A 144,179-nucleotide genomic window follows, 5' to 3' on the forward strand; every position below is an offset into this window, starting at 1 on the left:
GGGGCAAATTTGCTAATTTTGAGATGAAGTGGACCCTTATATCCCCTTACATTTCCAGGAAACATGTTTGAGTTTTTGTTTTTTAGATATATCACGCTGCTATCTCTCCAGAAAAGCTCTTTCAGGGTCAGAAGTCAACTTATATCTGGGAAAAAAAAAACTGTTTGAAGGATTTCCCCAAGACTAGTAATGATATGACATTAGAAGGCCTGGTGTCGATTGGGATGATTCCATCAAGTTCTACCATCTCTCTCTCTCTTTAAAATTAAATTTTCTTGATAGGTAGGTTGGTCTGCACTTCGTTTCATTTGGAGATGTAGAGAAACATGATTTTCCTACAGGTACATATTGGATTGACACAGCTGCTACAAGGTGATAAAAACATTTCAGGGAGCGCGATATAGTCTGCCTTCCATCCAGTGATAACCATGCAAAATAAATACGATGCCTCCTGCTCGGGCATGAGCCCACATCTCCCAGTTGTCATGTCTGAAAGAGGGAGTCGCACGGGACTTGGAATCAGACAGATCGGTGTTGGAATCTTGGTCTCACTGGTCACCAAAAGTAACTTACTTCTGGCAAATTACTTAACCTCTCTGGGTCTCCATCTTCTCTGCTGTAAAATGGTTTGTTGTGATGACTACATAGAACAACGTAACCGAGGGTGTTTAGTAGATGGCACTAATTATTAGCTTTTGTTGTCTCTTAGAATGTTTCACCGCATTATGCATTAAGCTAAGAAACAGAGTCTGAGAATTCTAAGAATTTCATGCTTATGAATGTAATTTGCAGGACATTCTTTGGGCCAATAATGATGAATCACTGAAAACAGGATAATAACTAACAGAAACCTAGGAAGTTGATAGGTCAGCTCTAGAACATATGGTGACTGTGTTCAGGGTTGATGGTAGATTCTACTCTCACCAAACTTGTTTCACATATTCAGTGAATATGCAGATATTGATAGCTTATTACTTTTCTACTGGGGCTGCAAACTAACAGAAGTCTGAGTCATACCAGAGGTTCAGTGAGTGAGGGGTAGTTCAAGAATCTGGAAGAGGAAGAGGCCATTTGGACCTAGAATTATCCAAACTACGCCAATACAGAGATTACTTGACCAGCTGTGTCTAGGATACTCTATTATATGTTTTAAAGCTCCAGAAAGGAGATAGGACTTCAGCTTAGCTATGAAATTTGGGGGAGAATTCTGATAGATGGAGAGAAGAGGGAGAACATTTAAGGTAGGGGAACAGCTTGCAAAGCCATGGAAACAGAGATCAACTCGTCGTGACCTTGAGACGATGAGTATATCTGTTTGGTTGGAGGGGAGTGGGAAGAAGAGTATTACTGGAAAGATACACTGGGTTAGACTGGGAGAAGTCTTTACTGATAGAAGAGGAATTCAGGAGCCAGTAGGCATTTTTGAATAGGAAAATGACACAATACAGTGTGATGTCTTGGAAATAGTCATCGGTTTTCTGGTTACCAGCTGGGAGAGTAGAAAGAAGGCAAGAAGGCTCCTTAGAAGGCTTTGCCAAAGTTTAAATGAGTTGCAAAGGCTGTGTACAAATTAACTGGGGATGGGAGGCTAGAGAGAAGACAGGGCAGAGGAGTCTCAAGGCGTCGTGAGGGCCTGGGCAAGGGATGGGGTGCGGAAACAATTCAGAAGATGTGGTGGGTTGCTTCCAAGATGGCCTCCTGTGAGCTCCACCTTCTGGAGCTCATGTCTTGTGTCATCTCCTCCCCTTGAGTGTGGGCTTCTAACCAATAGAAAATGGCAAGAGTGACAGGATGTTACTTCCAAGATTAGGTTACAAAAAGCTTATGTCTTGTTGCCCTCTTTTGCTCTCTCGCTCAGTCACTCTGATGGAAGATGACCGCCATGTTGTAAGCTAGCCTAGAGACTAGTATGGTGAAGAACCAAAAGTGGCCTCCAGCCAACAGCCAGCAAGGAACGCAGGCCCTCAGTCCAACAGCCTTTAAAAACTGAATTCTGCCAACAACCTTCTGAGTAGATGTGGGAGAGGATCCTTTCCCCCTCAAGGAAGCAGAACCTGGAGATGATGGCAGCCCTACCTGACACCCTGTGGTGATAGCCTTGTGCTGTGTAACAAATTACCCCAAAATACAGTGACTTAAAGTAACATACATGTATTATTTCTGTTTTTGTGGGTGAGATATCTGGGTTCTTTCGCTCAGGGATCTCTCACAAGGTAGTATTCAGATCAAGGCTTGACTGGGAAGGGTCCACTTCCCCACTCACTGGTGTGGTTGTTGGCAGAACTCAGTTCCTCCTGGGTTGTTGGACTGAGGCTGTTGGCTGGAGGCCTTGGGTCTTTGCCCTGTGGGTCTCCCCATAGAGCATCTGACAATATGGTGGATTGCTGAACCAGAGTGAGCAAGTCAGAGAGTGCTGGCAAGATGGAAGTCGGCCTTTTGTAACCTTATCACAGAAGCGATAGGCCATCACTTTTGCTATATACACTATTCTTTAGAAGGTGTTAGAATTCTTTAGTCATGGATATGGGCCACTTTCTAAGGGAGGCACTCACAGGAGAGTGTTAACACCAGGAGGTAAGGATCCCTGGGGACCATGTCAGAAGCTGCCCACCACAGCTACAGTTATTTATTGTCTGTGGTCCTCCCAAAGGGCTTTAGGCTCCTGGAGGGGGCTTGCACTTTGTACATAAGTGCTTAATAAATATTTATTGGATAGATGAGATAATGCTTGCAAAGACTCTGAGGTCTCTGAACAGTAATTGTTGACTTAGACGTTAAGGCACTGATAGTCTCTTCAATTGGTCAACAGGGTAATGGTGATGTAATAAATCTCTTGGACAAAATTCTGACCCTAAATACTAAAACCTAGTTCTTCACTTCATTGGGTGTAAGGACTCAGGGCCGACCTGTACAGTTGTACCATGTACAGAAATGCCTGGCTGAAGGGACGAGGTGCCTAAATCCAGTGCGTATTCCACTTAACAAACTGTGTGCCCTGGCACGGGACTGTGTCAGTGTAGACAGAATGATGCCTTTTTGAAAGATGTCTACCCGGAAGGGATACTTTCCTTTGTAAGTCGCACAAAGGCTACATGTGTGGTTCTCTAAGGAAATGTCAGCCCTCCCCTCCCTCCTCCTGTTTGCTTCCTCACCTGAACTATACCCTCTAAAATGGGCTTGAGGGAGACGGCAGACAATGTCCCATCCACACCTGACTGTGGGGAGGATTAAGTTCTAGTTTGGGAGGGGTTTGAGATCCTGGGAGAAAAGAAGCTGTGGAAATGCAGACAAATTCCATCATTCCTATTAAACTACCAAGAAAATTCTATGCACACAGCGATACCACCCTCTCCCTGAGTGCTTGGTCTGACCTGACAATAGCAAACAAACAACGAGCTGTGATCTGTTTTTAATTCCAAATGAAAATCCACCCCAAATAGAGGCAAAAAGGAGAAAAAGCAGCTCAGCAACAGTGTGTGCTTTGGCTGAGGACCCCAGGAAGCCTTGCTTCTGTTCACCTCAGCCCCTCTCCCTCCCCTGCTCATGGTTTACACACCCCCCAAAAAACTCAGCTCACACCTCTGGAATGGTTGTGTATCGAGGATAAGGATGTTGACAATAGAGTTTAAGCCACATAAATAATTGCAAATTGCTGTTCGGCCTCAGCAACTGCCAGCAAAAAAAAAAAAAAAAAAAAAAAAAGAAGAAGAAGAAGAAGAAGGAAAGAAAGAAAAAATAAAAAACAAGGCAAGGAAGGGGATGATATTTGGAGCATAAGTTGTGAGGAGGGGGAGCCGGGAAGTAAGTAATGTGGAATCTGGCAACCAGCTCTGGGTGTAAAAGACACTTTGACAAGGTGATCACAGGCCACCCACAGTTGTTAGGCAGCTATAAGAAGTTATTTTGACAGGACATGTGGCACACTTCAAATAGAGGAATCAAAGCCCCAAATGATCAGGGATATGTTACAGGAAAGTTCTGGTTTAAAGAACAAGCTACTGTAATAATGGAGGGATAGCAGTAATGTAGGTTCCAAATATTCATCTTGTAACTTACATGTCCTTCTGTTGGTGGTGACGTGTGGAGCAAGAAGGAAGGAATGATGACAGACATGTGCTTTTTAGGAACAAGGAAAAGGGGGAGGGTATAGCTCAGTGGTAAAGTGTATGCTTAGCATTCGTGAGATCCTGGGTTCAATCCCCAGTACTTCTATTAAAAAAATAAATAAATAAACCTAATTACCTCCCCCCCCCCAAATATCTTTTAAAAAAAAGAATAAGGGAAAATGCCTGTTGATAGTTGCTATTTCATGCTCCTCAGTTCCCTGGCTTCTTCCTGGCACCGTTTTCAATGGCTTCCCCAACACTCTTCCTCCAAGAATTCTTTTCATGTGCCGCAGCCAAGGTGAGAAAGGCTAGACCAGCCATGTGTGTGCCGCCACAGTTCAGGTGTTTGCATACAATCCGTCACTTCACCCTAGTCTCTTGGTTGCTATCCTCTCCAACTTCTTGGTTCCACTTTCCCATTCATGCTACGGACCCCTTTGCTTGAAATCACACAGTCTTCCTCTTTCTCCATCTTTTGAATCTCACCAACTCCAGAAGACATTTTTTGTTAAATTGTAGAAGAGTTTTAGGTGAGGGGGGAAAAAAAGAAAGAATTCATTGGACGGAATGTTTATTGAATAAAGGGATGGAAACACAGATGGAGGCAGGGAATTCCAGACTCTGGTGAGCCCCTCTTGGTTTGTGTGCCCAGCACTCTCCCTACTCCCTGCCACAACCTTCTTCTGAGAACCAGTCCTTCCTTCTCTTTTAAACATGGGTTTTGTGTAGAAGATGTAGTTTGCTTTCATGGTCACACTTGCTGGGCACAGATTACTGGTGTGAGAGTGACCATCTAAATAAAACTCGGTGTATCAGCTAGCTTATGCTGCCTAACAAATTAGTACATCAAAATGTGACGGCTCAAAATAGTATTTTTTTTACTCATGAGTCTGAGTGTCAGCTGGAGTACTCTACTTCATGCTGCAGGGCTGCAGATTCCTGGGATAGCTCTGTCAATGCACAGTCATTCTGGTGGCAGGCTGACGGGGCAGGAGCTACCTGGGGAAACGGTGTCTCCTAGCAAGGGCAGAATTTAAGATGGCAAGTAGAAACACGGTGATTCCCCTTTGTGTGCTCCTGCTGCTCTCTGACCTTGCTTGGGCCGTTTTATTTTCCATTTTTCTATAACTTCCTTCTTCTATGAGACTGGATGGAAGAATTAGAGAATAAGGTAGGAGGTTCTTCTCAGATATTGTTAAAGGAATGCTCAGAAATATTTAGAAAAAGAGAGAAAAATCCACTTGCCAAGGGTGCAAGGGAGCCAGACTTCAGAAAGATTGGCTGGTCTATTAAAAACATAACTAGTATTTAAGGAAAAACTGCAGAACTATCAGTTACGAAGCATACATTAGTCTATTCACAGTGAAAACAGCCACTTGCTCACATGATTATCATATCCACAAAGGTCATGATACATCTTCAGATATCAGCTTAGCCGAAGTTGGGATAAAATTGTTTTTATTGGAGAACTAAAGGTTTACAGGAAATACCCAAGGACTTTTTATTTGGGGAACTAGAAGCATGCAAGATGATCATGATGGTTTAAAAATATGTCTACAGATTCTCTGAAACTATCCCTTCAAAAGGTGGAGGGTAATTCTTCTTCACTTGATTGTGGGCCAGACAATGAATTGCTTCCAAAGAATAGGATGTGGTAGGAGAGATGGTGTGTAGCTCTCAAGTTTAGGTCATTAAACACATTACAGCTTCCACCTTGCTTGTTCTCGGATCACTCTCTGGGGGAGGCCAGCTGTTGTATCGTGGGGACACTCCAGCAGCCCCTACGGGAGGTCCATGTGGTGAGAAACTGAGACCTCCTACCAGCACTACTCGCTGGGCATGAGTGAGCCACCTTGAAGGCAGATCTTCCTGCCCCAGTTAAGCCTTCAGATGATTGCTGCCCTAGACAATGTTAACTGCAACCTCATGAGAGACCTGGATGCAGAACCACTTGCTAAGCCCCTCCTGGATCTCTGACCCAAGAAACTATGTGAGATAATTAATGTTCATTGTTTTAAGCTGCTAAGTTTAGGGGTTAATTTGTTCTGCAGCCAGAGAAAACCAATAAAATGAACCTATTGTTTTTGGTTTATCACAGGGTGTAAAGTTGTGGGGGGAGGGCATTATTATTATTATTTTTTGGAATTATGAACTAATTTTATTTATTTATTTTAATTGAAATACAGTCAATTATACTGTGCCACTCACTGGTGTACAGCACAACGTCCCCGTCATGCATATACATACATATATTTGTTTTCATATTTTTTCCATTAAAAATTATTACAAGATATTGGACATAGTTCCCTGCGCTATACAAAAGAAACTTTTTTTAAAAAATCTATTTTTATATACATTTTTGATTGCGTTCTGTAAAATGCTCAGACATATTGGACGAAAGATGAGTGTCTGGCCTAATATGAGCAGTCCAACCATCTTTGTAAGGTTCTACATTGGGGTCTCGTGCACCAGTGCCTTCTGTAACAGTGTAACTTACATTCCTACCAGCAATATATGAAACTGAATGAATGAATGAAAACAGTGCACATATTCGTGTACCTGCAATTCACTTAACCTCAATGACCAGCAGAAAACTGGCCTGGCAGGATAAGGCATTGTGGTAGAGTAGGGTGAAGACTGATGCTTACTAGTTCTGATGGGACCAGTTCAATCACCAGACATCATAGGCTGAGTCTCCACAGACGATGAAAATTTCAAAGATTTATAAAAATGTTTGAGAAGTGAAATAAATAATTTATTTACCAAGCCATTTATTGATGGATATTTATTTTGTTTCCAATTTCTTCTTGTCAGAAATAAAGCTGAAGTGAGTAACTTCATACACAGGTCATTTCGTCTGGGCACCAGTATCTGTAGGGTAAATACCTGGATGGGAAAATGCTGGATCAATAGTTTTATGAATCTGTGATTTTGCTATTACCAAATTGCCTGTTCTTCCTCAGCCTTACCAACAGAGAGTGTTATCAAACTTTTGAATTTTTGCTCATCAGGTAAATGGATCCTTTAGGTTTGAGTAATTCATAGCCTTGTCAGGGAAGATATAATCACTTAATTTATGCTTTGTTACAAAGTGAATCTGAGAACAACTTTAAAAAGATAAAAATATTTATTTTTGCATATATATATATATTTGTTTTGAAAAGATTCTGAGGACACCTCTAAAGATATTAATAATACAAGATAAAAACATACAGAGATTGGGAAATTTGGTCAAGAGTAAAAGTGGGAATGGAATTCTGATCAAGATTGGGTTATGACACAAATACTTATGTCTTTAGGTTCTATGTAGTTGCTAAAAGGGTGTTATAAACTTGTCTCTGAGTTCCCTGGAAGCTGATATAAAGATGAAAACATGGTTTGCTGCAAGAGTCACAGTGAATATAATATTAATAATAAATCTATAATATTTGATTCACTGTATTTTTGTGAGAGTTTATTTACCCTCAGTTAACTTCAGGTAGGTATATGATTATCCTCATTTTACAACTGAGAGACTGAGGCACAAGCAGTTAGGTAAGTTGCCCATGGTTGTGTGGCTTATTAATAAGAGGTGCCTTGTTTTGCATTTATGCAATGTGGTTCCAGAGCCCACATTTTAAATTAATACATTATATTTAGAGAATTGTCAACCAAACATGAGCCATTTAAGCAGTGGCTGTGATGAAAAATCTTACATTCTCAGGCATTTACTGTACGTTTCCATTCTGTGACCTGCTCGTAGGTAGGGAACAGGATGGACTTGTGACTGCTGAGTGACTGAGCTGCAGGCAGCATATTACATTATCCCGCCATTCTGGGGAGAGGCTTAGATTAACCCTTAGATCTTGCCTCTTCCTGTCCTTTCGCCTAACTTTTGTGACACTTTGGGGCCTTTGAAAGACTAAGATGGCTGTCATCTTCCTTCTCTGCTCTGCTTCACCCCCATTTATCCTGAAGGAGATTTCCAGAACAAACTGTGTCCAAGTTATATGTATCTTTTATTTTTTATTTTATTTATTTTCCCTGAATGGAGGCACTGGAGATTGAACCCAGGACCTTGTGCACACCAAGCATGCACTTCACCACTGAGCCATACCCTCCCCTACATGTATCTTTTAGGTCACATTTAGGAATACTGGAGTTTGAAGCACTGATCTAAGGCCGGTCTTTCAATTTGGCAATTAAAGGTAGTTTCTGAACACATTTGTGGTTGACTGCTGCATTTCACTGCCCCAGGAAAGACATCGGAAAGATTTTTATGTCTATTAGGGTTGTCAAAAATTGCTATAAGCATATAGATTTTCTTGTCTTATCCAATCTGTCCAAACTCAGTCAACAAAGACTGAGACAATATAATGAATAGATATTTTATACAAAAGAAAAATTGCCAAACAGGTAGGCAACAGTGAAGCCATGATCATTACCTCTTTGAAAATTTTACCATGACCACAATATGCCTTTTTATTAGCTTTGTACACGCTGTGTGACTTTCAGAATATTCCCAAATCAGTATTTTCTCCTTCAGCTCCCAGAGAAAATAAAGATACTCAAAGGATGGCTCCCTAAATATCTATGGAGAATAATCACAAAGTCTTAAGGTGTTTCCTAAGGGGAAAGCATCCTCTCAGCTTGTGTTGGGACAGAAATAACCATGATGTTTCTGGCAGGTAGTAGTTCATGAAATAAATATGGTTGCTAAGATGTCAACAAGTCAACTCTTGATATCCAAGCTGTTAGAGATTGCCTGTTCATACCTGTCTTCCAGGAGAAATAATAACTGTAGCACTTTTCTTTCAATGATACTTCACAGTTTTCAAAATACTTTCATCGGTGGTGGTGTAGGCAGCATGGGAGATGTCTTGCAGGAACTGGGTATTTTTATCCTGAGAGTCAGATTATGGGTTCCTTCTCCACACAGTAGAAATCTGCTGCTCTGTGTTAGCCATTAAGCTATCTCTGAACTCCAAACCTGGGCTTTGCTTTGTGATCCTGAGGCTGAGGCCCTGCGAAGCGCATTTGGCTTCATAAACTGATTGCCTGTAAGCTCTGCCAATAGGGGGCATCAGAGGTGGAGGAGGAAAGGGGATTTGCTTCTTCCTGTTCTGGTTTGGCTTCTTGTTTCTGTGAACATAACCCTAGCAATGCTTTTTTCACCTGGGCAGGGGCACTTCCTTCCTAGGGCAGCATCAGGATCCAGTTTGCAGTTTCTCCAACACTTGTAAAACCTGCACTGCTCTCTCTTCAGAGATGCCAGCACATGTTGACAGGAGTTTGGGTCTCGGCCACCAGGACCCTCCTATGAACTCAGGGACACCAGGACCAGTTGAGCAGTGCCCTCTCCTCTGAGGCCTGAGCTTCAGTCTCATAAAGCCCCTTTTCTAAGCCGCTTTTTTTTTTTTAATTGACGTATAGTTGGTTTACAATGTTGTATTAGTTTCTGGTGTACAACAAAGTGATTCAGTTATATACATATTCTTTTCCATTATAGGTTATTACAAGATATTGAATATAGTTCTCCATGCTATACATTAGGTCTCTGTTGTTTATCTATTTTATATACAAGAGTGAGTGTATGTTAATTCCAAATTCCTAATTTATCCATCCCCTCCTTTTCCCCCTGGTAATTGTAAGTCTTCTATGGCTGTGAGTCTGTTTCTGTTTTGTAAATGAGTTCATTTGTATTATTTTTTAGGTACCCCATATAAGTGATATCATGTGATATTTGTCTTTCTCTGTCTGACTGCACTTAGTATGATAATCTCCAGGTCCATCTATATTGCAGCAAATGGCAAAATTTTATCCTTTTTTATGGCTGAGTAATATTCTATTGTATAAATATACCACAACTTCTTTATCCAGTCATCTGTTCATGGACATTAGGTTGCTTCCATGTCTTGGCTGTTGTAACTAGTGCTGCCATGAACACTGGGGTGCATGTGTCTTTTAAAATTCCAAGTCAGTTTTAATAATTTTAACCTCTTCTCTTAATCCCCTCAGCCCTATGGGCAGTAGCTGTTTCCCAAAAGTGTTAACTCCAAGATACCTAAAGATTCTCTTTTTTATCTTTTTATTTACTCAGTTAACCTTTTTTTTAAAAAATTGAAGTATAGTTGGTTTACAATGTTATGTTACTTTCTGGTGTACAGAATAGTGATTCAGTTATACATATATGTATATGTATTCTTTTTCATATTCATTTTCATTATAGTTTATTATAAGATATTATTGAATGTATCAGTTAACTCATCTTTTTATTAAAAAAATCTGTTTGGATAACTGCCTTTGGAGCAGATTCTGACTTATACATGTTCTGAGTTCCTGTGTCAGAGAAGTGGCTTGCTAGTACTGGTGTGACTTCAAATTCATGATGTAAAGATTCAATGAGAGGGCTGAGAAATAATTCTTTTGACTATGCCAGAGCCATTCACATGCTGGCTAGGAAAAGTTTGGTATGGTGACAAGAATGACAAAATCCTTTGGGAAGTCGGGAGGGCAATGATGTTCAGGACTGGGCATATTGGGAAAAGGGTGAAAAAACTCAAGACAGGATCACCTGTGTTTCTGCTTCTTTATGAGTTTGCCCCTATCTCAATGGTCACTACCATGAGAATGACCAATGACTTTGTAAGTTCATGTTATAGCAAACTCTAAGTGTTGCATGCTAGAGAAATATAAGAGACAATTATTTTCAACAGCTGAAAAACTTTAGGCATCTCCAAGAAAACAATTGATTGGGAGGAAGGGGGCTTTTCTTGCATCCCTGAAAATAGTCTAAATGGTGGAACCTACCATACCTACATGCAAAATTCACCCTCATTTTTATAGATTATTAAAGTTTGTAAGGCTTTTATAGATTATTATTAGTATTTATTTCTTTTAGTTAGTATTTATTTCTAAAGAAAAATCTCTAAATCACTCAATAAATATATGAATATGTTTTTAAAAATTATCTGTACAGAAGCATTTAGAATAAAAAAGTAGGATGGTCTTTCCACTTAAGGCCAATTCTCCCAACACCTGTTATGTGTCTCGTCTCCTTGAATCCTCTACAACCATGAGAGACAAGTGCTGTCAGCCCCCCATTTAACAGATATGTGAATTGACACTCAAAGACTTGTCCAAAGCATCCCAGCTATAGAGGAAGAGTTCACACCCATTATCCTTGTACCATTCCAGTTTATGACTGTTGTCCCAGGGACATTATTTATAACACTCCCTTTTACTCACAGATATCCTGACTTGGATAATAAATTCTATGGTCACCTGATCCAATTAGTAAGCAAAAGAGCTGGGATTTGATCTCAACCAAGTCTTGTGCATTTTCCACTGCCCTACACCACCTCAGAGCCTCCCAAACCAGTTATAATGGTGTTGAATTTCATGGTACAAGACGTTTGTACCACTGGAACTGTGGTGGTCCAGGTGGTCCCGGTGTCAGCCTAAACTTCTTAGGCTACATAGAAATCAAATATTTTCTAGGCTATTATTTCCCCAAACTATGCAAATAACCTTAGAAGACACATCAAGTAGACCAAAACAAAACTCAGACTGGCTTAAGTAGAAAAGGAGACTTGTTGGCTCATACAATTGGAAGTTCAGAGGTTGGGTGAGTTTCACTAATGTTTGATCTAGTTCTGGGATGTTATCAAAGACTAGTTTCAGTATTTTTTCCTTCCCTGTTTCACTCTACTATACAGTTCTAGCTTTATTCCATGACTGGCTTTCTTTGTGGTTGTAAGGTGGCTGCCAGCAGTCATCAAGGTGACATGTTTCCACTCCCACATCCAGACAGAGAAAAAGGTACCTCTTCCCCCAACCAGTGAACAAAAGCCTTGCTCTTTGCATCATTTGGATTACCCTGAACCAGTGATGGTGAGGAAGTGCTGTGTACTGATCAGTTTACAATTGGATTACTCACCATTTCTAAACCAATTGTCATGTTGAGGTTGATGTGGAGGTGGGGTGGGATGATTCTGATTTGTGTACCAATCAGGATTCACTCACTTCTGTGACTGAGGATGAGACTTATGGCCCCCAGAGCTCATGAACAGTATGAAGAGCCCATAAACCTGGAAAGGGGGAAGTGGATCCTAGATAAGTTACCAATGAATGCCCTTTGGTTACCCAGAACCCATGTGTACCCTATTTCCATTCATCCTCTCAGAACACCTACGTATCCCACTAGAGACAACACAAAGATTTAGTGCATTGGCTCCAAGTTTTGATTCTCTGGGTGATGTGGGGTCTGCTCCATCATGTCTGGGTGAAACGTCTCATGGTCTAAGGACTCTTGATAATAGTATGTTATCCACATACAACACAGCCCAGAGAAAATGATGAAGAAAGAATAGGATAGCTGGAATTTTAAAAATCCAATCTGGAAAAGTGAAGAATGAGAAACAACTCGTAATAGTCCTTAGTCCACAAGGATATCCCTTCTGCTGGACAGAAATGGTGAGAACTGCCTTCCACAAGTGTGTTCTATGGATGGGCATTGTTGGCTGCCCATGGCCTTCTCTTTGGGAGGCTGTCCCTTGTCCACTGTCTTCCATCAGATAAGCAGCAGGTTTTGGGGATTAAGAGTAAAGGCTTTGGAGTCAGAATGCCTGGGTTCAAGTAACTGGCTTTCCCACTGTCTAACTGTATGATCTTTGGCAAATTTCTTCAAGTCATTGTGCTTCAGTCTCCTCAGATGCAAAATGGGGACAATCATAGTACTTACCTGTTGGGATTAGTAAGCATGTAAGGAGGGAATGAAGGCACGCACAATGCTTAGAATGTTGCCTAACACATCAAGTGCCCAAGAAACATTATGATTATTTCAGGTGTGCCTTTGGGGAGGAAGCTCTTTCTGAGGGCTTCTTTGTCAATAGAGCTTCCTTTGTTATTTAATAGGCTTCCAGCCTAATTGTTTCTGGTCAGTTCCATAGTCAGATATCTGGCTAGTTAGAGATCAGATTCATAGTCCTTGAGTTTGGGAAGGATGTTTTCTGAGACTTGGTATTAGCTTATGTGGAACTGGGCATAATTTTCAATCCTATTTGTGTAGAAACAAAAGTATCTCAGATCATTTCACTCATGTGTATGACTAGTTAGATCTTGTTTCTTTGCTTTCTCTTGAACCAAGCCTTCCACTAGGAGTACCCATTGTCAGCTAGGTCCATGGTGGACGTTTGCCAAACAGCATGTCAACCCTATGGTGAAGTTGGAAGGGTAAATTCCCAGTCACCAGGGCCCACACACTCTGCTCTACTGGGGCTGGTGTTGTCTTGCTGACTGTACGATTGTGAGCCTTCCATCATCTTTATCTTTTCTTATCCAGGTTGATAGAGGCAGTTCATAGGCAGAAAAATTCTCATGACAACATGTCAACCACCAACAAAATGGGCATCTATCTTGTCCTATTTATGGCATTACACCAGGCATCATCCCCTTCAATTGCCATGACTCCAGCTCGAGCTGAAGTTTGGGCTGCTCTGTAAGACTTTTTTTAAAATAAAGATCTATGGGGAGAAAATATGAAGACAGGCATAGACATCTATAAAAGGCCTTATTTTGTACCCATTTTCATGTGTCACGCAGACGAACCATGAATTCTACTTTCCCCCATTTTCCTATAAAACTACATACACCGCACTGTACATGTAAAACAAATTTGGAAAGGAGCCTCAAGCTGGCCTCTGAAATTGTGTAAGCAATTATCACATTTTTGTGCGCAAATGCAGTAATTATATGTGTAATTTGGCAGCTGGGTTTGAAAATTTGGCCTTAAATGGAACATAGACAGGAAAAATAAATGTTGGGAAATGCCAATATTTTATAAAGATTTTGAATCAAATAATGGTGGAATTATTGCAAGCCATCTTAATTTTTAATTATAATGATCATTACACAATATACAATAATTTTTTTTGAGGAAGAAAAGAACTATAGATCAATTGCCCATCGTTTTTGTGAGAAAAAATGCCTCAATTCTTAGGGAGGATAATTGAATTTTTCAGAGGTTATGGTACATATTTCAAAGGCTTTTTTTTCTTACGAAGAAAAGATAGTGATTGCCTACAAGTTCAAGTTCTATGACATATTTTACTATAAGAAGAAAGGGACTCTTTGTACCAATTACTTCAGAGAAAGAGTATTAACTCTGTGCTTATATCTGAGCCAGTAATCTTAAATTAGGTAAAGGTTCCTTATAAGCATAAAGTTTTGGAATATAAGATTATAACCTAAGTGAAAAGTAATTTACATTTCTCTGTCTAGATTTAAATTGAACTCTGGAGGCAAAATCACAGTTTCTCTATTGCGACTGAGATTGAATCTGGTGCACATGGCTTTCTCATGTGGTTATGAAGGCTGGTGACTTGGACATGATGTAAGGATGACCCTGGAGCAGTGTTATCTTCCCCGGTTAGCAGGCTCATGTAGAGGTTAACTCTGCAAGGTCTGGAGCCAGCCAACCTGGTTCTACCACTCTGTTAGCCCTGTGACCTTGAGCCAGTTACTTAATCCTCAGCCTCTCTGCACCTTAGTCTCCTCACTTGGAAAAATGGGGGTGGTAACATGCCCACCAAATAGAGTCGTCACGAGCACAGAAGGAGCTAATCAGTCGTATTTGGTATGGTGTCTGACACTGGTAAACCCTCAAATGGTAACTAATTTTTTTGTTTATTTTGTTTTATTTTTTTGTGGGAGGAGGTAGTTAGGCTTACTTATTGATTTATTTAACTGATGGAGGTAGTGGGACCAGTTTGTTTTTGATCATCACTTGCTATCCAGTGTTGAACCCCAGTCATGACTAAATGAGGAGGAGGGACTAACCAACTCAGAAAAGAAATGTGAAGGCAAGAGAAAGTCAGAAAGGTACTTGGGAAATTCAGGTTCTGCATGATGAGATAATGGCCCCAGAAGAATGGTGAAGGAAGAAGACAGCATGGGCAGAGCTATGGGACTTCAACTCTGTAGCAAACTACTGAGAGCCTTTCAGGACTGTGCTAAACTAGGGCATAAAGGGAGATTCAGAAAGGCTCTCTCGGAGCCTGCAGTCTACAGAGGGAATGAGATGCATACTTGCATGACTACAATGCATGATGCAGTATAGTCAGTGCTAAATGCCAGGAGGAAATAAACAAACGAGATGCTCTGGGCATTTAAAAAAAAGGGGAAGGGGAGGGAAAATGTGCAGGTAGTATTTTCCTCTTTCTTTCAAAGTCATGCAAATCTTCTTAGAATTGGTAATTTTGAGGCAGGCATTGGAGGTGGTGGAGATTTTGGTTAAGCTGGCATAATAGGGCTGGAGATGAATCCAGTGAAGAAGATAACAAATGAGGCAGAGACAAGGGGAGGAGGGGCACCCATGGATACCTGGGGCATCCATCCTGGTTGGGGATCATGGAGACAGGCCATTGAAGGAGGCATGGGTATATCTGGGAGCCTCTGAATGACATGGCGGGGATGGTTACAGAGCAGAGAATCACTGATTTGGGCAGGACTGTAAATTCAGGAGCAGGAGGAAGGAAGTATTCTTGCTTTCCACATGGAGGAAGTCTCTTGCTCCCCAATGCGTGAACTTGTAACACAGGGATTCACTACTGTTGACCATGTCAGCTTCATCCACTCTGAGGGGCATATATAGTAGTAAGTCCTAAACACTTTAGTATGAGTGAGCTTGAAGATGTTTTCACACTTCTCAGGGTTGTGGTGAGGACTAAATGTTGCTGTGTGCTCAGGAATGGGTAGTTATTATTAATGACAGGATCAGCCTGCAGGGTTTGGATATGTGGAGGAAACATCCTTATATGGACCTACTGGTGTGGCGTGGTGACTAAAGACAGGCTGAATCTACTTCGGGCTGTTATATAGTTGTGTGAGAATGGGTAAAATGCATAAAGTGCACCATAGGTTTGCATGTGCCCCATCCAGGGGGACTGAAAAAAATGATTAGTACGGTTACGTGTCAGTGAGCCTAAGCAGGGACGGGAGTTTGGGATGTTAAATTATTTTAAATTTTATTTTTTATTGAAGCATAGTTGATTTACAATGTTAGTTTCAGGTGTACAGCACAGTGATTCAGTTATACATATATATTTTCTTTTCAGATTTTTTTTCCATTGTATGTTATTGTAAGAAATTGAATACAGTGTCCTCTGCTATACAATGGGACCTTGTTGTTTATCTACTTTATATACAATAGTGTGTATCTTTTAATTCCAGACTCCTAATTTATCCCTCCCCTGCCCTTTCCCCTTTGGGAGTAAAATTTTCAGGTGACAGGTGGCCAGTGAGGTTTTGGTGAAATTCAGGAGAGGGGAAGAATAGGAAAGTTCCAGGTGGGAGCTTTGACATGAAAAGTCAGGTCATGCATAAAAACCTGAACTTCTCCAGGTTCCGTGTTTTGAGGAATATAAAATAGAGCTTAATTCCACATTTGCAAACAAACTCCCCATATATTTATTTTCTAAACTTTTAGTAAATGGCTGTAGGTGCTAGGCACTGTTCTAGCTTACTGGAAACACAGCATCCAACCAAAGAAACCAAGTCAGTGCTCTCACAGGGTTTAAATTTCACCGGGGGAGATAACTGATGACAAGCAACGGGGAGAAATAAAGCAGGGTCAGGTCAGGGTTTGGAGTGTAGCTGTGTGTGTGTGTGTGTGTGTGCGTGTGCACGCGTGTGCGTGTATCTCTTAGATTTCCTGGAACACAGAGCCTGACATCCTAGCACTTTGGGGAGGTGCAATCTCAGGGTTGTGAAAGTGAGGGAGGAGGGAATGCACAGCAGAGAAATCAGGGAAACAAATAAGAGGTGGTGCTTTTTTAAAGTGGTCACAGCCCAAGAGGAAAAGGTGGGTCCCTCGGGACATTCCCAGAGAGGGCACGTGGAGCTCTGTACTTGGGGAAGGAAGAGAGAGCAATTTGGGTTGATCTCCTGCCATTTCTGGTCTCTCGCTGATCAAAGTTCACCCAAGTGAGTGTTCTACTTCCGGTTGGTGTTACCTCACCTCTCTGGGCAGCTGCTGGGGAGGCTGGAACCTTTACGGGTCCAGCTGGGTCAGACCTGCATTCAGGAGCTGCCAGAGGGGAAGTTGAGCCAGGCGGCCACGGTGAGAGATGAGGAGATGGTGGGTACATCAGGGCTTTGCTCATATGCATCACGCTGGCTGGGGCTCCTCCACCTGCAGGATAGGGCAAGCGAGTGATGCCTGGGAACAGATGCAATGGAACAGATCTGCAGAGGCACATAAATCGGATCCAGGACTCCTCCTCTGTTAGGTATGGTGGCCAGACCTCCCTGAAAAGGTGCTGTTCGAGCAGAGTTCTGAAGCAAGTGAGAAAGACACCCACATGGCTATCTGGCAGAAATCTGTTGTAGGCAGAGGGAATATCGAGTGCAAAGACCTTCTTGAGGCAAGAGCAGAAGGTGGGAGCATAGATATTTGAAGAGCAGGAGGAAGGCAGTGAGGCTGGACTTAAGAATCATTGCAGGCAGGCATGGGTGGGAGGAGATGAGCTCAGAAAGGCAGCGGAGGGCTTTCTAAACCGTGATCAGTCTTTGGCGTTTACTCTCGGTGAGAAGGAAGCAAAGAAGGGACGGGATGTGACTTACATTTTTAAAAAATCTTTTGGTTTCTGGTAGAAAATGGATTATAGAGGGGAGGGGGTGAAAGAAGACGCTGGGAAGTCAGCTTGGAGACTCTAGGCCAGGTGGTGGCTGTGGAGGTGTGAGCTGCTGGATTCTAGTTATGTTGAATTAGGGCTGTCGCAGTTTGTTGATGGTGAGAAGAGAAGAGAAATCAAGGATGATTCTAAGAATCTTGGCCTGAGCCGGAAGAGCAAAGAGAAATGAGTCTCATGGAGGCCAAGTTCATTTCTTTTGGTAGGACTTACCTATTTTGCCAATAAGAAGCCATCACTGAGCAGGAGCCTCCATTGTAAACCATTGCAAGTTGAGTTCACCGATGATGCATAATATGTTCAACTAATTTCTATATTTTAGATTCATTCCATACAAGTAGATTGAAATTTAAAATTTCCGTTATGCATTAAGTCTGGTTATAGTATCTCTATTAAGAATAAAGGCTTAATTAGCCCTAGAAGTAGTAAGTTGCCTAAGTGGGGTGTGTGTGTGTGTGCGTGTGTGTGTGTGTGTGCGCGTGTGTGTGTGTGTTGGGGAGGGGTGGTGAAATATACTTATTTTTAGTATTCCTCCAATGAGAGGCAGCCTGGAACTCCCCATACAATATTTCAGATCGCTTTAAGATGTTGTCATGTCGGTTTCATTGTTATTGATGCTAAACACTGTAGGAATATCTCTGGCTCATGCAAAAAGGTCCTGGAATATTTCAATGATTTATGAAACAAAGAGGTTTTCTCAGTGTCTGCGAAACAACAGTGATGGCTTCCACAAATGCAGTAGTAAGCATTTATTACAGCACCTGGAACACGGTTACCTGGTTGCTTTCTGTTCCATTAACAAGTTGTGAAAAAGTCTTGATGGAGCTTTTAGCCATAAAACATCCTTGAGTATAATCTGTTTTTAGAAGATTAATTCCATCTGAAATAGTAAAGCAAATGATAAACAGCTTAAAGAAGACTAGAGAAATAGATCACGTTTCTGTTGAGGGCAATAATATTGTTCCACACTTAAGAAAACTTTGCAGGAGAGAAACCTGATAAGAAAAATGGGTTGAACCATGTTTATTAGATGAAATCCATTAGGCTATTCCTGCCAAGGTGTGTTAAAGGGGAGAGAATAAATAGGATCTTTTTCAGTTAAAAAAAATGTAGAAAATTTTATTTTAAAAATATTTTTGGTTTATATAGTTATTTGAACCGCCCCCATCCCCCGCCAATACTCCAAACATTTATTTACTTACTTATTTTCAACCTGAAGTTTCAGAATAGACTGGGCTCAAACCCAAATAAGTCCTGGGGGCTAGCCCAGAAGGATACAGATGAGATCTAGATGGCTGAAATTTTACTTGGGACAAAGATTTTAAAAGAGGGGACACAATTTGATGTGTCCTCTGACTCTGGAAGGAATATGGTTAGAGTGTAAGATTTTGCTTGTTATGTTTTAAATTCTTATTAGTAGAGGTCAAAGCACACTGTTGTTGATAATACCAATAAGAAGGAAGGACCACATCCGTGACTCACCACAGCTGAGCAGGAAAGGTTCATGCAGGTTTTGGTGCAGCTCTAAATGATTAGCAAACACTGAGAAACCCAGCTTTTGCCCTGTGGAAAGACACACTTGATGACAAATAACACCCCTTAGAGTTTCAGACGGGCACACGGAAAAGACATGCTATTTCCCTGGGGGATAGTAGCATATGACATTTACCACCCCAAGGAGATGTTGCAGATGGAAAGTATTACCGATTCCAGAGGAGTCTTGAGACATATTTACAGATGATACACCCTTGGAAGTTTGACAGCTTCTGCAACATTGCAGAGTCTCTGGGCTTTGATGTCATTCGCTAGCCATCCTTTAATGATGAGCCCAACGTGCTATTCTTTAGACCTTGACAGTATCTTCTATGTTCCAATTTCAGGGAAACCTGAGGTAACGACTTAGCATCTATTCAGCACCTGCTTATAAGGGATTAGGCTAGGCAGTGGTTAATAAGAAATGAAAGGCATTTTTCTTATAAAAGTTGTTATTATCTGGTAAATAATAATAGTAATTATTATTATGCTTCCCCAGGCTGCATAAATCCTGGTTGAAACAGGGGCACATTAACAGTAGCAACACATATTTCACTGCAGGACCTCTGCTTCTAGAAAGGCTTTGGGCTTTTCTTGCTGGGAGTCCCACATGGTTTCTGCTGGGTACCACGTATGGCCCCCATTTTCCTCCCCTCTCACTCTGGCTCCTGCTCTGTGGGCCTCCAGTCCTGGGGCACTTCACTGCCTCTGGGGCCCATGGACGAGATGCTCTCCATGGCATCCACCTCTTCTGCTGAGCATCACCACTACTGATGTGTGGGATTCCTCTGGTGGTAACTGTGCAGCACATCTTTTGGAGTTCTCAGGATGCCAGAGCCACATCATGTTCCTGGCAGAAGCCGATAATAGATGTCTCTCTGAATTTGGGTTCACACGACGAAGCAGGGGTATTTGCGCCAACTGTCTTACAGAACTCTACTGCCCCAGTGCTTCCTATTTTTAATCATGGCTTTTCCTCCCTGATTCTTCCCCCCATCCCCCATCGCTGGGGTTGAGAGTGGAGGCCAGTGAGAGTAGGGCGGACAAACCCAAGGGACACTTCTCAACTTAGACTCATGTCCTCCCCCAATAACCATTGTTTTCAGACTGGCTTTTATATCTGATTCCTTTACCCCGTAGGATAGAATTCTCTTAGTTCTGGTTGTAAATAGACTTGTAGCTGGCCCAGTTTATCAGGCCTGCAGGCAGGATCAAACATCATAGGCTGAAGTCTATTAATAATCATATACATTTGAATCTCATTACAGAGCATTTTCGTGGACAGTACCTCATTTTTCCCACAAGAGCCCAGAGTCATACAGCTGAGACTTTCCTGCACGTTTCATAGTGTAGCGTTCAGCTCTCTTTACTCCCTGGCCACCACCCCACTCTGTTAATTTCCTCTCTCCACCTCTGCATCTCTCCGAATGAATCCCTTGCCCCAGTCACAGAGAGAGAATCATGTGCAATTTCCTGAACTCTCCACATTCCCTTTGACCTTTGTGACTTCACACCTGTCTTAGATTGGGCTCCCTGGGAACAGACTCTGAGATGCAGCACCACATGGGAGGTGCTCTCGGGAGATTCACTCACAAAAGATGCGAGGAAGGAAAGACTGCAAAGAATTGAGGAAGGTGAGATTGTGAGCAGGTGAGGAGGCAGAATTGGGTATCGGAAGAAGCTGATTTGCAATGTCGTGGCGACTAAGATCTCAGACAATCCTACAGGGCACGTAACGTTGGGCAAGACAGTTCTCTGAGGCAGAGGGCATTTCTCGGTGAGGAACAAAGATGTTAGCAGTAAGCCTCTGCTATTACAGCAACCAAGGGATGGGTGAGTCAGCCCTGAAGAAGGGCCCTGGTGGAGTACCAGAGTAGCCGTTACACGTTTTCCTTCCACCTTAATGATCTTACCCAACTTAACTGCTCAAAATCAAGCCATATTTTAGTTTCTTTTATATTTACATCATTTTTTATCTTACACAACTAATTTTTCTTGGCGTTTCTAATTGACACTTTACCCCTTCCCCACCATGACAAAATAAACATGTTTTAATCTAACTGCTAAGATCAACTTGCTACTTTATTTTAAAATGAATGGGCTGGAATATACTTTTTCCTTACACATGTTTTTCTTGGATCGCCTGACCTCCTCTTCTACTTTGGAACAATTGTTTCCAAGTTCTGTAGCACAAATCTCCTCCTGGGAAATGTTTTTATTGAACTCCTGCTTTGGAAATAATATTTTTTAGATTCCACATCTTCTTCCTTGTATTTCTGTTTACAGCCTCAAGTTACTTTTTACAGAGGATTAGTGGAGACAAACTTTTTGTCTGAAAACGCACTATTTTGTCATGCAATAGAATGTTTGGTTCAAAATAGTTTCTACTCATAACTTTAAAGGATTATTCTGTGGTCTTCTGGTAGCTAATGTTGCTGATAAGAAGTCTGATGCCTCTATGATTCTCCTTGCTTTGCAGGTAACCTGTCCTTTTCTGGTGGCCATTTCATGATTTTCTTGTTATCTTCAGTAATGTGAAATCCCGTTACATTATCACTAAGAAAGAGTCTTTCTGAGTGCCTCCTGTGAGGCACTTTGTGATTGCCTTCAATCTCACGGCCCCTGTCTTTTCTCAGCTGTGGGAATTTGTCTCCAATTATTTTTTTCTCCTCATTCTCTTAGTTTCTTCTGGCATCTTGTTCATGAATCTCTTCAATTGATCTCCTGTGTATTTTCCATTTCTTTGTAATTCTCTTCCGTGTTTTGGGTGATTTACACTTCTTTTTTTTCTTCTTTCTATCAAATTTATTATGACAATCGTATTTTTAACTGCCAAAATCTCTTCTCTTTGTTTGCTCGTTTTAATGACTATCAGTTCTTGATTTACAAATGCAGCTTTTCCACAACCTATGGCAAGGGAGCTGAACTTTCATAATTCTGAATCTCTCAGTGATTAGAATAGCAAAGGTGGCTTGAAAGAAGTTCTCCAAAACAAGACCCTGAGAGATCTGTGGGAATCTGGTTGGAGCACTGAACTTAGACCCTACTGATTCGATTTTGACTATGGTGAGACATTCTTTTATTCAGCCTTATGAACATGATTAAAATGAGTTGGCTCTCATTTTAAATTTGTTAAAATGCTATCTGGGAATTTCTTGGGGCTTATCACATCTTTTCAGGCATTCTCTGAACCTCATTTATTGGCAAGATGGGATTAAAATAGAGCAGAAAAAATGGTCAAAGTTAAATAGATTCTTTCAAAGTGAGAAAGTATTAAGAGCTGTCATTACATAGAGACTTAGGCCACAAAATAGGAAGAGGGTTGTATTCAGAAGTGTGGTTTTTATGAGAAGTGTGTAGAATGCGATCAGTTGTTAGAGGATTTTTTGGGCAAAGAATGAGAAGCTCCAATGTAAGAAGCTTTTCAGTTCTTCCTTATCCATGATCTTCATTGCTGAAGTGGTTGCAAACAAATAAGTATTTACTGTAAATAAAGGATAAAAGACCAAGAAATCATTTCCAATACCGTGAGATGACAGTGCTGATGAATCACTTCCTTCCTAAGAACTGAGATTAATCAAGATTTCAGAAGAAATCAGTTTCACATAATATGTTCGTTATTTTTACATTATGAAATCTGATATTTGTGAGTGTTGCCTAGGTGAAGATTGAGGTTGAATTGTTCCTGAAGGCTTTTTGGCATAAGCTTCACTGTATTTTTTTGAGACATGAGAAAAAAGAAGGAGTAACTTTTTGCCCTGGCAAAACTTCCATGTTCCTCCCTAACCCTTCTCATAAAAATATCTTTATTTAATTTATTTTTGCAAAAGCACTAGATTGAGAATGCAGTGTGTTTGGGAAAAATCTGCAAAAGGGCTTTCCATTGGTAAATGGACCAGTCTTTGCCTCTGATCATTAATATATATGATGGCATTGCTCAAAGCTATACTACCCATCTATCAGAAAATGTGTTCGTTTTTGTGAATGTAATTGGGTTAATGAATGCATTCATACAAGGGTACCAATTCTTCTCAACCATGTTAGATGGAAGTCCTGCCTTTTACTTCCTTGGTGTCTCTCCACATGTGGTAGGACAGGGTTCCATGTACTTTGGGATGGATATGTTAAAGGCTATTGACGCATTATTTCCTCTAAGTCTTTGTTGACAACCCTTAGAAATGCCCAATGTCAGTATAGATTTTGGGATCTATTGAGAAATAAGCTCTAAGGGAATACTCACCTTTGAAATTTTGAGAAAGGGAAGTAGCAGTCATACGGGCATGGAGATGAAAACATTTATTAAATCTAAAGAGTAAATGTAAAGTCACATGAGCATTACTCTTTCATCTTACAACCTGTAAAATAAAAGAAATCAAGTTCAGGAGCTTCAAGCTGACACAAAAGACAGGTTTCCCCTGCTCCCTAGAACTCATCTCATTAATATACATACAGAAATAATATCATCAGCATCCTTATGTATTTTTTCCTTTTTACCACTAACCCTTTTTAAAATCATTATTCCCTGTCTTGAATTTTGAAATATGGAGGCATCGATAACAAATTTCAAATAAGAAAGAAGCCCCACATAATAGTAGGTATGAAAACCTTCCCCACAGTTAAAGAGCTCTTGGTGTTTACTGCTCAGCAATTTCTCAGGCACCTATAAAAGGGCTTTCAGGTTAACTACTGCAAACCCAGACGTTATAGTCTTGTCCCATCCATCTTCAGAGTCCAGGAAACAGATCAATATTTGAGCTACAGGCGTGGAATCTATAAGCAAACCTTTCAAAGGCCCTCAGTCCAAGCAAGGACAATTCTCCAATTACACATATAGCATTTTAGAAACCTATTTTGTTGTAAGTACTCATTACATAAACTTTTTTGGTCTTTGTTAATGGTCTGGCATAGGTAAAGGTATGAACTTATTCCTTACCAAGAAAAGTCCAATTGAACATATTTTGTTTAAATTAATAAAGCACTGTAGAGAGAATTGAGGGTTGAAGGATTAGGTAATGAGTAAGAGAAACAAATGCAGATGAAATATGACTTCCTTCATGTTGTGTGTTTCAGGAAATATTTAATTCACCTGAATATGGCTATGAGTTATGCTTAGAGTATTGTATTAGAATTCCTAGTAGAAAGGGATTTAGATATTCACGTAAAGTTAAATATGGTTAGACAGTAAAATATTGATTGCTTACTACAAACAATGCAGCAGGGTATCTAACACTTGTTTTCCTTGTGGAACATAATAAGGTAATTAAGTTATCTCTAGCTGAGTTTTATTTGTGAAAAAAAAATTTTTTTTGGTGGAATAGATTTAAATTCATTTTGTGTGTATCTCCAGCAGCTCTCTATTTGTACTATAATAACCATGAGCAGTTTGTGGCAGCACTTTAACAGTCATCACCTTGGAAATGGGATACTTTCTTCTTCTTTTAAATAGTGAGATACAAGGCTCTGTAGTGAAACAGCACTCTGGATATAAAAGCTAATGACTAATAGGAGAGTTCTGACCCTCTGAATTGCGTTTACTCTTCACCAATGATTATGTCATTAGGCATGAATTAGATAGTCAATGAGGTGAATCTTCAAATCATAGCTGCCACTTTGAAATTTTCAATAATCTGTTCACTTGTAGGATTAGGGTAGTATTTAACAGCCATTACTGTTCTGTCGCTGGGGTTAGGTGGCTGTGAAAAACAGTTTCCTTATGGTATCATTCTCTCTCTCTCTCTCTCTTTTTTTTTTTTTTTTTGGAGTAACAGTGTTTTTCGAAGCCAGAGTTCTTTGAATACTTACTCCTGGTATGAACCACAAGCTAGAGCCAAAGTAATCTACTATTTACTCTCTGAAAATCACAGGAGAACAAAGAGTTGGGGGGTTGAATTAGAGGTTCAAGTAGCCTAACCTTGGACATTCCAGAGATGTTGATGGATGGTGATTCTGGCACCTGCCTCTTGTTTTTGTTTTTGTTTTTGTTTTCCTGCATATTGTTTTTCTTATCTAAATAACGTAAAGAAACGTAATGACTATCTTTTTTTTTTTTGTCTGCTGGGAGAATCCATTTATGACTTTTTATATCTAGTTTTGCATACTCTTTTTTTTTTAACTGCAAAAACATTACTTTAGTTCTTTTGTGGGTACTCAACTATTTATATAAATTGGAATAATTGCTACAACAGTAGCCTCCATTTCTTGTGTGTTTGTTGTGTGCTAGATGCCATGCTAGGGGCTTTATCTGCAGTATCCCAGGTAGTCCTCACCGCACACTGAGAAGTTTCTGCGTGGGATAAAAAAGAGAACCGGCTAAGATGCAGATAGTAATATAAATTTTCATTACATGCAGAGAATCACATTATTGATTGCAAACCTCCCTCCCCAACTCAGATTCACTGACTTAAAGGATAATATTCTCTAAGAACACAGAGCAAAAAATATAAAACTGACTAGTGGGAAGAAAGCAGATAAATAATAATTCAAGTACCAAGGGACAATGTAAGAAGAAAAGTTGCATCAAAAACAAAACAGAACAAATCAACTCCAGGCCAATGGATTGGAAGAGTTTACCATGGTTCCGGCAAAGTTACTGAACTGGGTATTATCAAAATAGCAATTATTGATAAACATGTCTAGTGATTATCTAAAGTTCAAAGATAAAGAAAAAATTTCCTTTGAGACTTCTTCTTTGACCTAGGGATTATTCAGAAGTGTGTTGCATAAACTCTAGGTTTTTGAGATTTTCCTTTGTGTTAAAAAAATTTTTCAGTCCACATGATACTGGGCGTCAATGAATATAAATTTCCTAAATGTGTTTGGTAGAATATGAAAGTGGGATTTCTAATTAGTTACCATGATGACAGAGTCAAATATGTTTGGAAAATACTAAGTTAGACAAAGTTAAACAGATTTATTTCCTGCAAATATTAGCTCCTTTAAACCAAGAGCAATTAAGACCTTCCAGGAGTGAAGTGAAGTATGCAGTGTTTCCCAAACATTTAGTCACTGAGCCCCCTTACCTGTTTTTTTTTTTTTTCCCCAATGAATCTTTTGGGAGTTGACTCTGAAGAATATATTTTGGAAAAAATCTTGACTTACGGTTGCTGAGGAAATTTTTAAGGATGTTCTCTAGAAAGAATCATGGCCCCCATGTTTCAGAGCAATGGGTTGTTAATGGTTTCTTTCTCCAAATTGAAAGTGAATTAATATTAAAGAGAGTTTAAAAACACCTCTCCCATTGCCTCATGGCTGGGGAACCTGCTGTTTTTACCTGCCTAAGGAAACAGTGAGTCATAGAACACTTAAGTGACAGAGAGAGAGAGGGAGAGAGAATTTGAGGTTGGTATCTGGTTCATTGTACATGTTAGAAACAAAACTCAGTTATTCCGAGCACATCCTTTGGTAGTCATCATACATGCTAATTTCAAAGACTCCCTGTGTGCTGTCATATAGTCCCTAGAAATCCAGACTGAATTGATTTCCATGGTCTGATTTTGAGTCAAGATTCCAATGACCTGGTCATTTTAATGGAATTTTGGCTTAGAGGCTCATTTCTGTTCGGTTGTGCTACATGTTACTACAAGGCTACGATACCCTACAGATGAAGAAACTGAGACTCAGAGAGCCAGGAATTTGTTAACGTCACACACACAGTGAATGATGGAGCTGGTTGTTGAACTTTTTCTAATGCTCATGCTGTTCTCCTTGGCCACACTCTTCAGGTTGAGTTGTAGTTCTTTCACAATGGGGCCATGAAATATTTACCAAAACATCTCATAGTAGGACTGTGATGAATATAATGTTACCATAGTAGTAGTTACTTATTAAACAGAAAGAATTGCATGGAGAGCTCCTTCCATAAGTAAGAATACCATTCTTTTTCAAGACTGAAACTTTCATTCAGTCCATGACCTTTGGAAACGAAAAAATGAATTATTTTAACAGTATTATGATTGGTTCTGTATTGTTTTTAAAGTATATGCTCAAATAAACTTCTTTCCTAAACACGCCTTTTGAGAAAATGACCTGTCAAAACAGAAGTCTGTTTTCTTAAATTATTTCCCTTTGAAACATAAATTTTTAACACAATAAGATATATCCAATTAATGTTATTTAGAGCAAAAGACATTCAATTAAGTTCATATTTCAAAGTTAACCTCTCTGAAGAACAGAGTTCACATTAAAAAAAAGTGTGCTTGATTCTAGTCTTTATACTTTATTCACTACTAATCAAGCCTAATTTGGGAAGAAAAAAAATATGGTTTAATATGGAATTGAGAAAGAACCTGCTGAATTCAAAGTTTACTTGATTGAAACAGTTGATTTTATTTCTGTTGTTGGATGGCATTTGAGTGTGAACCAAGTAGACCCCAAATGCACCAAGACCAAGCTATGATTTTTTTTTCTTTTTAGAATTCATTGATTTTTGAAGTCATTGGAACATTTGTTTGCTTTTTAAGATGTCTTCCATCTGACACGTCCTTTGCAGGGTATTCAGAAACATGCTTACTTGCTCTCTGTTTTGTGTTAGGAGGTGAATTCATTCCCTGTAGCCTGGTTTATCTGCATCTGCAGTAATTAGTTGGGTGGTGAATTAAATGAGTTACACCTGAGTTAGCTGAGAGCTTTAATCTGCCTGCGTGAGTAGGAAAATTCTAAGCTTCCACTGAACTGAAAATTCAACTCACTGGCAGGATAGAGGGTGACAATGGTTGGAGCTAATAAGGTTCTGTTGGAAGGGATTGAATAATCATTTAAAAATCCATTCATTGGCTGACGTGGCTGTCAGGACAGGGCATCGTCACACATGTGGTATGGTTGCCTGGACCTCTGTACACTGTGGATAGTATAACCCTTTCGCAGAGTCCACCCCTCAAAACATCAACAACCACATTTTAACAATAGAAGCAAATGTATGATGGACTTATGTTTCTTAATCAAACTGAAATTCTGCATTTGGCTAACAGTGTGTTGAGGGAAAAAATGGCTGTTCCATCTTCTGTTTGTTTCTAAGAGCCAGCAACAAGCTCTTGGCATCAATATTCACAGTGGGTTTTCAAACACTCGGCAAAAAACATCAATAGCATCTGCTCACACCCCATCACCCTACCCCACATTCATTTGGTGGATGGCTGTAGCTAGCTGGGTGGTTAGATTCTGCACCCTTCTGTATTTGAACTCACACTGTGGACTAACTTCAGCATAGTTAAAAAGTTGCTTCAAAACAGTTGAATTTTGTCTTCAGCCTCACTTATGAGGACCAGGCCACTTGACCAAATAGCAGAGCCAGTAAGTCAGTAACCTCTCTGACTTACTGAAGGACCATGGCAATCCCTAGATACAGTTAAGGGTCCAGGATTTAAATCATGACTCTGTAAGGGCTAGCTTTGAGATCTTGGTCAAGTACTTTAGTTTTAGTCTTAATTTTTCTTATCAATAAGTATGGGGATCAAATTATATTCCCTGTTTACCCACAAGGCAACACCTTTTAACTGAGAGGAGCTTTAAATATTTCCAATATTACATTTAAATAAATATATACTATCTACCTTCTGGTCATAGGTTTAATCCTCTGGAAAATGTCTAGCCCCATTCCACATGACAGATATTTGTGAACAGCTATTTTGCTGTTAAACCATTATGTTTCCATTGTAAGCACCCCACCTTGCTGTGATCACACCATGGTTTCCCACACCGTCACCCTTCTGCTCATACTCATGTAGGAAGCAGCTGGTTTTCTCAGTGCACTTGTTAAGATGTGCTACTCCAAATTGTACACAGTACCCAAGTTGGAGTTCTGATTGGATTTGATATATCCTTATTTTGCAGCATTCAGACTGCAGTTCCAAGATTGCTTTAGCTGTTTTGGGGAGCTAGATCATTAAGATTTTAGTCCATAAAACCCACTAATATTTTTATATCAACTTCATGTGCATCCGTATCAATCTTGCTGTACTTAATAGTAGCTAACAGCTAACTTTTATCAAGTGCTTACAATGTACAAGGCACTGTACTATATGGTTTGCATATATTAAATGTTTAAATCTCATAACAAACTTAGAGGCAAAATTTGTTATTTTCCCTGGTTTACAGATGAGAAAACTTGGACTTAGAAAGAAATACGATGGATTTTTTTGTGTTGACCTTGTATAGTGCAACCCTGCTAAGCTGATTTATTAATTCTAGAAGATTTTCTTTGTGCGTTCCTTCCTTCCTTCCTTCCAAGTTCATTGGAATTTTCCTTATAGACAATTGTGTTGTCAGCAGATGGGATAGTTTATCTCTCCTTTTCCAATCTGTACATCTTTTCTTTCTTTTTCTTGCCTTATTGCAGTGTCTAGGACTTCCAGGACAATATTGAGTAGGGGTGGTGAGAATTGACATCCTTGTCTTGTGTCTGATTGTAGGGGGAAAAATTCAGTCTTTCATTATTAAGTATGATGTTAGCTGCAAAAAAAAAAAATTTTTTTTTTTGTAAATGTCCTCTATAATTTTGAGGAACTTCTCTTTTATTCCTAGTTTGCTGAGAGATTTTAAGAAATCATGAATGGGTGTTATATTTTGCCAAATATTTTTTTCTGTATCTATTAATATAACCATGTGGTTTTTCTTCTGTTGGCTGTAACATAGTGAATTATACTGGTTTTTAAATACTCAAACAGTCTTACCTTTCCAGAGAAATCTTCCTCAGTTGTATTTTTTTGATATATTGCTGGTTTTGATTTGCTAATATTTTATTGAGAATTTTTATGTCTTTCAGAAGGATACTGGTCTGTAGTTTCATTTTCTTGTAGTGTCTCTGGTTTTGGTATAAAGGTGATGCTGGACTTGTAAAACTAGTGGGGGCTTGTTCCCTCCATTTCTACTTTCTGGAAGAATGTGTGGAATTGGTGTCATTTCTCCTCTAAACACTCGGTAGAATTTGCCAGTGAAACCATCTGGGGCTGGATATTTCCTTTCCAGAATGTTTTAAGCTACAAATTCAATGTCTTTAATATTTTTAGAATTTTTAGATTATCTATTTTATTTTGGGTGAGTTTCAGTGGTTTGTGGTTTTCAAGGAATAGGTTAGTTTCATCCAAGTTTTTGAGTTTATATGTGTAGAAATTCATTATGATCCTTTTAATATTTTGGGGGACTGTGGCGAGTTCTTCTGTTTCATTTCTGATACTCTCATCTCTCTTCCCTCTTCAGTGTTGTTAGAGGTTTATCAGCTTTACTGATATTTCAAAAAATCTTTTTGTTTCATGGATTATTTTTCTCTTTGCAGTTTTGTTGATTTCTGCTCTTACCTCTAGCAGTTCCTTTTTTTGCTTAAGTGGGGCTTCCTGTGCCTTTTATTTTCTAGCTTCTTTAGGTGGAACTGTAGAGAATGTTCCTTTTTTTAAAAAAAAAAAAACACTTAACACTATGAATTTCTCTCTAAAGATCTTTTTCAGTTCAAAATATTTTCTAATTCTCTAGGGAATTTTTTTTCTCTTTTATCCATGGATTTAACTGTGTTTTGCTTAATTTCTAAGTACTTGAAATTTTTTCCTGTTATTTTTCTGTTATTGATCTATAGTTTAATTCTGTTATGATCAGAGAATAAGCTTTGTATGATTTAAATTCTCTTAAACAGGCTAAAGTTTGATTGTGACCCCTGGATATCATCTCTAGCTACAAAGGAAAGTCAGTCTCCAATAACCATGTACCCTCTGGAGTGAAAGGGTCACTTATGTATCAGTCCTTTGTTAAGGATTTGACATATGGGTGATACACTTTGTTTTACAGCAATGAAAAGAAAAGAGACAAAACTATTGTGAGAAATCAGAGATAAAATTTACATTAGCAACTTCAGAAATGCAATGTGTCCAGGAGTGGAGGTGCAGACTGGGAGGTAATTAAGTCTGTATTTTAGTATACAAGATACAGTTTGCTTGGTAGAACTGATGGGATGGGAACACCAGGAGTGAAGGAAATTCAGGTTTCTGTGTTCTTCCAGGAGGAGGGTGACCATATCTGTCTTTGCTGTTGGCTAAATTCTCTCCTCTGCAGGCCCCAGGCTGGTGTCTGCTGCTCCTTGTGGTCTGCTGGACCTCCACTGGGATGTGGTTAGCCAGCAACTGCCGCATCCGCACGCCTGCATCCGCGGCTCACTGCAGATTAACCCCTGGCCACTGGATGCCACTCTTCCGTCAGAGTTCTGGTTTGCCCACCTCTTGCTGTTAAGCTCCTACCAGTGAATAACTATTTCTGGTTTCTGCTCAAGGGTTATAGTGTGAAGTCTGATGCGATTGTTTAACTGATCATAACGTCCATCTCTCCAGCGAGCTGACGCCCGGCTTAGGCAAACCACAGAAATTTTCAGTTCCAGTTTGCCTGTCTCCTGGTTTAATGTGAGTCATCAAGACCTCTTCGACTCCCCAGGCTTTCTCCCGTTGCGGCCAGCTTGCTGAGGCCAGAGCTCAGCATTGCATGCTGGTCCCTCTCCTTGTCTTCAGTCGAAGCCGTTTGAGCACAATTACGTTCTTCTCTGCGGCCTCCTGTCTTGCTGCACCTCCTCCCTGACTCTCCGGGCTGAGTGAGGTTTCTCTTCCACCAAAGTTTCCCTGCATCTTAGATGTATTTAGATTGAACACATTGTAACAACTTGTTTATCTTGGGAGGCTGGTGGGATGGAGCAATGTATGCAGGCTTTGAAGTCAGACCGTGGCAGATTACCTAAATGACCCCTTTGCCACATGGCTTTGCAGTTTCTCTCACCCAAAGGTAAAGCGTATTCCTCTGCCCTTACCTGAAAACTCATGCAGCTTTCTTCGGCCAGTGCAATGTTGGCGTGGACCATGGAACCAAGTGTGAAAGGTCCTTGTGTGGTCATGAGAACAGCATGCCTGAGACAGCCTGATGCTCCCAGAGAGCTGGGAGGCATTTGGAGCAGAGTAACCCTCAGTCAAGCCCAGCAGGGATCAAATGGCCCTCGGCTGACCTGCAGATCACTGAGAGCAATTGAACGTATGTTTAACCTGCTGATATTTGGGGTGGCTTGTTGGCAGCATTTTTGTGGCAATACATAGATACGCTAGGATTCAAATCTGATCTCTACCACTTACCAGCTATGGTTTTGAAATATACCAACCTTTTAAAATGGGGTCAGTAGTAGCTTCTCTGTAGGGTCATGGCCAAGACAAGCAATTGCATATGCAAAATGCCAAGTGTGGGGTCTTAAAGTCACCTCTAGGGCTACTGGTACCATAGTGGGTACCCAATTTTAATGAATGTGTATTGAGTGCATGATTGACACTTGGTGGTGGCGATGAGGAACATCACGTCATGGGATTCAAGGGCTTGTTTATGATGTTGCAACCATGGAATATGATGTCTAGAAGTTTTTAGGGGCATGGATCTTTCTAAGTTTCTGGGGAACTATAAGATTCCATGACACCTAGAGTGTAGCATGAAGAAGTAGTTCTGCATTGTCTCTGAGACACCTCTCACTTCTGTCATCTTCTGATCCTGGGATCCCTGTGTTCTGAGAACTCTTCCTTCCCACATGTCCTGTGGCTGGCCAGTCCTGCTCTTCGTGTACCTAAGTCATGACTCCTCCTCTATCAGAAAGCCCTGCACGGAGTACTTGCTCTGGTCAGGTGACCTCTGTAGGGTACGATATAATACCTGTAGTTTTATCCTCTCCTTCAATCCTCATAATCCCACCAAAAGAAGTTCCAGATGAGATGAGGACACTGAGGCTTGGAGAGGCGAAGTAGGTCACACAGCTAGTGAACAGTACAGCTGACTCCTAAAGCCCTGCTTTTACTTTTGCTTCATGCTCTACTATAGATGAGTAGCTTTTAAATAAATGTCTACCAGCAACACCAGAGTTACCCTAGAGGAATTATCAAGGGAGTTTGAACAGGGAGATGTTGTGTGCAGAGGACAGGGGGTGGAACATCCACCAATAGCCCTGACTTCCAATTTGCTGGTGGTCCTGTTTGCAACTCAGATGCATAAGACTATTTTTTATGTCTACAAGTGGTTTGTGAGTCACTAGTTTGTTGAATCATAGTGTCATTTGTCACTGAGCCCCAGGAAAGGTGTTAGGTGGCCTTCCTGTTTGTCCTCTGAGCTAATTGTGATGGGCATCTGTGATTCCAACTGTGCTGTCATCTCAGGAGGGTCATGGGTCTTTCTTAATGTACTCCGTTCAGCCCCGGCAGACCCTGCAGTCTGAGCCCCCTGAGCCTGGTGCCTACTGTGCGATGCAGAGGGGACACGGAACCCACAGGAGGTGCAATAGACAATCTCTAAAGGTTCTTTGTCCACACTGAGTGTTTATGAACAGTGGCAGGGCAGCAAAAGGGATAATCCAAGGAAGCAGATTTTCTTGCCTGACTACTCAGCCACTGACTAATGATGTGACCTTGGATTATATTATTTAGACTCTGGGTTTTGATTTTCTCATTTATAAATGGGAACCAAACATCCTCTATTTTAGATGGTTGTAAAGATCAGGTCTCATCAACACCTGCCTATCCTGCCTGCTGCTCCACACGCTCTCTCTGTTCCAGCCACTTTCACCCTCCCTCCAGTCTTCCCGAGTGCTTTGCCTTCTCTCACCCCAGGACGTTTGCATGGGCTGTTCTCGCTGGGAGGCATGCTCTTTCTTTACTCTGTCATGTCCCACCATTTGGTGAACTCCTACATCCTTCACGCTCTCAGCTCAAGTGTCTCTTCTTTTCCTGAATCTCTAGCATAGATATCTTTCTTTGTTGTTCTCATGAGACCATCTTCCCTTCAAAGCATTTATCGCAGATCCTAGTTCTTTCCTTATCGCTGTGATTTTTGGTCAATCTTGGTCTCCCCCAGTGGCATGAAGTTCCAAGAAATCAAGGACCACATCTCATGTTAATATCTGTTGCATCCGCAGTTGGCTAGATCAGCACTTTTCCTATAATAATAAGTCAATAAAATTTGTTCAATGAATGTATGAATATGCAAGTTTCTGACATTTAGCCAGGCTCAGTAAATTGTAACTGCCACTGCTATGCTGTTCTTTTATCAGATTCCTAGGCATTTCATATTTTCTTGTGTTCTCTTGTATGGAATCCAGAGTATTGCATCACTAAGTTGCCCTTTGCATATGGTACAAAGGGGCAGATGGTAGAGTATCATCAGAAACTCCAAAGGACTTTACCTCTCTGAGCCTCAGTTTCTTCCTTTACACAGTAACTCAGACCCTTGCTTCCCTGGCGTTTGTAACACCCTCAGGTGCAGGGCAAGTCACAGGGGGAATACGGTACATCTTCCTAGTTCATTGATTTTACTCGAATATTTGTGGAAAATAAAGCCGCTGTAATTAATCAATGAAACAAAAATGCTTTATGGAATCGAATTACAAAATGCACACAAATTTTAAGATAAAAGGACCCACCCTCAAATTCCTTGATAATATGTGTGTGTGTCAGAATCACGCCGGCTCTGTTCCCAGGGATCTGATTTCATCTGGCCTGGGTATGTATGTATGTATTTAAAATATACATGTATTTAAAAGCTTTCCATGGATACAATATGCAGGCAAAGCAGAGACCACTGTGCTGGGGTATTTTGGTGGAAAATGTGACTCATGAATGGATGGTGGGTGAATTCAAAGGTCCTTCCTAGTTATGACCTTTGCCCCCTTGCTTTTCTTCAGTTCTTCTAAAACGATCTTGCAGTTCTGCAATTCCACATCTAGGTCTTTCAAGAGCTACTTGTGGCTCTTCCCCGGGGGAAGGCGTTCTCTAGCAACTCAGGCAATAAACTCATGAGAATTTTCAAGGGTGTACAGAAACCATCCCATGGCCGCTGTTGGGGAGCCTGACTCTGTTTTCAGAGACGAAAAAGGCATGCATCTAAATTTCTTGATGCGAGATCTGGCCAGCTCTGCTCAGATTTTGGAATGGGGAGTTCCAAGGGTTCTCAGGTCTGCAAATGGGAGAGACTGCTGCAGCCTTCTGGCTTGGTTCCCGACCATCTCCCATCTGACCAGTGCCAGGAGCCTGACTCTCTGCTGGAGCCTTTGTTACCATGCAGGCTGCACAGCAAAGGATGTGAACGCTCCCTTCAATAAAGCGTCTCTGCACACTGCCTATGTGAGCAGGCATATCCAGAGATCTTAACGCTCAGCATACAGGGATGCTATGAAAATCAAATGTGTTTTATTTATAAGTCCCTGTGCTCCCCCTCCCAACCTCCCAAAGAAAAAAAAAATTGCAAGCAGCAAATGCAAATAATTTTTCAAATCGATCGTTTTATGAAAATGCCTGTTTTTATTCTATCTTTTTTAAGGACTAGAGAATCACATAAATGACAATTCCAGAAAACCATAGATTTATGACTTTTTTACTTTCCAAATATGTTGGCAAGGAGTAAAAAAAAATAAAATTTTGTAATTTCGGGAAGAGAATAATGTACTTTTTTATTAAAATAGAAATGACACACTGCTGCATATCTAAGTTGATTTAGTGTTTTTATTAGTTATATAACTGTTTTAATACCTCACTAACTATTGCATTCTCCCTTAAGGTTTCCATTGTTCACATACCCTAGAAACAAATTGATAATTCTGAAAAAATAAAGTATTTCTTGGTTGTTTGCTAACGGCAGAATAGCAATCAGTCACCACAGGGTTACTACAATGGGCATCATTATATTTGGATCCTTATCAATTTCACTATACGGGTAAGTATTATTGCTGTATACCGGAACTCCTTTGGTGTTATTGCTTAATTTTAATTGTGATTGTAAAATGTGAACAATGTGGATCTTTAAACCACAATTAAACACCTGCTATACTTGTTGTCTGTTGGCATTTAAAGATATATTGAGTATTTAAAAACTGCTGATTCAGATATGACATCGAGCATAAAGATAGATTTAATTCGAGAACAAATGTTTGCTGAAGGAGGAAGTTCCAGGAAAGTTTTCGGAAGTCAGATAGGTGAGTCCGAATTTAAGTTCAATAGGAAAACGGGGACCCGATGGAAAGTGTAATCGTCAGGCAGGATGCTCTCTGGCCTCCTCCTGCCGGGGCCCGTGCCAGCTTCCTTCAACCGTGGGGGTCCGACTCTTTGTCCCACTGACAACTTGTTAATGAAGAACCTCCGTCCAGGAAGCACCTGCCCGATGTTGATGAGATATTAATAGGAGAAATAACAGAGTTACCAAGGCGCAGGGGAGGGTGGTGAGGAGAAGAGGGGATGGCATTTCAACCCCAGGTCCCAGCCCAAATCAAATGTGAAAAGTAGATGGTTCTGGCCTTGGGGGCTTCAATCCTGCAGATGGAGGATGATTTGAAGTTTCCTGAAATCCATATTCGGAGCGAGCAGTGGTCCCTGTGCGGGGTCTGCACTCTGCAAACCCGAGACTTGCTTTCTTTCCTTTCTTCCTAATAGGTCAATGGGTGTCTGCATCATCTCCACCACTGTAATTAATCATTTACACAGTGTCTGCAAAACACGATGCTCGGTTCTAAGTCTCCAACATCATTTAATACAACGTCATTTGCTTAAAGCTCCGATAGGCTTCAGTTTTTTTTGGAAAATAGCATTTCTTGTTTTAATTTCCCAGCAGTGTTTTTACAAACAGCGAAGAAGGGAGTAGTGTGGGTGGGACAATGGGACCATCAAGGAATCTTTCCTTGGAGAAATAGGACCGCAGGTTGGATGTGAGGAGCAGGAAAGAATAAAATATACTCGGTTATCGTCATCTAAACTTAATCTTTTCATTTATAAAAAAATCAAATCAAAATAGACTTGCAAATTCCAACTTTCCGTTTCAAGTAAACAAATCTGATGGCACGTGAGGGAGCCGCTCAGCTCTGTTAGAAGGTTCCCGTGAAACGGTTCAACTTTCTGCAGAGACTGCAGAACAGCTAGCTCCGAGGCAGCTGCGGGAGGAAATGGGACGGCGGTGGAACACACCTGCTCAGGAGTTGATTCTGGAGCAAGCAAGGTGCACAGGTCAATCCCACTTCCTCCCAGGCAGTGGTCTGCCGCATTCAGACAGGCTGTAAAACTCTGGGCCTCTTTTCTTCTCCCCTAAGCGCTGTCTCCGTGCCGTGACATACAAAATGAAAAATCGCCAGACTTTAAAAAGCCTCCACAAGCAACCCGGGCATTTCATGAGAGTCACTTGAGTACCCAGGGGAGGGGATCACAAATAGAAAGACTCGAAATCTCTCACTTCACCAGTTCTCCTTCCCTGTGTCCCTCAGATGTCACTGGCACCATGGAAATGACCTCCTCCCAGTTTGGAAGTCCCTGTGAAATCATGCATTTGAATGAGGATGAGCAAAGAAACCTCCTGGGGGAACATTTCATTTTCTTTCCTCAAAATCAAGCAGCCTGAAGCTCTCCCCTGTGTTGGCACCCAGGAGTGCAGGGGTGGAGGTAAGAGGGTAGCCAGGAGGGAAGAGGGGGCATTAAAGATAGGTGTGTCTGCTTTATGATTATAGCCCTAAACCTAGGCACTTTGGAACCAAATTTGAAGTAAGAATTGTTCTCTTGGGAGTCATTTTAAGGGACCCTTAGATGTGACGCTTGTGTCCGATGAAGGCACATAGTAGGTGCTCAGTGAAGAATTCCTGAATGAATCGATGCACAGCAGGCCCATTGAAAGGGTCACAAAAGAATGGATGTATAAAGAAGTTCTAACTCTCCAGCCAAGCTTGCACAGTGATGGAGAAAAGTAGTTGATTTCTTTGATTCTGAAGGCATATTAACCAAGGTAACATCCCCTGCTGTCACATACAAGCCCCCGAATCCCAAAGGCATACCCCCATTTCAGATTCACTCTCACTTCATGTCTAAAATGAGCACTCCTGCTGGAGAGAGGCTCCTCCAAGCTCAGGTTCAGGGACCCCGACTCCTCCAGTTAGCGGCTCATCTTCCGCACATGACTTCCAACCGTGCTGGAGGAGGGGACGCACAGGAAGGGCCAGGCTCGGCAGGTTCCTAAGGGGCAGACCCGGAAGTGAAACACACACATCACTTCTACCCATGTTCCATTGTCCAGCGGCTGCACCTAGCGTGCAGGGAGGAATGCAAACTAGTCCAAGAAGAAGGGGAAATAGTTTGGTGAACAGAGGAGAGTCATTCAAATGAATGTTATAAGAAACCCGTGGGCTAGGAATTATGCCCTGGCTCTTTTACCTGCTGAAGGAAAAGAAAATATATTGAACAGTTTGCATGATCTTTGGCATCAACGGAAACATGAAATCTTTTCTACCATGGAGTGCGCCTTGAAGTGGCCAGAGTGTCTCAGACTCAAAGCGGGGGGGGGTGGAGGGGATGGGAGGGTAAGTGTTCTTTTTGGAATGATAGTTGCTTTTGTCTGGGGAGGTGCCTTGAACCCGAGCATGTGTCACCATTAAATAAGTTCACACTCTCCATGATGATCGCTACAATGGCAATCTAAATTTACTGTCAATATGTCCCTAGAGACCAGATCACCCGTAGCCCAGGGACTGACCTTTCCTTGATCATTTAGTGATATAGGTCAGTGAAACTCATATGATGTCCAAGCTGGATTCATGTCATAAAACCTATGTGGTTTGATGATATAGTCTTATGACCCCCTCCAAAGAAATAAATCATTAGGCATTTTGTGTTTCCTGTGTGTATGACTTTTTCTCAAGCGATGTGCCCAGAGGGAAAGAGAAAGGCAGTCTGGTGTTCGAAGGGGCTTTCCAGCACACTTTAGACCAGTGCTATTCAGTGTTTTCCCCTGACTGGTGCCACTCCATGAGCGTTACTGCCATGAGAAATCCAGATTTCTGTGTGTGTGCTTTCTTTATTGTAGGGGCAGGTAATTAGGTTTATTTATTTACTGATTTTTTTTTTAATGGAGGTGCTGGGGATTGAGCCCAAGACCTCATGCAAGCCAAGCACGTGCTCTACCACTGAGCTATACCCTCCATCAACAAATCCAGATTTTGACAATAAATATTTAGGAACACTTAAAGCGATTTGAGCCTATTTTTATATCTGTTGAATATAATAATAAAAATATGGGCTAATATTTTTACATCTCTATTCTAAAAATGAAATAAAGAAATAATTCATTATTTTACAGAAGTCTTGATCTGCAGTGGATTGGAAACAAAAAAATAAAGTGGCTTCTCACCAGGGATAGTTTGAGAATCCCCGCTTTAGTTTACTGTCTTAGGACCCACGCAGGGGCCTCCTGTGAGAATGAAGAAGTGAGTGTACCTGAAACCATGCCTTGCTCTACAAATGGACAGCATTTTTATCGTTGGTGCATTTATCAAGCTGCTACACTCCCAGGAAGACCTTTCCTTTTCTGCCCCTCCAGAATGTCTGAGAAAAAGATAGGGCAGGAGGATGCCTAATGAAGTATGTTTTGCAAAACCACGATTTCCCGTTGCAGAGGGCTTGGCCTGTGTTCTGACCCATCTGCGGTCCGGGGACTTACTGGGTGTTTAATCTGGGCCCGGGGCGTAACCGGGGGATGGTCCCTGAAGGATGTCCTCCTGCCCTCCAGTTCCCAACTCTTGTTTTGTTTTTTCTCCCCTAACATGGAAGAGGCCACAGGATCAAAGTGCTATTTTCAGAAAATCAGTCTTGTGTGCATGTCCAGGATAGACTGCACTAGGGAAAGCATAGAAGACGCTCGTGAGAGCAGTTTTGATTGTCCACCAGGTCAGTTTTCGAAATGGGGCACTGAAATCACCTTGACCTTGGTGTGATCACGGTCGCCTGCATGAAATGCTGTAAGGCCCCACTGCCCATTCCACTGGGGAGGGGCCAGAACACTGGAGGAGCACCCTGTGGACTCCTAGGTACAGTGAAAGTAAAAGGCCTTTTACTCCTTTCCCAGAAGAACAGCAAAGGCTTTGTTGGCAAGAACTAAACCCGTATAAAGGGATAGGCTATATGCAGATTATGAGCACTTAACTTGCACATATTACTAAAAGTATGGATGAAGGTATCATCGTGTGACTACACTGAGCCTTGAACCCACAGAGATGTATTAGCCACATCACCACAGGCACAAAGGGCGTGACCCTCCTCTGCCCAGAATCCAACGCGAGTCCTTCTCTCCAAGTCGTCTTCGCCCCCTCGGGGCGCTCTGGCTGCTCCACGCTCACTCGTGCTGGTGGTCCAGTGTCATTGAGCACCTACCGTGCGCCAGGGCCCATGCTGGGCATGGAGAATACAGACGTTAGTGAGCCGTATCTCCTCCCTTTTAACATTGATATCTCAGTCTGGAATGGACCTCTGCCCATCTTTGGTCAAAGTGAAGATCAATTTGATATCCAAAGTGCTTAAACCAGACGATTCTCCGACTTTATTTCTACAAATTGTCTAAGTTGTACCACTCTATCTGGTTAGACCAACCAAAAGCTGCATATCTGGATGGGTTGCCTATTTATGATGAAACAGTGTGGACTTAGCTGTCAGTAAGCAGGAATATTAGAAACAGAGATTGAAAGAGCGTAAGTCCAGTATTTTGCAAGACTTGGGTTGGAGGCTTCCACCATACTGTCTGGGGTCCGTATCCAAGGGTTTGTACGTAAATTCTTTGTATAATGTAGGCAAATCAGTATATAACTTGTATACTGTATAGTGCAAGTTTTCTCTTTACTGGTATTTTTCCTTACTAGAAAGTAGGATTCGTGCAAGTTGTAAAGTTTTCTTTCTTGCTTTGGCTACCAGGACACCCAGGACTAGGTTACCTGTCTTCCTTACTATGACACTTCTATTCATTAAAAAATACCCTTTTTTGGGGGGGTATCTTTTATTTTAAACCACCTCAGGTTCTTAAGTAAAGCTTTGGGAAAATATAACAAATATCTAGATTCCACTAGAAATTTTCTTCTTTATAGATACTGAGCAGATTCTCTCCTAGCAGGAAAAACCCCGGAAACCAAGAGGACCAGTTCTCCAATGCAGCTCTCTTTCAGGACCCACTGGTGGCTGGGACCTAGCAGACTGTTGCTTTAGGTAGACAAAAAGAGTACCTCCTGGGTTAAATGCTGATTGGAACAATCTTTGCCTTGCCCCAAAGCCTTTTCCTTATTGGCTGATTTCTGCTTATCCTAAAAGAACAGGCATCCTCCTGCAGCTCTGAGGCTGTACCTTTGACGTGTCAAACTATTTCTTGGTCTGGACCCATGTGTTCAACTGTTATGTAACTTCATAACTTTTTCCTGATTAAGGACAATACATTTTCCCTTTTATTACATTCATTCATTTATCCAGGCATCATTATTGTGTTCCCAGTATGTCCCAGGCATCACTAGACAGCAGAAATGTGTAGCTCAGGTAAATGCTGAGGTTTCTAAACTGACCAGGTCTTAGAGTCTGAAGAAGGGGGACAAACACAAAGCACAAAATGATTCTTTTCCAGCATGAGGCTGACGCTGCCCCCAAAACAAACACAAGCCAAACAGATTAAAAAAAAAAAAAAACTTCTCTTCATGGTGGAATTTGTGGTTGAAAAAGTGTATAACCTTATGGAGACTACAGAGTTAGGGATCTGGAGAGAGAGAAAACCCATAAAAGCAATGGAAATTCATAGAATCTATGGAAACTCAACTCATGAAAATAAAGAAAATAACACACAAAGTATAGAGAGTATTGCTATAAAAAGTTCTCCAAACAAATCCCTTGAAAATAAAGCATGTCTTTTCAAATAATTTATAGGAGCTTTGTCTAACCAGGCCACCTGAAGATAATTCAGTATCTTGGGGATGTACCTTTGCTCAACTTTGCTATTGACTGTTAATTAAGGGCTTGAACACTGTGAAGTGATGTGTTAACTTGCAGGTCTTGTGTGGCAAAGATGCAAATAATTTCTGTCTGATAACAAAGATAACCCCAACAGTTTTGGTTTTTATTGTCCTGTGGAACATTAATCCACTTTGTGTCTAACCTAGCAACCTAATTCTACCATTTCTTTTTATTTAAAAAATTTTGTGGGGGGAGATTTAATTTTTTAATCATTTATTTATTTTGGGGGTTTTTGCCATTTCTTTTTTCAAATTTATATACGCATTTATTTTGCAGTATCATAGTTTTTAAATTGAAGTGTAGTTGATGTACAATATTATATGTTACAGGTACACAATATAGTGATTCACAATTTTTGAAGGTTATATTTATAGTTACTATAAAATATTAGCTGTATTCCCCATGTTGTACAATATGTCCATGTAGCTTATTTTATACCTGATTGTTTGTACCTCTTAATCCTCCCCCTCCATCTTGCCCCTCCCCCTTCTCTCTCCCCACTGGTCACCACTACTTCCTTCTCTACGTCTGTGAGTCTGTTTCTTTTCTGTTATGGACACTAGTTTGTTGTACTTTTTAGATTCCACGTATAAGTGATACCTTACAGTATTTGTCTTTCTCTGTCTGACTTACTTACTTCACTTAGCTTAAGGCCTTCCAAGTCTGTCCATGCTGTACACCAGAAACTAACACAATATTTTGAATCAACTGTACTTCAATTAAAAAGCAAGCAACCAACCAACCCATTTAAAATACGGGCAGAAGAGTTTGGTGCAGCCACTGTGGAAAACAGTATGGAGATTCTTCAAAAGACCAGGAATAGACTTACCATATGACCCAGGAATCCCGCTCCTGGGCATATATCCAGAAGGGACCCTACTTCAAAAAGACACCTGCATCCCAATGTTCATAGCAGTGCTATTTACAATAGCCAAGACACAGAAACAGCCTAATGTCCATCAACAGATGATTGGATAAAGAAGATGTGGTCTGTTTATACAATGGAATACTATTCAGCCATAAAAACTGACAACATAACGCCATTTGCAGCAACATGGATGTTCCTGGAGGATGTCATTCTAAGTGAAGTAAGCCAGAAAGAGAAAGAAAAATACCATATGAGATTGTTCATATGCAGAATCTAAAAACAAAACAAAACAAAACAAAACATAAATACAAACAGAAACAGACTTATAGACATAGAATACAAACTTGTGTTTGCCAGGGGGACGGGGGGGTGGGGGTGGGACGGAACAGACTGGGATTTCAAAATGTAGAATAGATAAACAAAATTGTACTGTGTAGCACAGGGAAATACATACAGGATCTTGTGGTGGCTCACAGCGAAAGAAAATGTGACAATGAATGTATGTATGTTCATGTATAACTGCAAAATTGTGCTCTACACTGGAATTTGACACAACATTGTAAAATGACTATAACTCAATAAAAAATGTTTAAAATATAAAAAATAAATAAATAAAATATGGGCAGAAGAACTGAACAGACATTTAACATTTCTTTTTAAATGCCCATAAATACCCAAGTCCTCAAAATGCTCTCTGAACTAGATTTACCTTCTTCTTACTGCCTCCCTCATGAATAAGTTAATAAATCTTCGGCAGGTGTTCATTTTATACTGGTATGAGAGTCTTGTTTTCAGCTATGAAAATTATACTTTGACATTATGTATAAGATCTTGCACATCTTACATTATTATTAGTGCAAAATCAATTTCCATTCACCCTCCTTGCTTAACAGAAAACTTTCAGAATCTCTCTCCCTCTTTAGCAGTGGGTGCATTGAAGGGCTCAGACATGCTCGCATCCGATCTTTCATCAGTGAGTTCAACAGTTTTGCCTTTTGATATTTTAAACTCTTGATGAGGTCTCACCGTGGTCCACAGTGAGGATACTCAATGTGGAGGCAATATCGGGCATCTTCATTGAATCCACTCAGGTCGCAATGGCAGAGCATTGCTCTGACATTTTCCCCATATTCCCACCATAACAGCTCCATGTCAGAACCCAGAAGGAGACAGCAGGACACTCTCATCAAGGTCTCTCTCTTCAATATTTGACATGGCTCTGTCTTCCTCCCTCCAACCATAAAAGTTCATCAACTAATCCAACAAACATTTATTGTGCACCTGGAACTCTCCACAACCATAGAGCAATAGCAGTAGACATTTTTAAGTGCCTACTATGTGTCAGACATTCTTTTAAGCACTTTATTTTATTAACTCAGGTAAACAAGATGCCCATTTATGAAACCATATGCAATCACTAGCTTAATAGGATTAAGAACTAAGACTATGTTAATATGACTTTACTCCCCCAGAAAATTTTTGTCTGGAAAGATGAATTTGCAAGTAAACTTATTGTTTCAGGAACTTGTGAAGATCAAATTTTTCCAGAATAATGGGCAAGGAAACTAGGTCTCATCAGGGTAATAAGAACCCTTTCTCAGGATAATACTTGACTAGATTATCAAATGACTATTTGCTTTCCCACTGAGTCCACCAATCCTAAACTATTCTGTCACAATAAATTTACTCAATTCCAATCCAGATACCTGCATTGAAATACTCTTCCTAAACAGAAACCCCAAACTTTAAAACATCCTGTCCTTCACTGCTCCATTCTGAGTTGCTACTAAGACTGTCAAGGCATTGGATTCCTTGGCTGCAGTGAGCCGGGAACTTGGTTTTGCTTCAGCAACAGCTCATTTTAATGCTCCTTTCAGGGAGTCAGCAGTTAATACTAGCATTCAAGGAAGCTATGATCTAGTGAGGGAGACAGATCTTCAACAAACACATAACATAGTTTAAGGTAGTGATAAGTGCAAGGCAGGGAAACAAAACAGAGAGAAGGAATGGAGAATGGTAGGGGTCCAGGGCTGCATGAAGTAAGGTGCTCAGGAGGGCTGCTCTGGGGCCAACACATTTGAGCAGAGACCTAAGGGCAGTGAGAAGATCTGGGGAGAGGACGTTGTAGCCGAAAGGAGCAGGAAGTACATAAGTCCCGAGGTAAGAGTGACGGGGGTGTATTCAAGGAAGAGCAAGACGATTGGATCATGGTGATGTGAACTGAGGAGGATGAGTCTGGAGATGGGAGAGGGAGGCAAGGTAAGGCAGTTGGGTTCAGTTCTAAATGGGAGTGGGAAGACTTTGGAGGAATTTAAGTGGGGAGTGACATGATCTGATTCAGATTTTTAGAAGATTACTCCAGCAGCTCTGTGGAGACAGGATGGTTGGGAATGAGTGGACTGGGGTGAGCATTAGGAAGCTCTTGGACAAGTCCAAGTGGAAGATGACCATGGTCTGACTTGAGTGCTTTCTGTGGGAGTCCTGGCTGGACTTGGGATATGCTCTGACCTCAGAGCTTGGTTTGGAAAATAGCCTGTGTCCTGAATACCCTGGTTGATGCTGGTCCCTTTGTGAAGCCAGAAGACTAGAGGAGGAGGAGGAGGAGGAGGAGGAGGAGGAGGAGGAGGAGGAGGAGGAGGAGGAGGAGGAGGAGGAGGAGGAGGAGGAGGAGGAGGAGGAGGAGGAGGAGGAGGGAAAACCAAGAGTCTGATTAGGGCATGTTAATCCTGCCATGAGGTGGATGGGCAATGGAGATGACTGAAGGCCAGGTTGGCAGCGTGGGCTCACTCCCTTTATCTCTCTGATGGCTCGATGGCCAAATCCTGTGCTCAGTTTCTCCTGCCTTCCCTCTTCTCCTCCCATCCCCCAATATTCTCTTTTTCTAATCATTCCTGTTGGGAATGACTTGGGACTTATATATGTTCAAGGCACAATGAATGCATGAGTTAATCTACATATTCTAGAGTTTCACCTAAGGGAAATTTAGAGTGGGGAGAAGGATTATTTAATTAGCAATATATTGTGAAAAGGGCTATTGTACAATGTTTTTTAAACAGTTACAATTTTGGATTCACTAGTGGGTTATGAAATCAGCTTAGTGGGAGGGGAAATCAATTTAGTGGGTCACAAACAGCATTTGAAAGAATGAAATAGAATAGAGAATAAAAGAGGACATCACACTTAATAAGGGTAAGTATTATGTGAAATGTTTGTTTCCTACACACACTCATGTATATAATGGGCCACTGTGTAAAATCTGTGTTTTTACAGTGAATTATAAAAGACTCTGGAAGTCACTGCCATGGGAGAGGTGTGTCGCAAGCATTAGCTTTCAGACGAATAGCAGCAATTTCAAAGTTTAATGGTGTATTTACACAGAACCTGGGGTGCTTTGTTTTTCTTATTTATAAAATGGGAATACTATTTTCCCCCTATGTTTAAGTCTGGATTCTTCTGGTGGCAAGAGAGAGAAACTCAGCTCAAAATAGCTTAAGTTAAAGGAGAAAAGTTTTTATCTGAAGGATTCTGGGTCAGCTCATAGTCTGAAGCAAGAGCTTAAGGAGGAACTGGGGCAGCTTTGGAGACTGAGACTAAACCAGGGAAATGTGTTCTGCTAGGACTCTCTCTCTGTCCCAGTTTCGTTCTTTCCTGTGACAGACAGCTGTCTTCACATGGCCAGAAATTATGATGACCATTAGCCTTGAGTTCATACTCTTTTAGATCTGAGACTTAGAGGCAAAGGGCTCCTTTGCTAGCACCAGTGAGATGATCTCAAGGAAAGGCACTGATTGGTCCATTTTGCATCACATGCCCATCTCAAGTCAATCCCTCTGACGTGGAGGATGAAGCCTTAGGTTGGTGGGTTGGGCTTTGTGTACAACTGTGTGGACATGTGTTTGCATGTGCACATGTGTGCTTTTAGAAGTCAAGGAAAGATATGATAGGAAGACAGCAGAATTACTACATCATTTATATATTCCATGGAATATTACTCAGCCATAAAAAAGAGCGATACAATGCCATTTGCAGCAACATGGATGGACCTAGAGGTGATCATACTCAGTGAATTAAGTCAGACAGAGAAAGACAAATGTCATATGATATCACTTACATGTGGAATCTAAAAAAAATGATACAAAGGAATTTATTTACAAAATAGAAATAGATTCACAGATGTAGAAAACAAACTTGCAGTTACCAAAGGGGAAGGGGGGAAGGAATAAGTTAGGAGTATGGAATTAACAGATACCCATTAATATATATAAAATAGATAAACAACAAGGACCTACTGTGTAGCACAGGGAACTATATTCAATTTCTTATAATAACCTATAATGGAAAATAATAGAAAAAAGAATATATTTATATGTATAATTGAATCACTTTGCTGTACACCTGAAATATTGTAAATCAACTATACTTCAATATAAAAAACCCAGAACTACTGCATCTTTTATATGCTGTGGAAATGCTGAGAATTAATAAAATATAGTTCATGAGAGGTTCTGAACTTGTAATTTACCTTGAGGAATAACTTAAATGTCTTCACAGTAAACTAGCATCTGTGGAACAAATTCTTGGGCTCATAAAAGAAAAGCAAGATGTGATTAATTCTACAGGAGGTGCCTTACGGGGCACCGCATCCTCTGCTTGATGTGCAGAATGCCTTCCCAAGGTCCTCTGTGCATCAGTCCTAGCTCAGTTGGGTCTGTGCTGTGCTTTGTGACTTATTAAACAAGTCGGTTAGAGCAACTCTGCATAGAAAAGACCCAGAAACACCCTGGGACCCTAAAGTTCCTCCAAAGATCACGAGATCTAAACTTTGCTCTTCCCAAGATTTCAAACACCAACCTTTATAATAAGCTTCATACTTAGGAAATGATATCCGGTAATGGTGAAGAAAGATATTTGCTAATGAAACCTGAACGAGGGCTGATGAAGCTAGACAGCGTTAGATTGGTTAGTTCCCCTACACGATTGGCGGAGGGATCGCCCTCTTACACCAGCCGCCATTCTTTTCCTAGAAGTATCACCTCCTCCAGGCCGGTCATTTAAATGTCTTAAGCTGCTCCAGAGGATGTCCTGGCTACCCAAATATTTTCTTGTCAATCTTCTGTAATATGTTCTGTCACACTGGGCCCTCCTGGGAACGAAACAGGTTTACTTTAAAATTTTATGAGATCAACTCCTCTGTATCCAACGGCCGGTCAAAGAATGGGATTATTAATACAGAATAAGTAACGGGCAACTGAATTAGAGGACTGTAATTCCATTGAGAGGCTCTACATTTTTAAACGAATTTAATGCTTATGAAAGCTGTAAGACTGACAGCCTGGGAGAATGAAGTGAGCTTTTCCCTCTCTGATGAGTAGGTACAGCTGAGTCAGAGACTCTGCCGAAACTTGGCAAGGCCTGGCACGGTGGTCTCTTCATCCGCGGTCTTTGTGGGGATGGATTGGTTTGCCTTCTGTCTAACCTCTTTTTTTCAGAAGGAGAGACTCTGGGCTCTGGGAAGGGCTTTGGTGTCAGAGAAACTTGGGTTAGATTCCCAGCTCTGTCTTTTGCTTGTAGTGTGATTTAAGCAGGGCCACCAGATAAAATACAGCATGTCCAGTTAAATTTGAATTTCAGGTAACATTTCACATTTTTTCTAAGCTATGTCCCAAATGTTACATGAGATGCACTTACATTAAGTTTTTATTGCTGTTTTCTGATATTCAGGTTTAATCAGGTGTCCTGTATTTTTTTTTACATTTTTTATTGATTCATAATCATTTTACAGTGTTGTCCTGTATTTTATTTCCTGAAGGTGTATGTCACTCCAACTCTCTTTGTCTTAGTTTCTTCATCTCTAGAATGGAACCAGTAACACTCATCTTGCTGGGATGCTGAGGGCTTGGATGATACAATGTATTCATTCGACAAGTATTGATTGACTGCCTACTCTGTGCAGTGAACACCACAGATACGACAATGTACTTGTGAAGATTAGATGCTACTGAGAGGCAGATAGACACTAAAGAGCAGAAATATTGAGTCAAATGGTGATATGTGCTATGGAGGGGGAAAAAAAAAGCCAGCAGGGAAGGGGTAGGCATTGGTGGTGAGGAGCTGGAATTTTAGGTAGGTTGGTCAGGTAAGGCTTCACAGAGAAAGGGATATTTCACTAAAGTCTGGAAGGAAGTAAGGAAGGGAGCCAGTTATATAGGTAGCTGGCGGGGGCTCAACCCAGGTAGAAACCAACTAGGGTCATGGTCCTGAGGCAAGAGGTGTCTGGCATGCGGGAGGAACAGCAGGGAAGCCAGTGGGGAGAAGACTAAAGGGTGTGAAATGCCTGGCACAGCTGTGGTGCCATTTATCCCTGCTGTAGGGCCACCTGGACCCTGGTGGATGCTAGTTGATGACTAGAGAGCCTTCTGGAGGGTCAGAAGTCTTCAAAGATGGGCATAGGGGCTCAGTTTCCTCAATCACAGAGTGGGCATGAAAATAACAGCATGGTCTCCCTTGCAGAGTTGTTGAAGGGGTCCCCAGAGGTCAGACGCATAACAGGTTTTGTGAAGCAGAACCCGTCACACGCATGTCGTATTAATATTCAGAGCAGCACAAAACCCGTTAGCTCTTTCTGTTTCCCTCCCCAAGAGGGAGAAGGCATAATTTGGTAATTTCTATAATTGAATATACTTTCCTGCCTTTAGCTTGCTAGCTCAAAACTCTCCATTGATGGGTCTGAGGCTATGAGTTTTGGGGCCATGATGACCGGTTAGCTCCATTCTGTACCAACCGGCAAGGTACAGAGTAAGCCCCACTTTCCAGAAAGGGCAGCTCACATGATGTTAGCCCATCTGGCCTGAAGGAGCCTTGCTGGGAGCTTCAGAGGCAAGACTAGGTGCGTGGAGGCAGGTAAGAGGCATCAGAGAAAGCCCCAGGAGCTGGCGGGCTTGGTGGAACCCCAGGTCGGCAGTGATTAGGAGAGGGTAGAGATTAGGGCTGGAGCTGGTGCAGGGTTCTTGGTCAAGTCTTGAAGCAGTTTGGTACAGAAGATACTTTGTGACAAGGAGGTCAGGAGCTCAGGTAGGGGGAGGGGTCAGTGGGGTGAAAGGTCAGACCCTGGGTCCCAGGTGCAGGGTGCTGCCTGCTAAAGAAAGTGGAAGGGAGTAATGCCTAAGCCAGTGTTTTTCCTGTGTGGTTGGAAACCACCTCTGACTTACAGACATGGAGTGGGGCTTGAGAATCTCAAAATAAAAGTGACCCAGGGGATTTGGATGCAGAGCATTTGCAGTCTAATTTGAGACCCGTAGGTGGAGGTACGTGTGTTCACCTGTCTCAGTGAGACACGGAGGAGAGAGAGGGGTTGTTTTTAACACTGAACTGAACCATCTCTGTTGTATTTTGTGTTTATGATTACCTCTTTATATCTCTGTGTAGTTCCTTAATTTTTTTCGTGTGTAATTATCTTGACATTTCTAATGAAATTTAAGTTATCTGATGATCAGGAACCATGTCTTTTACTTCCTCGTGTCCTGAGTAGTACCCAGCTTGAGTGCTGGGCATGTGAAATTTCAGTAACTACCTTCTGACTTCAAGAATTAACTACACAGCCATCCTCGTTTCCACCTCGTCTGTGAACAACACTTTTGCAAATGTGCTGATGGTCTTAGAGAACTAGTGTTACAAAAGGTCACTACCTTGGCATGAAACTTTTCTCACTATTTGTAAAAATGCCTTATTGCATTGGTTCTCCACCTTGGGTGCATAATCATGTTTTAAAATCCTGATCCCAGGCCCTACCCAAGACCAATTAATTAAGAATCCCTGGGGGTAGGACTCAGCCATTCCTGGAGAGGGAAGAGGAAGTGTTACTGGAAGCTGGGAGCTTGGGGGAGGAGCTTCTGCAGGGACAAGTGGTTAAGTCTTGGAAGGGAGTTTTGAAGGCGTGATGCTCAGACCTCTGCAGGAGGCATGGCAGATTGGTGCTCTGAGTTCTAGGGGGAAACACAGCCAACCACGCAGGTGGGAAGGCTTGGTTTGTATTCAGGCAGCCGAAAGAAAAGGCCAGGTGGGGCTCAAATCATGAAGGTGGGATGGGGCCACTAGCATGGATCCAACTAGTACTTCTGAGACAGTGTGATAAGGAGGCTGCATGGGGGCCAGAGGCATGAGGAGCTTGAAGCCATGGCCGCCCTCTGCTGCTGGAGTGATGGAGGCTGGACCTGGAGGCAGGGAGGTTGAGTGTCCCTTCTTCTTTTCTTCATTCTGTAAGATGCTAGGCCACTTGGCAAGGGAGTCTGGAAATGTACTTTGTAGACTGCTAGCCCCAATTTTAAGATACATCATAGAGAAGGGTGAAAGAAGGAATTTATTGCTGATAGAAAACAGATAAATAACCAGCATACCTAGCTAGTCAATGATGAAGGTAAGACTGGAACCCAGATGGTCTTGCTTTGGAGTCCATGCCGACCCGCACATTTTGCTGAAGAGGCTCGCTCACCTTTCTTTCCTTACGGGCAGAACTGACCTGGAGCTGAAAGAGAAAGGGAAGCTAATTTTTTGTTCCTGGGTTGGACATCTGCTGATCTGCCCCAGGGCTCTCTGAGTGGGTGAAAAGCACAGATGAGAGATGGGGTGATGGTTCTGGAAAGGAGCGGTCTCCATGATGCCCCAGTTCCTCAGAGATGCTGAAGGTGGATTGTCATGCTCATAGGCTCTAGAACTGGAAATCTGGAGAATGGATGAGATCAGGGACTGCTGGATTGTCAGAGACCTCTTCAGTAATGGGGCCAAGTGACTCATGCATTAGGGAGTGCCTGCTGGGAGCCATCATATATGCAGTTGTGTTTTTTTCAAGAAATCACCAAAGGAGGGGGAATGTAATGGTAGGGATGGATTCCCTCTTTAGTGGGGCCAGTGGAGACCCCCAACTGCTTTGTTGAGAATATGAACTGTGAGAGAGATCAGACACCTAATCCGGGAACGGCCCAAGACAGGGGGGCGTTCTTGCAAGGGAACAGTGCTTGCGGTTAGAAGAGAGGAAGACAGCCAGTTAGCCAGAGCAATCGCATTAGAAAATAACCCGTTTCTCTTCCTCCTTTCTGTGGAAGAAGGAGGTATGGGAAAGAGAGAGAAGATAAAATTCCTTACAGCCCACCAGACCCACAACGCGACTGCCCAGGGTTTGGGGGAGCTCTGAATTAAACATGAGCTCTTAAATTGCAAGGACTACCTTTCAGTTACCCAAATGGGTCTGTTTCATAACTGAAAGTGACTGAAAAGTTATGGAATCAGGCAGAGATATCATAAAAGATGCCCACTCATCTGTAGGAAGACTGGGTGATTTGTCAGAGCACAGTTGGTAGTAGCTACCAGGAAAATAAAATAACTTCAGGGTTATACCTTGATAAGTTCAAACCCCTCAATCCAACCAGCTAAGAGTTTACAATATTTGTAAAACCAATACCCCATGTGGCTCAGTCTGGAAGCCACATCTTGTTCAAGAATCATACTTTCAAAGCCATAAGTAATTAAAAAGGAATTCTCTTCTCTATTTTAATTTTGGAAATCTGTGATAGGATCTAAATTCAACTCTACAGCAACTGGCTTCTCTTCAATCAACTCTTACACTTTGCAATTACTCCAGTGTCTCTCTCCTTAAATAACTTAAAAATTTCTCTGCCTCCAACACGCACCACTATTTCTCTCCTCCTTCAATTTTGTTCTCCCTCACCACTCTGATGTAGAAATTGCCTTTAGCTTTTCTTTTCCTTTTCTTTTTCTTTTCTTTTTGATTTCTTTGTGTTCTCTCCATCCTCCCAATTCTGCCTCAACGAAGCCCAAAGAAGCAGTTAGGGGAAGACGGGCTCTGCAGGGTGCACTGCTGAGATGCTGGGGCAGGGCATGGGAGGGGAACAACCAGAAAGCAGATTCTCTTTGTCAGGCAGGTGGTGGTGCAGGGACAGCTGGAAATCCTCAGACATTGCTGATTTTTGCTTATTGTAATTGAAAAAATATCTAATGTTTTTCTCGTGCTTACAGCTCACAAAATATTTTTACATAGCTGAATCTCAATTGATCCTCAAAACCCCAAGAGTATTTTGCCCACTCTGCAAGTGGGGAAATAGGTTCAGGTAGGCTAAATGACTTGAATAGATTAGTAGGACAGAATCTCTGGGTTTGAACCCAGGACTCCTGATTTTGTCCCGTGTGTCTTCTCTTCTGCCACCTTTCTGCCCAACTGCTGTTTTCTCGGAGGATGCTTTCGCCCCTCACCTCACTCTTATCTGGCTCCCATTCTGTTTTGGAGCTACTGGCAATTCCTTCCTGATTTGAAGCCATGTGGGTCTCATTGACCAAGAAGCAACAAAGACTAAGAAGTGTCAGTATTATTTTGTTGTTGTTATTGTTTTTAATGACAAAAGAAGTCTTTTAAAGAGACTCATTAAGTCCATTCTTCCTCAGAATGGCATGTGTGTTCAGCCTGCATGTTAACATGGTGACTCATATGTAATGTGTGGATAGCAAGTTAGAAGTAAGAAGAAATATTAACAAACACTCAGCAAACAAAATCATCCAAATGCTGGAGGTGCTGTCATTGTCCAGAATGATTTGATTGCTTCTTTTGGAATATTTCTTAGAGTTGGTCAGTTGATCTGTAAGCCACATAAGACAATCCATCTTTTTTTTTTTTTTTAACTTATTCCCCTTTTGGCCCAAAGCTGGGTTACCTGGCTTGATCCATTGCTTTGTTCACTAGTCTTTTGTCTGCCTCCAAGAATGAAATCTACTCCCAGAGGGTGAATATTTGATATCATCAAAGATAAAATCTATCTATTTATTTCTGTATCTATTTATCCATCATCTCTACCTATTAAAATACCCAAGAGTCTCCTAGACTGATCAGATGTGCGGATTCAGGAGGATGAGTTTGTAGTCATGTGACACTCAGCATGACTAACATAGTCCCAAGCCGTGAGATGTTCTGTGACGTGGGGCCAGTGACTGGCTGCTGACTGTTGGGAAGGTGGGAGGTGAGGGGGCGGGAGCAGCTGTTGTGAACTCCTAGGAGCATCCAGCTGTAGTGAAGACAGGCAGCCCCAGTCTGGAAGGGTGGTTGTGGAAGCAGTGACAATTGTAGTTGGCAACCTGGGAGAATTCAGAAGCTGGGGAATGGGTGCACAGACCCTATCAAGGGGGTGTGATGGGCCCCGGGTGGAACACTGACATGATAGGATTGGTTATGCATTTGATCACATTAGCCACGACGGCAGGTGACAAAACTGATTGAACCATTTTCATGGAAAAAAAGCATCACCTGGCATTGCTGAGGACCCATTGGGCAACGCCATTTTATGGGCAGGTAAACATTCTTAAAGAGATGATTCTTTAACCTACTTGCAATAGAATGAAATAAAATTGCTTTAACTTTTTCCTTTCTTCTGTGCACCACTCTCCTTTGAGTAGAGGCAGAAGCAACATTCCGTTGGCAGGACTGAATCAGGGCGTGCCTCAGTTGGGCAGCTCCTCCTTTAGTGAGGTCAGTGGGGTCATCCCTGGGTTTGATGGACTCCGTGCTTTCCCTTCTTTGTTGCGAAACTGAGTGAGGTGCTTCATGCAAGTCTGTTCTCTTTGAGGAAGGACACGGTGAGAGGACGGGGGAGGGGAGAAGAGGGTGCTTTTCTGCTGTGACTCCACGCCTTCTGCAGATTGTATTCCTCTGGTGCACACCCCAGAAGATGGACCTGGAAGTCAGGGACATCCCCCAGAAGAATGAGGTCCCTCGTTACCTTTTTCACCAGTTTTGCTGAGTAGAAACAAAACATTTTATTATGTGTGAGACTTGCTTGAAAAGCATCCCAATTTTACATCTTTGCAGACTGTGTAAGTGTGTATCGATAATACACAGAATTGCACTTAAAGCATCAGCGGGTGTATTTGTCTCCTGAGGCTGCTGTAGCAGATTACCACAAATTTGGTGGTTTCAAACAAAAGAAATATATCCTTTTACAGTTCCGGAGACCGGAAGTCTGAAATCAAGGTGCTAAGCAGCCGCGCTCCCTCCCGTGGCTCCAGCGGAAAACCCTTCCCGGCTGCTTCCCGCTTCTGGCCGCTCAGGGAGCCCCAGGGTGTGGATGTGTAGCTTTAATCTCTGCCTGCATCTCCGCACGCTTTCTCCTTCCCTCCAGCATCTCTTCTCTGTGTGTCTCTTATAAGGACACTTGTCATTGTACTTACGGTCCACCTGGATAATCCAGGGTGATCGTCTCTCAAGACCTTTAACTTCAGTACGTCTGCAAAGATACTTTTTACCAGTCAGGTAAAGTTCACAGGTTCAGGGGCTGAGGGTGTGGGTACATCATTTCGGGAACCCTTATTCTAGCTGCTACAATGGGTTTGTTGAGCTTCTTATATACCTTAAACAACCTGACCGGTGGCATCTAAAATTTATCGTAATCATGAGTGCATCCTTACTGAGCACTTTCTCTGTACCATACGCAGTGAAAAGTCTTTGAGCTTTTTGTTTTATAATAATCCTCATAATGAGTCTAGGAGGTGGCTCCTGTGGTTGAGAACACTGCGGTTTGGAGAGGTTAAATGATTTGTCCAGGGTCAAATGGGATGCTGAGGGGTGGGGCCAAGATTAAGTCCAAGCCTGTCTGCTTTAAGTTTGGCCTTTTGATCATTATACCATGGAAGAAAGAAATGAACACACTTCAAGTGACTTAAAAGCTTCAGTTAAAAAACAAATAAATGTTTTTCCTCTCCAAGCCTGTTAAAAATTGCTGCTGGGCAAGTAATGTCAACATGTACGCGTCTCTGAGTCATCCATGTGCTTATCTTGACCCCGGGTCCAAGGCATACAGCACAAGCCAGTAAATGAGTATATTTGAAAAGTGAAACAAATATACCTCTGGGAAAGAACCAGTGGTGGGGTCTTCCTTCTAAAATACTCCTAAGATTTAAGGAAAGGAAAAAAAAACTAGATTTTGCTAAGCAACCTTGAATTTCTCAGATTTCCTTCAATGTAGGTAACAATGTGAGAATCTGGGTCATAATAACTCAGAACACAACATACCATCAATTGTGCATTTCCTTGAAATCGTCAGTTCTGATTTTTTTTTTTTTTGGCTTTCTTGACTTACAGCAAAACCCAAGGAGTTTGAATGAACTTTGGCGAGTGAATTACCTGAAGGCAAAAAGAAAAATGCCCTTTGTAGCTGGTTATAGTGAATACAGTCGTCGATTATGACTTTGGAGAACAATTTCCAGTCTGACTTGTGTCAAATTAACTGGCATGACTTTTAGAAAGTTACTTATTTTCCCTGAGCCTCAGTTTTCTTATTAAAAATGGGCCAGAGCAGACCATTTCTTTGGTCTTCGATGGTTTGATAAAAGCTCTGAACCCTTTTCTCAGAAAAATGCACGCACACCATTTTCTATGCAATGGCAGATTCGTATGTGTTCTGTAGCTCATTTATGAGTCTCCTAGTTGTCTGGGGATCCCAAGTTATGAACCCTGGACCAGACCACCTCTAAAAGTGCCATCTAGTCCCAAGAAGCGAGGATTCTTTTAATACTCGCAATATCCAAGTGTATTAGATAGAGAACTTTGTGTGGCATAATGAAACAAAAATCCTCCCATAAACAGAGGATGCGGGGAAAGCCCTGTGAGAGAGGACAGAAATGCACTTATTTCAATATAGAGAAGAATCTGCAAAATTTGAAAGTGCTCTTGGGTTACGGAGACCCTCTGACTGTCTTTCAGTAGTATGGCACAGATTGAAGGGCTTTGACTTTGGAAAGAATTTGACTTTGGCGTTTTCATAAAATTACATTTTCCATCTGATGCCAGGGAGGCAGTGGTGCTTTTGTCACAGCCAGAAGCCAAGTGAAATGGCTGCTGGCAGTTCCAAGGAGTCAGAAAAAGTTCATGTGGCAGAGGGATCATGCCCCGTGCGCAAGGAAGCTGTGCAAATCTTTTAGGAGGGGTTTGTGCATGGGCTGGCGCTCTGAGGATGCTCAGTGGGTACCAGGAAGATGCCTGGGAGATAAGATTGCCACCACAGATATGATCCAGTTGTTAGAGCATATATGTTAAAGAATTAATACTTTTTTTCCCCCTGAATCGGTTCTCCTGTAAAAGGCCCACTGCTTTGCAAATTTGCATTTCCCCACGTCCAGTGTGCCACAGCGAATTGTTTCGTTCTGTGGCCTTTTGATTAGCTGAGGTTTGGTCCTTGGTGCTGCAGCACCTGCATTACACCTGTGCAGCACGAATAAGCTACGGAAGGGGCTGGTCCTCAGTCATCTGCTGAAGGTGACAGACCAGCAGGTGAGGTCAGGTCAGCAGAGCAGAGCTGGTGGGTTGGCTTTTCCTTGGGGCCTCATGAAGCTTCCTATAATGGTTACTTCAGTTCCCTTATCAGTGTATGGAAGTGTGTGTCTGCACACACAGACATTCATAAGATTCAGGATGCTAGGACACGGGCAGTCCAAAGGGCAGCGGATCCCGCAGCTGGAAGGAAGAGAACTGAGTGTCAAACTCTGTCTCCCAAAGTTCCAGTCAAATCTTCCTGCCTTGCTCTGGGACAAATGCCATCCAGTAGAACTTTCTATATGTTCTGCATGTTCTTTATCAGCGTTGTCTAGTACGATGGCCACTAGCCACCTTGAAATGTGGCTTGTGTGATGATAAACTGAAAATTTTAAACTAAATTGATTTAAATGTAAATATCCACATACAACCAGTGGCTACTGAAGCAGACAGTGCAACTCTGGGATGGTCCCTTCTCCTTTCATTTTCAAGGAATATTCTGCAGATATGAGCCACCCTGTCTTAAATCACTGTCATCCTTTTGATAGGCAAACCTAACGATCAGCTTAGAATTTTAAAAAAGACTTAATAGCTTGTCTCTAGAAATAAAGATGTGCTCCATTACTGCCTGCTCAGTGCCTGGGTTTCTCAGTGAAATTTGCCCCCGTCTACCCGCGTGCACACAAGCCTCACACACGGCAAGGCGGCCTCCTCACGGGTGGCCCCTGTTTCTTACATGTCCCTGCAATTTCTGCCGAGGTGGTACCTGCCAAGCCCTCCTTTTCCTACCCTTAGAGTTTTTGTTCTTATTCCATTCACTTCAAAATATCATTACCATTGCAAACAAGGAAAATGTGTTTATCAGAAACTGCAAACTCCTTGAGGGCCTCATAGGATTAATCACGGTTATAAAGTTTTATTAAACACAATTTTTGTTTAATGACAAGCTCCACCAGTCTTCCCCATCCCAAACCAATCCTGTCCTAAGGGTGAATTGCGCTCAGCAGATTGTCTTCAACAGACTCTTCAAGACAATCCCTATTACTTTGTCATGCACAGAGATATTTTTCTTCTTGGATAATTTGAACTTCCTTAAAAATCACATCTGTTTCATACTTTATTTATTTGTAATTTAAATCCTTAAATTGAATCTTTCATTACTAACATCTGGGCTTGAAATGCAGCCCACTTGAAAAAATACAAATTTTATTTTATTTGTAGTTACCCCCCTTCACTCCATAGCACTGGTACAAACAGTCTCTGGCCAGAGGCAAAACAGCCGGGTATCTCAAAGCTGTGATGCTGTACCACGTGTAATGTGGTTCACTTGATTGTCCCTGAAGTGACTGGCAATTTGCCCAGAATTAGACTGAATGCACGTAATAAGCTGTAGAATTTCCACAATATTGACAATTAGATATCTCTGTACAGCAGCAGCTGTGTATTGTTCTCATGGTATGGTCCCCTCAAAGCACCTCCTAAAAAGAAAAAAAAAAAACCTGGCAGAAGGTTGCAGGCAGCAGAAAGGTAATATACATTGTATGAAATACCTCAAATTCAGATTGATCGGGATGTGTCTATTAGTACAGTTTTCTGCAATGGAAATCATGGCTGAAACTGAACGCTCTGGAATAGGAGTTTACAACACCACAGCTGTAATTGCTCTATTTTTAGCACGTTTCGGAGGAAGATACCTTTCTCATTTCCATATATTGTGAAAGGGAGGGAACGATATCGCCAGCGCTCCCAGCATTTCGAGTCTCTGGGAGCGGGCGGCTCTGACCCTACGGACATGCTGAGATGAGCTTACCCTTCTGAAATGGCTTTGGTCATTTAAAATAACTTTCACTGTCCCCTGAATGGAAATCAGCCCCAAGAAATCATCTCGTTTGTGGACAGTTTTGATGAAAAAGAAGCTTAGCTTCTGATTTGCCATTTTTGCACTCTTCAAACGCAGGGAGCCGTTTGGACAAACGTGGAAACACCTCCCCATGTTTCGCCATTTTCCATATTTCTCCACCAGCCCATTTGTTTCATGATTGTAGAAAATGAGGGAGAACATGAAGGAACTGAACTGATCGTTTCTCCCTATCTGGAAGCCACTGCCCACAGTCCTTGGATTTGAATATTATTTTAAACCACACGATTGAAGTTTGCATGATGAATGGCTAATCTTTGATATTTTGCCCAGCGGATCTGGGGCAGGCTGTTGTTGTCTGGAGCCAGACTCGGCAAACTTTCGGTTTTGTTGTTTGTCTCTTTGCAATAGAAATGAACATTTTAAGGGAAAGCTGCTGTTTTTAGAAAAATACCATAAAACCTCCGGAACAATAAGATGCCATGTTTTCTATTGCAGATCTTAATTTATCAAGCTAATTACTGACAAAATGGAGCTAAATTGCTAATAGTCTTGAGACTGATTAATTCGGGAACAAGACACTGTTGGGTTCCTTAAAGGTTAGCAGTAGTGTTTGGGTAGCACAGGAGTGGAGGACTGTTTCTCAGCTCAAATTACATCATATCCTTCTTTTAAAAACTCCACATTATTAAGAATGCATTTAAGTTCAGTCCAATATGTACATTTATTTCCCCATTAATGCTAATTAGAGGAGAAAAGAGAAACCAAAAATTTCTCACTAGCAAAGAGAACTTATTTTGAAACTTGTAGTTTCTCTCTTGCAATCCGGTTTAAAACTCCTGCTCTCTCTTGCTCTCTCTCTCTATCTTTTAAAATTCTTTCTATGTATAATTCTGTTCCTTTCCATTCCCTGGGTCTAGTCTTTAGTGATCGCTCATTAACAATTGCTTTTCATATTTAAAAAAGCACCAGGAGACAAGTGGGAGCCCCCTTCTAGGCGTCAGGACTCTGAATTCCCTAGTTTTGGCTCCACTGCTAACAAGCCGGGTGACTTTAGACAGTAGCCCCCATCTCTCTGGGCTTCAGTTCCTCCAGACGGGAATGATATGTCAGCAGAACTTGGTGATCTAGGAGACAAAGTTGGTGACGGACAATCAACTAAAAGGTGCCGGGGAAGATTTTTTTACCAGGGGCCATAAAGGTGCTTTCTCGGCATCCCCTCTCACCAGCCTTCCCCACCTCGTGCTCCTGCACTCGGACCATGGCTGAATCAGTGCCTAATGAGGTCAGATCATGATGTGTGTTCCTGGGAACGGAAGACAGGGCTGAGACGGCATGAAATGGTATCGCGTGGGCCTTTCTGTTGCCAGCAGCATAACATCCAGTCCCCTTGGCACCTAATGTGCTCTAATAAAGGAGGTTAAAGAGCCAGGCCATTAATTGACTCCGGTCCTATGTCCCTTTTATAACCTGTGTTATCAGCATAAGTACAAGTGTGATGTAGTAAGGAATATCATTATGAAACAGATTTCCTGGGAGAGGAATTAGCTGGCTCTGGTGGGCACCCCTGCCGTAATGAACACACTTCCCTGTTTATGAATACAGTTATCGATGTACTTTTAACAATCCTGCCAGGGGGCGGGGGGAGAAAAGCTTCACTGGATATCTCGTGCCTAACGGAGCATTTTCCCCAACTGGTTCTTGAAGGGTTAATTTGCAGTTTACTATTGAATAACGTAAAATGAGCTGTAAATAATGTAATGATACGTATTGTTAAGCTACATATACTCTACCAGGTGCTAATACACCCACTCCTCGCTTAGATATAATCCGGGGCAGTCAACAAACACAGATGTATTTTAACAAAGAGAGAGACAGAAAGATAAAGACAGAAAGAACAAGAAAAAAAATTAAAACATATGTAAGATAATTTAACCAAGATAGAGATCCAGGTAAAACTTGGCCTTTTTTTTTTTTTTTTTTTCCCTCCGAGTAGCTTCCCTGTACTGGGTGAAATACAACAGCATTTTGGCTTGTTTTTGGAACACACACGAGCCAAACACGTGGGAAACACCTTGACAGGCCTTTTGTATAACTACAAGGAAACTGATAATCCTAAATAAATTACACGGGAGAAATATGAATCTTTGAATACTAGTAATTATAATGGTTATTTTTCACTTTTGTAGCACCTGCAAATGATGTATATATAACAAAGCCTCAAAAAGCTCTAATTAACTTTTTCTTTTTTTCCATTTACTGGCTTTAACCAGTTTGCATTAATTGGCAATTTATATCTATATATTTTTACCAAATATTTCTATTACTTTTGAGTGGCTGGAAATCACACATTATTGAATTTATTTTCAACCGAGCTTGTTTTTAATTTTTGTCAGCCACTTGCTCTAAACTTCTCCCTGCCTGCCCCACTCATCAAGGGGCTGTGGATGGAAGTGGAAATTTCTTGGTTGATCTTGGAGGCGGGAGAAACCCACACTCGCTTCTCCGGGGCAGTGACATGACTTCTGACTAATAGCGCCAGTCAGCATTCCTAACTGCTCCTACCAAATACGCAAGGGCTCCATTTGGAAGACCTCCAGGCCCAGCTTTTGGACAGATTACTCTGGACGCTTCATGGCACCAGATGAGTCTGACCACCGCGAGGATGAAGCTTTGTTCTGCTTTGGGGCTTAGGGCGGGTCAGACGCAGATAGAGCAGAGCTCTGCGTGGCTTCACATGGACTCCAAACTCCAGACCTCCTGGTCTGCAGTCCTGATTATCCCGAAATTACCCAATGGCTGCCACTTTGGGTGGCAGTGCCAGGGGAAGAGGGGTCTAAACTTGTGACCTGGGAAGGAGAAAATGGGTGCTCTTTACCAGGAAATCTGGAGGAAGGAGGATGCTGCCTGTACTTTAGTTATTTTCTTCTTTTTTCCTCCCTTTCTTCTTCTTCTTTTTTTTTTTTTCCAGTTCTGATTTGGTTTTGTTTTAAAGGAACCTCTATGTGCCCGTGCCATGGACGTGGGTGGAAGGTGTTGCTAACCATCTAAGAAACCTCCCAGTTATCAGGGAAGAAGGGCCACTATCTAGGGGTCGGAATGCGACCTGGGGAAACCTGAAGGAGGAGGACTCAGATCAGGGGTGTGCGTGCATGCGTGTGCGTGTGTGTGTTACCCTTTTTAAAAGAACATTTTTCTGCTGCTCTCCTCGTGGGAGTGGACGCTGCTGGAAGGTCTTGGCTAGAGGCAACCCAGTGACCCACCTCTTTGACTGATGGGGGGCCCAGGCCAGAGTGAATGCTGCCTGAGAGTAAGCCCTGCGCCCATTAGGATGCAGAGGCCAGGTGGCCATCGCGACCATCTGCAGGACATCCGAGCGGCTGCCTGATGGCAGTCGGCTGCCAAAGCTTCTAAAGGGTTTGGCGCCGGCCTGGAACTCGGATGCAAACTGTCCATCTGCCGCATGGCACTGGCGACAGCTGACTCTTCCGCAGTCGGCAAGATGGACCCAGCCTCAGCCAATCGGCCCCCGTCCCTGATTGCACAAGGTTGGTCCCACCCGCTTCGTGAGCCAGAAACATACAGTATGTGTGTTTTCATTTTGCTCTGTACGTGATGCTATAAACACCAGGGCTGGGGAGGGACGGAGAAACCAGAGGGGACACACTGCTGCTTCTGCAGAGAAAGCAGATTGGCAGCGTTCAAAGCATATTGGGGCATGACAGTAGCCTAAAAACCCCAATATGGATGAGGACAGCTGACCAGATGTCTTGACTGACGTTTTTTAACAAGTTTCAAGGGTATCCCTAAAGGACATAAATGCTAACTCTGCATCTGGGTTCTTCTTTTCAGTCCCATCCTCTCCCAGCTGCAACTAAGTGTGCGATGCCTGTAGCTCATAGCCCCAGTGACAGAGAAATGCTTGGACAGGCTTAGGCGGTGGCCCTCCTGCGCAGGAAGTGCCTGAAGTCTCTCTGGTCGTAGGGGAATGGCTACTTACAGGCAGGGGAACGAATGAAGGCACAGCCCCAAAGTAGATATGGGCACTTCTGTGAGCTGCCCCTTTGGGGGCAGGGAAGGATTTTTGGAACTGGACACCGTTTCCTTCACTGCCCTCTGCCACAAGCTTTTACGGTCACTCTGGCAATTCTGGGCCACGTGGTAACGTCAGTTTTGCTCCTGGCTAATCTGGTCGGGGCTGCTGCAGTCTGAAAGCCAGGCAATCTGCAATCGTTCCATAGTGAGCTGGAGGGTGGGCAGGAGTTTTAGGGCCGAGGAGCAGATTTTATCATTTGAATTTTCTAAATTACAGGCTTGTGGGCATGGGAGGTTAAATTGGATTTTAAAAGTTTGAAAAGCACAAGGAAGAAGCTGTACTTTTAATATTTGGAGTCTCAAGTGTTACGGTTAAATTCTGGACTCTTCGTGGCAAGGGCATCTTTAACCGGAAAGGATTCTTACTTAAGGTTTCATATGTTCCAAAAGATTATTATCATTATTATTATTATTTTGGTAATTTGTAATTGACTTGAGGTTAATCCCAAGTCCCCATTTGAGTTCTAAGAAGCTGTCCTGTGGATTAAATGCAGCATCTCCTTTTCTTTAAGAGCAAATTAGACGCATAACTTGCCACGGGATGTCTTTGTCAGACTCTGTCTGAATAACTGGTTAGCTCTCCATCTGCGTCTGTTTGATCAAAGCAGAAGATAACATTGGATCTGCAGAGTTACTGGGGCTGATGGTCCGGCTCTGCAGGTTTTGCAGCTCAAAATTTTCTTTTCCCTCATGAGCAGCATTTAAACATGTTAGAATAAAATTTTCACATCCAACTACAATGTGCACGTTAGTAAGGTTAGACTCCTCTTAGAGTACCATGGACTTGCGTTACTATTGGAATGGAGATTCGAGATTATCTGGGCCAAGATTCTTTTCATATTGAAGAGAGATTTTCATGGAGGAAAAGGTGAAATGGCAAGTTAAAAGAAACACCATCCCGGTGCTGTGTGTTTGCCTCTGCTGGAGCGAGGCTAACTCAACAAGGATTTGCTCTCCGTAGCAGAGCAAGACATAAGTACATACCGAATTCATATTTTCTTTGATTAAAAAAAAAAGGAAGGATAATGCTTTCGATGAAGTTGGAGACTTTACAAGGAAAAGCTCCAGAATCTTGCCTGGACCGGGAGGAGCTAGGCAGTGAGTGAAAAGACGGCCCCGGTTTAGCTTCATTCATCTGCCGTTGGCAAAGTTACTTCAAAGACCATTTTACCTGGAGATGGGGAAGCACAGAACTCCGTCAACGGCAGTTGTGAGCTGGCACAAACTGTAGAGGGCTCAGACCAGAGTGCCTGGTGACATCCTCCACCTGTAGAAGCTGGGAGGCAGAGCAGCCCCCAGCGGGAATGCGAGCCCGCCTCCTCTCCGCATCACTGATGGGAGCCCGGGGTTCACACGCATGTGACAAAGGTTCATGTGTTAGACACAGAAACACGCTATTTCCTTGTCAGAGTCCCAGGCAGTTCTGTTCCACAGATAGTTAAAAATAATGCCAGGTGCCGCATAAATAAAAGTTCCTAACAGACACTGTGGCATTCAACTAGCTTTTGTAAATGAAAGTCTTCCTTTGTTCCCTACTTCTGGCTGAAACAACTTTTATGTTGGCCGATGAAAGGAGAAAGCTCCCAGACTCAAACCTTCCGAAAGAACACGTTGTGTGAATGTGGAGTCTGGCACTCAGGGCTCTTTCTATCCCTTCTTTCCAGCTTGAAATCTACTTGGCTTTTCTGTTGTTCCTTTTCAAAGATGGATGAATGTTGTAGAAACTCTTTTCCTTACCAGATGATGCCAAATTATAGGACAGTTTTGTCCCCATCCCATGTGGTAGGTTCATAAAAGTCATTCCTTAGGAACAGTCACTGCATTTATCTAGTCTGCTTGGGTGATCTGAAAAAAAAAATCACAGGGGTGCTAAAGCTGTGATTTGAAAAATCACATATTAAAATTTGGGAATGTGAAGACTGAGGGCAAAAGGCTTCAGCACAATTTACAAGGGTTTGTTCAAACACTGCAATTCCTGCTAATAACTTATGGACAGACTTCAACTTTTTTTGAAAGTCAGAAGGAATAAAAAATTATTTTAAAGACTTCCAATATATCCTCTATCGTCTTCCGTCTCTGTGACTGTTCTGTCCGTGGAGTTAAGACTTCCTTAGATGCTGTGCAAGTGAACAGCAAGAACTGATGTTCCTCTAGCAAGAGTCTGTCTTGAACCCTGACTTTATTTGTCCAGGAGATCCAGGTAGAAACAATGTTTGGTTGATGGGTTTGTTGGGAGAGACCTGGCTCCTATCTCTGGACTATCTGGGCTGTAGAATGTGGCCAATTAGTTGCCTTAACAAAGAACATGAAGACAGATTGAGATGCTACTAGGGGGGAAGCAGTGGTTTAAGTGTGGCTGTTGCTTCCTCCTACCTGCACCTGGTCTCTTCTCCCCACGGACGTGCTCAGGCCTGGCATTTGTCTGTTTTCTGGATTTCTTTGGATCTACATGATGATGAATAGCTGGAAAGAAAGTAAAGAATTAGGCCAGCCATCCAGGTGTTTCGACTGGATGTTCCAGGCATTTCAACAAACATTTACTGAGAGGTTCTTACAAGTAAGGCTGAGTGCTGAAGACACTGGGAGATATCAATGTGAATAAGCTCCATTTTGTATTCTTAAGAAGCCTGTAGCAGAAGCAGGTTTTGGGCAGAATCCAATAGAGCTCAGCTCATCCAGGGAAATTTTACTGGATTTATTGGGCGCAGGCAGAGGAAAGTTAGGGTTCGACAGGACATGTGGCCGCAGGTCACATTCGTGAATCAGTGTGGCTTGTTCAGCCAGTTCGTTTAAAGAACCTGCCCATTGCGTGGGGGAGGAGGATGATAAATTCCAGCAGGCGACTGGAACTTTGCAGACTGCCACATGTCCGGTGTTGGGTCAGGGCTGGAATTTGTTCCACTGCAGCAGGGCTTGGAGTATATATCATAGATTGTATTATGATTAGAGGATCTGCATAATCAATCATCCCTAACCGGGGCCTTTTTGAAAGCGTGAGTGAAAGCTATTAATAATTATGCTGGGGGTGGTGGTGGTGAGGATATAGCTCAAGTGGTAGAGCACATGCTTTGCATGCATGAAGTCCTAGGTTCAATCTCCAGTACCTCCTCTAAGAATAAATAAATAAGCAAACCTAATTACCTGCCCCAGCCCCCCCACCCAAAAAAATGATGCTGGGAGAACAGGAATAAACTAGGATGGCCTGAAAAATGGAATCGCTCTACTTAAAGCAGAGATAACCCTAGGATGCAGCATTCTCAGTATACCTGAGGGAGGGGTGCGAAAAGGCTTCCTGATGTGCGAACCCTCGTGTGTGGTCTCCAGACCCAAAGTCACCAAATTGAAACGATGTTGAAGTGCAACTTTAATGGTCATGTTTCCAGCATTTATTTCGCTGCACCTTGCTTGGAACATGACCCTCCTTAATTACCTTTCCACTAACTCAAATGGCCAATTCTGCTCAGAAGCAGACGCCCAGTTGAAGAATAAGGCTGACAGTGATTTGGATGATCTACCATCAGGTCATCTAAAGTTACCAGATTAATTCCACCTTCAAAGTTAAATGCAATGGATCATGTATACTCTCTTTCCTACAAAAAGAACTCCTAGGATATAATTTTTGAAATATTTCAATTTGTAACATAAAAAGATAGTTAAGGAAGTACCTCTTTCATTTTTCTTTGATTTTAAAAATCAGATTTAAAGTATTTCATGAACAATATCATAGCTTATCCATTTCACTTGGTTTGCAAATTTTGCACTGAAAGTGCTGTGCGAATCAGAGTGATTTCCTTCTTGAGTATTTCATTTCTCTCATGAATTGCATTGAACTTAGCAAAAACATGCTCTTTGGCACATAGTAAGAACCCAGTAACTGTTAAATAAATGAATAAATAAATGAATTTGGTTAAAACAAAGTGAAAACCAGTCCTTTCATTTCCTTTTCAACTTCTTTACAGACTTCCAAAATTCAGTAAGAAGTTATTCCCTGGCAGAAGTATCAATTTGTATTTGAGTCACTTTTAAGTCACTGACCTATATTGCTACGCTTGATGTGCACTCATGTGTTTGTGTCTGTGTCTGTGTGTGTGTTACGGTGTATGTGAATGTGTGCATGTGTAATTAACACTCTGCTGAAGCCTAAAGTGTAAGACGCTACCAAGAGCACAGCATTTAAAATTCAGCACTTTTTACTTCTCTTGTAGGAAGTCTATCCGATGCTTATGGTTCATAATCTGGATGTTCCGTGTGGGTGAATCCATCTTCATGTCACCTCCCTGTCTTTCATGGGCAGCAGTTGTAAGTGTATAAATGGCTCTACCTGGAGTGCCTCATAGAGTTCAGACAGAATTCAACAGCACGATGGTTGTTTTTAAATAACGATGAAAATGAGGAAGTAGAATCTTCATTTGGATGTATTTTATAAATGGTTGCACCAATTAAGAAATGGACCAAGAATTTTGGACTGTTTTTTCATCCAAATCATTTAAAGCATTAAAAAATGCAGATTGTTTAGTCCACAAAAATTTTTATGTTAATTTGATATTTGCTAGGAACTGTCATTTAATAAATCCACCTATCTTTTGTCTTGAATTTAAAATAGAAAACAGAGATGCTATATAATATCTCAGTTATGTGAGAAAAAAAATTCCTAGACCCTTATTCGGCAGGAGTGTGAAGGGTAACTGGCAAACTGTGAGGACTGTACACTGTTAACATTTTGTACTTTAACCCAGACAAAATTAATAGTTCACTTGGGTTTTGGAAAGATTGCTCCTGGACCAGCAGTGTATTTCTGAATGACATAAATATAAGAAAATTAGAAATTAACTTTAAATGGATTTAGGCTTCTTACATAAATGACAGCCACCCTTACACAAATTACTAAATCTATTCAGAGTAATTTATCAAGCAGTTATATGTTGTTTTGCTGTGTTGAAATTCCAGAAAATTTAATAACGACATACTTTCTGGAAATTGCATTAGCATAGACCATTAATAAGTTAGACCTATGGTGCCCGCATGGGAGTGTAACGTTGCCATTAGCAATGTATAGTAAAGTGGAAACTGGTTATCACATAAGCATATCTATGGTAATACTGAAAGACAAGTTTTTCCGAGAGCTTTCAGCATCATCTGAAACAAGCATTTAGAAAATTGTTCCATGGTATTTAGCAGTTAACATGAGCCAACAGTGGTGAGATAAGTGGTCCCAAATGAAAAGGATATATGGGGAGTCAACAGTGGAATTTTACAGCCAGAAGAGCTCTTATCACTTAACTACGCCAAACTCCAGATAAACAGGTTCAGAGAGGTCAAGTGACTTGCTCAGAGTCACACAGGTAGTTTGCGGCAGAGCCAGGATGAAAACCCGGGGTCTCCAGAGTCTCAACAGAATGCTCTGCTCACCACATCACACAGAAATTGTAAAATGCGGGGTTAACACTGCGCACAAACGAGCAGGGGTCTGGCAGCGGATGGATAAATGTGGCTGGCACCAACAATTAAGTGGAATAACTGCAAAACTGCAAAAAGTGTGCAAATTTATTTTACCTTTGATTTGGGTTTTGGGAAAAGAGGCTTCTAGCTGATCAAATTCAAATCACTGCTAACTCTTTGCAGAAGGTTGTTCTACTTTTAGAGAACCATGAAATAATGATTCAGAGAGGTGATTCACGCTTAAAACTGACCGTCTACCTCCGACAATGGTGGCAAAATATTAGTTGCAGTTCTCTTACTCGGGTCCCCTCAAAATAATTAGGAAACCTTACTTGAAGTGCAAGGAAAGAGGTCATTTGGGCCACTACCCACGTCGTTCTGTTCTTACGTGGGGATTTTCCAATTGCTTAAGACGCATCAAATTTAGAAAACAAAGGCAGCTTATCATTAAAAATTAAACCTAGGTGCGCTTGTAAGCCACCTGTTCTCTGGCGAAGGGAAGGTGGCGTGAGTGATTTCCAGCTGTGTCCCCAGTTAATGAGGGGTTTTCACCCTCTTTGCCCTTTGACCTTGCTGGCACCTTTCCTGGTCTCTTTTGTGCTGCTGTCCTGGAAATACAGTCCTCCTTTTCCAGGGGTTCAACTGTATTTGCAATTACAATTGTCTGGCAGAGCATTAAGGAGGCTAGATCATCAGATAACCACAGGTTAAGGCTTCAACTGCAGCTATTAACAGTTTTGTTTGAAACCCAAGTATCATTTCAGTGGTGGGGAGGGCCTCCAACATGGCAGCCATAGCGGCAAGAAATTAAAAAGATAAATAACTTGGTTTTGAGTGTTCTGACAATGGCAGGTGGGAAAATAGATGATTTCTTCCCTTCCCACAGCTCCCCGTATCATTTTCTACCCTTCGTCCTTTGCATTACTGTCTGTATTTCAGCATTATTCTATCTGCCGCATTTCGTGACACTGCAAAAACACAGTTCAGAAAAGCTGAACTTTTAATTGTGGTGAGAAATAAGTTAGCTTAATTATTCTTGGGTCAGAGAAAAGATGGGTTTTGTTTCCCTCCCAAAGTCCTTCCTACCTAATCGCAATTTAACACCCTTTTCCCAGCATTGCTATGTCTGAACTTCATGCTGCTAGACAAATAAACTCTTTGGAAAAATGCACATTTTTATTTGGAAATAATGCCATCTCTTTGTTAGATTTGCCGCAATCCTATTTTGCCTCTACTGTTTTTAAGTCGGAAATGAAAAATTATATAGAAGATGTTTGTGCATCATATTGTGCTGAATCGTATGCGGGTCAGCATGCTGCAACGCCGAAGATAAGGGACGGGGAACAAGTGTTCTATGTACTTACAAGCAAATATCAGTCATAATAGAGGAAGACAGATCTACAAGAGCGTTTTGGCTTCGGAAATGTTTCTTGTCATTAGCATTTAAAAACAGCTATGAGATTCAGGCCTATCAGCACCGATTCACAGCAAACCCTGGCTCGCCCAGGTTGTTATCTGTTTCGCACAGAGGTACAGCTGGTTAGCAAATGGATTTGCAGATTTTTTTTTTTTTTGCCGGGATGAGTAAAAAGGCAAAGAATCAGGTACTTACAACCCATTCAGAATGTAACAATTTTGTTTGTGTTATAAACCAAACCTTCTGTTTTTTGCAAACTGCATTATTTTTAGAAACAGAACCAAGAGGAAAAAAAACCCCAGCTGATTTAAAAAAAATCTTTATTCATATTCCAATATCCCTAAGGGTTCTAATATCCATGAAGCAATACCAGCAAACAGAGCAATAAGAACGGCAGACTCCGCTGATTTGGTTTACGACGCGGGTTTATTGTGTTAGCAGTCACGTCAAAAGGCAATATCTAATATTTTTTAATTTTTTATTCCTCTCTCTCTCTAGATGTAAAGGGGGAGAAGGTGCTGTGTAAAGGTGTGTGTGTGTGTGAGAGACAGAAAGCATCTTACTGAGTCCTCATTTGGAAGAATAGGATAACGCATTTTAGTGTTTATGTGAACTGATATCAATGATCAGAAAGGACATCATAATGCAAGAAATACAATAGCTTTTTTTTTTTTATGGCAGGTATAGCTGATTGAGTTCTTTGGGAAAAAAGACAATTACTAAGAAGAGAAAATAGCAAGATGTTTCTGTCTCCAGGGTCTGGAGATATTTAAGTCCTTGGCTTTTATTAAAAGGGTGCTTGGGGAGTTTCTCAAATGAAGACATGGTGCAGGGACCACATTTTATGGCATGGCTGCGTATAGATAGCTGTCAAATATTTTCTGCAAAGATGCTGAGTGCGGATGGATGGCAGATTTGGCATGTCAAAAAGCATTGCCCCCCAGATCAAGCCCAGTGGATGAATTACCACGAATGACTGAGTGTGCGATCAAGCCCTCTCCAAGTGTCCTGCTGTCACGGTGACAGTTCACATAGAGAATACTTGCATTAGATCCCTTTAGTGCTCTTTGCATCATTAATAGGAAGGTGATGGAATCCTGTGCAGTGAGTCAGGATGAGCCAAATCCTTTGTCAACACCTAAGACTTAGATCAAAGATTGGAATAAAGCAGGGGTGGGTGGTGGGGAGATGATGAAAGAGGAAACAGAAATTAAGAAATGGATGGGATGTTCTGGAAACATTTGATAAGTGAAGCACTGCTGAAGTACAACACTGAGTATTTTTGATTACAGTGCTTTATTAGGAAATAGACAATCAGCCACTTCACTTTTAAATCAAGTTTTCTTGAGTTAGTTTATTCCTCTGTCAGGCAAGGCAAGTATATTTGTCTTCATTCAAGTCACCATGCCCTCTCCAGTTATCTTTGTTGGAAACATCCGGGAGTCAAACTGGTCTTGCTTTCCCCATTTTGTTTTATTTTCCTAGCCCCTCCTCTCAGGGAGGCCCAGGAATAGAACAGCATTTCAATGTGGTTGCTTTCTTAGCAACCCCGTATATTTTTATTTTATACATTTAAGAACATTATTCTGAGAAGTGGTCCCTAGGCTTCCATGGGAGACCATGGCCCAAGACAGCTTAAAGATGTAGACTTGAAATAGAGCAGACCATTGAAAAAAACCCCAGCCCCCCCCCCAAAAAAAAACACATGAGAGGTACTCAAACAGAAACACAGCCTGAGTCAAGTGGCAGGTATGAAGTTCTTGCTTCCTTTCTCTCTGCCTCTGAAGAGCAGGAATGTCTTAGAATGCTGAGGACCCAGCAAAGATGAGGAAAGCATGTCAAATGCGATAGACTTTGGCAATAAATAAGGAAAGTCCTTATTATTCACTTCTGTCCATCTCCCTCTTTTCTTAGAAAGCTTTCCTGCTTTCCCATTTTCCCCCTTCCTTTGTTCTTTCCTTCAAATGATCCTGACTTCTTATACCAAAATTCCAGTAAAGTATCAGCTTCAAGAGACTGGAGACTGCTTTGTGTTCTTCCAGGATCTGGCACACAGTAGGAGGTCAATAAACATTTGATGAATGAATGAATGAATGAATGAACCTGTTTTGGAGAAGGAAATGATCATCTGTGTCAGAGATTTCCTGTGTGGACAAGCAAAGGCTTAAAAGAGCCAATAAGATGTCAACAATCAAAGCTGGAGATGAAGTCTTATGAAAAACGTTCATTCCTACCAGAAAACAAATTTGGAGCCTCAGATGTGAGGGCTTTTCAGCAGAGAGCTGATATGACAGCATGAACATCACCCAACTAAGAGCGTCCAGGCACAAAGGACGTCCTCTCTAGACATCCCCCAGGCATACCACCTGGGTCCTAAGGAAGGCTCCCTACAGTGGTTCAGGCAGTACCCTTGTTGCCAATAATCTCTTTAAAAACATTAAAAAATATTTCATGCATAAAAACTTAAGTAAAATAAACATCCAATGTCAGGAGTAGGGCATTGTAAATGGGACTTCACCTGTTCTAAATCCATCCTTCACCTTCCCCACTGGAAGTAATGCCACCATGGTTCTGATTTGGGTTTTTTCATTCTTTTGCCTTTTTTGTTATAGTTCTATTACAAAGATGATTATCAATAATATATTGTTTAGCTTTGTAATTTTTTTACATACAGTATCATGTTGTCTGTTTTATGTATTTTTATGTGATTTAATTTTTTCCACTAAAATTATGTATCTGAAATTCATCCCTGTTGATGTGTGTAGCAGTGGTTTACTGATTTTTTTTCAGTGCTGTATAGTATTCCATTATGTGAATGACCTCAATTTGTATGGTTGCCTGTTGATAGCACCTTGATTAGTTTTTATCTCCTGGTGCCACAGCCCATGGTGTGGTAAGCATTCTCACACAATATACTGAGGTCAAACATAAGGAGAATAAAGAAATACATTTTTAATTTATTAAAGACATATTTTTGTTGCAGAGAAGTATAATGGAGTGATCAATAAGGTACTTTTAAACATATAAGGAATCAAATTAGGAACAATATAAAATTTCTGACTTTGAAGACAAATTCATACACATATTTTAAATGAATGATGAAAATTATTATGAAATGCCAAATTATTATGGTTTTAAAATACCTTGAGATACATTTATGAGTGATATAAAAATTTCAATATTTATTTGAGTGGACCAGAAACTATGTCTTCTGGGACTGTTCAAATTGGTGATGAAACTTTTTGGATAACTTAAAACTGTGCAACAAGGCACTCAATTAAAAAAGTTCTTGTGACCTTAGACATGCAAGTAGTTTTAAAGACCACTTAGAAATGGGATTGCTGGGTCATAGTTTATGTGCGTGTTCAGCTTTTCAAGAGAAGGCCAAATCATCTTCCAAACTGGTTGTTCTGATTTCCACTTTTATCAGCAAATGACAGTTCGCTCCACACTCTTGTCAACATTATATATAGTCAGACTTTTGAATTTTTGCCAATGTGGTGCAGGTAAAATGGTATTTGATGGGAGTTCTAGTATGTGCTTCCTTTTTTACATTGGAGCATTTCCTCAGATATTTCCTTGGCCATTTGGGTCCCCCTTCTATGAAATATTCATGTATGCCTATTCCTGCTTAGAGATGCTCTGCTCACTATTACCTGTGCATTCCCCACAGTTTCCCATCCTCCTTCCTATCAGGTGGGATCGTGTGAGTAGTTCTGGCTGATGGGCCATGAGAGTGTAGAGCATTTAAGAGTTGGTACCTGACTTCTGAGCTATCTTCTCCTGAGACTGCAATCGTGGGTGCAGGTGGGGATGGTGGGGGCCACAGGATGGAAACCATTGACATGATGGAATCACTGCAGAAAGGACAACAGCCCTGGAGAGTCACATGACCTTCAGGAGACCATCTGTGAGCAGGAAATAAACCTTGGCAGGGTTTAATCCACTGAGATTTTTAAGTTTATTTGTTATTCCAGCATAGTCTAACCTATTCTGACATTATGATTTATTTTGTTCATTTAAAAATTTTTACTCTTTAGTCATTAATAAGGGTTCTTTATGTATTCCGGATACTGATGCTTTTCTGTGTTTATATACAAACATATCCTTTCAGTTTGTGGATTCTATTTTTAATTCTCCTTATGGTACCAATTAATGAGCAGTAATTCTTCATTTTCATGGAGTCAAACTTATTAATTTTGTACTTTATGATTTGTAATTTTCATATTTTGAAAAAGCAATCCTACTCAACTTTAAGGTCATTTAGATAGCATATTTTTTCCCAAAAGCTTTAACATTTTGTTTTTTACTTTTAAGATTTTATTCATCTTTGAATTAATTTTTTGATCTAAAGCAAAAGTATTAATCTCATTTTATTTTGTTTTCTGTTATGGGTAACCATAGCCTAGTATTTCCTCTTTGATATGCGGTGCCACCTCTCATGTAAATCAATTTCCATATATATTGGTGTCTGATTTGAGCTCTCTAACTGCTCATTTGGTCTACATATCTATCTCTGTGCCTAAACTATATTAATTACTATGGATTTAATATGTACATGTTTCCTAGGAGAGCAGTTTCTTTTACTTTGTTGTTTTTTATGAGTGACTAATCATGGTCCTTCGATCTTCCATACACATTTTTAAATTGGCAGGTCAATTGAAAATCTCTGTTTGGATTTTGATTAGAACTACATTGACTTTTTAGATACATTTGGGCAGAGTTGACCTCTTCATTGTATTGATACTGTCCATCCATTTGTTTATTATCCATTCTGATTATTTAGACCTTTTCATCATCTTTCAAATTTTTATAATTTCCTCCATCAAGGTTTTTTTTATATCTATTGTCAAATTTATTTTTAGGAATTTTATATATTTTTCTTGCCCTTGAATGTGGTATCTTTTAAGTCTTTATTATGCAACAGTATCAGTTGTGCTATTTTTTTTTAAATAGTAAATTTATTGAGTTGTGTAGATACCACTACAATCCATTTTTAGAACATTTACGTTACTCCTCAAATTTCCCTCAGTCTTGCTCACAAGTAAGCCCAGTTCCAACCCCCTTAGTTGCGGGGAAACACTGATCTGCTTTTTGCTTCTTTTAATTTGTCTTTATGGACTATTTCATATAAATTGAATCATATAGCGAGTAGTGCTTTATGCCTGGTTTCTCTCATTTAGTATTGTTCTGTTTATTCAATCCCCCTTATTTCTGGATTATTTGAAAAAAAAAAAACCCAGACATTTTGCAATTTCACAAATACTTCAGTATTCTTGTCTAAGTAATACGGATTTTTAAAAAACCCACAATGACCCTGTCATGATCACAGTTAATAAAATTAGTACTTCCTTTATACTATCTAATACCAAGTCCACGATGAAATGTCCCTGATTGTCTCCAAGATGGCTAGTTTGAAAGAGCATTCAAACAAATGCTACATGTTGCAATTGGTTGTTCTCACGTCTCTTATCCATATGATCCTCCTCCTATCCTGCCTTTTTTTTTAACTGAAGTATAGTCAGTTTACAATGTTGTGCCAATTTCTGGTGTACAGCACAATGCTTCAGTCATACATGAACATACATATATTCATTTTCATATTTTTTCACTGTAAGCTACTATTAGATATTGAGAACAGTTCCCTGTGCTATGCAGTGTAAACTTGTTTGTCTATTTTATATATACCAGTCAGTATCTGCATATTTCAAACTCCCAGTTTATCCCTTCCCACCCCCTTATGCCCTGGTAACCATTGGTTTGTTTTCTATGTCTGTGAGTCTGTTTCTGTTTTTTAAAAAGTTCATTTGTCTTTTTTTTTTTCTTTCAGATGCCACATATGAGTGATATCGTATGGTATTTTTCTTTCTCTTTCTGGCTTACTTCACTTAGAATGACATTCTCCAGGGCCATCTATGTTGCAAATGGCATTATTTTACTCTTTTTTATGGCTGAGTGGTATTCCATTGTATAAATATACCACAACTTCTTTATCCAGTTGATGGACATTTAGGTTGTTTCCATGTCTTAGCTATTGTAACTAGTGCTGCTATGAACTCCTCTCCTATTTTTAATTGATTTATTGAAATACCCAGGTTGTTTGCCCTCTCAAATGTCCTGGATTTGGCTGCTTGCTTCCCTGTTGTGTCATCTAAATTGTTGCTCTATGACTCATATTTCCTGTAATCTGGGAGCTATTTCTAGAGTCTAGATTATATATACATATTTATTATGTATATTTTATATATGTGTTATATATTTACCTTATAGGATTGCTACTGCTCCTAAGTTCAAAGAGGTAAAGAGAAAGAATGCTGTTACCAGGTAAGGGCTGGAGTGATAGAAGATGGGCCACCTGATGAGGGCTGTGGCCAAAAGGAAAAGAAACTGCTGTCAGGAAAGCAGCCTGGGCTGGAGCAAGAGGACTGACGCTAGTCTGTCTCTCCTCCCACCCTCCATCCCCTGCCAGAGCTGGCCACTGGCTGAACCCACCTGGGGACTAGTGTGAAGCAGTTCATCGAGGTCATCAGACTCCTGGGTGACAGAGCAGAGCCAGGAGGGCGCAGAGAATCAGGGACCAATAGAGGATAATCAACAGCACACATTGATGATCATTTCCTTGTTCTATTATTTCATTAAGTAGGGCAAAAATGTTAATTATCTAATTCTGTCCTTCCTTCTTTATTCATTAGCTGGAGTTTTTTTGTAAGGAAGGCTTTCCTTTTGTTTACTGTTTGGTTGCTCTGAAAACACAATTTATATAAAAAGGCAGAAAATAATCCTTGACTCTTTCAATGTATTAATTAATGTCCAGAGTAATTAGTAGGTGTCTTAGCAACTTTCAATGGTGACATGAGTTTTTAATCAATATCGCTATGAACTATAGATTTTTATATATTTGGTCTGTTTCAACTATTGGGGTCATTATTTGTTTTAATGCTCAAATTGTCCCTTCTTAGCCCAGTGGGAGTCCTTTCAGTTTCTCTGCTGTGTCCTTTTAAGATGGCTCCATTAGTCTTTTACAGCTTTCTTCCTTTCCAGCACAAAAGATGTCCTAAACTTACGTTGTACATTTCCTACCCTACGGCTATAAGCAGTAATTTCTCCAAAAAGCCCTGATACCTTCTGTGGCGACTGGTGTTTAGAAACCTTCATTCTAAGGGCTAGGGCTGCCTATTATTTCTGAGTCACCATTGCTTCTGGGTCTTGAAAGTGGACAGAACTAGGAAGTATGTGAAAGTTTGTAAGAGGAAGAATATTGTGAGAATTTTCCAAATGAAACTTCAGTTTGTGAAGTTTTAACTTTGTATACTTTTTCTCTTACCCAGAAAATCTTGGTTCCTACAGGACAATTGTTTGCTTTATTCTATACTATAATATTAATGGCTTCAAAATAACAATACTAATTCTCTCAATTCAAAAGTTCAGGGTATTTTTCCATTTCTTTGTATTATTTTCAAATCTTCTTATCAATGTTTTATAGTTTTCAAAGTGTGAGTATTTCACCCCCTGAGTTAAGTTTACCCTTGGTTTTTTTTTTTTTCTTTTTGATGTGATTGTAAATGGGATTTTCCCCTGAATTTCTCTTTCTGATAGCTCATTATTAGTGAACAGAAAAACAGCAGATTTCTGTACATTAATCTTCTATCCTGCAGCTTTACTGAATTCATTTATTAGTTCTAATAGTTTTTTTTCAGTGAAGACTTGAGGGTTTTCTATGTATAGTATCATGGCATCTGCAAATAATGACAGTTTTACTTCTTTCCTTCAAATTTAGATGCCTTTTATTTCTTTTTCTGATCTGATTTCTGTGGCTAGGATGTCCAATACTATATTAAATTAAAGTGGTGAGAATGGGCATCCTTCTCTTGTTCCTGATTTTAGAGGAAAAGCTTTCAGTTTTTCACCATTGACCACGATGTTAGCTGTAGGTTTGTCACAAGGCTGTTTATTATGTTGAGATATGTTCTTCTGTGCCAACTTTGATGAGACTGTTTATTGTGAATAGATGTTGACTTTTGTCAAATTATTTTTCTGTGTCTATTGAGATGACCATGTGAATTTTGTCCTTTCTTTTGTTAATGTGGTGTATCACATTGATTGATTTGAGAATCCCGAACCATTCTTGCATCCCTGGAATAAATCCTGCTTGATCATGGTGTATAGATATATATTTTTATATATTGTTGAATTCAATTTACTAATGTTTTGTTGTGGATTTTTGTATCTATATTCATTTAAGATATTGGCCTGTAATTTTCTTTCTTTCTTTCTTTCTTTCTTTCTTTCTTTCTTTCTTTCTTTCTTTCTTTCTTTCTTTCTTTCTTTCTTTCTTTCTTTCTTTCTTTTCTTTTCTTTTCTTTTCTTTCTTTCTTTCTTTCTTTCTTTCTTTCTTTCTTTCTTTCTTTCTTTCTTTCTTTCTTTCTTTCTTTCTTTCTTTTTTGTAGTGTCTTTGGTTTTGGTATCAGAGTAATGGTGGCCTCATAGAATGAATTTGGGAATGTTCCATCCTTTTCAGCTTTTTGGAATAGTTTAAGGATAAGTATTAGCTCTTCTTTATTTGGTAGAATTCCCCTGTGAAGCCATACAGTCCTGGGCTTTTGTTTGTGGGACTTTTTTATTATTATTACAAATTCAATTTCACTACTAATATCCATACTACCCAAAGCAATCTACGGATTTAATGCAATCTCTATCAAAATACCCATAACATTTTTACAGAATTAGAACTAATAGTCTTAAAATTTATACGGCACCACAAAAGATCCTGAATTGCCACAGCAATCTTGAGAAAAAGGAACAAAGCTGAAAGTATCACACTCCCTGACTTCAGACAATATTGCAAAGCTATCGTAATCAAAGTAGCATGGTACTGGCCCCAAAAAGTCATGTAAATCAATAGAACAGAATAGAGACCCCAGAAATAAACCCATACACATACGGTCAATTAATCTATGACAGAGGAGGCAAGAATATACAATGGAGAAAATGCAGCCTCTTCAATAAGCTGTGCAGGGGAAACTGGACAGCTATCTGGAAAAGAATGAGAGGAGAACATTTCCTCACACCTTATACAAAAATAAACTCAAAATGGATTAAAGAAATTCATGGAAATCGTGAAACTCTTAGGAGAAAACATAGGTGGTAAACTCTTTGATATAAATTGTAGCAGTGTTTTTTGGATCTGTCTCCTCAGGCAAAAGAAATAAAAGCAAGCATAAACAAATGGAGCCTAATTAATCTTAAAAGCTTTTTCACAACAAAGGAAACCATAATGTAATTAATTTTATTCATTATCATTTAATTTTATTAATATAATTTTTTGTGTTAAACAAATATCTTTAAATATCACTTTAAAAATAATTTGTAGTTTTATTTGAGTTTTCTTTCTGTTTTGAAATTTTATTTTTTCTTATTCCACTCTTTCTAGTTTGAAAGTTATCATGCTTGATTGATGTGTCAGTTGACACATAACATAGATACTATCTCTGTTTTGTAATTTTTCTTCCCTTTGATGCTTCCAAGTAGCAGACTGTGTATTTTTATTTCTTATTTTTCAAAATTTATTTTAATTTTTAAATTGAAGCATAGTTGCTGTGCAGCATTATAAAAGTAACAGGTGTACAATATAATGGTTCAAAATTTTTAAAGGTTATACTCCATTTATAGTTTTTATTAAGTATTGGCCACATTCCCCATGTTGTACAATACATCCTTGAAGCTTATTTTATGTCTAATAGTTTGTACCTTTTAATCCCTTCCCCCTATATTGCCCCTCCTCTCCTCCCTCCCCCCACTGGCAACCACTATTTTGTTCTCTATATCTGTGAGTCTGCTTCTTTTTGTTATATTCACTAATTTTTTCTTATTTTTGATTTCACATATAAGTGATATCATACAGTATTTGTCTTTCTCTGACTTAATTGAATTTTCTATTTAAAAAATCCTATTGTATGTTAATTAATGTAGTTTCTCTTTTTGCTTTCTAAACTTGTATTCTTTATTAAACTGAAAAAAAAGGAATCTTTTCAAACTTTGCTGCCTAGGACCACCATAGAGGGTTTCTTTTCCAGTTTTAAAAACAATGACCCCCAAATTCTATTTTATATGTTTTGTGGACTGTAGATTTTCTGTAGACACCATTTTTTTCTGCTTAAGGAAGTTACCTTTATTTTCTAGTTTGCAGTTAACCTTTGTCAAGAATGGGTGTTAAAGTTTCTGAATGATTTTTTGCACCCACTGAGACCATCATATGGTTTTTTTTTTTTGATCGCTATTACTTATTGAGCATTTATTATTCCAAGTGCTACGCAATTAGAATCGTTACCAGCCCTATGTGCTTAATATTCTTTTTTTTTACATTTTTTATTGATTCATAATCATTTTACAGTGTTGTGTCAAATTCCAGTGTTCAGCATGTTCAGCACAATTTTTCAGTCATTCATGGACATATACACACTCATTGTCTTATCACTTTTTAAACCACTGTGGTGAATTATAAGACTGTCTATAATTAAACTAAATTTGCCTTCCTGGGATAAACCCACCTTTATTAAGAAACATTTCATTCTGAAAAATTATAAGGCTGGATTTAGTTTGTTAAAATTTTGTTCAGAATTTTGCATCCATATTCATGAATGAGATTGACCTATATTTTCCTTTACTTTCAGGACTTCATAGGAGTTAAATTTCAAGATTATTCTAGTTTCATAAAAAGAATTGGGAACTACTTCCTCTTTTTTGTATTCTCTGCATAAATTAAACATTTTTGTTCCCTAATAGCTTAAAATAATTCACTTATAAAACTGTCTGAGCCTTGTGGTATTTGGGGGGAAGATTTTTACAGTTACAGATACAGTGTTTGAAAGCGTTTACAGGATTATAGATATTTTCTGTCTCTTTTTGAGTCAGTTTTATTAAGTTGTGTATTTTAGTCGAATTTATCCATTTAAGTTTTAAATCATTAGCGTAATGTTCATGGTATTCCGATTGTTTTTATTTTCCATGTCTAAATTTCTGTAACCCATTTTTATTTACAGTACTGTTTATTTCTTTTTTTCTTGACCAATATATCTGTCTGGCATTGTTATATATTATTATATTCCATTTTAAATTAATTTAAATGATTAATTTTATTATTTAGTAATTTTTCTTCCTTCTACTTTATTGACAGTAATTCTCTTTAATTTCCTAACTTTTACTTTGGACATTTGCTCACTAAATTTCAGCCTTTCTGTTTTTCTATTATAAACTTTTAAAAAATGGCTCTGTATCCCACTTATTTTGGCTTGTTTTATTTTAAAATTTTCTTTGACCTCTGAGTAATTTAGAAATACATTTAAAATGTCAAGACATAATTTTAAAAAGTTATCCTTTTGTTATATTTTAAGCTAAATTATACTTTAGTGAGGGAGCATAAAATATATGACACTATTTTTTTGAAATTCATTGATATACTTTGCGCCCTGACACTTGATTGATTCTTGTTAGTGCTCTGTATGTGTTTGAGGTAATGTTACTCTCTAATTGTTTGGAGCAGGGTTCTTGTCTATGAAATCAAATTTGCTGATTTTGTTATCCAAATCTACATCCCTACTAATTTTTAGCTTTTAATTACTAAGATACATTTGTTAAATCTCCCACTAGAATGGTGCCTTTATTAACTTCTTGTAATTTTACATAATTCAAGCTATTTTATTTGATGCAGTAAATTTTAGAACTGTTTTCCCCCTCTGGTCTGAGATCCATCTACATCCACATTTATGCCTATATGTCTGTCCCTACATTTGTGTCTGTAGAGCTGTCATCTCAGTTGTGCGGCTAATCTGTGGCTCACCTGAAGGCAGAGTGACAGTGTAACAAGTTTTAGAGAGACTGCAATTATTCTTAGATCCAGAGTTATGAACAGGACAGTTTTTCTGGTGACTCTCTTTGGGATGGGCAAGTGGATCTTTTTTTTCTTGCTCATCCTTCTTTCCTTTGGGGAGTGACCACTACTTCTCACGTCTTTAGGTTCATGTATTGACTTTTGCCTTCACGAAACTTGACTTTCAAGTTTCCTTGGCATTCTGGTTTCTATTTATTATTACTTTTCCCCTGCCCCTGGTGTTTTTTCCTTATCTTCTTGTGAGCTCAATGACGTATTTAAAAGTACGTTTGTTATGACATACCCAGCAGAAGTTATTTTGTGATGGACCATTTTTTCCCCCCAGATTATCCACCATATTGCCAGAAGTATTAACCTCTAATCTTGCAATAGACTCTTAACCAGTTTCTTCTCCATTCCATGCTCCACAAAGTAACCAGAATAAGATTTTTACACTCTGAATCAGATTATGTTTGCACATAGACTAAAATTCAAACTCTTTCCCGTAGTACACAATACCTACACAATCTGGCCCCTGCCCACATTTCAAACTCATCTTCTGCCTCTCCACCCTACAGACTTTCGTCCACCACGTTTCCTTTCTTTCTATTCTTTGATAAGCTAATATTATCCTTGCCTTAAATCTTTTTTTGATCTGTCCCCTCTGCCTTAAGTGTTCTCTCCCAAGAGCTTTGTGGTCTTCCCATTATTCGATTTCAACCTAAAAGTCATTTCTTCAGAGAAGACTTCTTTGATCATCCCATCTAAAGGAGCCTCCCCATAACTCTTACATCATCCTGGTTGGTTTCACAGCATTAATTGCCATTTGAAATTATCTTGTTTACTTGTTAATTTTCTGCCTCCCCTCACAAGGCTATAATTTCCATGAAGACAGGGACGTGATTCATTAATAGTTGCCCAATGCCTAAATGAGTTTAGGTATCCAATAAATTCAATACATTCAGTATACATTTACCAAGTAAAATTCATTTAAAAATATTTCTTGAATACCTGCCATGAATCAGACACTGTTTTAGGTGCTTAGGATACATAAGTGAAGTGAGCAAATAAAGATCCCTGCCTTGTGGAGGGGTAAGTTGACATTAAACAATAAACATACCCCACAAGTAAATGATACAGTGTGTCAGAAGGTCATACGTACAATGGAAAAAAAGAAAAAGAAAGCAGAATAGAGGGGAAGGGCAGCTTGCAATTTTAAATAAGACAGGTTAGGCCTCACTGAGAAAGTGATATAAGAGTAAAAAATAAAATGAGAGACTTAGCTGGTGGAGATCTGGGGGAAGAGCATTCCCGGCTGAAGGAATAGCAAGTGCGAGGGTCCAAAGAGATCGTGGTGGAACGCAGGGGGAGGCGGGGAGGAAATGAGCCTAGGGAGGTAACTGGAGGCCAGATTAAAGGGCCTTGTAGACTATTAGAGGATTTTGGTTTTTCCTCTGAGTGAAATGGGAGCCACTGCAGGGTTCTGAGCTGAGAGGTGACACAATCTGACTTACCTTCTCAAAGGATCACTCTGGCTGCTGTGTTGAGAGCAGGCATAGGGCAAGGCTGGAGGCAGAGAGACCCAGGAAGAGGCAGTTACAGTCATCCAGGCAAGAGATGAAGGTGGCTTGGACGCAGAGGTGACAGTGGAGGTGGTAAAGAGTGGTTGGATTCTAGAAATATTTTGAAGGTTCAGCCAACTGGATTTGCTAACAGTGTAGGCATGGGTTATGAGAGAAAGGGAGGCATCTAAGATGGTACTGACAGAAAGGAGTTGTCACCAACTGATAGGAAGATCGTGGTGATGTAGCTTTGAGAAACAAAGGACAGGAGTTTTGGATGTGCTGGATTTAGACTACTGGTGATAATATTGAGTAGACAGTTAATGTTCAGAACAGAAATCTGGGAAAGATTTTAAATTGGGGAGTAATTAGCATAGAGGCGGTATTTAAAAGCCAGTGAGTGAGAAGAGGACGACTGTGACATTAGGCGTCAGGTGGGTGGGGGAGGGAGGACCAGAAAGAGAGATGGGGACAAAACTGCCACCAGTGAACTAGAAGAGGAACAGGAGAATGGGGTCCTGGAGCCAAATGCAAGTGTTACATGACTTTTTAAATACACTGCTGTAAATGTGTACTTTTCGAAGTTTCGATGAACACAAGTTAAAAATGGTGATTACTGACTTTGTTTCCCAATGTATACATTTTATAGTAACAAAAAAATCTGTTCAGAGGAGAACTCTCTGATTATTTCCAACCCCAAATAATTTGTAAATTGAGATTTATAGGATTTAAATGTGAATGTTTAAGCCTGGCTTCTGTGTGGGTGTCACCTCTGCAGTTTTTCATTCTCCTGGAGAGGGAGAGAGGGAGAGTTAATTTCTTCCTTCCTTCCTTCCTTCCTTCCTTCCTTCCTTCCTTCCTTCCTTCCTTCCTTCTTTTCTTTCTCTCCCTCTCCCCCTCCCTCCCTCCCTCCCTTCCCTCCCTCCTTTCTTTTTTAATTTAAGTGTAGTCGGTTTACAATGTTGTGTTAATTTCTGGTGTACAGCATAGTGATTCAGTTATACAAATACATGTATAGATATATTCCTTTCCATATTCTTTTTCATTATAGGCTATTACAAGGTATTGAATATAGTTCCCTGTGCTGTACAGTAGGACTTTGTTGTTGATCTATTTTATATATAGTAGTGTGCATCAGCAGATTCTGAACTCCTAATTTATCCCTCCACCCCACTTTCCCCCTGGTAACCACAAGTTTGTTTCTATGTCTGTGAGTCTTTTTCTGCTTTGTAAATAAGTTTATTTGTATCATTTTTTAAGATTTCACAGATAAGTGGTATTATATGGTATTTTTCTTTTGCTTTCTGAGTTACTTCACTTAGTTTGACAGTCTCCAGGTCCATCCATGTTGCTGCAAATGGCATTATTTTATTTATTTATTTTGTTTAGGTTGCTTCCATGTCTTGGCTATTGTAAATAGTGCTGCTATGAGCATTGAGGGGCATGTATCTGAGTCAGAGAACAGTCTCTTCTTTGTCTTTGCTGGGGCTCCCATTACCTTGGGATTGGCTGAGACTTCTGGCCTCCCTCTTCCCCATTTGAGGTCTTTTCATTGTTTCTGTTGTGATGAAAAGGACTTCCTAGAGAAAGAACGTATAGGAAGTTGATAGCCCTATTCTCATTGGCTACTTAGCCTGGGTCTGCACTTTGATAAGTTTCAAGATAGTTTTTCTAACTGCCCTGTCATTTTCGTGTATGGCACTGGGTTGAGTGGCATATTTCTAGGTTCTCAGATGACTTTTATCAAAGGGAGCATGTCATTTTTGCAACTTCCTGCTATCATCCCACTCTCCCTCCCCTCAACCTGGCACATCGTAGGTATTCGGTAAATATTTGTTCATTTGAGTTGGAAGATTCAGCCCCTAACATGGCAGACGCAGCACTTTCAAAACAACAGAAGATTTTATTTTAAAAATTATCAACTTTTGGGAGCCAGCTGTTGCTTTAAAATTACACATACATATATGTATAAACATTATGGTAAAGCATACCTAAATTACAAATTACTACCTCAAAAAATTTAAAGTGGTTTATCCCTGTTGGTTTTCCTTCCCACTAAAGTCATCATCTGTTCACAGAGTACCATTAGCAGCTGAAAAGACATGGCAGGGAATTGAACAAATTGAACATTCATCGCAGACAGATTTTCTCCTTCTGTGTGTGTGGATTGGACATGACTGTGAACAGTTGGAGGTCAGACCATCACTAATATGTATAAAACTTTTGATGTTAATTTACCATTAAAAAATATATTAATTTTTGGCAGAGGTGCGAATAGCCTCATCTTGCCTAAAGCTTTATTTCCCGTGACACACAGAAAGCTAAAATCCACACTGGGCCAATTTGAAAAGCAAGTCAACTTTTTCTTTATTAAAGCCCCATTTTGTTTCTGAGAGAAAGTACACTTATGAGTTTCATTTTCTCTCACTAAGAAGGCCCTTGCAAAAGACTGGAATGATCAGTGAAGAAAAACAGGGATGGTATGAATAAGATGCAAGTGTTCTGTTTTGGCAGCATTTGATGGGTTTCCCAGACCCGGTCTCTTAAGTGGCCATTTTGACTGTGTGTACTCAACGTGAATCAAACGTCTTGTCAAGGAACATGAGGACACGTACAGTGATGAATGGTGATGCCTTAGCATGTTAGTAGACCGTACTTCTAAAAAGAATAATCTTTTCTTCAATAGCTGTAAATTGCATGTCTCTACTGTTAAATGGTAGGTTAGGGGTTAGGGATAGGGTTGAGGTTAGGAGGCAGCTGGAGTAAGGAAAGATATAGAAATACTGAGTTAAAAGTCTCTTCACAGCCTAGAAATGGGCTACTGAACGGTCTTGAACATCTTTTCTATCTCCTGGTAGCCAAGCTACACCAGGAGATTAAATACTGTTTCCAAGTGGAACAGCGTATTGTGGAGTGCTTGCATTATGTGGTATATGTATTTATAAGAAAGAAAATAAAAGAAAGGAATTTTATTTTATTAGTGCAACACAACACAATTATTTTTGACATGTTGACACGTGAAATAAGATGACATTGATACATCTTCTCTGAATAAACCTCTTTTTTGCTGGCGTTGCTGAAAGTGCTTAAACCACCTGCTCTTGGTTTCTTGTCTCTTCTCTTTGTTTCAGTGGATAGCCTTTAATTTTGAAGACTGGTGTTGGCTTTTAATATGATGTTAGTGATAAATGAAATGAAATGAAATAAAATAAATCTTTTTAAGATTTAAGAGGGACAGTCCTGAGACAAAGCAGGCATTAAATTAGCATTTACTGTTGATTTTCTTGATTTCTTTTTTCCTGATAGTAGAGTTACAGTTTCAGGTGAACTAGCACTGTGAACTCCTCAAGGGAAAACATCTAAAAGCATCTCTCCTCGACGATGCTCTGTTTAAGTGGACTTAGATGCCATTAAACAGTTAAAAAAAATCCTAAAAATGGACTGTGGAATAATATTTGGCAGGATTTCAGAGGCTGTGGTGACAGTCAACCCAGGGAGGTGCTTGTGTCTTTCTTTCACAGTAAGCACGTGGGACAAAGTCACAAGTGTTTGCTATTGTGCTCCTGGCCACTAAATATAAGTGCCTGTGAATACAGGTCACTCTTCTTTGAACCCCAGCCTTCAGCCTTCTGTTTATATAATTGGCACCACATAAATGATATTAATTCACCATTCAAATATTAGTTTTTTGACAAATGTGTCAAGCTGGTCTTTTCAAAAGCTTTATTTTTCATGATCTATGTAGATATAAAATCTATATAGTGATAAATTTCAGTTTGAAAAGCAAATAATCTTTTCTACAGTATTGTTATCAAGGGCCCAGCCCTGGGCCAGATGTTGTGGAAAATAAAAAAAACTAGAAGTCAAGACCACCAGGGTATAAGTAATACTGACATCAGCACTACAAACTGACAAGCAGTCTAATGAGATGCTGAGCTACAAGGTAGTGCCCATAAATGGTGGATGAACTTGGGAAAAACAACGGTCTCTGAGAAAGTCCTATACCTTCCTTAGACTGAGCCTTGGAAAAGAGCTTTGGTGGAGAAAGTCAGTGAGGAAGAGGAATAACTCAAGCAAAAGCACCATGACGGGAAGGGATAATAAAATGAGAGTCACGAGTGTGGTATGGTGTTTGGTCCATCGTAGGGAGTGATGAGGTTGTCATGGTTACCTGGAGTAACTTAGTGTTTTCTCAAGAATTGTGTAAGAATGGCATGGAAGGATCTTGAGAGCTTGTCCCTCTGTTTTATTTATCAATCATTCAGATATTCCACCAAAGAAACATTAATATACAAGAAGTCATGTAAGAAGAGTTAAGAAGACTTTCATGTTTGACCTTGGCATCTACTAATCTGGATTTTGAAAAGGAAAACAAGAGCCTGGTAATATCCCTATTAATAAATAAAATGTCTTTGATGTTCATATTGAAAGCCTTGCATACAAGGCTTTTAGATTCACTCATCTTCTATGAGACCTGGAATGAGGTAACGAAATCAACATCCTCCCCACGATGACAGAAGATGCTGCATTTTCTCACCAAAAATACACCATGTTTGAGCTTTTCTGGTTAACAAGTCTGAGCATTCCTTTGAGAAGGACAATGATGGGTCTGCCTCCACGTCTTCCTTTATTTTCTTCTTCCTTCCTCATCCTTCATCTAATGTGAACGCATACAAGGATTCTTCCCATCCACCCCTTTTTCCTGATACCTGATATTTCAAGAAATCATGGAGTTTGGTGGTGTATTTCACTTCTTCTGGCATGTTAACGCTCCACTTTCCTTACAGTTTTCCCGGTTGAATAACCACAGAAAAATGTCCTGACAAATGGAGCCTTGGATCTTTGAAAGCCTCTCACAAATCTCCAGGGTCGCAATGGCTTATTCAACTCATAACTGAGATGGTACCTCCGGCTAGCCCACCACATCCCCTAGAATTTCTTCTGGAAACCAGATAAAGGCAAATCATAAGAGGGAGGTCAAAAATGCAAGTTGAGTGACGTGTGTGAAGCCAGCTGTCAGCTCAGTTGCAATATGTGACTACAAGATGCAGACACGAAACAGAAGGAGAGCTGGCCACGTTCGCCTTGTGAAAAAAAAATGGACCGTGTGCACGAAGAGCATTTTTTTTTGAAAAAGGAAAATAGGAGGAATGGTTCTCAGAGTTGGATCTGGTCTTTTCTTTTTGCAGGAATTCTGTTGTCCCTTCAGAAAATATAAAAGCCGTTCCAAGGCACATTGGCACCCGCATGGCTCTGCCGCCTTCTCTTGGCACTGCCTCCTCCTGTTGCTGGCAGGACGGAGCATGGACCTCTTTCGCCTCATCCTCTGTTGTTTTCTGCACTGGAGCCAAGCATTGTGGCTACTCGCGAGGCAGGGCTGGCAGCTGAAGGACCCAGATGCCAAGCTCTGGACTGGACTTCTGTTCAGTTTGTGGCTGGTCCCTTCCCTGGCATCTGCCCTGGCTTTGCAGCAGCCTGTGTCCCCGTCTGCAGAGCTGGGCTAAGGATTAGGCTTCTGTTGGCTCCCGTGGATGTTCGGTCACTGTTTCCCTTTTGAATTATCCTTGATTATGAGGAATGTGTCTTTATGACACATTCCTCCCCAGGCGCCTGCCTCGGGTGATGTGCCCTCACCACTAAAAAGGGGGTTTTCTCTCAAATTACCGACCATTGTGAGCAAGAAAGCTTGTGGAATGGGAACATTCTTCAGGTAGGAAGATGTGAAATGAAATACAACAGCTTGTATTTCAGACACAAACCCTTATTTTCATCTGAATAATCGGAGAGATTCCGGATGAAGTTAAACAAAGAGAAAAACAAAACCAAAAAAAGAAAAAAATCCCAGGAACATAAGAAATTCCAGAAAGCTCCTCTTTCTTTTTCACTTCCTTTTATAATAGGGAAGAACAAATCTGAATCCATATTAGATCCATTCCTTTGGCTCTAGCCCTGTGCCCTGTTTCCTGGGCTCAGTCATGCTGGTTCTGCACCTTTTGTAAAAGAATGTTGCCTAGAGCCTGAAATACACAGGAGAGCCCATTCTCGAGGCTCTGACCTTTAAGGGTAGAACACTTTTCTATTCAGACAGAGATAAAAAGTTGCAGAACGAGAATAACATTTGTCTTGCTGGAGGTTTGCAGGAACACCACAACCTGACCTTTATCAACAGCTGCAAGAACAAAGGATTCCGACACCAAGAACCAACACACCCCCTCCCCTTTTCAGTATAAAAGGAGCCTGAATTCTGACTTGGGGAAGATGGTTTTCCAGGACATTAGTCCCCCATCTTATTGGTCTGCTGGCTTTCCAAATAAAGTCATTATCCCTTGCCCCAAAACTTTGTCTCCTGTTATACTGTCCTGTTGTGCAGTGAGCAGAATGAGTTTGGACTCGGTAACACTTTGACTTTTTGTCCCCACATAATGCCACTGTCTTTGACTGAGGAAGTTGATTTCATTTCCTTATGCAGAGGCTTTTGACTTGAGAAAAGGGAGAGTGATTTCCCAGGTTACAGGACGTAGTAGATTTATGGAATTTATCAACAAATACACGTTGGGTTGCATTCCCAGTGGGTGAGGAATATTGGGTCACATTTTGCTGGTGACGGAGTCAGGGCAGAGGCGGTCAGACAATAAGTCGGACTGTCCTTGATAGAACAAGAAATGAAAATCAACTTAAGAACTTCACCAACTAGCAGGGAAGCTGAATATACCCACACGCAATTCAGAAATACTCACCTCTGGAGTATCTTTGTACATTGAGGGGCTTCTGACATTTGTTCCTATTCTAGAATCTTTAGGTATTTTCCCTCCTTGTGACTAATCACTGTTCATCAGAATTATAGATACAGTTCAAAGGGAAGGATGAATTACAGCTAAACAGGAGATGCTTCGCTTTACACAGCACCGAGTCTAATGACCTTTCAGGAATTTGAGCAACCGTGGACCAAAGTCCCAAATCTGCAATTCCATCAAACTGAATGGTTATACACTGCTCACCTTCTGCAGCTGGAGAAGAAGTCTGTCCCAGTGGCAATCTCTCCAGCTTCTCGAGATCTCCCTGAAAGCTGTCTTTGAAGTCAGACAGAGCTGAATTCTAGTCTGTTCTACTTCATGACCTTGAGTAAATTCCCGAACCTCTTCAAGCAAAGCCTCAGTGTGCTCCTCTATAAAATGGGAGGATAACAGTGCCTATCTCCTGGGGTTGCTGTGAACGTTAGCAAACAAATTCATGGTACAATGTTTGGCACAGAGGAAGACCTACATAGACGTTGGTGAGTGTTCAGATTTTCTGTAGGTTTGAGTGGAAAGAACAGCACCATCAATCAGCTTTCAGTGAGGGAGGACGACCTGGGATCTTGAGACCTTTGGGGCTACATGTAACATGGCTCCAGATGGGGCATACAATAACCCAGCGTTTGCTCGATGAAGCAGAGGGCAGGGTAAGCTTTAGGTTTACCCCCCCCCCCACCGCCCCCGAATGTATTATTATAGAAAGTTAAGCTGAGATAGAGGCAGTTCATAAATTACTGTTAACATAGATATCTCCTGAGGTGGCTAACAAAGGAAATTTCAAACCTTAGTGTATAGGTACTGAGGAAATATTGTATTAAAGGAATACTTCCCAAATCTGGAACTGTGACCATTCCTTCATCCCACACCCCATCCCCCTGGAAATAAACAGCTACTGACTTTGTCAGGTGACTGTAGCAGATGCAAAGCACACTGGGAAGAAGCAGTAGTGACTGAGTGAGATTTTAGTGTCCTTTGTGGGTTCTAGAAATGGGAGCCCACCTCTAAATCTAGAGAGTGAGTAGGCAGGGGATTGGCAGACTTTTTCTGTAAAGGGCCAAATGGTAAACATCTCAGCTTTGCAGGTCTCTCAGAGTTGTGATGTGAAGCAGCCATAGATAATATCGAAGCAAGTGAAGTGTTCCAAGAAAACTTTATTTAAAAAACTTTTTAAATTATAGTTGATTTACAATGTTCTGTTGGTTTCCAGTGTACTGCAGTGATTCAGCTATACACACATACATTGTTTTTCATATTCTTTTCATTATAGTTTATTACAAGATACTGAATATAGCTCTCGTGCCATACAGTAAGACCTCGCTTCTATCTATTTCATATATAGTAGTTTGTATCTGCAAATCCCAAACTCCTAATTTATTCCTTCCCCCTCCCCTTTGCAAACCATAAGTTTGTTTTCTATGCCTGTGAGTCTGTTCCTGTTTTGTAAATAAGTTCATTTGTGTCGTTGTTTTTCAGATTTCACATATAAGTGATATCATATGATGTTTGTTTTTCTCTGTCTGACTTACTTCACTTAGTATGATAATCTCTAGGTCCACCAAAAAAGCTTTATCTACCAAACCAGATGGTGGCCGGATTTGGTCCATCTACGGGCCATAGTTGGCTGATCTCTGGCAGAAGGGACTGAAAATGTGATGAATCAATATTCAGAATGTTATTTTATAATCAACTTTTAGAGAGGTCACACATTCCCTAAATAAGGCATCTCTCACTTCTTATTTCTTTCTGGTTAACAGTTCATTGAACTAAGATGAATGAGGATTTTATTTTAAGGTATGTGGAGAAAAGGATCAGGGACTATGTGCCTGAGGGCCAGACTCCAGGGCGAGACCTACGTGAGGAGCAGGCAGTAATAAGCCAGTAAGGACGGGATGGGTGCGCTGGGAGTTACAGAAGGAGCGCATACTCTGTTCCAGCTGAGTACTGCCATAGAGATTTTGGCCCCAATGTTCCAGGTATTCCAACCTTTCAAAAGAAGCCAGAAGCCTGATAAAATCTCTTGATTTTTAAATACGTATTGACTTACTAGTTTTAAAAACACTGTGCTGATATGTAGCATGCAGGCTGGTGGTTTGTGACCTTGGCTTTCAGTCCACAGATCACCTCTGGAATACTGCTAATTGCTTTGAAATGGGGCCAGAGGTTTTTCCAGAGCTAGTCTGAATTTTTACAGAATTTTTACAAAAACTGATCCGATTTATGCCTGCTTCCTTCAAGTCATCCCTCTATTTCAAATCTCTCTACCCCGAAGTAATACCACAAAGCTCTGTCTGACCATATGCACAAGGTATGCCAAACATGCCCACTGAAATTCTGACTATAGAAAGTCATTAGAATTTGAACAGCCCAAAGGAAAGGGTAAGACTTGGCAGCTCGTTCATTACGTTGAAGATTTATGAACAACCAACCTAGAAAATTTAGAGAGAAATCAGTCCACGCTGGGTCTGAAATTGTCCGGCTCTGTTTGAATATGCTAAATCCGCCCTTATCTCATCCCTGCTCTTTGTGTTGGCAGATTTAGTTCTATGATTCAATAGAAACCGTTCCCTTTTCCTAATATTAAAACCTCATTTTGCTCTAAACTCTAATAATTTGAGACTTTTTTTCCTGAGTCAGATATAAACAGAAATTACCTTTTCATCACTTGCAGGTTTAATTCCCTAGCTTTAATGAACTCCTTAAAAATAAATTGGATAGATTAGATAAAACTTGTATTGTTTGTGTTTGACAATCTCAAACTGCATTATTGTGGAAATATTTGGGAGTGCGAGCTGTAATTTTAACATCCCTGTGGCTAATCCCGTGGGCATTAATCTATTTGGAATTCATCTGTCCTGAAACCATCTGAAAATTCTTTTGTGGAATGAAACTCACATGCTAGAAGTCTATGTAGACTTTTAAACACGACATCTTTTTTTTTCTTTTTCTATTTTAGCAGCAATTCTCCCAGAAATAGTCTATTGTGCCTGACAAAATGTATCCAATCCTGGACTTGAAAAGGTTCCACCCATATTTGTAACTCTGTAACCCTGAGGTCCAAATTGGTATTGTACTTTTTGAAAAAGCACTCTTGGACCTTTAATAAGAACTTATTGGTAATTAGCACCCTAGCCTGGGCCTATATTTTGGGTTGTCAAAATAAAAATAAAAATCAAGTGGCATCTGTTGTTCTGGAAAAAACCAAACCGATTATACACACTTAGCTCTGCATTTTAGAAATTCTTAAGTTAATCCCATTTTAGTGTTCTGGAGGAAGGTGCAAGGGAATGAAATGATCCCATGAAATCCTTGTGTTCCATAAGGTGTCTTGAAGTTTGATTGGATATTAACTAAAAGATCATTTTGTTTCTCTTTTATAGCAGGAGATGCAATGTGTTCATTTTATAACATCTCCACTGTTTGGAATAAATCACCAAGGACAGATGCTCATCACATTTTGGTTCAATAAAATTCTTTGCAGAGTCTGAACAGATCTATGGCTAGTTGCTTTAGGTCTCTGTCCAGGCCATTATTTGTTTGGAAAATCAAATTCACAGAACAAAACAGAGTTACACCAAAGACATGAAAATTAATATCGTGCCTGCGATCTGGTGTGTTTGTTGCTATTTTTTTTTTTGGCAGAGATCTACCTATAGGACTCTACCTTCAGTTTCATAAATTCCACCTTTGTAAATGTCATCGACCCACCTCCTCATCTCCCGTTCTAAAACAGCACAGTGAATCTATTTCCCACCGTGAGGTCTTCTAGTGTAACCATTCTAAAGGCTCTCAGCAGAAAAATTTGCCAGTGCTCTTGAAGAAGTGCTAAAATTCCTCGTTCAGTCTTCTCTGGGGCGACAAATGGGTTTTCAATAAGCAAAACCGAGGCATTTACTTTAAATGAGTATGCGTGGGCAGCAAAACTGTTGGTGAGCTTTGGACAGCTTTCATGTGCTGCATGGCACTTCTCTTGGATTTTTTATTTAAAAAAAAATCAGGAAGACATAATCTCCTGACTTGCCAAAATTCGACTTTTTTTTTTTAAGAGGAGGAGAAGTTTGAGCTTCAGGAGTTGTCACTGTACAACTTCAGTTGATATTTTCTTGAAGAAGTTTCATATGGTTTAATTTATTTATCCAAGAGGGGATGTGATAAACAGTGGAGACTTTCCATACTGGTGTGTAAGGCAAAAATGTGCATTTTGCAAACATTCGTAAATGCATGTCCTTGCATTTGACAAAGATTCACTAGTCTCCTGAGAAAACATTAACTGTGTATATGTGTATGTGTGTGTGTGTGTATGTGTGTGTGTGAAACAGCAAAAGATAGGCATAAATTGGGAATTGAAAATTTGGACCTCTTGGGGAGTGATGGAAATGTTAACTATCTTCTTTGTGGTGGTGGTTTCACGGGGGTATTCATCTATCCAAATCCACAAATTGTACATCTGAAATATGCATAGTTTACTGTGCAGGAAATCGTACCCTAATAAAGGTGTTAAAAAATAAAAAGAGTGAAAGAGATGCTTGGATGTTGGGGAGAGATCAACCCTTGGCTAGAATGGTGTAGGGGTGACCATCATGCTCAAAGGGCCACAGAACGTGCTTGCTAACTTGTCATGGTAATTCGCCTTGAAAGCCAATCAAAGGAATCCAGGGTGTATAATAACCATTTGGTAGGACTAATGTTCTGACACCATCTGACAGGACGGGAGAAGTGGGAAGTCAGCCGTGTGTGGCTCTCACCACCGCCAGTGAATCCTGCTCACTGTGTGTTTATTAACAACCATGCCAGTGTTAGATTTCCTTTTGAGCTCCCTCCTTTTCAAGGATGTGTTTCTCACCCAGGGATGACAAGAGCATTTTTGATTGGTGTATACTTTTGTTTCCAGAAGGGACTCGGTGGCTGTCAGGCATTTTAGGGTTAGCTGTGTTTTTCTTTTTTGCACCACCCTGAATGAAGTTCCCGAACTGCCAAGAGAAACCTCTCCTGTGTGCAGATCCTGAAGTTTATAGTGAGTAGACGATAGGAAATAAAAACTATGCCCTTTCTTTTATTTAAAGATCGCCTTCGTGTTGAACCGGCTTTTTACTGCCATTAAATATTTGCTTTCTGGGAGCATTTGTATATATTTTCTTAGCTCTTAACTACCAATTCTGCTCGGTTTTGTATCTGCTAGCCCCAGCATTTACAACCTACGAAAACCTCATAAATCTACTTCATTTTTCTAATAAGACATGAAAGTCCTTAATTGGCCTTAATGAAATGCACTTAAAGGGCAATAAACGTGTTTAAGCCCCTCTTTGAGGGCGAGCTTCAGTACTCTCACTCTACTCTGTTTTAGCCTTTCTGGTAATTAATCATTTATTCATATGTGACGAATCAGTAACAAGATCAAGCAACTACCGCACAATTGCACGATAATAAGCTGCTCATATATGTGTCAAGATTTAGCAATCCTTTTTAAAGCCTAATTTAAAGTCATTTTACAACTAACCAGACTGCTTCTCTGAAGCGTTTTCCCCCAGTATCTTTCCTACATATTTCCACTTGGATGCCATCTTTTTATTTTGTTTATAGAGCCCAGTCCGCCTTAAATCCCCTTGTGGCACCACTGTGAATTTCAGCAATGCAAACATTTACCATTGTTTTTTTCGGGCTGCTTGGAATTCTCTCTTTGATCCAGTGTGTGTGTGTGTGTGTGTGTTGGGGTTTGAGGTGGGGTGGTGGTGGTGCAGGGGTGGAGGAAAAGCCAAAGAAAAAGAGGGACTGCATTTATAAATAGAAGACCCAAGAGTCATCTCGGCCATTTTTAGTACGTATTTAAATCTGAAATCTGCAGTGATTTATGGAGACATGTTAATCATGCGCCTGCACTGAGAATTCCAGCAACATCCACGCCACACGTATGCCAACAGAGGGCTGCCTTTTTCTGCAGGGCAATTCTTACTTTCCTTTTTTTAAAAAAAAAATTGAGGCATAACCAACAGATCCCTCACACAGAAGACGAACTCTTGACTTTCAATTCAAGCTGACAGACTGAATATCTGGATGCCTGTTTGTGTATTCCTGGACAGGCGGTTGGATTTCCTGGGCTGTGTGTGTCCAGCGTGTGTGCTCAGCCCTGAGCCCAGCTGAAGATAGGTGAGGAAAGAGTTGGATCCCCCCAAGTCCGGCAGAGTTGCTGTGCACTTGACAAAACGCATCTTGAGTTGATCCTATTGTCTGATTGAACAGTTGGCATCAGTGATAGTCAAGGAAAGTTTGTTCTGCCAAGGAAACCAAAGGGATTAAAGAGTCAGAAGTTCTTCTCCAGCATGTGTTACCATGTGTAGATCATTCAGAAGTTTTAAATATTTGCCTAGAAATAGCAGGTGACAAGACTATATATATATGTAGAGATATATATATTTTTTTTTTTAATTTTTTTTTAGTAAGAAGAGACCCTGACAAACTCAGTAGACATGGCATCTGTAGGTGAAAATTTGCCATCTAAATTGGTTTGAAATCTGAATTTTTACCTTCTTCTATTATCTATAATCGTATTAGAATGAAGCTCTAAATTTGTGAGACCCTCCCCCAGATGCACTTAAACTTTATTAATTCAAATATGGGGTGGAAAAAAGTCAGTCTGAATTGGGGACAAAGCAGGAGTATAAATTTTGAAAAGAAACATCATTTTGTTACTTTCAAGTACAAAAAAAGGCTACTCCAGGATAACCGGGTAGAGGGAGCTCTGGCCAGATTCACTTTCATGTCTGGAAAATGACCACCTGTGACAGCACATTGTCTGTCGGTAGTGAATGTTCCCAAAGCATTTCAAAATTGCTCTCCTGTATGCCTTAAAACCCCCTTAGTTCAAGGGGAGGTAGGCTCCGCTACTGTAGAAATTTTGTTTTTCTTGTGTATCCAAGGAACCTCATCATAGTGGACTTAATATATTTCTGTCTATTTACCTTGACTCAGCAACACTCTTTTTTTTTAATCTTTCTAAAAAGTTTTACTTTTTATCAAATTTTTACTTTTTATTGATTTACAATGTTAGTTTCAGGTGTACAGCAAAGCGATTCAGTTATACATACATATATATTTTCTTTTCAGATTCTTTTCCATTACAAGAAATTGAATAGAGTTCCCTGTGCTGTACCTTAGGTCCTTGTTGTTTATCTGTTTTATGCATAGTAGTGCGTATCTGCTAATCCCAAACTCCTGATTTATCCCTCCCTCCCCTTTCCCCTTTGGTGACCATTGTTTTTGTTTCCTATGTTCCTGAGTCTATTTCTGTTTTGTAAATTTGTATCTTTTTTTTAGATTCCTCTTATAAGTCATACCATATATTTGTCTTTCTCTGTCTGACTTACTTCACTTAGTAAAATAATCTCTAGGTCCCCATGAGCAACACTCTTTTATCTTAGGCTCTAAAAAAGTAAATTTTGTTTGAACTTTCTCACAAGCATACATTCCTGGATAGAAGGCACAGAATTAAAGAGACAGAATCCAGGCATCATTCACATTGCAGTGTACATGGATGGCTCCCCCTGGGGTTGTGCAGTGCATAACTCCTGCCTTCAGATGTTTCAGCTCTGGTTTTCTCTCTTGTCTATAGATACTCGGCCTTCATAAAGAAATATCTCTGATTTTGGTTGAAACATTATGTTTCCTTCATCTTCAGATGGCGTATGGTTCTTCTTTATCAGGTACCTCTGCAAGAGGTCCTTAAACGTGGCAAGAATGGCTTCATGCATTAATTTTTATATAGCAAGCTTGATCGCTCTAATATTTTCTGCAATTGCTCACATGCACTGTAGCCTATTTTTTAGCTCTGAATCACTCTGTGGGTGAAACGTGAATTGTATCCTCATGTTGTCTCTTATTTGGTTTTGTGACAAAAGAATATCACTTTCCTTCAAATTATGGCAAAGTTCCTTAAGCCAAATAGCTTTTACAAAAAAAAGTAAAGTGATGAGACTTGAGCTAAAATAAAAAAAAATTGTTTTTATGAGGCCTGGTTACTCAGGCTCCACTAATCAGCTGATTTCAATAATTTTAGGATGAAAAAGACATAATTTTAGAATATGAAAGCTGAATTCTTTACAAGGCTTGAGATTTGAAGATGGAGGTCAACAGCCTATGCCCTCTGACTAGCATCTCCCCTGCATTTTGCAGAAATAATCACAAGGTATAAAAATAATCACAATGTGTAAAAATAATTGCAATAAGGTGATAATTTAGCAGTAAAAGGAAAATTACAGACCCAGTTTAATCAGTTAAAGTGTCTCTCCGGTTCTTCTGATTTGTTGTTCATTTATGCTGGGCAGCTGGACAATAGGATTTTGCACGGGCCACAAACAATGAAATAAAACAGCAAGATGTACTGTATTTTACTGAAACATACAATAAAGGGCAGCAGGGGACTAGTCAAAGCCCAATATTCAAAGACTGTAATTTTTTATCACTACTTTATTTCCTAAACCAAAATGTTTTTTGGGTATAAATATTGGATGAAAACAAAGCTGCACCACATTTGCTATCATGGAGGCAATACCTAAACCCACTTTTTATTAGAATTAAATTAATATTGTGTAAGTAGTTTTAGAGTTTCAGCATTTTACTATTATTTATGCCCTAACCGCTCAGCATGAATAGAATTGTTCCTTGCTTCTTTTTGTTTTTACTACTAATAAAAAGTAATGGGTGTCATAATTCAGGGACTGTTTGCATTGCACAGCCTTTTCTGTTTGGTCTTGGTGGTCTCTGGAAGGAGACATACCCTAACCCGGAGTGCAAGGAGCTTTAATAACAAACATAGCCAGCACTTCCATGGAGCAGTAAACGTTTAGGCAAGAGTGGCCAGAACAAAGATAGGCAATTAAAAATGTACAGTTGTAAAAATGTAGAAATGGAAAGTCAGCCCTGCCAATGACTGTGCTGTGTGAGCAGAAATACATGTGTTGTTCCTTCCCAGCTTCGTTCATGTATGTCTGATGATAGCAGAGGATGCATATACTTATTAATAAATACCTTCCCTTAATCACCCACTGATGTCTGAGAACACTGAAGAAAGAGGAGAAAATAGATTCATTTGTGATGGGCAGGAAGGCAATTTTTAACCACAACCACCATGCTTTCTTGTATTTTCTAAAAACAACAACAACAACACTGTTCAGAATTAGAAATGACAGGAGCTACTTACATGAAAATCAGAAAATTGAAATCATTCCTTTGTGAAAGTCACAGGCTTGGGATGTCCTTGAGGAGATTATGCAAGAATTCACACACTTGGAAATCTGGAAAACTGGACTGGTGGCTAAATCCATGTTCCTTAAGGATCTGGGTTATATTTTAATGAAGCTTTTATGCCTTAAAACCTGTGTTACTGTCATTGTATGAAGCATGTATTGAGCACACGCAGCCCCTGCAATGCAGGTGACTCCCAGCCTCCTCTCTCCCAGGAGAGTGTACAGTGGAAGATTACACAGCCATTCAAAGGAATGTTCAGGAAGGATTTTTAGTTATGTAGAAAATATAGATTCTGTGATGAAAAGGGGAAAATACAGCCTGAAAAATTATACCGCCAGTGAGATCTCAGAGAGAGCAGATGCATCCAGAAAGACTCAATGAAATACACTGAAATGTTAACACAAATTGCATCCGAGGGGCGGGATTCTGGGTGACTTTTGGGTTTCTTCATATACTTCCCGAATTTTCAAATTGTCTATAATATGCATATGTTATCTTTACAAAATGAAGGTAGTATAAACTATAGGAAAATAAACAAAATAATGAAAGCAGACTTAAGGATGCATTTTCAACAAATTATGTTAAGTGTTTCCATACATTGCCAGCATCCCAGTCAGAAAGGTCACGTTATTTTTTTCCCATTTTACGGATGAGGATACTAAAGCTTAGATGGAGCAAGGTTATGGCCCAAGGTCTCTTAGCTGGTCAGTAGAGAATCAGAATTTAAATTCAAATGGATTTGTTCTAGTGGTCACACTTCCGACCACCACCTTGGGTTGCCTTTCAGTCACTGGTCTGCATGCACACTTCAGGTATAAATAAAATACTGAAAGGTGTCACTGATTCTTCTTTGTTAAAAGAGGCAGTTGTGTGCTGCTTCTCCCACCAGGCTGGAGAGAATCACCTCTTTTCTTTTCTATTTCTTTTCTTTTCTTTTCTTTTCTTTTCTTTTCTTTTCTTTTCTTATCTTTTCTTTCTTTTCTCTTCTCTTCTCTTCTCTTCTCTTCTCTTCTCTTCTCTACTCTTTTCTTTTTTCTTTTCTTTTCTTTTCACAAGTTCTGTCACTTTTGGTGCTTCTGCTTTTTGCTCTAAATCAAGGGCTATATTTTTGGTGAAACCGAATGAGCAGGGCTTCCCACACTGTCATCCCAGCCCCCTCAATTGCTTGAGCTCAGCTTTTCGGGGCGACTTCGGAGTGTTCCTGAGGGCAGAGTTTCCCCTAAGCTCTTGTGCCAACTTTCTGGGATATCTTTGTGACCTAACCCATCACACCCAATATTACAATGAAGACTAAGCCAGAATCCTTCTGATTCAGACCAGGCTTGTCATTCTTTCTGTAAAGAAGTAAGTCCCTTAAGGACTTAAGCCAGATGGATTTAGGTGTATTGTCACTCACAACTGAAAGCAATCCGAGCGTCTCCATCACATATTTAACTACTGGGGTGAGACTCTGAAATGCCTATGAACATCTTGCAGGACTAGTGTTTTAGGGAACACTTTTTAGGAAACATTTCGTGGAAGTCAATTATCTATTTATTTAACAATTTTAATGATCACAAAGTCTTTCCTTTAAGGCTATATCATCACTTATTTTAACCAATTTGTGTTTTTAGACATGATATTATTTGCATTTTTCCACCATTTTAATAAATGTATACCTAACCCAAAAACCTTGAAAAGTAAAACTTGAAGAGTATCAAACTTACTACCTGTAGAAACAGGCCTGTTTCTACTTATGTTACTTATTATATGCACACTTTTATTAACTTTGACTTTCTCTGGAGTAGCCCCTGAAGAGTAGGGAGTCTAATACAATGCATTAGCTGTTAACATTTTCTGAGATTTTCATTTTGCTGCAGGAAAAATCAACTTCTTCCTTTCTTTCTCTCTCTCTTTCTCTCTTTTTTAATGTCCTAGGTTCATGTGAATTAAGCTCAAAGGACCACTTTGCAATTGGTTCCATCCCATTAATAATTTTGTGCGAGGGTTTGCGTGCTGTGCTTCTGAGAAGCTGGGCCCAATTTCCATGGTTGTCACTACAGCACCCTTGCAATCCTCAGTGACAATGCAAAGTGATTAACGTAAATGAGGATCCAAATAATCCAGAGAGACGGACTGTTGGAGACAAAGTTATACTGGGCTAGACTGAGCCAGGGAAAGACAGCGCCATTGACCAGCGTTTGCCCTGGAAACTTGCATAAGCCTTTATGTTACTTGTGTTGTGCAGGACCTGGATGGTGAGTTTGGCTCTTCTAAAACATGGCCCCAAGTGTCTTGCTATTTCTTCTATTGAGAAGGGGTCTATGCCCCTCCCTTCGAGTCTGGGTGGGCTTCTCCGTGCTTCCACCAATGGTGGATGGTAAAGGCTAGGAAATAAAGGCCACACCTTTCATGTGGTTGTCCTACAATGTTCCCTCTCAGGATGCATCTCTCTGGATGATCCTTCTTGGAATGCAGCCCTCATGCTGTGAGAAGTCCAAGGCCATGAAGACGCTCCGGATGATGGTCTCAGTGGAGCCTAGCTTTCAAGCGATCCCAGTTCAGGTGTAGACACGTTAGAGAAGCAGCCTTCAGATGACTCGTGCCTGTAGCAGCTACACCTGCTCAGACATGGTGGAACAAGCCCTTCCCGCTGGGCGACACCTTCCCGCTGGGCGATGCCAGATCCCAGTGGAATCGGTGAGTCTAGGAAAATGGTTGTTGTTTCACACCATTGAGTTTGGAGTGGTTTGTTACCCAACATGGAGAATGAGAATAGCAAGCTTTCAACACTTTTCTCCCTTCCTTAGTTAGTTGTTCAAATAATGTCTCACTTGCTCTCATGTTCTTTACTAGGAGCTAAGAAGCCCTGAGGAATGTCAGAGGCATGGCAGTTAAAAAAACGAAGATGATTAAGACGTTCCGAGGCACGGGGTGGGGACTGAGGAAGAACATGTGATATTCCCACAGCTGCTGGTACCTACCTCTTGGCTTTTGTGGTACGTGAGAATAATCACAAATATGTGGACTTTACAAAGAACTTTTAGACGCTTTTAATGCAAGTGAAATGTTACAAGACTCTTACAAAGTGACGATTATTATCATTATCATCTTTACTTTACAGATGAAGAAGCTGGAGTTCAGAGAGTTTAACTAGATAGTCCAAAGACACACAGCCGCTTGGAGGGCAGAAGGGATCAGATCTCATGACCCCTGGCCTCTCAGCCCTTGCTCTGCCTGTTGCCACCTGCTGGACAAGAAGAGAACTGCTGTCCCAGTTCTGTTGGACCCTGAGCTCCAACCTCTGCAGGAAGCTGGACGAGCCCCCTTTGCTCAGTGGGGGAGAATAGCAGCCCTATAGGTCTCTCCTCAGGGATGGAGGGCGAAGAAGGAGAGGAACACTGCGCGAGCTTTTCATTTCTCGGGGAAGAGCCCACAAGGACTTTGGAAGATTCTTCGTGCAGACCTCATTCCTCAGCCCACCTGGCATCATTTCCAGAAGTTTGATTTTGTAGCTGTCTTCCATGTCTCAGCTTCCCGTGTTTAACCTTTCCTCTAGCTTCTCCAGCATCTGGAACGCGGTTATCCTATCTGCCTTAACGTCCCTGTCTGCTAATCCTACCATCTGTGTCATTCTGGGTCAGTTTCAGGGGACCCAGGTGGGTTGCATTTTCTGCTTGGTAACTTTTAGCTTGATGCCAGCCATTGCGAAAATGATCTTGTCGGGTGCTGGATATTTTTGTGATTTCTGTAATTCCGAGTTTTGTTCTGAGACGTGATTAGCCACTTGGAGGATGGCTCTTAAGCTTTATAAGGTGGTACCAGAGCTGTACGTAGGGTTAATTTTTCATGGCTCCTGGGCACTGTTTCCTCTAATCTCTTGACACACAGGCACTGGTTAGTCCTTAGCTGTATACTTGGGGGGGACCCTTTGCAGGTCCGTGGGCTTTCTCTATGTGCAGGGCTCTCCTTTCAGGTTGTCTGGTGTCCCTAGACTTCCAGTTCTGTCTCCTCAACTCGGGCAGACCACTGGGCACTGCCTGGAGTTTCTCTCCCTGTCCAACGGCCTAGAAACTTTCTCCAGGCAGTAAGCCGGGGCAACCTGAGAGCTCACCTCGTTTGTTTTTTGTCTCTCAGGGCTCACTGTCCTTTGTTTTCTCCTGTCCAACCCCAATGTATTGAGAGCTGTGTTTCATATATTTTTCCAGGTTTTGTTTCTTTTAAGTAGGACGGTAACCAGAAGTTCTGTTGTGTCTCAGAGACTCAGAACGTAACAAGCCCATTGAGAGATGGTTGAAATTGGACCATTATTGAGACACCCGTCTTGTGTAACTGATTTCTTTCGCTATTGAATGGAATCAACTTGTACCTGGGTCACCAAAAACCCTCTTGGATATTATTTGAGGCCAATTCAGCCACTTTCCAACATGGAGGTTTCAGTTTGAGTGTGTGGTACACTTTGTGGCAAAAACGCGAATGCTAATTCATACCTTCAGTAGGAAAAAAACCCCCAACATTCATTTTTCTTCTTTATACTTCAGTTTGGATGTTTGGATGTTTGGATGTTTGGATGTGTGGATGTTTGTTTCTGGTGCCGTATGCTCTGTTAAGTATTTATTACATGTATCCTTCACACCTACTGCTTCTTAAGTCATGTTGCTGCCTGACTTAAAATCTGGTGTTGGGGACAATGCTCCTGCCATTAGAAGCCTCTCTTATCCCTTGCGTTACCACCAGTCACACTTTCCATGAGCTTCCATGAACTCCTCCTCCCACCTGGCGGGCTTGATTGCTTTCATTGCACGGATGAGGCTCACTTCTGGGGCGACAAGTCCTGGGAGCTCCAGAGGAGGAACGACTGAACCTCCCGGAAACTGGACTCTCGTCCCAGGGGCCTACCCCACCCTCAATGACGCCACCTCCCACCACGTGCCAGCTGGTCTCACTCAGGTTGGATTCCCTGGACGCACATCTGATTTGGAGGTTGGGGCCCAGACCATTTGGGGAGGGAGTGCCCTTGGGATCAATTCTCGTGCGACAAAGAAGAAAGCAGGACTGGGCAGAGGAAAGACACAAGCAATGTCTTGGCTTGTTCAAAGACTAAACTTGAGCAATATTTTCCCCTGATGCAGAGGCTCACTGGCACTTCATTTAGTTTTCCTATGTAAATCCCGGGTACCTTAATTTTGTGCACACACACACACACATACCCATACAATATATAACAAAAGTAAAATATTCCATGAAAACAGATTCCACTCTTGGATTTACTTCTCTGGCTGCCGTGGTGTAGAAGTCCAAAGGAAAGAGTTAATAAAGACATAGTCAGAGGCAGCTTGCACAAAAGATGGTTTTTTAACAAGAGGTCACAGATTTTATTTTAAGGTTGAAGCCCCCCAGGTGTCTTTCCCACTCTTTTCAACTGACAGTTGTGGTTGAGCAGGGAGTGTGGCTAGCCCTGGGGAACTGCCAGCCAGGCTCAAACAAACAGCCGCTTGTGGCTGCGAACTTCCTCTTGGCTCTGCCTGGAGGCGGCAGTTAGGGTTGGGGAGTTTGGGGGCTGAGGGCCGGGCTCAGACTTTGAGTGATGCTAATTCTGACTCCGGTTCCCTCGTTTCGTTCCTGTCAGGACAATTTTAGCTTCTCCCTTGGACACAAATACTGCTTGAAAAGAATTTCGGGGTGGGGGGGCAGCCCCTCCAAACGGGACATACCCTAACTTTTCAAAGAAGATGAATCCTGGTCTCCTCAGCGGTGGGGGTGGCACTCTTGGTCTCTGTGACGTGCTGAAGGTTTCCTTCTCCCCTAGCTAACAAGAAAGTTCTGCTTAAATGAATGATGCCAATGAGAGTTAGGGGACGCACTTAACCCTTTCAAGATCACTCCGTAATGAAAAGCTCTCTAAACGTTCATCTGCCTCTGATTAGTCCAATACTTTCAGCAGGTCCTTACCAAAATCTCTGTGGTTCCTTTTACCTCTAGGATAAAGTCTCTTTCCCCTTTGCTCAAATTTAATTTTGCCTTCCCCAGTCAGGCCCCAACTCTTTCTGCACTTGCATGCTATTTTCTGGACACAGTCTCCAATCTAGCACGGATTCTCATTTCCTCCCTTGGAATTCAGTGTAGCTTCAGCCCCGCCTCCTGCAGCCTCCAGGATGGCTCTGCTCCCAAACTCCACTCCCAACGCATCTCTCTACACCCTTCGCCACTGAATTAATCTTGTCGCTGTTGTTTGTCAGCTTTTGATGTGTCTGAGCTCATTTCCTCCATTGAGATTGCCCAGTCCTAAGGATATTTCACCTCCAGCACAAAGCTCTGGAGTTGAGTGAATGACTAGCAGCTTGTGCGTGGCATGCTGTTACTTGCAAGTGAATTTCATCGCAAGCAGACCTTGATGGTCTCATACTTGAACGTTCAGATAACACCAGCACCACGTGTACTTGAAGTTGATACGTTGGCACATCAGGAGGCATTTTTCTCAGGCTGATTTTTCCTGTGAAGTCAGTGTAGTGTCATGGGAAGACCTCTCTGGGGTGGGGGGTCAAGAGATTGGGCTCCAGTCGCATCTCTGAGGGACACATGAGTGAACCTGCTTCCCTGGGGCTCAATTTCTTTAAGTCGTGCATTTCGGAGGATATCAGAATCCTGCCTTGAATTCATAAAGAAAGGGCAAAGCCAGGGCAGGCAGAGGAGCCCATTTCTGAAAATGTGGTCCAAGTTTACACTTTTGCCCCTGTTTTTCTTCTGTTTCCTCTAGTTAGAATGGCCTCCTCCCTCTCTCCCTCTCTCTGTCTCTTCTTTTTTCCCTTTAAGGGTCAGTAAATCTGATAATGATCTCACTTTCCTTTTATTCCTTCCCTTGTTCTAACCACACTTCTGTGTGCTCTCCTTAGATAAACATTTCTGGTACCGTGAGCACCGAGTGCTGTACACGCAAGCTCCAGCTTACTTGCTCTCAGAATCTTTTGTTGGGAAAAAAAAAAAAGAAGAAGAAATGAACTCCCAGCCCTGAGATACATCTTTCTTGTAATTAAACATTGCATTTACACTCAGGAGTGCCAAATCTTTAAAAGGCATGACCTTACCCATCTCTCTTCCCCTGTCAGTTCCTGGGACTTCCTGAGATGAGGGTGTTAGGGAAATGCCCAGTGTGTCACCCTGTTTTACAGATAAGAAATGAGGACGCAGGGCCCACAGCAACGTGTCTGAGGGGATCAGTGAGTCCCTGACCAGTAGGGGAGCAGAACACGGGGTTCCTGGTTTCCAGCCACGTCCCCAGCCGCAGGCACGGGGACAAGTCTGAGCAGAATCTTATAGAGGCAAATTGATTTAGATGTAGCCAAGAAAGGGCACTGCCTTGGGGTTTAGGGAGATGATAAGTGAGGGCAGTGATGTGCTCTGACTGCAGACAGGTGAAGGAAAAAGGATTCATCCAGAGACTCTTCTAAAAGAAAAACAGAAAACTCCACTGAGGCCAGACCAGAGGAGAGATCAAAAAGGATATGGACCACCTTGAACTTTATTTATTGGTGTCCTGTCCAGAACACCCAGATGTATTTACCTGCTTCAGATCTCCCAACCTTGCCTTGGAACCTGCCCAGAGACAGATTTATCATGGAGCTAATAAAGCCCGAGTTTCAGAGTCTCAACTGCACAGGTGCCCCCGCCGAGACCCTGGGAGAGCCCTGGCAACGGCTTCACATGGCTGTGTCTTTGGTAAGATTTGCTAAAGGAAGATAGTCTTTTTCTTAGCAAGTCCCTCGAATTGTTCAAGCTTTAGGACTTGAAAAATCCGAATCTGCCCCTGGACCTGACCCCCAGCGACACAGTATCCATAGCTTTTGTGCCCTGAGAAACTGCTCCTCTCTCTTCCTAAATGGATCTGTGCAGCCTTGTTCTTACCGGGCATCCACAATTCTCGGCCTTAAGGAAGGAAGTTAGCCCTCTTTGAGCCCTTCTTTCGTAATCAAATACCATCTAAGTCCAGACTCACCACAACTTACTTCTTCAAAGTTGGGGAACAGGTTCATGGAGGTCTGGTAACCTGGTGAATTTCATGGCTTGAACGTGGCACAGCCCCACCGGGAACTCACCCTTTTTGCACAAGCCGGGGTATCGGGAAGGACAACAGAGGATTCTGGGGTGGAGCCAAGCTACTTTTCGCTCAAGTCACTTTTCTTTGTTCTCCTTTCCATATCCCTTTCTCTTTTCTTTCTGTGATTGCGATCAATGAGTGTTGGTGGGGTCTGTGGCCCTTGGGATAGGCACCCAAAATGAAAAGGCAGTGCTTTGTAATTTAAAAGGGAGCAAAATAACTACCCAGGTTGTTAGAACGTGGGGCAATGAGAGCTACTAGAGCTGACGGGGTGGGGCACAGCTGGAGGTGGAGGTGAGGGGGAGAGGGTGAGGGGGACTCAGAGGAAAGTGCAGTAGGATGAAGGCAATCAGGAAAGATGTACGCGGAACCTGTGCCAAGAGCCCAAAGGAGACACAGAAAACATATACCTAAGCAGCGTTGTCCTCACACCTGGGCAAGGGGCGGGGTGGTGTGGCGCTGAGCCCTGTACTTTCTCAGAGCCGTGAGTCTCAGACTCTGGCGTGCCTCAGAGGGCGGGTTCAAGCTCGGAGTCCTGTGTTTCTGACTAAGTAGTCTGTGATGGGGCCCGAGAGTCTGCATCTGGAACAACCTCTCCAGTGATGCTGATGCACGCCAGTCCAGGACCACACTTCAAGCAGCACCGCTCTAGAAGGCCCTGCTCTGGGCCTGTTTGGGTCATGCCCCTCCCTACGGGGCTCAAGGGGTCTGCAAGGTGTAGAAAGTGGGGTGCCCACTCAGACCCCAGGACCCACCTTCCAGTCCACCCTTTGGGTATTTGGATTTGGGAGTCTTGGATTTTTCCGCCCATTTCCAGGACCTGGTGGGCCTCTTCCCTGGGTTTCTCTTCCCAAAGAGGGACCATCTCACTGAAGTACACACCTGCAGTCCTGAGGGATGGCCCCGGGGAGGTTCTATGCAGTGTGGACAGACCTCTGCAGGCTCGTGTGCGCACACATGGGCGTGCGGGCCCCTCACAGTTGAGACAGTCCGGGGGTAAGGACAGGTGAGGCTGAGCCCTAGCCGGGATCCAGAGGCCAGGGTTCCCCCTCCTCCATGCTCCATCCACATAGAGCTCTGGGGGCCTGGGCATCTAAATCCTGGCATGGCTTTCTACGTCATGATGAAGATATGTTTGTTAAGGCAAGAAAGTAAGACATATTTGATGTAACATTTTGTTCATCTGATTTCTGACCCTTAAGTATGTGGACATTTGGTGCATGGGCCTCTGCTTCCACTCTTGTTCTGGGGGCTTCAGATGTTAGAGATGGGCCTGCAGATTCGAATAAGCCAGATTCCATGATTTTTATAAAAGAAAAAGCAACTCCTTATTTTTTCTCTCCACTTTGTTGTAAACACAGGAATTCTTTCCTGGAGTCGGTGACTCCCCGAGAGGTAGGGCTGCACCTGCTGGAGATGGTGTGTCCCGGCAGTGGGCAGCCCGCCAACCCGCGATGGAGTGGGCTACACGCATGTTTGTCTTCGTCCCTTCTCTCCCCCTTCCAAAGCCTGACACTCTGCACAAACTGCTGAGACCAGCCAAGCACGGCCCGCGGCTCTTCCCTGGAATACTCAGAATGGGCAAAGCCTCTGAGATCTTGAGGCATGATTATTCTGAGCACCATGGGGTCAAGTGTTGGGTATTGCATTTTAAGGTATATTTTAAATCCTATCACAACTGGAGCTTCCAGTAAGTGGGTCCAGGCTTGTCTGGTAGAAGGGTTTCAAGCAGCAGAAGAGTTTGTAGACACCGAAGACGCATAGACACAATATGGTGCCAGGTGATGACTGACAAAATGTAGAAAGTTCCCAGGGGCTCTTCTGTGGTTCTAAAGTTTTGATGGGCACCAGCTTGCCTTGAAGCTGATCATGGTTGATCATGCAGGTCCCCTGGGCCCCACCACGGAGGTTGTGATTCAGCAGAGCTGGGGAGGGGACCAGGATTTGACCTGTGTATGAACGCCTCAGCTCCTGTTGCAGGTGGCTCGTGTAAGTCAGTGGAGAGCTTGCTCTCACGTTCAGGGGGAGGGTGTTGCTTTTAGCCAAAGTACAGCTTTTTCTGAAGAGGATAGAGGAGTCTTTTAGAGGCAGCAGAGCCTCCCTTGTGGTTGCCAACGTGAACTCTGGACCCGGGTCGGGTTCAAATCCCAGCTCCACTATTTGCTAGTTGTGTGACCTCAGACAAGTTATCATCTAAACCTCGTTTTCTCATGTGTGAAATGGGAATGACGCGCAAATTCTCACAGGGTTGTTCTGAGGATCATGTGTGTTAACAGTGCCTGGCGCTATTTGCTCTCATATTATTATCTGCTGTTATTACTCCTCTAATAGAAAGGAATTTGGTAGCAGTGGAGTTTTTGCAGGAGTACTGATTTTAGTGGATTTCTGAAGAAAATGGTGCTGAAGGAGTGAATAGAAAATGTAAGAAGGTACTGAGGAAGTGAAAGTCGTTAGTGGAGTGGTGCCCTTGCTCTAGCTGGTTGTGAGCAGGTTGAGAGCAAGTCACACTCAACCACTGGAAGGGTCATTCCCAGACCAGGATTACCTACACTCATTACCCAAACACCATGCATCTCTTCTGCTTCCGGGCAATGAGGTCTCATTAATGCTATAGAGGGAATCGTCCAGAAAGCCCCACATTCAGCATCGGCACACCTGCTTCAGACACCCCGAGCTCCAAATGGAGAAAACAAGCAAAAAAAAAAAATTGATTTAAATTATGCAGGTGGAGGGCAATTAAATATTGATATAATAATTATTAAATTATGCAGGTGTCGGGTAGGTTTATGTGAAACTTCTGGAATCACTGCAGGAGGGGTGCAGACAATGAAAAACCCTGCATGGGGCTCCGAGCTGGAAGACGGTGCCGGGGAGTTACGGTTCAACTGGGCAGCTGGTGAACGTCTCATCTGTCTGTAGATAGACGTCTCTCTGGATGACTTCATCCAAACCAAGAGCAAGGCTCCCCTTCTAAAGGCATAAGTGCACAGAAGAGAAGTCAGTCTTATCAGGCAATCCTAATGGAAAGAAAATAGCAGAAATGGAAAATGTGGGAAATGTCCCAAAGAATCCTCTCTTCATTTAAAACCATAATCTTCAACACCATCAACAATAACCTCATGTTCATCTCCAAAGTTACGTAAAGGATTTCAGAGCCGTAAAGAAATGGCTCAGAAATGAACAAATGGTAGAAAGGAGAGCACGAGGCAAAGTGTGAGGGAGTGACAAGAGCTACCCCAGGTCTGGACCAGAAATGTGTCTGTAGATGGTGGCCCAGGATAGGCAGACTTACCCCAGCTAGCTTGTTGGAGGAAAATTCTTGTTTCAAGGCAGTGAATTTTTATGTTTAACCATTTTGTCACTTGTGTCACTAAAAAGGAATGGGCCAGATGGTGGTCTCTAGTATGTTTTTCACAGTGTGGCGTCTGCAGACGGGTTTACCCTAGTTGGCAATTAACAATCAGTCTGAACAGCTTCAACAAGAGTCCAGTGTTGAAAGGCAAGAAAGCCAAATGCTGCCATGTCCTTTAATTGCAAATCTCAGATGAACTTAAATGTTCAGTTTTAAAAGCAGCAGTTGACAGTCATAGCCAATGGGTAAGAGGACAACTTCGAGTATCTGCTCAAATAAGCCATTTTTTCCTCTTTCTCTCCATAAAATGCAAAAGGAAAAAAAAAATTATGGTTAAACCCAAGAGTTCTGATGGGTTGGCATGCCATGTTTTGACTTTGGTTTTGTGAGTTTTGACTTTTTCTCATTGACGTACCATCTTATGTTAGTTTCAGGTGTCCAACGTAGTGACTGGGCACTTACACACATTAGGAAATGACACCCACCATCATCCTGCTACCCACCTGTCACTGTACAAAACCACTTTGACTTTTTAAGGTTCAATAGCTTGGAGGTTTTCAAACTTGGAAGAGCTTCAGATCTATCTGGAGGTGGGGGACGCTTGTTAAAACCCAGCTTCCGGGGCCCCACTTTCAGGGTTTCTAATTCAGCAGAAACTTGCATTTCTAACAAGTTCCCAGGTGGAAGTTGCTGACTTCCCAGCAAGTTCTCTGCTGTGGGTCTGGGGACCACAGGCACTTTGAAGATCACTGTTCCACTACATCCTCCGATTCAGTTGGGCTCTTAATTTATTTTTAAGTCATAAATTCTTTTGAGAATCTGATGAAAGCCATCGACCCTTTTGTCAGAAAAAAGCACACAGCTAAACACAGACACTGATAATTTTAGAGAATTTACCCCAAGGGGGTTCCAAGAGTCTTTGCATAAAATCTCTTGTCCTGTTGAGGGCAGAGGTCAGCAGACTTTTCCTGTAAACGTCAAGGCAGTAAATATTTTAGACTTTATGGGCCATCCAGACCCTGCTGCAACTACTCAAGTCTGCCAGCATCACGGGAGAGCAGCCGTCAGCAGGCATGGGCGAGGCTGTGCTCCCCCGAGAACTGTACTTACAGAAACAGGTGATGTGGTTTGCCAACCCTCAGTCTGGAGTGTGGATATTGGAACCAGATACACCTGGATCAGCAACTGTGCAAGCCTGGGGTCCACTCGGAACCTGGTAGAGCTTTGTTTTCCTCATCTTGAAGATGGAAGGTAGCCATCTTGCTCTGAAGTACTGTGTTGAGAGTTCACTGATAATCCACCCGAATTTCCAAGCATTCCCCTTAAATGTTATGATTTTGATATTTAATGATATTAATCATAGTAAATGAACAACTGCTAGTGTGAAAGCCCTTTATGAGTCATACAGGCATCGAAGAATATTAATTACGGTTATTGTGATTATTGTTAGGCAGAGAGGGTGCGTGAGAATTTCCCAAGTACAAGTGAAGAGCTTGGAATGTGCTATTTTGTTCTGGAGTTGTGAAATAAGAGGGGTGGATATCCAGTGAGGCCCCGTGTGTCCTCGCCACTGTCTTTCTCTCCAAACTCACCCAGCCTCTGTACTGTGGACACCCTGATCTCCTCCCATCCGTGTGATCTTCAGATAAACTCCCTTTTCCCTGGAATGCTCTTTCTTCTTCCTACCCCCTCCTTCAGGCCTCCATTTGTGTCCCTTCCTCAGACAGCTGATCATGTAGGACTTATTTTCCTTTGACAAGTGACACTTGTTAGACTTTGTACCTATTTATTTGTTAATTTACTTGATTTTTGAATGTCTTCCCCCATAGAATTGTAGGCTCCTGGAAGTCTGGACCATGTCTGCTTTGGTTGTCACCATGTAGCTGGAGTTGAGCACCAGGCCTGGTACTTAAAAGATGCTCAAGAAATATTTAGTGAATGAATGAGACAAATTTATCCAAGGTTATGCTTGGCTCGAAGTCAAATAATGAAACTTTGCCCTTGGAGCCCTCTGGCAGTGTCTTCTCCCTGGGGGTGGGGGTGAGAGTGCAGGGGTGGGGAGCTCCCTACTCAGGCAGTTCCGTGCTTATGTTGCCTCCGCGGTGTTCCATAAGGCCCCCACCCACCCTAAACATAGGGCTTCAGTGCCCAACCGTCTTATCATAAAGACTATCTCAAACAAATTCCGCTCGGTAGTGATGGATCTTTTTGTCCAGGAGTGATTGGCTTTAACACAGAACTCTGGGCCTGCAAAACCTTGACACCAGAACAGAGCTCTTCAGTGGTGGCTTCTCGGTGGAAGTAGATGGATGCGTGGGATACACTATGGAAGAGGGGCCGTGGCTGGAATCCTTCAAATCACAACCCAGTGTCAGATGTCCGCTCTGAAGCAGGCATCAGGGCAAATGTTTAGATCTGAGAGCGGCTTTTGCTACCCCTACAGGAAAACCTCATCGATGTCCCCAAACATAATGATGTAAAATATAACCAATGCAGGACTCACACTGAGCAGATAATCCCACACCTCCCTCACCTCCAGCTGTGATGCACAGTTGGGCTGAGAAGTTGCAGAGCTCCCTTGGAATACGTTTTCAAGTGTTTGGTGACTACTTGGGGATCGAGTCTATTTCTTCTTACCATGTAGATCATCCACTACCGGCCATACACACTCTTCTGCCACAAGAAAAAAAAAAATATTTCACTCTCCCAGCTTTTCACTGAATACAGAGATTTTTGAACTGAGCTCCTTAAAATATCAATGCTCCATATTTCTCCCCAGATACAGATATAAATCTTTATAATGGTACACTTTACAAGCAGCACTCTGGAGTCTTCTCTGATTGGTAATCACAGTGTTTCCTTATTAATACTCTAAAAAATGTAAAAGGCATAAACATTTTGCAATCTATCTGTTCTTTCTGTGTGGGCATACATCAGGGGCTGCTTTAAGCATTCCTAATGGTTCACCCATCACATTTTTTATGAGTTTATATGGGAAGAAAATTGTACCAGAAAACTGAATTCAATGACTGCCATTCTATGAATAAATTCGGTTATCTTTGATACTCTGGGTATAATAAAAACCTACAAAAGTTAAATTTCAGCATCCTTGCAGACTTATGTCAACTATTTTTAATGTCAATAAGACCCTGCTGTTCAACCAATGTCTCTTCCCTCCAAAAAAATAGTGCTTGATTTTCAGGTTATGTTTTCATTAAAACAACTTGTTTTTAACTGTGAGATGCTGTGTATGTTTGCTAATTTATGTATACTACAAAGTCTGATCAAAATGAAGAGTTATAATTTTAAGACATGGAGCTCAGTAAAAATCCATCTAGACTTTGGATGAAAGATTAAAATAAAAGCCAGGTGTCCATAAAATATGTTTTATATAAGTTAGATCAGAAAATATCTTGGTAGAGTAACTTTGATCAAGCAGATTCTTTATCCTTTTGTATTTACACACATCCCTCTGTGATTAGAGGGCAAATTTTACATTGCATCCTATAGGTATAATCTGTAAATAAGATACTGGTCTTTAAGATCATCTGTGAGTTTTTTTTTTTAAATGCCATGATCTAAATAAAACAAAGAGTAGATTTTCCTGAACTGTCCAGTTTCAATAATTGCAAATTGATTCACTGTGCTTCCTTTACAGGATAAAAAACTCTTAAGCAACTTCTTTAACATGTGGAAATCCTTGAAGTGCAGAGCATTTCCCCATAGTATAGACGCCCAGGCTCTCAGCTGCTCATCCAAAGGTCTGTCAGTTTCCTTGGGGTGGGGAGGGTGTTGAATTTTTATCTCCAAAAGATCTAACCTATCTAAGCAGCCATTTTTTTAATGGCTTAATTGCTAAGACACAAGAAAATTGAAATTAACATCCCCAAGAAATTGAAAAATTTCAAAGCTCTGAAAACCTCTGCTGTCTTCACTCCCACCCACCCCACATGCCCTAATGAGTCCACATATACAAGCTACAAACCAAAGAACATATCGCAGGTCCTTGCTAGTGACATGGTCCCAAATCCAAATTCCTTGGATTTGTATGACCCTCCAGACTTGGTTATTGACATTTGGGACCTCAGGTTTCCTGCATTCTCTTATGCTTTGCCCCACTGGAGGTTTCTGCTTCTCCTCCTGGTCTCAGGCTACATCTTAGCCCTCTGCATGTAGGAAAAGCAGCAAACGATGTGGACAAAAGTGCATTTTGAGGTGTGTAAAACAAAATGCACTCTCAAGTCTAGCAGAATTTTAAAAGAAACCATTCTTTTTTTCTTTTGGAAATAAGCAGGCAATTGAAATAAAAGTGCCTCCCTGGCCTAAATATATGTCAGATGACCTGAATTCTCTATTCGCCTCTGAAGACAGCATCTGATCTTGACCACAAGCAAAATTTCCCAGAAAAATTAAAGCCATGGAAAAAGAACGCAGTCTCAGGAGCAGGTCTGTTACGCAGGCTGTTGGAATTTCACTGGACCCACCCTAACTTCTTTCAGGGTGTTCCCTGGTGTTTTTTCCATGACTGGGCTAAAACATCTTTTCTAGACCTATCCAGCCAGATGACTCCATTTGAGCAAATGAGTGTTTTGTTTTCTTTTAAAATTGCATGCGAAGATGCTTATTTGTGAAGAAGATTCCAGAACTGGCATCCTTGGAAGTTAATCCGATTAATACGTGCTTAGCTATATAATTTTGGCTCTTCCTTGAGGCTGAGGTTCTGGCCTCCAGCCAGCCTGCAATTATCCCCAAGTCTCAGGGCACACCTTGTAGACACCCCTGTACGGAGGAGACGGCTTGATTGGATTTATGGATAGCAGAAACAACATCTTATAACCAGGAAACACTCATTAAGCATCTCATCTTCCAGAATTTCACAATCCTCTCTCTCCTTTTCCCATGTTCATTGGCACTACAAAGAGATTTTTTGTTTTGCTTTGTTTTGTTTTGTTTTTGTACGACACTTTCTAAAGTTTTTGCTTGCTCGGAGGGGTGATTGTCAGCATTAAGGAGAAAGTGGAATCAACATGGCTTGAAACTTTTCACCCTGGAGAGGTTAAGCCAACATGTCATGATGGTGCTCAGACTCAGATACACATTGAATCAATTGGAACTAGACAGTGGATAACTAATTTTTTCAGAGCTATGCTCTTATTATTTTAATTTTGTTAGCAGGAACAGTTCTATACAATTTCTCCACCAGCTTCTGGGATATATCTCCATTGTGCATTCTCTCTCTTTTTAAAAATTTTTTTTAAAAATTTGATTTTTTTATTGAAGTGTAGTTGATTTACAATGTTAGTTTCAAGGGTACAGCAACACAATTCAGTTATACATACATATGTATATTTTCAGATTCTTTTCCATTATATGTTGTTATAAGAAATTGAATATAGTTCCCTGTGCTATACAGTAGGTCTTTGTTGTTTATCTATTTTATACATAGTAGTGTGTATCTGCTAATCCCAAACTCCTAATCTATACTTCCCCTGCCCTTTCCCCTTTGGTACCCACAGTTTGTTTTCTATGTCTGTGAGTCAATTTTTGGTTTGTAAATAAGATTTGTATCATTTTTTTTTATATTCCACATATAAGTGATGTCATAAGATATGTGCATTCTCTTTCTTTTTTTTAAATAACTTTTTTATTGAGTTATAGTCAGCTTACAATGCTGAGTCAATTTCCAGTGTAGAGCACAATTTTTCAGTTATACATGAACATACACATATTCATTGTCATCTTCTTTTTCGCTGTGAGCTACCACAATGTAAGATATGTGCATTCTCTTTCAATGCACAATGTGAGAGTTTGATGTTGAAGAAATTTGATGGGGGTTTTCAAGATGGCAGTCCCATTAGTTATTTCACATTTCACTTGCAGCCCCTGGTACACAGATTTACACAAATGGCACTTCTTGTGTAGACTAGAATCAGACAAATGGCTTCTGGCTCCCCAGACTCTTCTGCCCTCTCTCTGATTCACAAGATGACCTGAGAGCAACTTTGAGGATCCAGTCAGGTCACATTTTTAACAAATTAGGGGAGTTAAGTTTTTGCCAAGCACTTTCTATGTGTAGAACATTAGGTGTTGTGAGGATAAAGAAACTTTTCGGTATAGGCCTTGTTGCTAAAGAAATTCATAATCTAGTTGGAGAGTTTGGGCAGGTCTAACTTAAACATCTGTGGGTTGGCACCCAAGAAGAAAGAAAGGATTCCAAATATTTCACCTGTACCAAGAATAAAGCCAACATCAATTTCAACTCCAACCCAACCTCAGCCTCAAACTTAACCCCTCCAAAACAATAGTAAATCTCTGGTATTGAATCCCTTGAACATGCTCGGTATTGTGATGTGTTCTTTGTCTATGTGATGCTATTTAGTTCTGAACTGTATTTGGCTTTGACCCTGCTTTATCTTTTCAGCCAATTCATGTGCCAGGCAACCCCTTGCACAGGCTTGGGTTGAGCTGGATGGCCATCCAAGCCACTAAACTGTTGCCTCAGATTTTTGACTACATGTTCCCAAAGCCATCCAGAGAGCTGTAACCGAAGGAGTCTACATGTTTTGGAAATTTGGTAATGCCTGGACTGAAAGAAATCTGAAGTAACATCCTAGGATGTTAGAGTGGCCCATTCTCTCAGTCCCCAAAGGGCACCTATCTCCCTGATTAATTTCAGAGTAGAAAAGTTCTCTAATAATAGTCTCAACATGTTTCTTCTACATCTGCAGCTTCTTTACCAGATGGACTTCAAGATCCGGCTGTCTTTAAGGTTGCTCAGATTGTAGGCTCTGTGTGGTTGAGAAAAAAGACAGTCTCAAGAGTTGACTTGGATTTCCACTGAGTTCTGGGTTTCTATCTGTACTGCTACAAAGAACTACCTGATTGCACCACCCCCATCTCTAAAGTGTCAGCACAAGTTGAGTGTTAATTCTCCAAACTCCGTTAAGTCAAGACAACTGGTGAGTTCATTTAACCTGGCTTTCCCCAAATAACAGATTGTTTCAGGAATAGAATTTGTGAAGTGTGCTCAGAATTTTTTTGTTTTGGTGAGAGGTAGGGAAAAGATACATACATTGGCACCAAAGTAGACCAGATAGCTACTTTGGAAACTCGTCGTTTTGTTCTTGCTGTTCCTACTAAAATATGGAGAGATACTCTAAGTAAGATATGGAAGAAGCACCCCAAAAGCTGATGGATTCCAAATGTTAGTTGAATGTTATCCACCACTTTTCATACATTATTTTCTTTCTTAACCGTGAAAGAACTGAGGCTTGGAAGAGTTGAATCACACAGCCAGCTTCTTACATCAGCCTTTCACTTAGTTCCTTCCACTAATGCTTTGTTCCTTTAAAGTTGTTTTCAACAAATCTTAGAAAAATCTTAGACACTCTGAAAAGGCTTTATATGAAAAAGAAAAGTTATTTTAAGATGTTTTCCAGTTTTGTTGGGATAAAACTGACATATAACATTGTGTAAGTTTAAGGTGTGCAGTGTGTTGACTTGGTCCATATATGTTGTAATATAATATGATTATTACCATAACTACTGTAGCTAACACCTCCTTCATGTAACGTAACTATTGTTTTTGTAGTGAGAACATTCAAGATCTACTCTTTCAGCAACTTTCAAGTATATAATATAGTATTGTTAACTATAATTGCAATGGGTGTGCATTACATCTGTGGATTTATTCATCTTCTGACCTGAAGTTTGTACCCTTTGACTAACATCTCCCCACTTCTGCCATCCCTTAAGCCCTGGTACCACACTATACTTCTGTTTCTATGAGTTTGGCTTTTTTGGATTCTACATATAAGTGCTATCATATAGTATTTGTCCTTCTCTGTCTGACTTATTTTATTAAGCAGAATGCTATCAAGCTGCATCCATGTTGTCACAAAAGGCAGGATGTCCTTCTTATGGCTGAATAATATTCCATGACATATATATCACATCTTTATCCAGTCATCCATCGATGGACACTTAGGTTGCTTCCATAGCTTTGCTGTTGTAAATAGTGCTACAATGAACACTGGAGTAGGTATATCTTTTCATACTAGTGTTTTGTTTTCTTTGGATAAATACTTAGAAGTGGAATTGCTGGATTGTATGGTAGCTCTAGTCATAGTTGTTTGAGGAAACTCCATGCTGTTTTCCATAGTGGCTGCAACAATTTACATTCCCATCAACAGTGCACAAGAGTCCAGAAGAAAAACTATCATAGCCTTAAAATAGGTGGCTCTTTCTCTCCTGTCCTGTTTCTCATTCAGCACCACTAAGGGAGACAGGATAAATGACCTGAGAAGGATATTAGAGAATGTGTTCACCACAGCTGGGGCACAGGGCTCCTTATCTGCATCCACTATAATGCACCAATAGAAACACAGAAGAAACCTGATGTGAGCATTAACATGAATGTTGCCAAAAGAAGACTGGGCTTCCAAGTTCTAACATTAGCTCATCGTTCTGACCAATGATTGGTTGGTCTGGGGGTGGGTCCCAGACCTAACAGCACCAATCACAGTATTTTGCCCTCACCGGTCAAAGCTGATTGGTCCAGGACAGAGCTCCTGACCAAAGCTAGGCACTCAAAGTGCTTCCTTGGGATTTTAAAGTTTGGCATCAGAAAGGCTATCAGCCAGTCTCTCTAATGATTGTCTCCCCGGTGTCGGTGAAACTGTGCAGCTGCTATAGCCATGCTTTCTGCCATTGTGCAGAGAGAAAGAGAAACAAAAAATGGAGAGAGTGACCTGGTAGCACTCACCCCTTGCTCCACACCAACCTTCATCTCTGCTGGTCTCTGGTCAACTCTTCCTTTGAATTGCTGATTCAACACCGTCCATGTTCTCAGCTGCTTTGAGGGTGTTTGTTTTGAGAGGTGCATATGGAAAAGGCCAAATGAGGGGATTAGGAAGCAGTTTGGATGTTCCACACCCCAGTTCCTTTGCTAGGGGCAGACTTGTCTCGTGGACATAGCAGAGAGACAGGCTGAAAATCAAGATGGGGGAAAGGCTCACTTTTCTTAGAAGACATTTGGCTGGGGGTTGGGGAGAGGTGGAGAAGGTGAAGACAGGATTCGGGTGGGGGCAGGCAGGCTGGTGAGTGGAAACTCTTCTCTGAATATTTATATTCACTGCTGCTTCCTGGGGTGTCTTGTCTGTGTACCCCGGTCCTGCTGCTAGAGCAGTGCGCTTCTGGGTGGTTCTGTAAGCCTGAATAGGGATGGATCCCTTTCTTTGTCTGTAAACAGAGGGCTTGCTATACACCTGACACTTACAGACATTCATACATAAAGATGTATTTGTATGTGTTACATACGTACTTTCAAATCTGTTTACATATGTCTCATAGTGTTATCATAAAGTTGGGAATTGTTATCCACACTTTACAGATGAGAACCAGAGATGGCAGAGGTCAATACATTGAGTGTCACACAGCTGTAGAGTGACAGTCCGGATGGGAACGCAGCCCCTGACCCCAAGTTGAATTGGGTATCCCTTTCTTCCTAGGAGGGAATCCGGCCCCTTGAGGCTGGCTTAAGTCCTGCTGCAGCACTGGGTCTCTGCAGAGTGGTCCAGAAACTGTGTTCCCTGGGGGTGGGGGGTGGGAGTGGGAGGTGGGGAGGGTCTCCCACTCCCTGCCTCGGGGAGGATCCAGCGTTTCAGGGCAGCGCTCTGCTCTGGCAAAAAGCCCAGCGCCCAGCAGGCTGAGCCAGAGCCCTCCAGCCAGGTGCGTCCGGCCTGAGTCACCACGCCGGGCCAGGTGAGGCTCTTAGATGGCACCTGCCTGTGGTTGGCAAGACTTCTGAGACGACTGCCTAATCCCAAATAATAATAATGACAACGATAGTGGCGATAATGGAGGGCTTTCTGTGCACAAAGCACGGTCCAACCCCCAAAGGTCCAGGAGCTCCACAGAAGGTCCTGATAAGTATTATTATCTCTTGGGAAGGCAGCAGGCTTACCTGGTAGGCAGATTCTGTGCGGGGCGGCCAGGAGTCTGAGAGACCAGGAGAGCAGGGGAAAGGACAGGCAGGCAGCTGCGTGCGGAGAGTCAGAGCTGGTTCTGGGAGAACGTTTCTCTCCCCTCTCTCTTCGGGGGTGAGTTAGCAGCAGCAAATGATAGAACACAAGCTCAGGGTTTAAGATAAAGAGGTGAGTCCTGCATAGGAGGCCCTTTGCGCTCGCAGCATGTGGGGTCTGCAGACCCTCGAGGGTCTCCGGGGCTGGCCGGTCACGGTAGTGAATGAAAATGGTGGAGCAGAAGGCAAACACAGTTCAAGTAAAATGAGGTAAAGATGACAGTGGCCATGGCTGCTTGGCTTCGGAAGCGGGGGCGATCAGGAGGGGCGGGGGTGTGGAGCGCTGCTGGCGCGCCGAAGGGAGAGCGCATGCGCACACCGAAGGGGGCGTCTCTGCTCAGGTCCAACCAAAGCTTGCCCCCAGTTGCCAGCTCTTCCAGTTTTGGAGAGAAGCTGGCCACCCAGATTTTCGTGAAAGGTATCTTGAATTTGAAATGTTGGCAACTAATCTGAACATTTTCAAAGGCTGTTGGCCTGCCTGGTTGGGGTCTCTCTTGGAAGATAACCCTTCGGTTAATTCACATTTTGAAGAAGCCGAGCCTCCTTAGACACCTGGGGTTGGATGAAACAGAGCTGGCGGGCTGTGCACCCCCGACCCCAGCTGGCGTCCCCAAGGTTGTAAAGGAAGCCAGTGCAAAGGAGGGGTGCATCTCCGGCTCAGTTGGACTGGGGCTGGATCGGGCTGCCCAGGAGTGGTCAGGTGAGAAACAAACCTTTCGGCAGGAGGGCTGCTGAGGATGAGATCCAGCAGGGTGACTGGAGAGAAAAGGCCACTGGGACAAGAGATTGTCTCTTAGCTTCCCCTTCCCTTTCTTTCTCTCCACTGCCCTTCCTTCCTCCCTCCCTCCCTCCCTTCTACAAATTCACCGCCCACTCACCTTGTGTCAGGAGCTTTCCTAGGCTATGGAAATACAATTGATGCCCCCAAATTATGCTTTTGACTTTTTGTTTTACGAGATCATGTGAAAACAGCTATACAGATGTTTACCAAATTTGGGTTTAGGTCCAACAAGCCTGGACATGGTAGAAGATGGCCAGATAAACTGTTCTATGAGGGAATCACCTCAGCCAGACACAGCCACCCTCCAAAGCAGCAGAAACCACAGACTAACAAGACTCTCGGTGGTTGTTAGTGACAGGAGACCCAGCAGAAGCCTGAGACGTTGTGGGCAAGAACTGCAGATGGTAGACTCAAATCCAGTACTTGAATTGACAGTCCCAAGGGAAACATCTGTTTCTGACAAGATCAAGTCTATGTAGACGCTGCTGGGTGAGTCCTGGCAGCAGGTGCTCACTGAATGATGCTGACTCCTAGAGATATGGTGGAGTTTCTGGAAGGGTGAGTGGCTCAACCCTGCTTCTCGGACTCTCCTCCCAGTGCAGACCAGGGATCTGCAGTGTCAGTGCCGCCTGGGAGCATGGTAGAAATGCAGACTTGGCTGTACCACGAATCTACTGTATTTTAGCCATAGTTTTACATGTGCAGTTGCAGTTTGAGAAGCACTGCTCTAAAGCAGGAGTTCTTAGTCCTGGATTCGTCTGGGGAACTAAAAAAAATATGAATGCTTAGCCTACCACATCCCCACCCCTCCTCCACCCGCATCAAGAGGCTCTGATTTAATGCATCTGCAGTGGGGTCTGGGCAGTAGAAAATTTTGAGTCCTTCCCCCAGTGTTTCGGATATGCGGCCTGATTTGAGAACTGCTGCTCTTTGGAAATGCAGATTCTCGGGCCCTCGCTCAGACCTAATGAATCAGAACCTGGGTTCTCACAAGCCCTGTAGGTGTGATTCTGATTCATCCCTCAGTATTAGGACCACACTCCGTGGTGGAGACAAACAGGAAGAACAGGTCTGTGTGCGTCCACTAGGCAAAGGGATGAGGGCCCAGCCCGAGACAAGCTCGTGTCCTCCTGTGGAGGACAGCCAGCCTGTGCAGAAGAGGACAGAAAGGCCTTCTGTGGGAGGTGACATCCTGAGGGAGAGTGAGACCCGGCCAGGCTGAGAGACGGGAAAGAAAGAACATTCCAGCCAAAGGAACAGCAGGTGCCAGGGCCCTGAGGCGAGGAACATGCAGCTTACTCAAGCTCCTGAGAACGGTTTGGTTAGGCTGGAGGAGGGGGTGCTGAGGGGTGAAGCTAAAGCTCTAAGCAGGAGACAGATAATGAAGGACCCTGTGTGTCGGGCTGGGGAGATTTCTCTCTACACCCTGGTGGGGTCTTGGTGGGAGAGGATTAGAAAGAGCCCTTCAGTTGCCACATGGAGAGAGGTTTTAGGGAAGGAGGGGGCACTAGTGGAGTCAGGGGCACTGGGTTAGAAGATGGTCACAGTGGTTCAGACAAAGGATGCGGCTATGATCAACCAGCGAGTTTTTACTAAGAAACTACTATACTCATAATTGTATGGGACACAGTCGACAACTTTTGACCTCAAGGATTCTTTGCCGGATTGTTCAAGACAGATGGAGCATCCTATTCAATCAGTTGATTCAACATAGCTTATAAATACTCATGAACCTGGCACTACAGATTGGCAGTGTCTCAAGGGGCAGGGATGTGTAATGACCAATGAGGCATGACTGCTACCCTCAAGGAGCTTATAGTCTCCTGGAGGAGGCAGATGTGCTCAGATCCCACATACGGCGTAGAGGACAGATACCATCATGGCACGTAAATGAAGTGGCTGGCACGGTCCATGCCCTCTCACTGTTGTGGGCACCAGGCCCCTGACTTATCCAGCCTCACCCCCGATGCCTGGCTCCCCCGGGCCAGTCACAGCCTTGGGTGGCAGTATTACCTTCACTCCCACTTTGTAAGTCAGAACACTGAGGTGCAGAGAAGTTATGTTGTTTGCTCTGGATCACAGGACTGGCGAAGGAGCAGAGATGAGATCTGTGACTCCAGGCCCTCTGGCCTTGTCATCCCACTCTGATGATTATAATGATGTTTCCCAAACTTCAGTTGTCCTTTCTAATTTTTACCACCATTGTGCAAGCCTGCACTTTTATTTACTCTCTATTTTACGTTAAACGGACTTGCTTTTTCACGTTAAATAATTTATTGTAAAAAGAAGGTCATATGAATATAATGAATAGAAAGCATCACTCACCACAAACAGGAAATAAGTGTAAAATTCAGTATCTCAGACAAACCAATGGTATTAAAAACCTGGTTGCGTGGAGTAGACTGGCCAAGGCTCTGAGCCTGAGGTTTCCCCTCTCTTTGTGAAAAAGGGAAACGTGAAAATCTTAAGAGGTGTTAAAGATGTGGTAGCACCAGCATGACACTTAGCTTTGATTCATCACAAGGCTCTAAAGATAATTGAGCCTTTGGGGAATTGCATTCTCGCTATGAGATTTCATCATATTTAATGGTACCCATGTACCACCCGTCATCCGTGGGGCAGACACTCTGAAGTGTCCCATTCTCCTCTTTTTGCTTTAACAAGACACCCCTCCTCCCCTGCCACTACCCCCACTCCACGGGGTCATCAGGGCCCTACTTTGAGGAGGGCAGAGCGGACTGAACCTTTGGGACAGTATTGTAGGTTACAGAGGCAGGTGCCGGAGTTTCAGTCTTGAGGAATATGACTGATAAACAGTGATGGTCCTCATATGGTAACTGGCAAAGGTTAGATCTTGCTTTGCCCTCAGCACCTGCTTTTTCTTTTTCTTTTTTTCCTCCTTTATGGGGCCACTTTAGCTTAGATCTTATATTTCTGTCTCTCAGTATTCATGAACCCTCCTTCATTTTGTTAATGAGATTTAATGATATTTTTATATCATTATCCAACATGATAACTTTTAGGATGTAGAGAGAAAGAAAGAGGCTTTGGAGATGCCTCAAAATATGGGAGCCTGGGGGCTTGAGACCATGGAGTGGAAGCTGGGTGAGAGGGGAGGATATCAACTTGGTTTGCCTGTCCACAGGGACATCTGGATACTGGAGCCCTGGCCGTTCATGTGGGAGGATGGAAGGATGGGGCTGGAGAGCGGTCCTGAGGCAGGATTTAGAGCAAAGCCTGGGTGCAAATTCCCAGCCTAAATGAGAGCCTGGTGGGGCATCCACGCTGGTGATTTGGAGCCTGCATCAGTGGGGATTCCTAGCCCTTTGAGAGTGAGTCTCCAGCCTTACCACTCTCCGTGTCTTGAGAATGTCCAAGAGCGGGGACTCGCCTTAGGAAAGCTACCCTCCCGAGTGATGTATCTGTTGACCCAGCTCGATATACATCTAATTTGTACATCAGCTGGGACACTGCTTTTATTTGAGTCAAACGATTTATATGTTAACGACTCCACTTTAATGATCATGATTATCATGATTTATCATATACTTTTTAGCATCCTGGTAAAAGAAACCCTTTCAAAATTCAGGAGATTATCACCTGAGTCTGCTTTGCAAGTGATTTATTTTTGTCAATATTCCAGTGAGAGGGGAACATTTTGTTTATGTGACACACACCCGGGATTTACAAAGAGCAGAAGACCCTCCCCCCAATCAAACCTGACTGCAAGTGAAAACATATCCAAACACATGCAACTCCATGGGAAAGATTAAAGGAACAACAACAAAAAAAAAAATGACTGTAAGACCAAGTCTTGAACGTCTCTGAATTTTAAAGTAGCGGCTTGCTGTGAGGTCTACTGTTCAAAAGTTGGGTTTGAGCAACATATAAAGGCATCTACAAACTTTGAAAAACCAGTTTCCAAGATCTCATTTAAAAATTAGAAGACAGAAAACCTGATTTCTTTCTAAAATACCTTTCTAGAAAATATTTATTTATTTAATTATACCAGGTACTAGAAATACCGTAATGTAATTACGGCTCTCAGGAAATTTATAATTTCCCAAGGGAAACAGACATACAAATGATGATAAAACTAGTCTCCACGTGGAAAAGTGACAGGTGAGCCCAGGGGCTGGACCATTCATTTTATATCAGCTGGCAGAGGAAAGGGCTACAGTGGCATTTGAGTTAGGTCTTCATGAGTGCATAGGGCTTTGCACCCAAGGAGTGGGGAAAGGCGACTGGGGGCAGAGGGAACAATGGGAGCAAAGAGAGAGAGATGAGAACGTGCAGAATGTGCTTGGCAGAATGGGTGTGACGGCGGGGGCGTCGTGCCTATTTGATGGAAAACAACGGAGGACAGGGTGGAAGGTTCAGTCAGAGCCCGATTGTGAGGGTCTCCGAATGGTGCTTAGAGTTCATCAAATTAGTTGTGGAAAGCCATCAGGGATGCTTAAGCAGGACGGTGACCATGATGATTTTGATTTAAAGCTAGGCTAAGAGATCGGGCAAGAGGCTTTTTTTTTGTGCTGGCCCAGGTATTCATGTAGCTTGCACCATTTCTGTTCTCTCTCTCTCTCTCTCTTTTTTTTTTTTCCAAATATAGTAAAATAAAGGATCTTTATTTTGGAGAGACTGAGTGTATCCGCCACACAAACCATTCAGGATGTTTCAGTGAATGGTGTGCTCTAACACGTCTGCCTTCGTTTTGTATGTCCAGTTCTTATTTTTGTGTGTGTATGTGGGGCATCCTGAGGTGGGAGGAAGGGAAAGAGAAAGAGGGACGAAAAACACTTTGCTTGTTCCTCTGAGAAGACATGTTTTTTCCTTTTTGCGAGGCTCTTCAGATAAAATTAAGCGGTTACAAGTTTCTAATTGAATTGGGCTGGACTGGAGTTGGAGACTTCTCTTAGTACAATTAGGTGGAGTAATCTGTGTTTCCAATTACACCATGCCTCCTTCCAAGAGGAAGGCTGATTCTCAAGCAGGCTTGGAAAGAAGTGCGGCTGCTTTTATTAAAGAGGGGTGAGAGATACCTACCATACACGCAGATGACACCCAGTGCCTTTCTGCCCTGGGGAATGGAGGGAAGACAGACGAACCAATAGATAGACCAATTGATGGGAAAATTTCACTGTAAAGTATGAGACTATGGTGATCGCTGCTTTCTGAGACATGACTTTAGCTGGCAGTGGGGGTGAATGGCACTGAAGGTGGAAGATGAGCTGTCCTAACATGACCAGTGTCATCAGAAGGGCCACAGCCCAATGGAAGCTCGGTTTTCTTTCAAGGTGACTAGGTGAGCCAGGTGTGGAACCTTCTTGTTCAGTCCTTCCTGACCCATCCTCCACCCCAACCCATGCAGAATACCTTCCCCCTCTGCATCAGACGTCAGAACGCAGAACCATAGTCTGTAGTTTTTAGTCTCGAACTTTCCATTTTCAGATCTGGTTTTGGACAAGTCATGAGCGAAACAAAACTGTAAGGCTTTTCCTTCTCTTCATTTTTTTCCTCTTTTCAGGTTTTTTTTTCCAGAATCTGTCTTTTTATGTAAGTTTCCCAGAGAGGTGCACTGACACTGGGAAACACTCCGTTTCGTCTTACTCAATTGTCGGTTAAAAAAAAAATGATCTGTAGCTGATTAAAGAACTGAGAGTCTTACCCTTCGAGTCCTTTAAGTGGGTAATTCTTTTAACCAGGTAATTCTTCTAAGCGGGTAATTCCTTTAAGCAGGACCCTTCACAGCCCTGTAAAACTGAAGACCATCTAGGAACTCTTGAACTGTTTCAAATTGTTTTCAAATGGGCCTGGATGCTGTTGAGAAATGCATAATTTACGACCTTAACACTTGATTAGGTGTTAAATGACTGTCAGGAGAGATGTCCCTGGTAATCCAGTTATCATCCAGACTCTCATTATCACTTCACAGGAGAAGGAAGGCTGGGTAATTGAGAACCCAAATTCTTAAAGGGCTTGAAGTGGCCATTTTCTTATGCAGTTAAACAAATTATTTCCCTACCTAGAAGGTGTTTAATTGGTACCAGTTGATGAGAAGGAGGAAATGGCGCTATGACTTTCAGGAGTGAGTGAGTCAGGGGGCTCTGGCCTAGGTGACAGAAAGTGGCATTGTGTACCAAGAGGGCTCTCCCCTTTGAAAATTTCACTTTATTTAAAATATGTGTTAGCAGAGGGAGAGACGAGAAAGCTGGAGACAGCCAAGAAAAGACAGAATGTAATTAAGACCTGATGGCCATACCTCTCCCCTGTCTGTCATTGCTAAGGCTTTTTCTCAGATGAGACCCCGTTTCACCTTGTGTTAGTTCCCACTGATCACGATAAATTATTTAAGCCACAAATGCTGTGCCATCCATTAAACCAAGAATGGGGATCATGGGCCAAAATCTGCTTGAGAGAAGGGTCCCTCTCTTCTGAATTCAGCAGGAAATAGGAGTAAGGGGTAACAGATAAACAGAAGCCCTTCTGCGCCGTTTTCTTTGACCAGTCCTCTCCCTCCCCCACACCCTGCATCTTCTACAGAGCCCTTCTGTGCATAAGTGTCCACACTAACTGCTCTGGATACAAAAATGGGAACGTAAGACTTGACCATGGTCTTCAGCAGTATCCGCTCTAGAAAGACACAGATGGACGGTGTTGGGGTTTAAAGGAGGCTGATAATCAAGGCCTCTTTCTTCTCCTTTCAAATGTGGGGTAAATTGATAGATGCATTCTGGAGGGTAGGAAATCAGATTGCCTTGATTCCTAATAAAGTTGATTGGAGAACATGGGTTAGATCTGTGGCCAAGTGGGTTTGCCTGTTGTGGACAAAGAGTGTTGCCTGCTGTATCAGCAAACAAAGGATGTTGTGGCCATCGAGCCATCAGGCACTGCAGCTGCCCCCCATGGTGTCCCTTGAGGGGACTCACGATGGAAAAGATGGCCCTAGATAGTTGAGGTGCACATCAAAGGGATAATTTCATTAAGCCCAGACTCTTGCATCTTCCCCATACATAGAAAAGTGCTAAATATGTTCTCTTGGGATGTTTATTTTTTCTTCAATTGACAGTAATCTTTTCATGTTCTGACTACCTGGTTTTGTGGAAAAAACTCCTATGTACCCTGGCTCCTTCCTTACTTCTTTGGAGCAGTCCCTCAGGGGTCTCTGAAGGGCTGTTTCCCCGGCTTAAGTCCTCAGTACGCCCGCCGAATAAAACCTAATTCTCAACTTTTAGGTGGTGCATTTCTTTCTTCCAGTTGACACTATTCCCCAGTGAAATTAGCACTTACCTCTGGTCGTTGGTGTGGCTGGTCAGCTGCAGGTGTCCCCATGATGGAGGGCAGGGAAGGCAGTCCCCAGGGCAGAGAGCAGCTCAGAATGCCTGTGTCCTTTGGCCAGGCTGCCTCCAAAAGGGCCTGCCTCTGGCTGTGTCACAGCTGCCATGAGAGGCGTGAGCTGGAGGCAGAGCCCAGAGAGTCACTCCAGCTCATGTCCTTCCTTCTATGTGGAAAAACGAGGCTCCTTTAACATAGAAGCCTTGAGAGGGATGTTAAGTGGAGACTAAGCTGTACGTGATATGTTCCATGCTTAACTCACTGCTTTAATGGGGTTGAGGTTAGAGGTGCAATTCTGTGCAATGTTCTAAAAACTAAATCTGGCCACATCCTGAAGAACTCAGAGAAGTAAAAATGCACAGAACCACTTCAATCCAGTCACCATCCTATTATGCCTGGGGTGCAGAAAATATGTCATCCATCCCTGATGGGTAGGTGGCATTCTGGCACGGCACGTCTGCTGTGCAGGAAGTGATGGCTGAATTTAAGTCTGTGTTTTCCAGGTTCTCCTGACCTTGCTTGTTTTTTTCTTGACAGCATCTGTTTGGATTTTTTTTTTTTGCCTGAATACAAATGCAATACATGTTTATCACAGCATATTTAGATAATATACAAAAATATAAAGAAGAAAATAAAAGTCAGCTTTATCCCACCGTTCAAAGATATCATTGCTACCATTCAGGTTTTTTTTTTTTTTTAAATTCTATGTAAAGGTCATGATTGGTAGCTAAACTTATTGTGGATTCATTTTGCAATATATACATATATCAAGTCGTTATATTGTACACCGTAACATATACAATGCTCTATGTCACTTATATATGTATATATATATGAATAAAACTGGAAAAAAAATAAGGTAAAGTTCCATATGTATGTACATACATAGTATTTCCCCACAAAATTCCTATTATACTATGTATGGAGTTTGACATTCCAATTTCCCCTTATTATATCCTTAATCATTTCTCATGTTATCAAGTAGACTTAAAAATCTGATTTTATTGATTATATTGGATCTTGTTTATCCTACTGCTTCCTCTTGGGTACCTAGGTTGTTTCCAACTTTCTTTTCCACAAAGACCTTTCTTATATGTATTTCTGTGCTGCACTGAGTGTTCCTCGCAGTAGAGTTGTCAGGAGGGTTTGAACACCTTAAAGCAGTGCTGTGCTGGTAAATGCTTAATAACTGGCTTGCAGGAGGGGAAAAAAGCCTTGATTTACAATATTTGCCCATTTCTGTGGTATAAATACTCCCACCAGAGTTGATTTCAAGCTACCAATGGTTTAACACCGCACTTAAAGTGTTTTTGAAAAATTAACAATTGCTTCTCGTGAACCAACACACCACCGCAAGGCTTCAAATACGTATTTTGCTGCTTCTCTCCAGAAAGGCTATGCATGACGACATTCCTGCCAGCAGCACGTGAGATGGCCTGCTTGGATCCCGGGGGGCCAGCAGCTGAACTCCGAGTTCTCTCACTGTGAGGGATCCAGTGCTACCCCAGAGGACACGCAGAAAAAATAACTTTTCCCCTAAAGAACGATTCCACACATATAAACGCTGTAAAAGGGGGAAAACTAAACTCAGAATTTGTTTTAGATTTTATGTAAGACCAAGTCCAAATATTTGCTAACCAAAATAGTCTCCCTGTCACTTCTCTACCCTTCATATTGATGCAATGCTATTAAATATGGCATTTAATCATCTTGTATATGCAGAGAAATATGGCATCATGGAATAAAAAGGGACTTGGTAATATCACTGGAGTGTGGTAATTCTCAAAGCACTGTAGCCTTGGCCCAGCCACTAACTAACTCTGTGGCCTTGAGTAGACCCCCCTGCATTTTCTGTTGATCCCCTGTATCAGAACCAGAGTGAGGCTCAAAGTGCAGACCTAATTCTGCCACTCCTCTGTTCAGTACCTTCTTTGGACAAGTACCTTTTATTGGCATTAGGATAAAATATCAAAGTGTTAATATGATTTACAATGAATATTGCATGGTGTAGCAGACAAACTCTAACCTTCATGAACTCTGCTCTCCGTTATCAATGCTCTTGTGTCATCCCCTCCCCCTGAGTATGAGTGGACCTATGACTTGTTTTCACTCAGTAGAACATGGTGAAGGTGATGAGATGTCACTCCAGTGTTTGTTATGTTATTTAAGACTCCTTCTCCCTGGAATCATTCTTGTCCCCCTGCTGGCTTTGCAGGAATAAACAGCCACATTGCAAACATCTCTGGAAAGGCTCACATGTCAGAAGTGCAGGAAGCCTGTAAGAATGGAGGGCCTCAGTCCTACAACCACAAGGAACTGAATTGTGCCAACAGCCTAAATGAGCCTGGGAGGAGAACGTTCCCCAGTCAAACCTCCAGATGAGAATGCAGGCTGGCCACCACCTTGATTATAGCCTGGTGAGACCCTGAAGCAGAGAACCAGCTCAGCAGGCCTGGACTTCTGACCTACAGGAATGTGAGGTAATTAATGGCTTTATTCTAAGATACTAAGTTTGTGGGATTTGTTGCATAGCAATGCGAAACTGGTTACAAAGTCTCCCATGATATGCTGACTTCTCACTTCTTCTAGACCAAAACTAGTGTTCTCCACCTGTCCCGCCAGACCCATTCTTCATGCTCTTTCTTCTTTCTCTGGGACCCTGGAGGCTAACATCTAGGGATGGCATCTACTGGGCTTCCTTGACCTCTGGCTTTTGATTGGCACTGAAATAAGGCTGGGAAGTGGGAGACAGGGTGAGAAAATGAAGCATGGCTCCATCCCCACCAGGACTGAATGACAGCAGGGTCATCATTGAAGATGAGTTTGCTAGACTTGAAGTGGCTTTGTTCCAGAGGGATCTCCTTGGATTTATGACACTCATAAAAGGATGGGAGCCATTGGAAGTTTGAGCAGATGTGTGACAGGGACAAACTTACATTTTATTTACTTATTGAAGTATTTTTGATTTACAGTGTTGTGTTAGTTTCTAGTGTACAGCATAATGATTCAGTTATATATTTATAAACATTTATATTCTTTTTTGTGTTCTTTTTCATTATAGTTTATTACACGCTATTGAAAATAGTTTCCTGTGCTATACAGTAGGACCTTGTTGTTTATCTATTTTGTATATAGTAGTTTGTATCTGTTAATCCCAAACTCCCGTTTTATCCCTCTTCCCTCACTTCGCCCTTTGGTAACCATGGGTTTGTTTTCTATGTCTGTGAATCTGTTTCTGTTTTGTAAATAAGTTCATCTCAGTCGTTTTTTTTATATTTCACATATAAGTGATAACATATGGTATTTGTCTTTCTCTGTCTGATTGACTTACTTCCCTCATGATATGATAATCTCCAGGTCCATCCATGTTGCTGCAAATGGCATTGTTTTATTCTTTCTTATGGCTGAGTAGTATTCCACCACATAAATAGACCATAGCTTCTTTATCCAGTCATCTGTTGATGGACATTTAGGTTGCTTCCATGTCTTGGCTATTGTAAATAATGCTGCTATGAACATTGGGGTACATGTATCTTTTCAAATTAGAGTCCCCTCTGGATGTATACCCAGGAGTGGGATTGCTGGATCATAGTGACTCTAATTTTAGAAAACTTATGTATTAAAAGGCTCGCCCTGGCTACTCCATGGTATAGGGTGAGGACAGACAAGAGCAGAGGCAAGGCAATGTGTTATGAGCCGACTGTGGTGATACAGGTTTCACTGATGGTGGTGGAGGTGGTGGTGGCCAGGATCAGAGAGCTTCCTCTGCAGATGGAGGTGTATTCAGCTTCTGGATGTATTTTGAAGGTAGAGCTGTTAGGCTTTGCTGACAGATGTGATCTGGGGTGAAAGAGATAGAACAAAGTCAAGGATTTGGCCCATCCAACTGTTAAGCTGGGGTCTCTGAGCAGTGACACTGTGGGAGACAAAAGCTCTGAGCAGGAGGACCAGGTGTGTGGAGCGCAGGTACTGCAGATCAGCAAGCTCTGACTGAATAAATACCTTGGGCATTTCACTGACTCTCTCAGATGTTAGCTTCATTATGACTGTGGATGGAGACAGAGAACATCCTATGATTTTACCCCCATCAGTCTGTGCTAACTGAAATAGACGCACTTAAAAAAGCGGGAGATCATCGCCCCATCTGGATTAGATTCTGTGCTGGTCCTTGGCTCAGATTTATTCCTTGTCCTCCTCCTGCTCTGCTCTGTATCACAGAAGAGCTGATGATTACAGGCTGCCTTTCTCGGGGTCCCTGATCAGGGGTCTTTTGGCTGCATTGGTACAAGGATGTCTCACAAGAGACTAGATTGTGGGAGGAGGGAGCAGGCTATCTCTCCTTTTCTCTGTCTGGTATGTGCAGCGTCACCAGCAGGAACTGAATGTCCTCTGATGCATCCGCTCCCATCGGACTCCAGCTCTGTGGCTCTGGCCTCTCTCCTCCCCCTGGGCTCTGCTAACACTGCCTCCCCACTTTGAACCTCCCGCCTAGCGGAGCACCAGATCCTGCAGCTGCAACCTCTGGTTGTCTTCCTGTCCCTGTTTGGCTTCTCAGTTTAATGTCTAGAGGGGTTTCTATTTTCCCACAAGGATGGCTCCCTCAGACTGAGATTCCCATAGTGTAAAAAGAGGGAATCCAGAGTAATCATTTGGTGCATCACTTATTTCAAGGGTGTCTGAGTGTTTGACTTGAGTTTATCCTCTCTACTTGGCTTGTTTGTGACCCAATTATCCATCTGGGTGAGATGCACTCTGGGTTTAGTATTGATCTGGCCCTGGTGTGTTTTGGATCTACTTCTCAGGATGGAAGGTTAGACAGAAATCTTAAAACAAAACCACCCCTCAGATGCTTGAATTTCCTCTCTGCTGTTCCGATCCTGTTTGAGTACTCTTCAGGAGAAATTCATTCATTTCCAAAGCTTGCCATTTTATCTTTAGATAGTTCTGTTTCAAATTTTAATTTTTTGATTAGAACACTTTATGTCAAAAAAGAAAACCAACTCAAACTTAAAGAAGAAAATAGCATTTATGTCTTCTATAATTGATTGATCCAGAGGGAATATTTCAGATGAGGCTTTATTCCAGGGCTCAAAGGATGTCTATGACCCAGATTTCATTTTTGCTTTTCCTTCCTCTCTGTTTCTTAGCCCATCTTTTTCAAGGTTGTTTCCACTCTGAGATGGGCTCCCCTTGTGTAAAACTGGCTCTCGGCAGCTCACAAAAGCTCAGACAAATCCTGGAATTGCCCAGGCCCTGACTGGCTCGTGTTCCAGCTCTCACCCATGCCTGCCTACGATGATGCTCCCATCCCCGAGCTAATTCCTGCGGCAAGGTCAGTGGGATACATTGATAAGCCTAAGAAAATACCCAGTTAATTGGATATACCGATTAGCTAAAGCAAATACATGACCGAATGGAACTAGGAGTTGGGTCAATCCCACCCAAACCACGTGTCTCAAAAATTCAGGATGAAGTTAGTAAGGGAGAGGGAGGAAATGAGTTCTAGGGATTGCTTCAAAAAAAAAAAAAAGTCTGCTATGGAAGGCAAGGACAAAGAGTCTTTTGAGTGTCTGCTCTTATTTCATCTCTATGGGAAAAGATTCCTACACTGGACAAATTAAGGTTTACAAGGTTTACAGGTGCATTAACAAATCACAGATGCCACAATTCCAAAATCTGGTAGGTAAAACAAGAGGTTCTACATATCATCAGGAGGTAAACTCTGAATTTCCAAAATTTGAGCAGGAATGAAACTATTCTTTATCCAATTATAAGTCAATAAACAATATGCGTGTAGGCACACATACTTGGAAGGAGACGACAAAAAGAAACAAAAAAGAAAGGATGATTCTTTTTTTTAATTCAGCTTTGACATGGTAAAAAATACATCAGAAAATGAGCCAGCTCCTAAAACAATGCCCAATTAGAACTGAAACTATCACAGCAAATGTGGAGGGAAGAGCTGGCAATAGCAAAACAATGTATTGAACCCCCATGGGAAATGCAGCCAAAATTTCATTTGATAATTCCATTGCTTCATTTTGCAAAATGGTAGCTGTGGCAACTGGGATGTGCTTTAAAGGTCCGCACCTGCACGTGGCACCTCAGTTTGTGGCGGGTTGTGAGCTGATTCGTCATTCTTTCTCATATAGGCCAGCAAGCAGTTACATCGGACAAAGCCTCCCTCCTCCCCCCTCCCCCTCCCGATTTCTCTTCTTTTCTTTTGGTTTGGCAGGTGCCTAGATTTTTATCTTTGCCCGGGACAGTGAAACTGCAGATGATCTGGTAACTGCGAGGGGAACAAAATCCCACGTATGACTTAAAAAAAAAGAAAAAGAAGTGAACGGTGATTCACTTAATCCCCTGCTTACTATTAAGTCCTGGCTAATTATTTAGAAATTAAGAAGAAAGTACATAAGCCTCGGTGAACATGGCTGATTGGTATAACAGGGAAAGGAACTGCCCAGGATTCTTCTGTTGTTTTATTTTGGCATGCGTGTTTTCTGTCTTTCTTGCCAAAGAGAACTCTTAACTTCTTAAGCCTCCGGAGACCATTGGAGGTTTGAAGGAGCTGTTGTTCTGACAGAACTTACCTGTGGAGGTGGTTTTTGTTTTCCTGTTAATCACTCACACTCAATAATTCTGAGATGGCTTCTTGCCTTAAACTGACTTGAAAAGCACCCCCGTGGCAAGAACAATAAAAGAGAGACCCGCCAAAGCTGCTGTAGGGTTCCGGTTAGACTGGTTCCCTAGCAGGACGATGCGGGCAGTGTTGCAGTTAGCTGTTGTAGTGGAACAACCCCCCTCAAACCTTCCTGGCTGAAATGAATGACCATTTATTATCCTGACATGCCAGTGCTTCTGCTGGGGAGACCACTGATCTGCACGGGACTCATTCATGCCTCTGGGGTCCGCCAGAGGCTTGGCTGGAGCCGGTGGCTCTAGGATGGCCATGGGTGGGATGAATCAGCTCGGCTCCACAAGCCCTCTTACCCTCCTACCACATCAGTCTGGCCGTGACCACGTGGCCATGTCCATGTGTACATGGCAAGGTTCCAACAGAGGGGAGCCATGGAAGGACTCTTGAGGCCTATAGTCTAAACTGGATCATGACCACTTTGACATCATTCTATTGGCAAGTGCAAGCCCAGATGCAAAAGGAGGGGCATTAGATGAATCTCCTTGGTGGGAGAATCTATAAACTCCCATTGGATGCAGGAAGGAAAGAATTGAAGCCTTATTTGCATCCATGTGCAGCAGAAAACTTGAGTATGCTCTGCTCACGTGCTAAACACCTTATTTTTAGGGGGGAGAGTAATATAAAAATAAACATCATGTGTGAAAGAAGTTCCCATGCCCAATTTAGAAACAATCTGGTTTATTAAAATAGAAGCATTCCTCCACCCCAAGTCCTTTTATAGTTTTCTCATTTCCACCATTTGTTGACTTTTCCACTCAATGTAGAGTGAGAAACTTTTGTATTTACCTTACTTTTTTTTTGTTTTGATTATACCCGAATTATTTTGGGCTTTGTTAATATACTATGGTGGAGCTTTCAATACCACGGGGATCTTTTCTATTCTTCTGAGTTTGTTTTTAGGTATCTTAAAGTTAATTGCTACCCATAGTGGAAAACTTGAAATTATTGGGTGAAAATTATTGTTGGCCCCGCTGACATCTTGATGTCAGATTTCTTGCCTCCAGAACTCACCATCTAAGACGTCTTAAGATAGTTCGACAGGTTGGGGTAGTGGCCTTCAGGAAGGCAGGGTGGAAATTTTCCATGGTGGCCAGTGGGGTACAGTTTGTGATGGCCACTGGGAATTGGGTGTTGGACAGGTCATCTGTTGGCAGATACCAAGGTGTTCCGAAAGTTCATAACAGAGCTTATTTTAGACAAAAAGAAGGGGAAAAAGGAAGGAGAAAGGGTAGAAAGTAAGAATACTAGTTGATATTGGGACCCAAACATATTACACCTCAACTATTTGAACAAAAAAAGTTTTTTTTAATGATTCATTGATTTACTTCTTCAAGAAACCCCAGCTGAGTGAGTGCCTCCTGGGTGTTGGAAGCTGGGCAAGGTGCTTGGGATACAGTGGAGAGCAGGACACACAAAGCCCCTGCCCTCAGGGAGCTTACGTTTTACGAGAGCCACAGACAGGAGGCAAACATACAAGTGGAGGCAGCAAACCAAGACCGCTGTGATAAGTGCTCAGAAAGAGAGAGAAAGCAGGGCCTCGGAGAACTTTGTTTCAACAGAGGAAGTTCCACTTCCACTTACAGGAGATTGAGGTAAAAGTGAAGCAGAAACTCTCTTAGGTAAAGAAGGCACCCGTGCAAAGGGCCAGGGGACGAGAGGTCCAGAGTGGAGTAGACCTTGCTGAGGCCTCAGGATGTCTTCATGGAGTGTTTTGGAGATCCAGCATCGCAGGCGTGGTCACTACTCTGCCAGTGGCTGTTGAGATTCATCCCTTTGGTTTGCTTCCCTCCCCATAGCAGCAACTGCGTCTCTACTGGATGGCTGCCTGCAGGCTGCCAGAATCCACTTTGCCTGCAAGTCCCCAGAGCTGGAAGTTCCGGGAATGGACATTCTCCAGGGTAGTCCTTTATGGAAACTGACAGTGGGAATATAAATTCCCCAGCTCTCTTGCCCGATGGGGACACCTCCCAGGCCACTCCCTTGCAGAACTGAGCCAAGCTTGTACTTACTGGGGCTTTGCTTGGTTTCACACCCTCGTGCGGTTTTCTTCTTTTCCTGTCCCACTGCATCACTCTCCTACTGGCTTTTCCTGGAACACTTTCTAATAAATGGCTCTCATGTGGATCCTTGTCCCTGGAGATGATTCTGAGGTATCCCACCTGAGGCAGCCAGTAACAGCGTAGCAGAGTGAACAAAGAAGGAGGCATGAGATGAGATTCCAGAGGCAGAGCGGGCACCGCATAGCCGCCACAGCACAAGCAAGGAATGACATCACCCAACAGAATTCTAAAAAGAATCACTCAGTGGGCAACGGCTGGAGAGAGAATTGGTTGAAGGAGGGAGAGAATAAAACCTCAAATCAAATTCAAGGCCAGTTATCCTCCCTGTGCGGACATCTCTACCGATTTCCTTTTATTTTTTCAATTGGGATGAAACGATGCACCCTTTGGCTATGCCTCAGAGATGGTGTGAGGACGAAAAGATGATTTGCATAAACTTCTTATCGCTCTCTGGAAAAGATGCACCCAATAAAAACCACTATTATTATTGATAAAAATTAAAATAGCAATGCAAGCTCATCACCAAGCCTCTGGAGAATTTTCATACACTAATGGGGAAATTAAGTGTTAGATTAAAGACTCAAACAACTGTTTCTAGGTTTCTTTTTTGTTTAGATGATTGTTGCTCCTTTGAGTCTGTGTAGAAACAAAATAGCTGATGCAAATCTTTGTGCCCCAACCTGGTTCACCCTGAAGTACAGATAAGGATCTTTTGAAAAATGACAGCATTGAAAGCAACATTCCAGGTTTTTCCCTTTGAGGGAAAGAGATAGCTTGTTTTGAAATCAAAACAACAACAACAACTGTGGTATAAATGGAGGTAAAACTATTGTTGAAAAATATTAGTTTATATTCTAGGTACACACACACACAATCTCCATACAAGTGAGTATGTGTACGTGTGTATGTGAGCGTGCAATGTGTGTAAGCAAGTGTGCTTGGTAGACTCTCTCTGCTCGTGATTGCCTTTTCCAAACCAATGTTCGGAAAGTGACAGATGGATCAGCAATGGCTGAGAAGCAGTTACACATATCTGGCCAGCATGGTTTTGATTGTGTGTTGGGTCGTCAGCCAGCCGCACACCAGAACTATTATTTTAGGAGGCTGAAAGAGAATTACCCGATGTCAAAGGGAAGAGAGATGCAGGGAATCAAACAGACCCCCCCACCCCCACCCCATAAGTATGTAGGGGGAGGGAGCAGTGCAGGAAAAGTGGGAGATGCAGAATCAGTTTTACTAAGAAGTTCCCCAGATCCATCGGACCTCTAGTTTCTCTCCATAGAAAGACCATCGTTACGTCTTCCACAAAAATGCTTTTAGTAAGGCATCAGCATAGCCAAAGCTACATCCAGCTGTCTGAATTCATGCAAGAACTCACTGAAAGCAATGCATTCTGGTATTCAGGTTCAATTGTTATTGGAGCTGAGCTTTCATAATAAAAATCTCAGAGTTGAAATAAATATGTGCTACATGGGATACAGAGGACGGGACTGTATGTCCATGTCTTCAACTAACTCTGTAAATACCTCTTATCTCAGGGGTTTTCTGAGCCACATGGCAGGTGTAACCACAAATGCAGTACAAAATGACTAACATACTCAAATGTCAGAAGCACAAATATTTAGGCTCAGCACCTGAAAAGATGACATACCTCGGGAAGACCAAGGCATCAGAGAAGACTGTAGGAAAACATGGAAGTGTTTACTTTTCTAGTCTTCATCAGCACCATTCTGATACTTCACTGTATGTGCTTTAAAGCACACCCTGCTTGAGAAAAATGTCAAAATCCACCCAAACAATCCCCGACAGCCTAGACTCTACTATGATGAGGATGCTCTGTTAAGTCACCTATTTTTTCCCTCAGGAAGATTCCCTAATTGAACAAGTTGCCTGCCCAAATCTTTCTTTCTCTCTCTCAGAAGAAAAGGGGCATTACAGGCCTGTGTGTTATTGGGCTAGAGTTATGTCATGCCTTAGTGTCTCATCCATTGGTCCCTTGATGAGGTTGGGAGATGCTTACAGGGGCTGGTTTCAAAAAATGGTAGAAAGAGCAACAGAGTTACATGCAGTCTTGCTAACAAGTGCTACCCATGTAGCTGTAGACACCTCAGAGACCCAGCTCCCAGCTGCCTCTGCCTCATTCTGTCTGGCCCTCATCCTTCCTGGTGGCTCCTCTAAGACATGGGCTCCCACGAGCTTCACCTCAATTGCCTGTAGGCATTCTTACACTCAATTTTGAGGACTGCCTCCTCTTTAAGGTCTTTAGTTTTTTTTTTTTTAATTACAAAATATAAAATTCCCATTGAAGAAAATCAGGGCCCCAAACGTCAGTGCTGAATAAATATGCATTGAATGAATGAATTAAAAATAATTTGAAAATATAATACAGAGGAAGAAAAAGTTAAGAACCAGTCTACCTACCCTTCAGAGGTGAATGGTAACCCTGCACCTCAGTTATGTGCTCCTAGATATTTTCTGCAATTCTAAAAGCAAAAGTTAGATCATTTTGTCTTTATTGTCTTGTTATAGGCCTGCCTCCCCCTTCAAGTTGGCCATCCTCCCATGATAATACAGTCTTATGCATCACACTTTTAATGACTACATAATAATCCATTGTATAGAATATGACAATGAATTGTTTAACGGAGTTCCTATTGTTTGACGTTTAGCTTGCCTCTGAATTTTTTGTGTTTGTAAACAATACTGCAGTAAACATCCTCATTAGTGTCCTTTAATTTTAATGATTTCTTTAGGATAAATTCTCAGAAATGAAGTATTTGGGTTAAAGAACCTGTGTGTTTCATTATCTAATGACAAGTCTTCCAGACAAGCATCTCTTTGCTTGAGTCTTGGGTTAATGTGTCTCTGACTGGAACTCTGAATTATAACCTCCTTCAGAATCTGTGCCCTTCAGGACCTGGGACAGCAGACAATCAATATGTATTTATTAGATCAAGTAATTTGAATATCCCATTCCCATGGCCTTGATTCCATCTCCCTCAAGAACTGAATTCTCTTGTACAACTAAAAACAGATGAGCAGGAAACCAGAGAGGATAACCCACTGTGGTCCCTGAAACCTTAATTCCAGCTCAGTGAATTAATCTAGGCCAGGGGTCAGGCAGCTACAGCCTACGGGTCAAACCCAGCCTGTTTTGGTATGGTCTGTAAACCAAGAATTATTCCTACATTTGTAAATGCTTGGAAAAAAATCAAAAGAAGAATAATATTTATTTTTTTAAATCAGGATTTTAATACCACACTTAAAAATTATTTATCTATTTTAATGGAGGTACCGAGGATTGAACGCAGGACCTCGTGCATGCTAAGCATGTGCTTTACCACTGAGCTACACCTTCCCCCCAAGAATAATTCTTGAAGTGAAAATTATATCAAATTTAATTTGCATCCATAAGTAAAGTTGTATTGGAATACAGCTAGACTCATTTATTTCTGACTCATCTCTGGCTGCTTTAGTGCTAAAATGGCAGAACTAAGTAATGTTGACCAAGACCATAAGGCCTGAAAAACCTACGATATTTGTTATTTGGCCCTTTACAGAAAAAGTTTGCTGAACCCCGATCTAGACGTCAGTCAAACCAAGCAGAGTAATCTAAACCCTAGAAAAATGAAATTTGCGATGGTGCTGTCACTAAATCAGACTCGCAGGGAGCCACGATCATTAGCACTTCCAGCGCGTATGGGTGAGATTTCACTGTCTTCCATTGTCTCGGCTTTGACCCCAGCGTTCCAGAGGTGAGAAAATCTAGCACCTGAAACCCTGGCCCCACAAAGTACTCAGACAAGGGGTTTTCTATGTTGTGAGCATTGACAATTTCCCAAGTTCACAGTTTTAGCATCATTGATACCAAGTCCTGAGGGCACGCTTTGGCTAGTGCGGCTGACGGATGAAGTATGGCTCCCTTATTAACTTGTCAAAGTGCGGTGCAGCTGCATCATTTGCTCACCCATTTGCTTAACTTAAATAAAGGTTGGTGGTTAGGCTTCTGTTGCATTGTGCTCTCCTGCTAATTATCAGTGTATTTGTTTTAGAGACAATTAGCCACCTGGTTCATTCTCCCATTGAAGTCAGGTCATCATGAGTTACATCTGCTTTCAGGCCTCCTCAAGTCCAAGACATAATAAAAAGATGATGGCTATGATTATAAAAAGCGTGCGGGGTTGGGCATCAATGGTACAGCATATTGAATTCCCAAGGAGGATGGAGTTGCATCATTGTACTCACAGAAGCTCCTCTCTGCCAATCACAAAAGAAGGACGTGCACAGAGAACTCTCGTGCAGAGCCAGAAGTCCTTCAGCAAGTGGGGAGAGTATTTGCAAAGGTAGACACTAATAATGGCAAAGCAAACTGAGGTGCGATTCCACCCTGGGGCGCTGTGCTGATACAACAAAAAAGTGACAAGTAAGCACGGCTTCTTGCTTGCAGAATTTGCATGAAACTGAAGTTGTTCAGACCTGTGGGTGTTGCCTTTGAAAAAAAATGTGCCTGATAATGTGACACAATATTATGCAGAATACACATTTGCTTTTATAATCCCATATGCTCTGGCAAAACTTAGCATTTTGGAGCTAAGACTTTATTATGCTAGGTGCTTGCTGAATCCCATTGATGGTGGAGGCACTGTGTTCAGCTTTCTGAATTTGGGGAGGTGAGGGTCTGTGGCATGGAGGCTGCCCGATCATGTGGGGTGCCGTCTTCTGAGGGCATTACTTGACTGGAGGGAGGGAAATCAGATCTGTGAGGCTTTGTAATTAATCAAGTGTGTGTCTCTGCTGTAGAGGCCCTGGAACTGGGGTCAGCAGACTGAGAGTGAGTATTAAACAGTTTGTTACCAAGTCCAAACTCGATCTGCTTGCCACACGACAGGCCAATTAATTGGGAGATGAGGTGTTGGGGCAAGGAATAATGACTTTGTTCAGAAAGTCAGCACACTGAGAAGGGGGACTAATGTCCTAGAGAGCCATCTTCCCCAAGTCGGAATTCAGGCTCCTTTTATACCAAAAAGGGAGGGAGTGTGGTTGATTGTTGCAAACTTCTTGGTGTCGGAATCCTTTGTTCTTGCAGCTGCTGGCCTAGGTTGGCCTAGGTCAGCTTGTGGTGTTCCTGCAAACCTCCAACAAGACAAATGTTATTTTCTATTCTGCAACTTTTTATCTCTATATGAATGGAAAGTGTTCTACCCTTAAAGGTCAGAGCCTTGAGAATGGGCTCTCCTGTGTATTTCAGGCTCTAGGCAACATTCTTTTACAGAAGGTGCAGAACCAGCACAGGAAACAGAGCACAGGGTTAGAGCTAAAGAAACAGATCTAATAAGGAGTCAGATTTGTTCTTTTCTATTACACGTCCACTTGGCTGCCTTAGTACTAGTCACGCAGAGACTGTTAAGTGAGGTTCTATGTTGGGTGAAAAGTAAACACTGGTCAAAGTTCCAAGTAAAAGGTCAACAGGATACATTCTGAAAACCTTTCACCCTGTGCCCCAGGAAGGAAAGGGACAGAGAACACGTGCTTCAGATCCCAAATCAGCGAGTGGCTGAAGCACCAAAACAAATTCCCATTTCCGTAAAAACTCACACCATCTGCAGAACTCTAGAGACAGTGGATTATAAAGAACAAAAGACTCAGGACACGAGAGCCTACTGTACCTTTAATACACGTATTTTGGTCTTCTTCAAAAAAGGACATTGAAGGAGAGCAACAAAGCCCGACGTGTTGTCCCACTTGAATCAGTAAAGACAACGGAAGCAGCAAGCCCATCTGGCACTCGAAAATTGGGTTTCCCAAAGTGAAACCCGGCAGAACGCTGGTTTTTGTGGAATATTATGTTGAAAGTGAGATTTTGTGGCCTCAGTTCTGGGAAATAGGGGGCTCCTCTATGGGAACTCAGCTAAGTTAAAAGTTTATGCAGGACGTCTGGGAGCTTTGAACATGTCAGCGAGCTTTGTGAGATGCACATTTCCCAAACTTACGAGACCATAAAACCCTCTTTTCCTGAGCATCTGGCAGGAGGGTCTTCTGACCAAGGCTTGTTGACAAATGCCCCAAAGTGTTTGCTCTAAGGCGGGGCTTCCTTAGAAACCTAAGACTGAGGGCAAGTAAATAGCTGGGGGTGGAGGGCTTACAAAATGGAAGAGCAGGCTGGTCTCTGGATTTTCCAAGGGCTTTTCTTACTATAGGTCTGATGTCTGAGCACGAATGGTCCCACTTTAATTTTTTTTTCCCTTTAAATTGCTGCCTTGTGGTGCCTTAAGCTATG

General features: G+C 41.7%; 1 long non-coding RNA gene across 3 annotated transcripts; it reads left to right on the forward strand.

The window, feature by feature from the left end:
* The first annotated feature begins 20,855 nt into the window (after positions 1 to 20,855).
* Positions 20,856 to 106,445, forward strand: LOC140688127 (uncharacterized). 3 transcript variants are annotated; one of them, XR_012062890.1, is made up of 7 exons: positions 20,856 to 20,943; positions 67,413 to 67,506; positions 101,440 to 101,759; positions 101,944 to 102,201; positions 102,358 to 102,500; positions 102,626 to 103,160; positions 106,395 to 106,445. It is a non-coding gene; the product is annotated as an uncharacterized lncRNA (long non-coding RNA). The 3 variants fall into 3 exon arrangements; XR_012062904.1 differs by lacking the exon at positions 106,395 to 106,445 and having other exon boundaries at positions 102,626 to 103,229; XR_012062913.1 differs by lacking the exons at positions 20,856 to 20,943; positions 67,413 to 67,506 and adding an exon at positions 98,401 to 98,461.
* Positions 106,446 to 144,179: the final 37,734 nt, after the last annotated feature.

The sequence above is a fragment of the Vicugna pacos genome, chromosome 1 (genome assembly GCF_048564905.1).
Source record: "Vicugna pacos chromosome 1, VicPac4, whole genome shotgun sequence".
Classification (NCBI taxonomy): Eukaryota; Metazoa; Chordata; class Mammalia; order Artiodactyla; family Camelidae; genus Vicugna; species Vicugna pacos.